This window comes from Ovis aries, chromosome 14 (genome assembly GCF_016772045.2).
Source record: "Ovis aries strain OAR_USU_Benz2616 breed Rambouillet chromosome 14, ARS-UI_Ramb_v3.0, whole genome shotgun sequence".
Classification (NCBI taxonomy): domain Eukaryota; kingdom Metazoa; phylum Chordata; class Mammalia; order Artiodactyla; family Bovidae; genus Ovis; species Ovis aries.
In genome coordinates, this window is record NC_056067.1 from 46,594,535 (window position 1) to 46,738,713 (window position 144,179).

Here is a 144,179-nt window from a genome sequence, read left to right on the forward strand (position 1 = left end):
ACAAGCAGTTTGTTTATTTGACAGGTAGGGGATGGGTGAGACCTCGAGGGATGAAAACCCACACAGAGTGCATCCATGAGTAGAGTATCCCTGAACAATGGGGGCTCAGTCAAGAGTTGATGAAGATGAGATAGTTATATGTCATCTCTGGTTCCTCATTGTTGAGGGCTACTGTAAAGGCCTTAAAGCTGTAGCACTTTCAGCCTGCCTTATGAGCGGGTCTCAGGCAGAGTCTGTAGGTGTGTTCAGGAAGAAGCCAGCCCTCAGCATATCGGCATGGTACAGACAGCATTCACCAGAGTCTTGTTTTTAATACCAGCCAAAGTGGTGCTCTGCACATCACAGTAATTGTTTTGGAACATCTCTTGAAATGATTGCTTTGTCCTATGAAAATACTTTAAAAAAAATAAACCCATAATTCTATTTGGTGGTCAAAATAGTTGTAACATCTGACACCTGGACTTCCCTGGTGGTCCAGAGATGAAGAATCTGCCGGCAGTAGCAGGGAACACCGGTCAGTCCCTGGTCCAGGAAGATTCCACATGCTTAGGGGCAACTAAGCCCTCATGGCACAACCACTGAAGTTCATGCACCCTAGGACCTGTGCTCTGTAACAGGAACATATGAGAAGCCTATGAACCACAACTAGAGAGTAGCTTTTGCTTGCTGCAACTGGAGAAAGCCTGCATGCAGCAATGAAGACCCAGGGAACAAAAAATAATTTAAAATAAAGTAAAAATAAAATGAAAATGACTCCCAACAATTCCTATCTCCTGGCATTCACACCCTGTGTACCCCCATTCCACGCTGTACCAAGGCAGATCTGTGAGGTTGATAGTATACAACAGAAGAGAGAGTAAGTTGTAAATGACACCCCAGCTTCTGACTTGGAGGTGTTCATGCTCTTTCCCTCAAGTAACTTACTCTGAGAGAAGTTAGTTGCCATGTCATTAAGGACACTGAGACAGACTATGAACAGGCCCATGTAGCAAGGAGCTGAGATATTCTGCTAACAGTCAGGGAGGAACTGATGTCGTTTTGTATCAAGTGGGTCACCTTGGAAACAAATACTATACCCTAATTAAGCCTTGAGATGACTGCAGCCCCCATCAGTACACAGACTGCTACCACATGAGGGACTCCGAACCACCCAGCTGGCAGCTCCCATATCCTTTACTGTCATAAATATTTGTTTTTAGCCACTGAGTTTGGGAGTAATTTGTTATTCAGCAGTAGTTAATTTAGATACTTTTGGTAAAAATGCTCTAAGTGATCTCTCTGGATTGCTTAAGCTCCTAAACTTGTGATTGTTCTATCAAGTCAGAGGGGATTTTTAGCCATTTCCTCTTCATTTGCATAATACAGAAATTAAAGGTTCTGTTAGATATTTAAAATTTAACAAAGAGTTTAACAGTCTTGCTTCATTTGAATGAACACAAGTGGTTTATGTGACACTTTTGAAATAATTATAGTAATTAACAAAAATGACCATTTAGAGAGTGTCTGTGACATGCCTGGCCTGTCACTGGCTTTCTCACTTCAAGGGCTACCCTCATTCTAGCACCAGTCATAAAGGTAAAAGGAAAGAGAGTCTTGGAGTGTCTTATGCTTGGAATTAAATGCTCTGCCTCAGAAATGACACAAGTCATTTCCTCTCACTACTCATTGAGTAGTCACCCAACCACATGAAATACAATCTTAACATAGAAACAGAAATACAATCTTAGCATAAGCTTGAAATGAGGACAGCTGGAAATATTTAAGATCCCCTGGAGAAGGAAATGGAAACACACTCCGGCATTCTTGCCTGGGAAATCCAATGGACAGAGGAGCCTGGCAGGCTACAGTCCATGGCATTGCAAAGAGTCAAACACTAGTTAGTGACTAAACCACCCACCACAAATTTCAGGATATCCACAAACACTATGAGAACAGTGTTATCATCACCATCCTAAAGAAAATGCAGTATAGAGATGAGGTGACGAATCCATAATCTCTCAGTTAATAAGTAAAACAGAAGGACTCAGAGCCAGGTATGTCTACTTTATACAAAGGTAAAGGATCATCACAGGCTTCCCAGGTGACTCAGTGGTAAAGAATCTACCTGCCAATGCAGGAGATGCATGTTCGATCCCTGGGTCGAAAAGATCCCCTGGAGAAGGAAATGGCAACCCACTCTAGTATTCTCGCCTGGGAAACCCAATAGACAGGAGAGCCTGGTAGGCTACATCCATGGGGTCACAAAACAGTCAGACAATGGCTTAGCGACTAAACAACAACAAAGATCATTACCATTATTGTTAATTTTTTTTTTTATTGTTAAATTTTGCTTCAACATATCTAAGGCACTGAATTAGGGAACAAAGAGAAGACTGAGGTCTCTGATAAAGGATACTCAAGATGTTGCAGCCTGGTGGGGGAAAGGAATACACAAGAAAATGAGTAAAAAGAGTATTTAAGAGTATACACTGTAGGATTCAATTTACGTGAAGCTCAAGAACAGGCAAAACAAATCTACTGAGTTATAAATCAGAAAGCAGTTGACTCTAGTAACTATTGACTCTGAAGAGAATCTCTTGGGTGATGAAAATGTTCTATATCTTGTTTAGGATGGTGGTTTCAAGAGTCTGTATAATCATCAGGACTCATCAGTGTAAACACTTATGATTTGTGCATTTATTATATGTAAATTGTACCTTAATTTTTTGAAGCCAAAGGGTGTTCAGGGTATTGAGAGATCATGTTAGTAGGGAAAAGAGAGAGATGTGAAAGAACTGACAAAACTTTACCCTAGTTTGTGGAAAGATGAGGCCCTGGTGAGACCATCACAGCACTTATGGCTTATGATAGTGCCCTCTCTAGACAGAGGCATTAGAGAAACAAGTCTCCAAGGATTCATGGTTTGGCAAATTAAAGGCTCTGGGCTAACCTAGCCTGCAGTGACCATCAGCTCTTATTTATTCCCTAGGCTGATAGGTCTCAGCCTGTTGAACCAGATATGGTGACCTTCCACACTGTCATCATTTAAAGGGATGCCAGGCCCCAAGTTTGGCATAAAAGGAGGCATAGCTCCTCCCTACTCTGGAGCAGAAAGAACTGTGCCTTGGCCTGAGCAGAAATAGGCCTTTGCCCTTGCATGAGTGAAGACTGTTCTGGATCTAGGTGGAATGTGACGTGTTTCCTGGATCAAGATAGATCTTGAGAGTAGCCTGGCATGAGCGAAAACCACACCCCATCCTATCCTGTCTTGAGTCAGGGGTGTTGGTGGTGGTGGTGGTAATTGGTGATACAAGTCCCAAAGTATCATTTTCAAAAAGTTAGAACTCGTACAGATACTCATTTAACTTATTAATGAAGGAACTAGCAGGATTGGAGATTTGGTGCAAAGTAGGTTTGATTTGGTTCAAAGTAGTTTCAATCCCTATGTTGGGAAGATCTGCTCAAATAGGAAATGGCAACCCACTCCAGTATTCTTGCCTAGAAGATTCCATAGACAGAGGAGCCTGGCAGGCTACAGTCCACAAGGGGTTGCAAAGAGAAACGACAGCATCACACACACACACACACACACACACACACACACAAATAGGTATATAGTCAGTGGAATAAAGAATCTTGCAATAAGACTACAAAGTTAGATAGATATAAAACTAATGTTCTATAGGGCAATAAAACCATAAGCTTGAAGGTAATCTTTTCTTCAGAGAATCAGTTTATATAGAACAAATATATGAAATGTACCAACTGCCAAGTTATCATTTTATCTATGTAGTCTGCATCCTAATTAGTAGTAAAAAGTGACCCAAACAAGGGTACATGCTACCAGAGCAGTGGGTTCTCAAACTGGTCGAGTTTTAATCCCCAGGGAACATTAAGCAATCTTTGGAGATCGTTTAGGGGGAGTGGATGCCATGGATGCTTTCAACCACACAGAGAACAACCTGGTACAACAGAGATATTTGGCCCAAAATGCAAACAGTGCTGAGTTTAGGAAAACTTTCTCAAGAATGGTTTGTTAGACTTTGGGTGGGTTTGTTAGACCATGCTCTAGTATGATTTGAAAAGGCACACAGGATGACACAGTATAGTTTCCTTATTTCCGGGTTTTTGATAATTTTTCTTAACACAAAGTTGGGAAAGTGTTGATAATTGTTGGATCTGGGTAATGAATACTTGGTGATTAATCTTTTCTATTTTTTTGTATGTTTGCATAGCATCTTAGTTCTCTGACCAGGGACTGGGAATTGAACCTGGGACCATGGCAGTGAAAGTACTGAGTCTTAACCACTGAACCACCAGGGAACTCCCTAGGATGGACTTAATGAAAAATAGTAGAAGCCATGTGATTAAGTGCTAGTAAGAAAAAGCACAGACTTAAAATTGGACATATTTAAGAATGAAACAAAAATGGTCATATTGCAGATGATGTCACTGGACAACAGGAATAAAAAGACCAAGAAGATCCAAGAATGAATTCATCCCACTCTATATGAGGCATCCTGAAAGAGGATTTTGCATTGAAACAGAAAGTAATTCTGGGACTTCCCTAGTGGCACAGTGGATAAGAATCCATTTGCCAATGGAGGGGTCACAGGTTCGATCCAACCCACCCTCCTATCCTCTCCTTCCTTCCCACAAATTTAGTTCACTCTGTGTGGAGCACTCGGTCAACCTCAGTGCTATTGAGATCATTAATCCATCCATTTGACAAACTTGTACTGAGTCTCTACTTTGTGTTGGTGCCATGCTGGGTGCCTTGGACACAGCAGGAGGAAGACAAAGTCCTGACATCATGAGGGTTATGGTCCAGTGAGGAGGGAAGAATGATAAATCAAAAAAAGAAACACTTAATATTAGGTCAGAGGGTGATAAATCAAAAAAAGAAACACTTAATATTAGGTCAGAGGGTAGTACTTGCAGCGCAAATATAGTACAAAATAGGGAGTGTGTACTTCATACACAATGGTGTGTGTGTAAACTCTCCAAACAAAGAGAGGACAACAAGCTTCATGGAGACTGAGGAAGCAGAGTCTCAGAGATCACAGCCAAGCAGAGGCCCAAAGAGAAACAAGCTTCCGTGATGTGTTGACAGAAAATAAAAATGGTGACCAGCTACAATTAAAGGGTTTTCCAATCTCATGCCCCCTTTTATTATAGTTATAACTTTACACTATAAACATTAAATGTAAACTTGTAAAAATACAAATAACCAAAATTGTATGTGAAAGACATATGCAAAATAGAAAGTGAAAGTGAAGTCACTCAGTCGTGTCCAACTCTTTGCGACCCCAAGGACGGTAGCCTACCAGGCTCCGCCGTCCATGGGATTTTCCAGGCAAGAATACTGGAGTGGGCTGCCATTTCTTTGGGAGATCGTCCCAAACCAGGGATCGAACCTGGGTCTCCTGCACTGCAGACAGACACTTTACCATCTGAGCCACCAGGGAAGCCCAGCTTGCAAAATAGAAAAACTTACATATTCTAATATATAATCATATAGTACATATTATATATCATATAAAATATTTTTATTGTAATAGGAATATACAATAGATACTGCAGTATACTATATTATATACAATGTTATAGTATATAATGATATGCAATATAAAATTATAACTAATGTACAAATCTATTTATATATTTATCATCTAATTTTTAATAAATAATCTTTTATCAAACATAATTTATCATACAGTAAAACATTAATACTTCTGAGATTCATCCATGTTGGAGCTTGTGTCATAACTCAGCTTTTTTATGGCTGAGTAGTATTCCACTGTATAGATATACTATACTGTATTTAGTTATTCACCCATTGATGGACATTTAGGCTGTTTCCAATCTTTTGGTGATTATGAATGCAGTTCCTATGAACATTCAAGTACATACATAATTTCTCATTTCTCTATGGTAAAAACCTAGAAGTGGGATTGCTAGGTCATAGGATAAGTATATAGTTACCTTTATAAGAACTTGTGAAACTTTTGTCCGTAGTGGATATACTACTCTGTATCATTCCCACAGCAATACATGAAAGTGTCTATTGCTCTACATTCTTGGTAACTTTTGGTACTATGTTATTTATTCACTGACATTCTAACAAGCGTGTAATGGTATGTCATTATGGTTTTTATTTGCATTTTCCTGATGACTATGTCCATTGTCTTTTCATCACCATACTTTCATTTGTAACTTATACAACCATATGGATGAATCTCAGATATTTTAAATGAAAGAAGTCAGACTCAAAAGGAGATACATACTTACATATTTATATGGATACACACACATTCATGACGTGAAAAAGGCAAAACTATAAAAACAGGAAACAGATAAGCAATATCGAGGGGTTGGGAGTAGATAGATTGATCAAAAAGGGACAGGACCTTTCTACCATGTGTAAAATAGCTAGCGGGAACCTGCTGTATAGCACAGGGAGCTCAGCCTGGTGCTCTGTGATGATCTAGAGGAGTGTGATGAGGTGATGAGAGGGAGGGGATATATGTATACATACAGCTGATGCAGGTTGTTGTACAGCAGGAACTAACACAACATTGTAAAGCGATTATACTCCACTTAAAAAAAAGAACATTTAAGAAAGACTCCTAATTTTTTAAAGAGATAGGAAGGAATTTAGGGTAGTGAACAACCTGTTTTCTTGATTGTAGTGTTGACTCCTTGATTGTATGCTGCATTTGTCAAAAACTCTCAGAACTGTACATTTTTAAAGGTGACTATTACTGTGTGTAAATGATACCTCAATAAATCTAATTTTTAAAAATAACTCAGTACTATAACACTGGGCTTCCCTAGTAGCTCAGCTGGTAAAGAATCCACCTGCATTGCAGGAGACCCCAGTTCGATTCCTGGACCGGGAAAATCCCCCGGAAAAGGGATAAGCTACCCCCTTTAGTATTCTTGGGCTTCCCTGGTGGTTCAGACAGTAAAGAATCTGTCTGTAATGCAGGAGACCTGGGTTCAATCCCTGGGTTAGGAAGATCCCCTGGAGGAGGGCATGGCAACCCAGTCTTCTTTCCTGGAGAATTCCCATGGACAGAGGAGCCTGCTGGGCTATAGTCTATGGGGTCACAAAGAGCCAGACAGGACTGAGCAACTAAGCATAGCACAGCAGCACTATGATACTATGTTACAGTAAATATAAAAGAGAAATAGTTGAAAGTAATTTATAAAATAACATACATTTCCCTCTGTGAGGTTTGGGTACAGCCATTCACAGGTTGGTCTTGTGTCAATTTATAACTGGTAATATTATTAACAACAGGGACACTCTTATTGGTCTCTACTAGCTCTGCTCCCCTCATGTGAACCATATTAAATCCCTTCATCTTTCATAAACCTATTTTACAGGTGAAGCAATCAAGGCTCAGGGGAGGTTACTGGGCATCAGGGTTGGCACCAGGATTTTAATCCATGTTGACAGCTTTAGCTATATTGCTTGCATCAGTCCTCATGTAGTAAGTCAGTATCTCAGCATGTGATCTCCTGGGGTCCCCAGATCCTCCCCAGTCTACTCCAGGCCAACAATTCCCTGGACAGTGTGTATGAGGCTAGTACCCTCTCCTTATCCCTTCTCCATCCCCATAGGGTTCCTGTCCGTGCAAACAATGGGGACTTGGACAAGCAATGCTGGGGGACTTGCAGGAGCCACACTAAGTGGCCCGATGAAGCAATGTGAGCAACGAGGAACCAGTAGACATATGTTATTGGGGGACAAATAGGGAAATAGGAATTACCAGGATTTAATGGAAGAGTCACAGATACTGTATTAGTGGGTAATGGTCATTGAGACTTTGTACAAGTTGTTAATGGGGGTCCTACAGAGATGGCTAATGTGAAGTCTATGATGTCTTATCAGTCATTGCCCTTACCTGGGGATAGGGAAGCAGATGAACAGAACACACCAATGTTCAGAGAGTACTGGGGGCATCACCACATACTATGTTGGGGATGGTTACAAACACTGCTGTGTGGGGGTAATGGAAGACTGTCACTATCACTATGAGAGACAATTAATGAAGGGAAACAAAAGCCATCCAGATAGAGGTGTCAAAGAATCAGGAGGTAATATTAAAAGTTGGATTTCGTAGGGTATACTAGTTTCCTACTCTGAGGATTGTTGTAAGCAGTCATCAGTCATGATTTAGGTGAAAATGGGAGTAAATCGGGAGAATGGAGGTTACCAGACTGTTTCACAGATGGGGCAAAGTAATATACATTATGCTGGAGGTTAACTGGGAGATGTAATGAAGAAGCTCTCCAGACATTATTTCCTGGAATTAGTAAGAGGTGACACAGTGATGGAATAAGGTGAAAGGAGGATAATGGAGGGTGTCCAGACATTGTGAATTAAGAAAGGGATAATGGCAAGATCTCCAGACACTCCCCTGAGGAGTTAGCAAACACTGTCCCCAGTTGGGGGATAATGCTGGATCACAAAACATTTAGTGAAGCCCCAGAAGCAATACTGGATGCAGTAAAAGGGGGTCACCAGATACTGTTCTAAGATAGTGGGTTCATCAGTTACTGTGAAGCAGTGAGATAAAGAGCTAATGATGGATTAGATATCATCATGAAGGTAATGAGACATGCCACTAATCACTGCCCAATTTGATTATTGGAGATTATATGAGAATCCTTAATCTTGCTCCCTCAACCAGGTTCTGTCCCCATTCTCAATCCCCATGCTGCTATTCACAATGGTGAGAACAATTCTGTACCACCTATTGCTCACTCTCAGCATTGTCAATGGACTGACCTGGAAGAACCATTCTGCTGGTTCCAGTTTGGCCACCCTACAGCTGATCATTCAATCAGATCCTCTGCATGCATTTGTGAGGCCACTGCTGCCCCAGTCTTAGGCTGCCCACCTGACTTCCAAGGAAAGCCAACCCCTCTCTCTGCTCTTGGTCTCTCCAAATTAGCAGCTTTGGACAGACCTGTCAGGGCATGATAAGCAGGTCTGTACGTCAGCTTATGAGGTAGGGAAGGCCCTGTCAAGGTGCAATTGGGGTAGGGCAGGGTTGTGAATGCTTGGGCAGAATGAGCATGCTCTTTGTGATCACTTTGGAGCTGACTGAGGTATTTTGGAATCACTGAAGGGAATCTTGAAACATCAAGTATCTATGTGGGACTGATTTCCTGTGCCTCAGTTCTCTTTTGCTTAGATGGGTTGGCATCAGACCAAAAGGTTTACAATGATGTTACAACTTCTGGGACAGGAAGGAAGGACTGAGGGTGAAAAAGCCTGCTGTGTATTAGGTAAGTTGGTTCTCCCCATCAGAGCATCTTATGCTGCAATATAGAAAGCACTGGGCTTCCCAGGTAGCTCAGTGGTAAAGAATCTGCCTGCTAATGCAGGAGACACAAGAGATGGGAGTTCAATCTCTGGGTTGGGAAGATCCCCTGGAGAGGGAAATGGCAACCCCTTCCAGTATTCTTGCCGGAAAAAAATCTCATGGACAGAGGAACATGGTGGGCTATAGTCCATGGGGTCACAAAGAATTGGACATGAGTGAGTGACTGAGCACAGCACACACATAGAAAGCATCAAAGGGAAATCGTGAGAAGAGCAGGGTCAACAGTGCATTAACGTACATTCATGGAAGGACTGCTGTATGTTAGGCATGGGTCTAAGCTCACTATGGTGAACAAAACGGGGAAAAAAAATTCTAGAATGCGAACCATAGACAAACAAGTGAAATATACAGGGTACTGTGGTAATAAGTGTTATGGAGAATGATAAAGGAGGAAGAGGAGAGGGATGGAATTTTAAGTCAGATAGGTAGGGAAGGGAAGGCCTCTGCAAAGAGATGCTGCTGGACGAAAGACATGAAGGAGTAAAGCACACAGATATGAGGAACTGTGCTCTTTGAAGAGGGCACTATAAATGCAAAGGCCCTGAGGCAGGACCTAATTTGATGTGTTTGAGGGACATGGGGGAGAAGGTCCTTGTGGAGTGTATGGAATGAAGATGGATAGAAAGAAGACAGTGAAGGTAATGTTGAGGTTTGTTTTTATGAGTTAGTGATTTATTACTGTCATTATAAAAGGCAAGTCATTAAGGCAGGCAAATGAGCTGGAAGAACTATGACAGCAAACGGGAGACTGAGGTGAAGAGTTGACTGAGATGACCTGAACATTCTTATTTCAGCTTTCCTGAAGGTAATGGGAACTCACAGGACATTATGCTGAGGGGTAATTAAGGGTCAATAAATCTGGGAGATAAGGGTAGTCAGCAGACACAGTATTTAGCATGAATGGGCAGTCATAATGCAGTTATAGCAGTCAGAAGACAATGTGCTGTATGGGAGTTGAAGACATCTACTGATAGCTAACGAGGGTTGCTAGAGGATAATGGGTCAGTCAACTGTATACAAAAATAATTTCTCATTTATTGTGGTATCCCTTTCTTGATAAAAATATGCAATAGGGAATTGGATAGACAAGACCATGTTGGATTCAGCAGAAGAATGTCACCCAAAATTCTGTTAGACAGTGTGTTCTGCAACAAACACCTCACAGAACTCAGGGCTTATCATTATCATATATATTATGTTGTTCTACCATTCAGCTTACTGGCATGTTACTTATTCCACAGTAAACAGGGTTATCATTAGCATGACTTCACATAATGCTTCCAGTGCGGAATTTGGTAACAGTGTTCCATTATAGTTTTCATGAGAAAAATTCCACTAATGTACCAAGTTGACAAAGTTCTTTCTCAATATAAATGCCTCAGGGTTTACTGAGGCTGGTGACAATGTGGAAAGGGGCCCTCTCTTTTAGGGCCCTTTCAGAGGTCCTCTTCTGTATACTAATATGTGACATTATGATGGAGCATTTCTATTTAAGATAATATGCATATTTTCTGCTGCACAAATTTCATAATATAAAATCAGATCTGATCTGAGGTTTCTCTCAGACTGTTTCTCTCAAGTGTGAATACTCTGATGCACGTTGAGCACTGACTTCTGAACGAAGCCTTTCCCACAGACGACACACTTATAGGGTTTGTCTCCAGTGTGTGTTGTCTGGTGTTTATTTAAATTTGACCTGTCAGTGAAGGCCTTTCCACACTCTGCGCACACATAAGGCTTCTCTCCTGTATGAATGCGCTGATGCACTTGGAGCTGTGATTTCTTAGTAAATGATTTACCACAATCACTGCATTCATAAGGTTTCTCTCCAGTATGAATCCTATGGTGTATAATCAGTTCTGACTTTTGTCTGAAGGTCTTTCCACATTCAGAACAGATGTAGGGCTTCTCTCCAGTATGAGTTTTCTGGTGTTTACTGAGATTTGACCTGCCACTAAAGGCTTTCCCACATACAACACACACATATGGTTTTTCTCCTGTGTGAATTGGTTGATGCACCAGGAGCTGAGATTTGGAGGTGAAGGATTTCCCACAATCACTGCATTCATAAGGTTTCTCCCCAGTATGAATTCTCTGATGAGTTATAAAGTTTGACTTCCGGATGAAGGCTCTTCCACACTCAGTGCACACGTAGGGTTTCTCTCCTGTATGAATTTTCTGATGCACAATGAGTATTGACTTCTGGTTGAAGGCTTTCCCACATTCATGGCATTCATACTGCCTCTCTCCAGTGTGAATTTTCTGGTGTATATTGAGGTGTGACTTCTGGGTGAAGGCTTTTCCACAGGTACTGCATTCATAAGGTTTCTCCCCAGTATGAATTCTCTGATGTGTAATCAAATCTGATCTTTGAGTGAAGGCCTTGCCACATTTAGGACATATATAGGATTTCTCTCCTGTATGAGTTTTCTGATGTGTAATGAGATTTGATCTGTTAGTGAATGCCTTCCCACATTTAGTGCACGTATAGGGTTTTTCTCCTGTGTGAATTCGTTTATGCACGTGGAGTTGTGACTTGGAAGTAAAGGATTTCCCACAGTGACCACATTTATAAGGTTTCTCTCCTGTATGAATTATTTGATGGGCTATCAAGTGTGCCTTCTGGATGAAGGCTAGACCACATTTCATGCATATATATGATTTTTCTCCTGTATGAATTCTCTGATGCACTGTGAGTGCAGATTTCTGAGTGAATGCTTTTCCACAATCACCACATTCATAAGGTTTTTCTCCGGTGTGAATCCTCTGATGTATAATCAACTCTGACCTGTAGGTAAACGCCTTACCACATTCAGTACATATGGAAGATTTCTCTCTAATTTGAACCTTCTTATGTGTATTGAGGTTGGAATTATTGTTGAAAACCTTTCCATATTCGCTGCACATAGACGGTTTCATTCTTGTGTGAGTTCGTTGATGTACCTGCAGCTGTGACTTGGAAATGAAGGACTTCCCACAACTACTGCATTTATACGGTTTTTCTCCAGTGTGAATTCTTCGGTGTGCAATCAAGTGGGTCTTCTGGATGAAGGCTTGTCCACATTCAATACATATATAGGATCTCTCACCTGTATGAATTTTCTGATGCATCTTGAGCGTGGACTTCTGCGTGAATGCTTTCCCACAGTCACTGCACTCATGGTGTCTCTCTCCAGTATGAATTTTCTGATGTATACTAAGATCTGAGTTATAAGAGAAGCCTTTCCCACATTCACTGCATTCGTAGAGTTTTTCTCCAGTATGAAGTCTCTGATGCCTGAAAAGAGAAGATACTTGGAAAAAGGCTTTCCCACATTCACTGCACTTATAGGGCTTCTCTCGAGTATGAGTTCCCTGATGTGTGATGAATTCTGGCTTCTGTACAAAAGCTTTCCCACAGTCAATACATACATAGAGTTTTTCTCCTGTATGAACTTTCAGATGTACCTTAAGTTGTGAATTTTGAGTGAAGATATTTCCAAATTCAGCACATTTGTAAGATTTCACCCCAGTATGAATTTTCTGATGTTGAGAGGGTACTTGTTCATAGCTGAGAATTTTTCCACATTGATTATGGTCCTGAAATTTTTCTCCTGTTGGAGTACACTCTTGTTTAGTATAGGAAGAAATTTTACCATATTCAGTAATCTTATTAATGTTCTTTGATCCACTGTTTCTATTATGATTGCATAAATCTAAATTACAGCTTAAAGCACTTCCAAATAAGTCACATTGATGATGAGGTCTCTTTGGGGAAGGAATGTTTTGGCTCCCACAAATTATTTTTCTTATGTCCTTATATGCATAATCCCTTTGTATAGTCAATACTTTCTTGATGAAAGCCACATTTCTTAAAGATCTGTTTTCTCTCTGATGATAGCTCTCTATCTGGTCACCAATCTGCCACAATTCTTCTACAATAAAATACAACAAAACGTCATTTGTAGCATCGCCTTCCCTCTCAACATAGAAAAGTTTCTGAGGTTTGAAGCCCAAAGTCTCCTTCTCAAAGGAGAATGATTTTAGCTCAAAGGACAGCTAGCAAAGGCAAGATGAGAGGCTCATATGGTTTATCTAAGCTGAACACACTGAAAAGAGTGATGAGGGTGAATCAATGACTTAGCAGACTTGGTGACAGGGGTGATAGGAAACACTGTGGGATAGAATTCAGTTTATTTAGAGAATAAACTTTATGAACTCAATTCACTATGTGCAGAAGTGAAAAAAGGGCAAAGAACAAGATATACAGCACAATAACATTTATATAAATTAATAATACATACCTGAAAGTAATTTTAAACTTAAAAAGACCACATATGAACTGAAACATATCTTTCTATCATAAGAAACAACTGCCTATGATGGGAAGTGAGATGAGTATGGGGGAAAAAAGAAAAAAGGAATAAACAGAAAAAAAAATTATAGAGAATCCTTACTCATACTGATGATGATAGTGCATCCTGAATGAAGACATGATCAAACTCAAACCTCATCTTGCGAAGTACAGAAATAAAGCAATTTCAAAAATCCGTCAGCCAGGCAGAGACTCCCCAGTCAGTATGAAGTCTCAAGTAATTTTGGAAGGAAAAGTCAGAAAGGTACTCCTAACAGTTAAGCGACAGTGAGCCCTAAGTAATCAGTTGGATGAAAAGCATAGGGAATGGGAAAGTGAGAAATCTTAAGTCAGTGACTATGGAGAAAATAGGAAGAGAGCATGACTGGAGATAAAGTTTAGAACCATCTCACAATAAGAAATGAGAGAGGACTAGCAGAAATGGGAGTGTGTGACACACAGTAAGTTTTAAAGAAAGCAAATCCACAAACAGCTGAATACAAAAAGAGTCAATCTCAAACAATGGGGAAAGCAGAAAGAAAAGAGTGTTAGAGAACGTGAGCATAACCAAGAAAAAAAGAAAATATTTAATGAGGCAGATTGGCATGTGATCCAGAGCCCAAAAAGCCAAGGAAGAAGATAGTTAGAATTGGCAAAGGCATTTATGTAGAAAGCATTTAGTTATTTGAGAGGCCAATGTCAAGGGCTCTCAAAAAAAAAAAAAAAAAAATCAGAACCTTCCAGAAGAGTCATACTAATAGCAGCTCAAAGATGCTAGCCTTTCTCAAGATGGCTGAGATTTACTCCCCTGTGTCCCATCAGTCTGGGTCACTCTCACTCACCTGGACAGTTCTGATATGGGCCCTCACCTTGCAATGCCCATGGCTCCTTTCCTTGTTCCAACATGAAAACCTCGATTTCAGGAACTTGATATCCTGTTCATGAGAAATGATAAAAGGTCTTGCTTGCTTCTGCCTGTGCTCAGTCATGTCTGACCCTTTACGACCTCATGGACTGTAGCCCACCAGACTCCTCTGTCCATGGGATTCTCCAGACAATAATACTGGAGTGAGTTGCCATTTCCTTCTCCAGGAGATCTTCCCGACCCAGGGATCAAACCAGGGTCTCTTGATTGCAGGCAGATTCTTTACCATCGAAGCCACCAGGGAAGCCCACCATAAAGTATAAACAAATCTACTCTAAAAAGTTAATATTTATCAAAATTTATGCACACAAAAACTTATAACTGTAATGGCACCATTCACAGAGCACAGAAATGTAGACAAACGTAAAGATGCAATAATAAATTATAATTGCATAAACTGTAGTACATACTGTACTGCTGTAATAATTTTGTAGCTACCTCCTATTGCTATTTCAGTAAGTTTAAGTGCTGTGAATATCCACTTAAAACACCCTAATCATCACTTCATGAGCAATCCCTCTCTCCAATAAATTGCACATAGCACTAAAAACTAATCTCCCTGGGTTGTCATGTACTTTTTCATGTTCACTCAATACCATAAACCTTGAATAATATCATGGAACCCATACTAAGTGCCATTATAAGAAAAAGTTGAATTGCTTGATTAAGGTTCAGCTCATTGTGTTTCAGTCCATGGGGTCACAAAGAGTTGGACACAACTGAGCGACTGAACTGAACTGAATTGTGTTTCTGAGCCCAATCAGTAAAGTCTTATTGTTCAATGAGGCTTTGTTTTTCAGGAAACTAACCATGTTTAGTTAGAGAACAAAGTACAGTTAATCCTTGAACAACAGAGCTTTCAACTGCATGGGTCCACTCACATGGATTTTATTGAAAATATTTTCCAAGCTAAAGCTGTGGTTGCCAGCCATTTCAAGATAAACAAACTCAGTATGAGGAACATTCTAAAAAGAGAAAAAGAAATTCATAAAGCATTGCTGTAGCTAAACCAGAAGATACAAAAACCTTGTACTTTTTAAGAAATACTTTTTTATCTTGTATTAAAAGTGGAGTTTGGGGCTTCCCTGCATAGCGCAGTGGCTCAATAGTAAAGAATTTGCCGGCCAGTGCAAGAGATACAGGTTCAGTCGCTGATCCTGGAAGATCCCACATGCTGTGGAGCAACTAAGCCTGTGTGCCACAACAACTATTGAGCCTGTGCTCTAGAGCCTGGGAGCCACAACTACTAAACCCATGCGCTGCAACTACTGATGCCCTCTGCAACAAGAGAAGCCACCACAATGAGAAGTCTGCACACTGCAACTAGAGTAGCCCCAGCTCACCGCAACTAGAGAAAAGCCTGCACAGCAATGAAGACCCAGCACAGACAAAAATAAACTTTTTTTAAATGTAGTTTTTATGTGGGTTCAGAATTGCTATAAGAGAAGTGTATCTAGAAACTCTAATACTATTTGAGAAAAAGCAAAGTAATTATAAGATACAGCAAAAGGAACATGAAGGGCCTAAAGAGAGAGGATATAATCCCAGTAAAGGATGGTTTGATAAATTTAGAAAGAGGTTTGGCTTTTAAAAAAGGTAACAGGACAAGCAGCTTCTGCTGACCAAAAGGGAACACATGAGTTCCTAGATGCCTTTAAGAAAATCATCAAGAGCCGCCAGTCTTTTGGCTGTAAAACAAGAAGGCCTGAACAGCAAGAAACTTCTGGATTGGTTCCACTGATGCTTGTCCCTTAAGTCAGGATGTATCTAGCCAGTAAGAGACTGCCTTTTAAAGTTCTCTTGATATTGGACAATGCCACTGGCCACCCAGAACCCCACGAGTTCAACACCAAAGGTGATAAAGTGGTCTAGTTGCCCCCAAACACACATCTCTAATGTAGCCCCTAGGTCAGGGGGGTCACAAGGATCATTAAAGCTTATTACACATGACAGTCCATGGAAAGGAATGTCAATGCTACGGAAGAGAACTTTGACAGAACATCATGAAAGGCTGGAAGGATTACACCACTGAAGATGCCATTCTTGTTATAGAAAAAGCTATAAAATTCATCAAGCCTGAACCATAAATTCCTGCCAGAGAAACTGTGTCCAGATGTTGTGCGTAACTTCACAGGATTTACAGCAGAACCAATCAGGGAAATCAAGAAAGACATTGTGAATGAGGCAAAAAAGTTGGAGGTGAAAGTGTAAAGGATTTGAAGATATGGATCTTAGAGAAATTCAAGAGCTAACAGACATCACACCACAGGCTTGGTAAATATGAGGGCTTCCGAATCAGTGCCAGATGGTAGGAAACAGATATAAAATAAGCAGTGCCAGAGAACAAACTGACATGAGACAGTCTAGCAGATGGGTTCCACTTGCTTAAGACTGTTTCTAACTTCTTTTACCACATGGACCATTCTATGATATGAGCACTAAAACTAAAGCAAATGGTGGAAGAAGGATTGGTATGATATAGAAGCATTTTTAGAGAAATGAAAAAGTGAAAAAATTAAGACAAATTATGATGTATTTGCATAAAATTACACTGAGTGTGCCTGCTTCTCTAGCCTCAACTCTTCTACCTCCCCCACTCTGTTGCCTCTGCCACCTCTGAGACAGCAAAACCAATTTCTTTTCTTCCTCCTCCTCATCCCACTTAATGTGAAGATGATGAAGACTTTTATGATGATCTACTTCTACCTAAAAAGCAGTAAATACTCATCGTGCTATACAGTTAATAAACTTATCTGTTGTATATACATGTGTCTTCCTGTGAAAATCTATTGATAAGAACTATATGAGGAGTTTTAGTTTCATCATCATCATTGTATTCATCACCTAAGTATTCATCATGTAGAACGTCATGCATAAGACCTGTACTGAGGATGACAGACTATTCTTACATAGGCATAAGGTGAGTGATATTTAACATAAAGTTAACAAGATCTTAGTTTTCTTACTGTTTTATAACTTTGCTTTCCAAGAATTGCATTACTGTAAGTGTGTTGTGTGCCTCTTTTGTAATTGTTTTCTCTAGCTTACTTTATTATAATACAATATATAATACATACAATATACAAAATATACATTGACTATTTATGTTACTGGTAACATAAATAAAACAGGTAAATAACATAAATAAAAAAATAAAACATATAAGAAAATGAATAACATAAATAAAATAGGTAACATAAGCCTAATAAGTAGGGATTCTCAGGTGGCTAAGACTGTAAAGAATCTACCTGTAATGCAGGAGACCCAGGTTCAACCCCAGAAGATCCCCTGGAGAAGGGAATGGCTACCCACTCCAGTATTCTTGTCTGGAGAATTCCATGGACTGAGTCTGGCGGGCTGCCGTCCATGGGGTCACAAAGAGTTGGACACAACTGAGGGACTAACACTTTCACATGTTACTGGTAAGTCTTCCAGTCACCAGTAGGCTATTAGTAGTTAAGTGTCTGGGAAGTGAAAAGTTATATGTAAATTTTCAACTGTGCAGGGGGTCTGCGCCCCAACCCCTGTGTTGTTCAAGAGTCAACTATAATATTCACAGTGCCCAAAAGGCAAAAAGAATTCTGGACAAATAAGGGCAAAACCATCATATAAGTCAGATGTCTCATAGCATTCAGCACCTGAGAATAAGAACACTCTCAGTGGGGCCCTCCCTCAGACACCCAGGTGACTGTGCTTACCTATTGAGAGCAAGTGGCTACAGGTCTCCAGCATCACATCCCGGTATAGGTTTTTCTGATCAAGGTCCAATTGCTGCCACTCCTCTCTGCTGAAATCTACAGCCACGTCCCTGAAGGACACTGATACCTGTAAGGGCATATTCCTGTTCAGCATGAATAGTTAGCTTTGGAGGATGGAGACACTTTATTTAGGAATATAGAACTTGAATTTTGTAGTTATTAGTTTACCTTTTTTTAAAAAAAAAACCTCATCCCCCTCATTTCCTTAAAAACTTATTATGAAATTTTATATAGAAGATGTAAAAGAATTATATAGGGAAAACCTATAATTATAACCACTTATAATCTATGACTAACATGTTACCCTACTTGCTTTTACCGCATATTTACCCATCCATCAGTCCATCTTACTTTTCTGTGCATTTCAAAAACTATAGGTGCCAGTATACTTCCTTCTAAATACTTCAAAAATGCAAATCATTAAATAGAGTATAACATGTTTTTATAGTTTTTAAGATAAGTCTTACATACAATGAAATGTACAAACCCTCAGAGTACCATTTGAAGTTTTGACAAATGCATATACTTGTGTAATCCAGGAACATTTAAAAAATATTTCATACAGAGTGTGCATGTGTGTGTGCTAGTCACTTCAGTCTATACAGAGTGTATATTAAATATCTAGTTCTACATAATATTTTATGGAAGAAAGAAGTCCAGTGAAGAATTTCTGCTATTGTTCTATACTGCTGCTGCTGCTACTGCTGCTAAGTCACTTCAGTCATGTCCGACTCTGTGCGACCCCATAGACGCCAGCCCACTAGGCTCCTCTGTCCCTGGGATTCTCCAGGCAAGAATACTGGAATGGGTTGCCATTTCCTTCTCCAATGCATGAAAGTGAAAAGTGAAAGTGAAGTCACTCAGTCATGCCCAACTCTTAGCGACCCCATCGACTGCAGCCCACCAGGCTCCTTCGTCCATGGGATTTTCCAGGCAAGAGTACTGGAGTGGGGTGCCATTGCCTTCTCCGTTGTTCTATACTATGATCAGTCAATTGCTCACTTTTCAAAACTGAAGATTGAAATAGGCTCTCTTGTAGTTTTCTAGCAACTGGATGAATGACCTAAAATATAATTTCTGATTAATTTAGGCCAACCCATTATGCTAGTCCTGGAAACACAAAAATAAATTACTTATGGTTCTAATCTTCTAGCAACTTAAAAGACTTAGAAAATAAACAAGACCTATGATTTTTAAAAAAGGAAGTCACAAATTCACTAAAGGGTTAAAAAGTGAATCTCCATGTAGAAAACACTAGGGTCCCCCAAAAGGAAAAATACATTCTATATGGGGGGGGGGGTAAGTTTACATTAATTGAGGAATTTAAGTTAGAAGATGAGAAGTATAATACAGAATGAGGGGGTGAGGGAGGTCATTTCCCAGAAAAGACAAAACCAAAGGTGTGGATATAGGAAAAGACACGATGAGTTTGGATAACAGTAAATAGCTCTATGTAAATGAAGAGAAGTCTGCATAACACGCCAGGAAGGTGGTTATGGGAAAAACAGTTTGCTCATAGAAGAAGTATGAATTTTCCACTTTAAGTAAAGGTAATTAAGCTAATCAGATTTATATTAAAATTTTTTTGTATTGCAGAATAACCAGATAAATGATGAGGAACAGTTTCTTACAAAATGCTTTCTGGCTAATTAATGAAGATGTTAGGATAGAATCAGAATAACATCATTTCATAATTCATAATGAAATAATAGACAATAATCACTAAAGGTTGCTCAACTGTTTCATGTGAAAGGCTGAGAAGTTTAAAATGAATGAATGAGCTAAGAAAATCTGCAATGAATCGACAATTTTAACATCATAAAAAGAGATAACCAGGTATTATGGGCCTCCTGATATGATATATAAAGAAAAATACAACCTGAAACTCATTAAGCCTCTGCTCTCTGCTAAGTAACTTTAGTCGTGTCCGACTCTGTGTGATCCCATAGACGGCAGCCCACCAGGCTCCCCTGTCCCTGGGATTCTCCAGGCAAGAACACTTGAGTGGGTTGCCATTTCCTTCTCCAATGCATGAAAGAGAAAAGTGAAAGGGAAGTCGCTCAGTCGTGTCTGACTCTTCGAGACCCCATGGACCGCAGCCTACTAGGCTCCTCTGTCCATGGGATTTTCCAGGCAAGAGTGGGGTGCCATCGTCTTCTCCGCATTAAGCCTCTAGATCCCACAAATTATTCATATGTAAGGCCTTGGTGCCTCAGGGGCAAAGAATCCGCCTGCAATGCAGGAGACGGGGGTTCACTCCCTGGGTTGGGAGAAGAAAACGGCAACCCACTCCAGTATTCTTGCCAGGGAAATCCCATGGACAGAGGAACCTGACAGGCTAAAATCCATGGGGTCGCAGAGAGTCAGACACAACTTAGTGACTAAACAACAACAATGTGAAGTGTAGAGGAAAATGTTCAACAATATCAAGACTAAAACATAAGCTAAATCCAGAAGGTAGCAAATGATCTGTTCTTTCAAAAAATAAATCACAAAAGAAAAAATATGGAGGGGAATCTTTTTTTTTGTTTTTTAACAGTTTTTAATGAAAGCTGTAGACAAGATGACTTTATTCCTGCATCTTCTCAATTGTTTCTTTCTTATATTTGCCCTTTTGCTTTCCTACTTGGAGAGATTTGGCTTTACCTTTGAGGATCTTTTTGCGGTCTTTGTCCAGTGAGATAACCACCTTGCTGTGAATGCCTATATGGACAGTTGTGCCATTAGCCTTCTCCTGCTGCACTCATTCAATGTAGATGACGTATTTCTTCCTGTAAACCTGGACTACTTTGCCAATTTGCTGCCCTTTGTAGTGCCCTCACACAACTGAACTTCATCATCCTTTCGGATGGGCATGGATCGAACGACGTACTTCTGTCTTAGCTTTTTAGAAAGAAGAGAAGACATAATTTTCCTGCGAATGTGGGAAGATGCATTGAAATGCCTTTTTCGATTCTTGTTTAGGTCAGAAGTCACAAAGGGAATGAACTTCATTTTGGCTGCTGGCGTTTCAGTGATGGCCACAGAAGGGAAGAGGGGAATCTTTTCTTTATTAAAAGAGACTAAGAGAAGTCCCTGGTGGTTCAATGGTTGGAAGCTGGAGCTTTCACTGCCGAGATCCCAGGTTCAGTCCCTGGTTGGGATCTAGGATCCCACAAGCCTTGTGCTGTGCTCCCCAACTCCCCCCTCCAAAAAAAAAAGGCTTCAGAGCCATACTAACCAAGTGCAACTTATGGACCTTATTTGGCTCTTAATTAAAGCAAACCAACATTTAAAAGATACTTATGGCATGTTTGTATGTATGTCTTTGTGCATACTCAGTTGTGTACGACTCTTTGCAACCCCATGGACTGTAGCCCACCATGCTCCTCTGTCCATGGGATTTTCCAGGCAGGAATACTGGAGTGGGTTACCATTTCCTCATTCAGGGGATCTTAAGAGAAATTCAAATAAAAACTGTATATTCAATGATATCTAGAAATTACTATCACTATGTTATAGGTGTGATAATGGCTTTATGGTTACATTAAATAAAAAGGAAAAAAAGAATTCTCATATCTTAAGAGATATACATCAAAGTATTCACAGATAAAATGGTTTTTGGAATTTACTTTAAAATAATCTGGCAGTTGGGAAGGAGTGTGACTTTAGTTAATATAAAAATGACCGAGAATTGATGATTACTAAAGCTGAGTGATCAGTATAATAGATACAGGGTTCCTTATACTATTCTCTTTACTCTTGGATACGTTTACATTTTTTTTCATAATAAAGTAGTTTTTTTTTTTTTTAAATGATCATTTATATTTAAAAATTCTAGTCTGGAAATGCATAATTGAAGGAATGACTTATTTCCACCTGGAGTCATAAACACTTAAAAAAGGGATTATAGGGACTTGAACATCCCACACTCAGCAAATTGCAGAAATAACAGAGAGGGTATTATCTATGCTATAGAAAAGCAAACACCATCTAATCAATATTTATAGGATACTCCAACAAAAGAAAAACACACATTCTTTTCAAGAACCCACAGAACAATGACCAAGACAGACCATATGCTAGGGTGTGAAACAAATCTCAATAAACTGGAAAGAACTGAAATAATGCAAAGTTGTTCTCTGAAAATAATAGAATCCAATTAAAAATCAGTAACAGAAAGACAACAGAAAAATCTCCAAAGGAAATATGTTAGAAAATAATAACAAAAACTGAAAAGTCACAAAGTATCTTGAAATCAATCAACACACTTCTAAATAAACTACAAGTCAAAGAGAAATCCTGAAAAGAAATTTAGAAAATACACAGAAGTGAAAGAAAATGAAAAATACTACATATCAACTCATCTTATCTCTCATTACCATTAAGTGCTATCCTTTTAAAATCTTTGTCATGCTGGGCAAAAATGGTAATGCATTATTATCTTTACAGTTATTTGATTACTAACTAAATCAAAACTTTTATGTTTATTGGCTGGTAAAAAACATGTAATATATCAAAATCTGTGAGATGCTGAAAGGGAAATTTATAGAAAAGGGGAAACAAACTCCAAATAAAAAATGGGCAGGGGATCTGAATAAGGCATTTTTCCAAAGAAAATATACAGATTTCCAACAGATATATGAAAACATGCTCAATATCACTAAGAATCAGGGAAATACAAGTTAAATTCACAATAAGATACCACCTTACACATGTTAGAATGGCTATTATCAAAAAAACCCACCACACAAAACAAAAACAAAAAATACCACAAGAAATAACAAGTGTTGGCAAAGATGTGGAGAAAAGGGAATCCTTGTGCATTACTGGAAGAATGTAAACTGGTACAACCACTATGGAAAATACTATGGAAGTTCCTCAAAAATTAGAAATATAACTGCCTTGTGAAAATTAATACATATCTTAAAGGTTCTCAACACAAGAAAAACATCTGTAACTACGTGTGATGAAAACTAGATTTATTGTGGTGACCATTTCACAATATATACAAAGATTGAATAATGTTGTATACCTAAAACTAATGTGTGATATGTCAATTAGATCAATTAAAAAAAAGAAGAAGGGGAAAGTTCTCAAGTCAATAATCTAAATTCCTACCTCAGGAAAGTAGAAAAAGAAAAGCAAAATAAACCCAAAGCAAGCAGAAAAAAAGAAAAATATTAGAAAGTAAATATCAATGAAATTGGAAAACAAAAATTTTTTTTTAACTAGAGAAAAATCAATAACACACAATGTATTATTTGGGGAAATACATAAATAAAATTGCTAAATCTTGCTAACTGACCTAGTAATCAAGGATTAAAAAGATACAAATCACCAATGTCAGGAATGAAATAGGACTATGATTACAGATCTGGCAGCCATTAAAAGAAAAATAAGGGAATACAAAAATTCTATGCTGGTAAGAGTCAGCAATTTAGAAGAAATGGACCAATTCCTCAAAAACCACAAACTATCAAAACTTACATTATGGCATAGATAAATTGATAATCCTACAACCATTCAATTAAAATCATAATTTAAAATCTCCTGAAAAAAATCTCCAGGCCCAGATAGTTTTACTAGAGAGTTCTACTAACTTTTTAAAGAAGTGTTAGTCTCATTTTTACATAATCCCATTCAGAAAGTAAAGGAGGAGGAAGCCCTTCTAATTAAGCCCAACTAATTTTATGAAGTCAGTATTATTACCCTGATACCAAAACAGGACAAAGACAGTATCAAAAAGAAAACTATAGACCAGTATCTCTTTTATGAATTTAGATGCAAACATCCTAAACAAAATACTGGCAGACTGGATCAAGCAATGAATAAAAATAACCATGCACCACAATAAACAGGAATTTATGAAAGAATTCTCTGTATTATATTCTGCAATGCTCTTTGAATCTATAATTATTCCAAAACAAATAAAAGTTGAAAAACTATATTGAAGAAAGATTATTCTCATAAGAGAACATTTTGAAATGAGCAAAACTGGAAAATATGTCATGAAAACCACTGCATAATTCAGGTGGGAGAATACAAATTTCTTACTTACCTAAAGTAAGGCTGTAGTAAGGCTATAGAACAGACTGCTATTAATTATTAAGGAGGTAAAATTGATACCAAATGTGAAGATAAAATAATGGGACTCAAGTAACTCTCAGTTATCAGTTTTGCGTTGCTACAGATTCTAAGGTCACAGTTGAATTTAAGGACTAGAGGTGGAGACTGGGGGAAGAAGACAAGAATTAATAAATTTTGTACATATTGAGGTTTAGGTGGTAAAACATATACAAGGAGGGACACTAGGCAGATGGATACAGAGCTAGTATGGAGATGATGATTCAGTTGTACTAAAGCAGGTCACTGAATTCAGAGGAGGGAATAAGCATGTAGGGAGGACAGGACAGAGAAAGTATTAAAGATACTTGTGGTTTTTCATACCATGGGGCAACTAAGCTTGTGCACCACAACTACTGAAGCCTGTGTGCTCTAGGGCCTGTGCTCTGCAACAAGAGAAGCCACCACAATAAGGCCACATATCACAATAACTAGAGAAAGCCCACTGGCACCAATGAAGACCTAGCACAGTCAAAAATAAATAAATACAAAAAAAATTTTTTAAGATGCTCTTGGTTTTTAATGTCTAAAATTATGATGTTTAAAAGCTATCTTTTTTATTTCTTCATTTAACTGTCTTCAAAGATTCTGGTTTGCCTCTATGTGATGTGTTTATTCTGTTTAGGAGGCTTAAAACATTATCATTTCTTTGAAAATGTCCCCTATATACTTGAAAAGACTATATATGCTCTAATCTTTCTCTTTCATACACTTGCACATTCACAACCTATTTCACACTGAAGTCCTGGCCCCTGAACCCTATGCCATCAATAATTAAATAAGGAATCAAGAAGATGTCATATCCGTGGCTTTGACTCCACACCAAATGAGCTTCTTATAAACAATCTGTCCAGGGGAAAAAAAAATCTCCTTACTTAAAGATAACAATAAAAATCTAATGTACAAAGACACTATAAGCAAAAAGAATAAAAGAAAAAGGAGATTTAAAGGAACATGCTAGAAATAAGCAAACACAATCACCATGAATTCAAGGAATTCACTAAAACAAGCAACAACTTAATTAAGTAAATAGGGATATAAGAGTCCAAGGAATAAATTCTGGAAAAACAAGTTAAGAAATTGTTATTTAATTGTTTAAAAAAATGGCAGATCTCAGTAAAGAAAGAAAAAGTAACACAGAAATGAAGTTTTCTCTGAAAGCAATAAAAACATTCTGTGAAAAATTGGCATTGGCCAATCTCAATCTTATTAAAAGTAGAATTTTTAAAATAAAAGTCATAATACCTACAAGGGAAAATATAGTAAATGGTAATTAAAGGTTTGATGGGAAAGTTAATATATTCCTCAAAATACACCTATTTCATCTGCAATTTACATTTTATTTCTTTGAGATAAATTATTTCTCTAGATTATTTTTCCCTGGAGAAGAAAATGGCATCCCACCCCACTCTTGCCTGGAGAATTCCACGGACAGAGGAGCCGGACGGGCAACAGTCCTTGGGATCACAAAGAGTCAGACACGACTGTGTGACTAACTTTCACTTCAACTTTTCCAGATTATTTTTGAGCATTGTTTTGCTGTGAATAGTTAATACATTTGACTTCTGAATCTATATTTATAATTTTCAATTCTATTACTATCATTGACTGGTTAGGACATCAAGGTTACATAGTAAACAAAATGAAACAAATATCAAAAACAAGGTTGGGAATAACTTTAGGTATCATCTTTATCCAAAACTTTGTTGTAAAGATCAAACTACTCCCAGAATGAATTTCCACCCACTGGGATTCCTCCTCCTCACCTCACATGAGCCACCATGTTCCTCTGGAGCCAGGCTCAGGGATTTCTGGGGAGAGGTCTGATTGGCTGGCATGGTCATGTTGGGTCTCAACCTTTATTCTCTAAGCAAACTAAAGTTTGGTGCACATATAAACTCAAGCAGAGCCGCTGAAGAGTGGTGAGGTGAAATCTGGAGGAAGATCTAGTCCAGAAGCTTCTGGAAAGATAATGTTCACATGGTCAGTCATCAAATCAACATTTCCAAGGAACTCCAAGGTGTAGTTTCCTGAGCTAGACACCACAGAACAGTGGTTCTCAAACTTGAGTGTGCATTTGAATCACCTGGAGGGTCTGTTAAAATATTAATACAGTTAAAAATCTGCATATTCTAACAGTTTCCAATTCAGCAAGTCTAGGATAGGGCCCAACTCAGACTATTCAGGTTGTTCTAACAAAATACCACAGACTCGGTAGTTTATAAACAACAGAAAGTTACTGCTCACAGTTCTGGAAGCTGAGAAGTCCAAGATCAAGGTGCCAGCACGAACATGTTTTCATGAAGGCACTCTTCCTGGTTTAAAGTCAGCACCTTCTAGCTGTGTTTTCACATGGTGGGAGGGGCTAGGGAGCTCTGTGGTGTCTCTTTTGTATGGGCACTAATCCCATTCACCAGGGTTCTACTTTTATGACCTAATCATTCCCCAAAGGTCCCATTTTCTAACACCATAATTTTGGGTGTTTGGATTTTAACATATGAATTTGGGAGGAACAAATATTCAGATCATAGCAGGGCCCCAAAATCTGCGTTTCTAACTAGTACCCAGGTGATGCTAATATTGCTGTTTCAGGAACCACATTTTGAGAACCAGCACTGTGGAGTACAGTCTTCCCAGTTGGCTCAGTGGTAAAGAATCCACCTGCCAATGCAGGAGACACAGGTTCAATCCCCGCGTCGGGAGAATTCCCTGGAGGAGGAAATGGCAACCCATTCCAGTATTCTTGCCTGGGAAATCCCATGGACAGAGGAGCCTGGTGGGCTACAGTCTGTGGGGTCACAGAGTCAGATGCAACTGAACATACACGCACTCTGTGAAGGACAGAAAGTTTAACAAATCCTGTGATAAGTTATTCATGGTAAAATATGGGGAAAAACATGAGATACAGAGAAACAGTATTAAAGATGTGAATTGCAACTCAGCTATTTTTTGGCTATGAGACAATGAAGTTATTTTAGCTTTAGTTTCAAAAATAAGAATTAAAATGCCTACCTCATAGAATTATGAAAATTAAATGAGATGGTGCTTGTAAAGTACTCAATACCTCCCTGGAACACAAGAAGCATGCAATAAATATCAGCAATTACCATCACTATTAGATATTAAAACAATATAAAAACAATATAATCAAAGCAAGGAAAACAACAGACCAGACAATGATTTATGTATGTATTACTTAATGATTTATGTATGTGACATTCAACTGAATGTACACAAGACATTCTTTGCATAAGCAATGTTGATGTAACTGGCCATCCACCTGGAACAAAACAAACTAGATCCCCATCACACACTATACCTTAGATTGACTTCCAACAGGAATAAATACTTTAAGTATATACATTTTTAAAGCCTCAAAGAATATAAGAATAAACTTTAGGAGAATATATTTGTATAACATTCTGATGGAGTAGGAGGGATCTTACTTATAAATATCTAACTTATAAATGAGACCTAACTTAAAAATGAGAGAAAACCCAGAAACTATAAAAGAAAAAACAAATATTTCTGATTATAAAGATACACCTTAAAAATGAAGATAATTTTTCAATATGTGACGACAGGTTATCCCTACTGGAAAAAACCACCAAAACTAGCAATCAAATAGATTTTTTAAAAAGTGACAAAGGACACGCAAATTCACAGAAAAGGAAATTTAGATGGCCGACTGCATTAGAACAATTAGATATAATTTTACCCTCAGAACTGTAAAAGCTTTTTTTAAAATGCTGGAAAGCATTCTGGAAAATGAGCTCTTTTATAAATTAGTGGTGGGTGCTTAAGTGGCTATAGTATCTTTTGAGTTATTAAGGTTCAACTACTACTAAAAATACAAATAACTGTTCCTAATAATAGTTTCAAATATACAAACCAGAAACTGGCAGAAAGAAGAGCAAGAGGACAAATAACCTTTCCAATGTGAGTTTACCTGTCTCGGTAATTAATTAAGCAGAGAAAATAATCTGGAAATACATTCGCTATTAAACAATGTAATTATTAAAGAACACACATTGTTTTTCCGTAAAAGATGTGTCATATTTATGAAAACTGACCCTGAACTGGGCCATAAGCAATTTTTACCCTCGAGCCTCACCCAGAGGCATTATTTGAAATAAGAATGCACTTCTGAATAATTCACGGGTCAAAGAAAAAATTGAAATTAAAAAAAAAAAAGACAAAAAACCCACAAACGCTGAGATGTGAGGAATAAAGAAAATGCTTGTGAATGTTTAGAAAACAAGCTCATGACAGACACCATGCTGACACCCCAAGCCCTACCACTGACCACAGACTTCCATCACTGGGCCCCAAAATCCCAGTCACTCTTCTTAAAGATACTCATTGTTGCCCAGAACCCCATCACTGCACTCTTTGATACCAATCAAGGGATGCCACAGACACGACCCCCCACCACTGAAGCCGAAAACCATCATCACTAACTCCACGGACAAGCCTTCCATCACTGACCTCACAGAATTCCTAATCAAGACCAACCAAAATCACCACAGAGATCTCTCGGAAATAAAGTGTGAAAAAGCTCCCCACACAAGCAGCAAAAAAAAAAACAAAAAAAAACCTCCGCAGGCACTTCCGCTTCCAGTCAGATCGCTAGCACGGCCCCTTACGGACGGTTGGCATTGCGCATGCTCCAGATTACTTTGACAGTCGCGTTCAACAGGGCGAAGAGACGTTAAAAAGACTGTGTGCAGTTTCCCGGCGAGGCGGGGGGCGCTGTTGGGTAGCGAACATGGCTGCACCCGATGGCGCTTCTGCGAGCGGGCCGCCATCTTGGAAGTGTGTCCATTCCGTACACCGGAGAACTAGGCCTCGGTGGGTTTTTAGAGTGAGGCAAGGGTTACTACCCCTCCAGTATTCTTGCCTGGAGAATCTCATAGAAAAGGAATCTGGCGGGATACAGTCCATGCGGTCGCAAGAGTGGGTCACGACTTAGAGACTAAACAACAGCAAGGGACTGTGCCGGACAAGCACTCAGGGAGTGTGGAGAGGTCAGAATGGGAGTCCACCCCCGGATGACAGAGAAATGTTAGAATGGGCAATCCGCTGAGGAAGCGTGGTACAGCCTTTAATGCGAGAAAGCACTGGGGCAAACGGTTAGAAGTTAGAATATAATCCTTAGCTCTCTGGTGGCTCAGATGGTAAAGAATCTGCCTGCAATGTAGGAGACCTGAGTTCGATTCCTGGGTAGGGAAGATCCTCTGGATAAGGGAATGGCAACCCTCTCCAGTGTTCCTGCCTGGAGAATTCCATGGACAGAGGAGCCAGGCGGGCTGCAGTCCCTGGGATTGCAAAGAGTCGCACACGACTGAGTGACTAACATAGGAAGGGCTGGTGGGGGGAATGGAGACTTGAATCCCCATTAATCTTCACTAGCCTTCACCTTAACAACTACAAGGAAAACTATAGTAGGCAACAAAAATAAAATAATAATAGTTTTTAAGATGATCGTGCATGTGCTAAGTTGCTTCTTTCCCGTGCAACTCTTTGTGACCCTATGGACTGCAGCCTACCAAGCTCCTCTGTTCATGGGATTCTCTAAGCAAGAACACTAGAGTGGATTGCCATGCCGTCGTCTAGGTCAACGTGTGGCTAAAAGTACTTAAGGAAAACTATTATTTTTATTTACTTCTTAACTAAAATCTAAGTAATAACAATGTCCTTACTGTATAAATGAAGCCTTAAGTCCCATCTGTGACTCCTCTTAACTTCTCCTATATGGAAATTCTGGAGCAGCTAACACTCTCCCCATCCCCATCCCCTGTTTTTTTTTTTTTTTTTTTGGGGGGGGGGGGGGGGGGGTGGTGGTGCTGTGAGTGTAAAGTCCACAAAGACAGTAGTTCACAATACTGTATTATATACTTGAAAATTGCTAATAGAGTAGATCCTAAATGTTCTTACCACACACACACACAAAAGATAATTATGTGAGGTGATGAATGTGTTAACTAACCTCACTGTGGAAATTATTTCTCAATACATCCATGTATCAAATCATCATGTTATGTGACAATTATATCTCAACAGAGCTGAAAAAAGTAAATTATCTCTCATCTTAACTATAATAACCCCTATATGGTTTACTCACAGCTACATGCAACCTAATATATCACCTTTCTTTTCTCTCCTTAATAACAGAATCCAGATTTTATTTGAAGCAGCAATGTGCCCAGCTGAAGGATTATCCTGCCTCCCTTGTATATCCTGACTTCCATGGATATGTTCATGTGATTAAGTTTCCACCCCTGAGATGGAGGCAAAAGTGTTGTATAGTGCCTTCCGTAATATCTCCTGAGAGGGCTGCTTGAAGCGAGATGACCCAAATGAAAGATCCACCCTTCTTATCTTCTACCAGCTTTTTCTTTCTTCCTTCTTCCCAGAATGCAGATATACTTGCTATAGTGGCAGTAGGCTTTTCAGATCATGAGGTGACCTTGAAGATGGAAGTGTAAAAGAAAAATTGCATTGGACAAGTTAAACAGGCAAGGAAGACCTGATCGAAACTATTCCAGTAGGGTTCAAGTCTATTCATATAGGAGAGAGAGAGTGAACTCAGTTCTAAATACAACAATAGGGACAGCTCAGGACGGCTAACAGGCAGGTCAAAGAAGTCAATGGATGGAAAATTACTAAGAAGAACTTGGTTATAGATATTAAGAATTGGGGGCATTCTTGTTAAACTGGTTTGACAGTCTTCTTGCTGAACTGGGTTCAGCAGGCCAAGGACAGAATGCCAAGGCCTCAGAGAGTTCTCATTCAAGTTTTTGGTCAAGGCAGGAGTCCTTGTCAGAGTTCCATGTAAAGATAATAGAGCAGTAAGAAAGGAGCATGCATTCTTAAGACAAGGAAAGGAGTTAGGAGGTATCAAAAATCACAAACCCCAGAAGAACAAATGAAAAAGAAATATAACTAATAAACTGATTTGGCAACAATGGAGGGATTAAAAGAAATCAACTGTAAACAAAAATTAATTGTATGTCAGCAATAATCCATCAGAAAATAGAAAAGAAAAAATATTCTATTTAAGCAAATTTAAAAGTTCCAAGGAATAACTGTAAGAGGAAATTTCAGAGATTTTCATGTATAAAAACTGTGAAATCCTAATGAAGGACCTAAAAGATCTCAATAAAGGGATGTATATCCCACATTTATGGAATGGATGCTTAATATAGGAAAAACGTCAACTCTTGCCATATTTAATATAGATTCAAGACAATTCCAATGAAAATGTCAAAAGGATTTTTTATTATTTGACAAGATTATTAAAGATGGGTATACCAGTATATTTATGTAAGAAGCATAGCAAAGAATATTCTGATGAAAGGAGAAGAAAGGGACTTTACGTTAGAAGATATTAAATTGTAAAACTAAACTTTAAAAACAGAATATTTTATATAACAACTGAAATAGAAAAAGAATGTAAAAACCAGAAACAGAATCATGTGTACCTGAGAATTCAGTAATTCTGTAACTATTTAACCTCTTTCCTCTTATTTTTGCATCTTATTTAAGAAATCCCTTCCCACCTCAAAGTCTTAATATTTACCTGTATTTTCTACTATAGGTGGAAAATGCGATGTAATATAAAATACCCAGCATAACTTTCAAAGTATTCTTACCAAAAGTGTTCAACCTGAATTTAAACAAGGTATCAGATCTAACTTCCAGGTAATATAAGTCACAAAGGAACAAATTAAGAAATAATTTAAGTTTAAAGAATCAGAAAAATTCAGAATGTGGAATAGTCTGTAAGACCAATGGCATAGACTCTTAAAATTTTGTATCAGAAAAAAATTGTTCTAGATCAAGAGGGATAAAGTAAAAGAACAACTAAATGCTATGCATATATTTTGACTGACTTCTGGTTCCCTGTCCTGGCTTAAAAAACAAACAGACAAACAAACAGAAAATGCTTTAAAAAAAACCTGAGGACTTCCCTGGTGGTCCAGTAGTTAAGAATCCACTTGCCAATGTAGGGGACATGGATTTGATCACTCGTCTGGCATCTTGCCTTGGGGCAGTCAAGTCCTGCACCACAACTACTGAAACCCAGGCACACTAGGGCCCGAGCTTTGCAACAAGAGAAGCCATCACAATAAGAAACAACAAGAATAGCTTAGAGAATAGATAGCAGCCCCAAAGCCCCAGCTCCCTGTAACTAGAGAAAGCCCACACGCAGCAACAAAGACTCAGTGCATCCAAAAATATAAATAAATTAATTTTTAAAAATAACAATACAAAAAAGGAAAGAAAAACTGTGAAAGTAATTCGGGGCACAAATGGAAAAATTATTAACATGGACTGAATATTATATGATACTTCAGAACTATTCTGCTTTTTCTTAGGTGTGGCATGATAATATTCTTGTGGTTAGATAGAATGTTCTTATGCTTAGCAAATACATAATGAAATATTTAGGGGTGAAGAATGATGTTTAAAACTATTCAAATCAGTCAGCACACCTCACAGAAAACCTGCCAGTTAAAGTTTTCTAGGATTAGAATTCCTCTTGATTTTGATTTTTTTTATACCAAAACTTCATAAAATATATTTAATCCCTAATACAACATCTTCCAGCCAATGATTAATAATAAGGAGGGAAAAGTAACAAAATGATGTATGGGGAAAGCCCCTATGTACACTGTAAATACAAATGGTACTCCATCAGAATAAGGTATAGATAGTGTAAAAAGTGTTTCTTGTTGTTGCTTAGTTGATAAGTTGTGTCTGATTCTTCGTGACCCCATGACCGTAACCCACCAGGCTCCTCTGTCCATGGGATTTTCCAGGCAAGAATCCTGGAGTAGGTTGAGTAGATATATGTCAGAAGATGTTTCTTTCAAGTTTTCTGTTTGAATTTTTCAAGATAAAAATTAGCAAAAAGATTAAAAAACAGTTTTAAATTATATACCTTTATGACTATGAAGAAGTCATTTTAAACAAAGTAAGTCAGGGACCTCCCTGGTGGTCCAGTGGTTAAGAATCTGGCTGCCAGTGCAGGAGACATGCATTCCATTCCTGGTCAGGGAAAATTCCACATGCTCCTCGGCAACTAAGCCCATGCTCTATGATAAGAGAAGTCACAGCAATGAGAAGTCTACACACCACAATAAGAGAATAGCCCCCACTCTCCTCAACTAGAGAAAGCCCATGTGCAGCAACAAAAACCCAGAGCAGCCAAAAATAAATAATTTCTTTTAAAATAATAAAATAAAATACTACAGAAAAAAATTCAGGGAGGACTAGATGAAACAAGATTGGCAAAAGGTTGATAACTGTTAGAGCTGAAAGGTACACGGGTTGGGTGGGTAAGAAGGGGATGTTGATACTATTCAGTCTACTTTTGTGTTTGTCTAGAAGTGTTTGAGATAAAAAGTTAAAATAATACATGTTTTGTTTGGCCACATTATATATAGACACATGTACATATTAAAATATACAAAAAATTAATATGAAAACAAAGTGTATGTAAAAGGAGAAGGGGGTGATGGCTCAGAGAAAAGACAATGTAATTTGCATTTGCTCTCAGTGTGATTTGTAAATGTCCTTTGCTTTCTGTTATTCTGCTCTGGAAGAATACAGGGATGTCTCACCAATGTATGAATTTCTATTTCTTCAGAGCCCTCTATTACTTACCGGTCTCTTTTTAGGTCTTGGGGTTCTTCTTGTCTATAAACAATTGAAAAACCAAGACCAGCCTCCAAAATGTTCAGAAATTATGTACTGTTGTCAGTTTCTTCACTTCTGAAGGAGCTAAAAAAAAATATCTTATGGTCCCTGGGTTGCCTTCAACACAGCTAAGGCTGCAGTCATTTCTCATTCTGAGTTATCTTTCCTTCTCGTCTTGTCAGTCGACCAGTGTTCTCTAGGCTTTAATTTATTTTTTAACGTTTCTTTTCTCTAAGGCTTGATTCCAAACTCATAAATTCTGAGGTCTGGCAGGGCCTCCTTTGCACAAGACTACCTTTATTGCTTCCCAGATGACCACCTGATAACCCAAAGTCTCACTCCCTTACCCCTTGGTATGACTCAGGAGGCAAAAAAAAAAAAAAAAAGGAATGCTGAGAATTACCAAGCATCACTAGTGAGTTTCAAGAAGTTCAAGGTGGCTAAGAGCTGTCCTAATCGTTAGGCCCACAATGTGGGGGGAAGCTGTTAAAAACAGTTTGTCCTTTCCATGTGTCCTAAAAAAAATGACATTGTTAGTTCATTTGCTCTTCAGACATTGTGTAAACATTTCAGGATGATGGAAATGTTAAAAAAAAAAAATGATGACAGGTCAAAAAAAAAAAGTTCTTCCAAATATTAAGTTTGATACTGATAAATCTTTAAGTTTTACAAACTTTTTATTTTTAGTCATCCTCATGCATGCGTGTTTAGTCACTCAGTTATGTCCAATTCTTTGCAACCCTTTGGACTCTAGTCCATCTGCCAGGCTCCTCTGTCCATGGGATTTTTTCAGGCAAGAATACTGGAGTGGGTTGCCATTTCCTTCTCTAGGAGAGCTTCCCGATCCAGGGATCGAACCTTGGTCTCCTACATTGCAAGTGGATTGTTTACCGTCTGAGCCACTAGTCATCCTAGTGTGTGTGAAATACTATCCCATTTTGGTTTTGATTTGCATTTTCCTAATGCAAATAACACCTAATGGTGTTGAACATTTTTTAGCGTGCTGATTGATTATTTGCACATTTGTTTTCTTTGAAGATATGTCTATTCAAATATTTTGGCCATTTGAAAATTTGAGTTATTTATCCTTTTCTAGAGTTGTAACCATTCTCCATATATCATGAATACAAATTCCTTATCAGACATATGATTTGAAATTGGGTTCTCTTTTCATTTTCTTAATGGTGTCCTTTGAAGTACACAGGTGTGATTATCAGGTTGAAGGAGTTCTCTTCTATTCCTGGTTTGACTGTTTGTTTTGTTTTTTAAACCACGAATTGTTACTGGGTTTTACCAAATGCTTTTTTGGATCTATTGAGATGATCATGTGGCTTTTGTTTTCATTCTGCAAATATAATGAATTATTGTGATTGGTTTACATATGGTGGGCCACGCTTGTATTCCTAGAATAAATTTGGTTATTTGTATCATATTCAGTTCAGTTCAGTCACTCAGTCATGTCTGACTCTTTGCGGCCCCATGAATTGCAGCACGCCAGGCCTCCCCACCCATCACCAACTCCCGGAGTCCACCCAAACCCATGTCCATTGAGTCAATGTCCATCCAGCCATCTCATCCTCTGTCATCCCCTTCTTCTCCTGCCCTCAATCTTTCCCAGTATCAGGGTCTTTTCCAGTGAGTCAGCTCTTCACATCAGGTGGCCAAAATATTGGAGTTTCAGCTTTAGCATCAGTCCTTCCAATGAACACCCAGGACTGATCTCCTTTAGGATGGACTGGTTGGATCTCCTTGCAGTCCAAGGGACTCTCAAGAGTCTTCTCCAATGCCTCAGTTCAAAGCATCAGTTCTTTGGCATTCAGCTTTCTTTATAGTCCAACTCTCACATCCATATATGACTACTTGAAAAACCATAGCCTTGACTAGATGGACCTTTGTTGGCAAAGTAATGTCTCTGCTCTTCAATATGCTATCTAGGTTGGTCATAACTTTCCTTCCAAGGAATAAGCATCTTTTAATTTCATGGCTGCAATCGCCATCTGCAGTGATTTTGGAGCCCAGAAAAATAAAGTCAGCCACTGTTTCCACTGTTTCCCCATCTATCTGCCATGAAGTGATGGGACCAGATGCATGATCTCAGTTTTCTGAATGTTGAGCTTTAAGCCAACTTTTTCACTCTCCTCTTTCACCTTCATCAAGAGGCTTTTAGTTCCTCTTCACTTTCTGCCATAAGGGTGGTGTCATCTGCATGTCTGAGGTTATTGATATTTCTCCCAGCAAGCTTGATTCCAGCTTGTGCTTCCTCCAGCCCAGCGTTTCTCATGATGTACTCTGCATAGAAGTTAAATAAGCAGGGTGACAATATACAGCCTTGATGTACTCTTTTTCCTATTGGGAACCAGTCTGTTGTTCCATGTCCAGTTCTAACTGTTGCTTCCTGACCTGCATATAGGTTTCTCAGGAGGCAGGTCAGGTGGTCTGGTATTCCCATCTCTTTCAGAATTGTCCACAGCTTATTGTGATCCACACAGTCAAAGGGTTTGGCATAGTCAATAAAGCAGAAATAGATGTTTTTCTGGAACTCTCTTGCTTTTTCCATGATCCAGCGGATGTTGGCAATTTGATCTCTGGTTCCTCTGCCTTTTCTAAAACCAGCTTGAACATCTGGAAGTTCACAGTTCATGAATTGCTAAAGCCTGGCTTGGAGAATTTTAAGCATTACTTGACTAGTGTGTCAGATGAGTGCAATTGTGTGGTAGTTTGAGCATTCTTTGTCATTTCCTTTCTTTGGGATTGGAATGAAAACGGATCTTTTCCAGTCCTGTGGCCACTGCTGTGTTTTCCAAATTTGCTTGCATATTGAGTGCAGCATTTTCACAGCATCATCTTTCAGGATTTGAAATAGCTCAACTGGAATTCTGTCACCTCCACTAGCTTTGTTCGTAGTGATGCTTTCTAAGGTCCACTTGACTTCACATTCCAGGATGTCTGGCTCTAGGTGAGTGATCATCTTTTTAATATGTTTTTGGATTCCATTTGCTAGTAATTTTTGTTTCTGTATTCAAAAACAATATTTGCCTCTGGTTCTTTTCTCTCCTAATATCTTTATCTGATTTTGGCATCAGGGTAATACTGGTCTTAAAAAGATAGTTGAGATATTTTCAATAGCTTTTGAGCATTTATTTTGTATAAGTGAGTCTACACATTTTCCCTGATCCAAATGATATTCCTGAGAAGAAAATACATTTATCAAGATTTTTGATGACGTTGTGCATAAAGCACAAGTCATTTACTCAAGGTGGCAAATAGTAATTTTCAGAACTGGGATTTGAATCTCAGGCTTGTCATAATCTGAAGCCTACAATCTTCCTGAAAGTTTTAGTCGCTCAGTCGTGTTCAACTCTTTGTGACCCCGTGGACTGTAGCCTATCAGGCGCCTCTGTCCATAAGATTTTCTAGGCAAGAATACTGAAATGAGTTGCCATTTGCTACTTCAGGAGATTGCCATTTCCTACTTCTTCCCGACATGGGGATCAAATCCTGTGTCCCTGTGTCTCCTGCATTGGCAGACAGGTTCTTTACCATCTGAAGCACAAGGGACGCTCACAATCTTCCTAACAAGCCATTTTATTACACGTGTTTCTCTGTTACCCAGTTCTTTTCTTCCCTCATCTCTGTAACTGGTGCATCCATACTCTACTTTCTTGTCCTAAGAATGTCTCCTGCAAATTCTGCTTCATCAAGTCCTACTCATTCTACTCTCCTTCCTCTATCTTCTTCCAGTTATGCCAGGCTCAGCTAAAACTTTAGTGTCTTTTTTCATTTGCTCTAGTTTCAGCTATTTTTACATTTTAATCACCATCCTGTTTATTCTGTTAGAAGAAACCAGCCTATCCTTTACAGGACTGTCCTTGCTTCTCAAGTCACCCTAGTTCACATCCTCATTTTAGGGTGATCCTAAATTATACCTATACCTGAATTTCAACTTGATTGTTAACAAAAATATTTGACATTCATTCTGTTGATTATCCTCTTGGCTTTGTTCCACTGATTTCTGGTGCTAAATTTTATTGAGTAGAAACTTGACACTAGCGTATTTCTCTCCTTTAAGCAACTGAAGCTTTTCTCTGATGCTGGAGTCTTCTTCTAGCTTACGGATCAATAACTGAGACATATTTAATTTTATGGATAAATTTTTCTTTAAACATGACTCCTGATCTTGGGGCATGAGTTCCTTATGTTATTCTTCGGGACCTCTACTCTCTTCATGGCAGTTCCCTTTCCTAAGTTTATCCTTCAAGATAAACACCTGCTGCTCCTGCTGCTGCTAAGTCGCTTCAGTAGTGTCTGACTCTGTGCGACCCCATAGACAGCAGCCCACCAGGCTCCACTATCCCTGGGGTTCTGCAGGCAAGAACACTGGAGTGGGTTGCCATTTCTTTCTAGAATGCATGAAAGTGAAGTCGTTCAGTCGTGCCTGACTCTTTGCGACCTCATGGACTGCAGCCTACCAGGCTCCTCCGTGGGATTTTCCAGGCAAGAGTACTGGAGTGGGTTACCATTGCCTTCTCCAAGATAAGCACCTAGTGTTCCTGAAATGATTTTTCCCCCATGTCTGGAGTCTTCTTTAATAGAGGTTATTAGCTTCTAAGCCTCACTCTCACTTCTACTTACCAGTCCTTATTCTCTGAGATGCTTTTACCTAATCTCAACTGTATTGGGAACTGCTTATGTGTATTTTGGTGTTCATGGGCTTTTCCGTTCTCTGAATTTCACCAAAACTTGAGTTTTCTGTTTTGGTCTCCATTTGTGGATTTTAATTGATTCGAACAGATGAAAGGAGTAGGATTCATACCTAAGCTGTTGTACTGATCATACTAATGAATCCTCCTACCCACCCCCACACCCGCCCCCATCTGCTGGGAGAGTCAGGGATCTAACTATGGAAGACTGGAAAGGAATAAAGTATAACTCTAAATGCTGTCAAGGGAGACTGAAAGTTGTGAAAGGAAAATTAATATTCAATCAATTTTACTAATAGAGATCTGGAAAATGGAATGGGGAGACCAGAGAAAGTATGACTTATACACATCTCAGAAAGTATGACTTACGATAGGATCTTAACTTCCAGAAACTCAAGATACTTAGAAAACCCTGACTCTAAAATAACTCGAGAGCCTGTCTACTTATCAAACTCTTCCCCTAAAATAACTCAGTGACAGCCTAGTCCTTAAGAACAAATATTTCCTTTTCTAAAGTCAAAGTGTTGTAGCCACGCATTCTGGGAAACAAACTCACTCAGGACAATGCAGAGAGTGGAGTGCAGTTTATTACACTGGCGGGCCCAAGGCAGAGTCTCCTCTTAGCCAAGGACCCTGACCAGATTTTCCTGAAAACCTTATATACTCTTAAGTTTATGTGCTCAAACCCACCTCCTCAGATTGCCTGATATCACTTTGCCAACAAAGGTCTGTCTGGTCAAGGCTATGGTTTTTCCAGTGGTCATGTATGGATGTGAGAGTTGGACTGTGAAGAAAGCTGAGCACTGAAGAATTTATGCTTTGAACTGTGGTGTTGGAGAAGACTCTTGAGAGTCCCTTGGACTGCCAGGAGATCCAACCAGTCCATTCTGAAGGAGATCAGCCCTGGGATTTCTTTAGAGGCAATGATGCTAAAGCTGAAACTCCAGTACTTTGGCCACCTCATGCGAAGAGTTGCCTCATTGGAAAAGACTCTGATGCTGGGAGGGATTGGGGGCAGGAGGAGAAGGGGATGACAGAGGATGAGATCGCTGGATGGCATCACTGACTCGATGGACGTGGGTCTGAGTGAACTCCGGGAGTTGGTGTTGGACAGGGAGCCCTGGCGTGCTGCGATTCATGGGGTCGCAAAGAGTCGGACACGACTGAGCGACTGAAATGAACTGAACCGGAGGTCTGAACAAAGGAAAAGAAAGATACAATCAAAGTTAACCTGTGATTCATATGCCTTAAGCCTAGGTAGTTAACAGTGGACAATTATCAATAGGCTAATGGTCATACTCCAATAAACATAATAGAATTTATGATTCTATTTGGTTACACAGATAATTAGGGTATTCTTTTAGGCAACACAGAGTCTGGGTATGAGCCCTGGGGCTCTTCCATCCACGGGGCCTGGTTTTTCCAGTTGTTATGTCATTTCCATAGATACTTGGCATATAGCTCAAAGTCCGCAGTCCGGCCCAAGATGGAGTCCTGCTTTCAAGATGGAGCCTGTTCTGTCTGTTTCCTTCTTCAAAAGTCAATCATAATTCCTTCCAAACAATGTTATTAACTTTGTGAGGTTTACCTTTGGAAGTCCCTGACTCTCTTCTGGAGCACTCTTTTGGTTTTACCCAAATCAGTCTCCCAAATCGCAGTTCCTAAGACCTCCAAATAAACTCTTATTTTGCAGCCTTCTGTGCTTTCTTGGAAGACAAGGTTTACCCATGAAAAACCCTAAGGCATGGAAGGGTGTGGGCTCCACGGCCATACAAGAAACAAAGCTATGATTTATAAAAGACAAGTCTGGGAACGCATGTAAGAATTAAAAAAAAATAATAATAAAATAAAATAAAATAAAAATTTAAAAAAAAGAAGAAAAAAAAAAGACAAGTCTGAAACTATGTGTCAGACACATTGGTTTGCTTTTTGCTTCTCCAAAAGTCAAAACTGATTGATAGTACCAGAACATGAACCCTAAATGGTCACTGTTTTCCAGATGAAGAAAGTGAGGTAACTCCAATTTCACCTGTGGGGCCATTATCAAAGTTAACATTACCATGCACAACAAACAAACTGCTGGACGGGCCTGATAATCCGTGTTCATCCGCTCCATTCCGGAGTCGCTGATTGCTCTCCTTCACTTTCCTGCTGAGGGTTCCTATCTGAGACTCTTAGGTTTCCGCTCCCAGACTAGCACAGACCACACACCACGTTAATCCACAGAGGAAGGCAAAAATGTTGCTTTAGTCAATCTGAAATATTCTCAGAGTAAGCTACAACTCCTAGAAGAGTCTTGGGCGCCACTCTGTCCTCCACCGCAGCAAACTCTGTGCAAAAAAACAACCAAGACAATCTTCTACTTAGGCGGGCGCCGCACCCATTCTGGTTCTAGACTACATTTCCCAGAAGTTCTTGCTTCTTTAACCTACTTTCGGCGCGAATCTAGCAACATTTTTCTATCTCTCAGGGGACCTATGACTCCATAGGATTGGCCTGGCCCTTGGAGGAAGCTTGTCTCTGGGATGTGGGGACTGTATCTGTATCTCAAGATTCTTGGCAGCAATTCCGAGAGGGGAGAAGAGGTATAACTTGGCCCCAGGCGGTGCAGAAAATCCGAGGGTGAGGAGCCATCTTGTCCTAGCGGATCTAGCTCCGGACTACATTTCCCAGAGACCCTGGCGCATATACGGCCGACCCATCACTCGCCTGCGGGACCCTCGGCCTCCGGGGAAGGGAAAGTGCAAGGTGAGCAGCCTAGGTCTTGGGGGCTCGACTAGGTTCCGGATGTGCATCTCTGAGGGTCTGAAGGGACAGTCCAGGCGGGTCCGAAGTCTTGGGCCTGCATGATTTGATAGGACTGGGGGAGGGGGAAGTGTGGGAATCCGTGTGTGTGATTGTGACCTTATGTGACCGTGCGGCGTTGTGTGTGCACGTGTCATCGTGACTGACCACGCGCGCGAAACTCTGTGTGCAGGTGTGATTGTGGATATCCTCGCTGTGGTGTGTAATTGTGACAGTGTGCGGCTCCGACCCCGTAGTGGGACAAGTGATTGTGGGTACCCATACAACTTTGTGCCCTGTGTGTTGGGGTGGGGAGTGTAGAATGTGATTGTGCTTCTATGACTGTGTTATCTGAGGGCTGCCTCTGATGGTGGTTTTATGAACGTTAGCAGTACTAACTGTACTGGATGTCTATGACTGTGTAAGGATATGTGAGTGTGATCACGTAAGTTTTTGTGGCACTGTGTGTGCGGTTGGAGAGTGCCTGTAATTGTGCCAAGCTGACAGTGTGTGTGTCCCAGTGGTTGATGTGTGAGATCAGGACAGATTTTGGTCTTGAGCAGCAGACTTTTCCCCTTCTGCAACCAGGAATACTCAGGACAGACTCCACTCCTCTGACTTCTCTCCATCCCTCCTTCCCATGGGTAGTAGGTGTGGGTCCAGAGTAACCTGTTATCTAATCAGTCAGAGCCACAGAAAGACCTGGCTTTTCATGATTCCTTTCTCCTTCCTCCAGCTGTCTTTCTCAGAGAGGTCCCCTGAGGAGAAAGAGGAATGGCTGTTGACCAAGCCCAATACAAGGTGCGCTGGGGTTTCCTTTTTGTTTTATAAGTACCCTGGTGCACATGTGCATGCTTTCATAGCGTACAGACATACCAATAGAGTTGCTAGGCCAGAAGGTATGTCTGTATTTTCACATTTCCTAGATAATGCTGGACTGATATGGTTGTATCTGTTAAATTCTTACTAGCAGTTTATAAGCATAGTCATCCTGTATTCTAATACTTGGTCAGTTGGTGTTTTAATTTTTGATGACTCATCAGATATAATGATATAGCATGTGGTTTTAAAAGTATAACATACATTATGGTGTGTTACATGGTAGTTTCACTGCCCTAAATATCTTCTGTGCTTTACCTATTCATCCCTCTTTGCTTCCTTCCTCCTAACTCCTGGCTACCATTGATCTGTTATGCCCAAGTCTCGAAATCTCCCAGTGACCACCAGGGAGCCGGTATCCGGTATCTGATGCAAAAGCAAGAGAGTTTTTATTACCAAGCTCTAGCTGGGGCTCCCACCGTTACCGACGCAGCGGCTAAGGAGAGGAGTTTTGGGTTACACTGCTTATATAGGGAATATTCAGGTGAAAGGGTAACAAAGGGGGTGTTCAGGCTGAGGGACTTCTGATTGATTACCCTCTCCTATAGGGTTGTGTGTGGATCTCTGATTGTTTTTTTTTCACTTACACGGTGAATCATTATTTCACAAAGGTAAATCATCACTTCCAAGGTAAATCACAAATGTAAATCATTACTTCCAAGGTAAATCACAAATCCTTGAACTTAAAGTCAGGAGGTTTATCCTAAGGGCTGATTGGCTCATGCATAGCGGGGCAAGTTTAGGCAATATCCAAAGTCTAAGTCTGTTTGCCCGGTACCTTTGCAAAAATGGAATTCTTTTACAAGATGAAAAGATTACAAGATGAAAAAGATTACAAGATGTAGAGCTCAGGCTCTACATTCCCCCCTTCTCAAGGACCCAAGACAGACCCAATCATGGGTCTGTAGTTAGCTTTATATTATCTTTTACCAGGGGTGGGTTTGTTATGGCTGCATATTGGGACCTAAGCACCCTAAGCTGCACCATGTTGATGTGGCCTTTGATAAAGTTTATCAACTTGTTTAGTAGACATGGTCTGAAGGTGAATCGCAAGAGTAAAATGATTAGGGGCCCAGCCAGAGAAGATATGAGGGTCATGAGCCAGGGAGATGAACTGAACCAGGATTCAAACTTTTCTCTTTCTCTTTTTCTCTGACTCAGCCCTTCTCTTATCTTGGCCAGGGACTCCCTGACTATCCCCGAGTGATTCACATAAAAACAACGTTCTTCCCCTAACACAGCACATAGGCCCCCTGAGAGACTTCATACTCAAGATACTTCTTGGGAATTGGGGCGGAGGTCTCTTTCTTCTGTAACTTCTTCCTGCTGTGCATGGGCGTAGGCCTGCCTAACAGAGCAGAAGTCTCTCTCTCTGCCTGATCTAAGTTGGGGTTTTCCACATCTGAAACCAGCTTAAAATGGTGGTATCCAAGCCTGACACAACTCAGAAAACTCAAGGGTTTAGCAATACAAGGTCTAATGTGAAAATACACCCATAGCATCACCTAGTTATTTCCCAGGATATCTGAACCATAGCTATTCTATTTTGACTTTTGACTGTAAACTGTTCCTTAATAGCCAAAGCAGATTTCACCGTTAATGACGTCAGTGTTTCTCTAGGTACTAGAAGATGCAAGAATTGGGATTCATAAAATCTTCTCCTGAAAAGATCTAACTATCTGAAGGCCTGTTATGCCAGTTTTTCCCAGAGCACAGAGTGCCTCATTCCTGATTTTTACCCTGAACTCCTTTCAGGGATGTTGAAAGTCAGCAGTTGCAGCAGCCATGATTTAATCTTTGCAGATGTAGATGGCGAGTGTCAGTCTTCAGTTGGCAGAGCCCCTTTTGCTCATAAACTTGACCATGATTTTGAGGGGGGCATTTCATGACCATTTTATCCCATGGTGCTGAGAGTGTCCATTTTCAGGTTTGGCAAAGAGTCTGTTGACAGGCCACTCAATGTGCTGTTACTGGGCTAGGCCATAAAACAGTATCCAAAATTCTCTGGACCACCTGTCTTACTAGCTTCTTGGTCCAGGAAAATATTCCCTCTTGTTGCTTCTTGCCATATCTAGAGTTACACTGTTACCATCATCATCTCATATGGGACTATATATTATTCTATTAGAGGCCTCACACATATTTGACAGTGTAAGAAACAGCAATTTTGTAAAACAGGTGACATACAAATAACAGCCAGCAGTATTAGTAAAGTCACAAGTAAGACTTATGTTAAAAACTTCCATTAGATGTAGCCTAGTATATCTTCAGGTCATCTGACTTAGTCTGCCCTGTAGAATCTTTATCTTCCCAGGAAATTATATATTGGCACCATCTATAAGGCGCATAGCCCAGTTTTCTAGTGTTACTAGACTGATTATCTTTAGTATGATTTAATTTTTTTTTTCCCCAACACAGGGGAGACTTTAAACCTAAATTACTATAGTCTGATGTTATCTATATAAATCCATCCCATAACTGTGGGAGATTTTCCTCTCCTTTGTGGAAACTTTTCTTGTTCTGATTGAGCTTGGGTAATAGAAAAAAGCTCAAATTTATAGCCAGAGTGAGAGCAGGCATTATTAATTGGCCCGGTGAGGGGATCCTATCTAGTAATATCACAGTGACCTGAATATGACTATAATTTTTTAAGTAAATTTTCTCAGGGCCAACCAGTTAGAGTCTGGTAGTAGAGAAATTTACCAAGGTAACCTAGAACTAGACACAGGTAATTGGCCACAAACCCAACAATTGGATTGATTTTTAAAACTAGCATAGGATCAGGTCTATGATAGAAAAGCATTTGATTTATATGCAAAGGTCTAAGAAGTCAAGAAAACATAAATGATCATACGAATCAGGTCCAGCATCTTGGGGAAGCTGTCTACCTCTGATGTCGTCGTCTTCTCATCCTGGTGTAGTGTAGTTTTCCTGATAAAAAGTCCTTCCATCCATGTTGGAGACAGTCCCTTAAATTATGTCTTTTTTCCAGTCCTGGTTGCAGGTCATCTGATCTTCATCCAAAGATAGATTACTGAGATAAGCTTCAGAAACAAACTTAGGGTGTTCTTCAAGAATTCAATTAAATTTTACATTAATATCACATAACAGCAAAGAACTATCTAAGAGATGAGTCTTACTAGATGCAGACTTCCATTAACAAACTGGTATTTAACATTTTGAAATATCTTTTTCTCCTTAAAGTTACCCTTATTTTTATTAAATATAACCAAATTAAGGCTAGTTTGTTTGCAAAATAGGTTTGTTCTCACTAATTTTGGTCTGATGATTTTTATAACCATAATTGATTATAGGCTTTTTATTTTGCTGAAACATTTATAGTCTCAGACTGAACTTTTAAAATAAAACAGGGCTGGGAAACTCACACCAAAGGCTTATCACAGATTTTGCCTAACAAATCTAGGTGAATTCTTCCCTTTTTAAGGTCTCAAAAATTTATTGAGATTTTTGTACCCATGAGATAACCTTCCTAACTCATTTGATAAACTTACTGGAAACCTAAGAACTTCCAATTTTTGGAGGAGTCAGATAGAAAATATAATTGTTTTGTTTATAACCCTCAATTTACCAAAGTATTGTCATAATTAGTTTGAGGGGAAGATTTTCCTTACTCCCTGAAAGATTCAAACCCATAATTTTTCAGATGGAATTATAACCATAAAAGTTATAAGCATATTCCCTGGTTCATTCAGTCCTTTTGTTAACTTTTGTGAAGTCATCAGGTTCTCCATTAAAATGCCAGGAAAAAAAAAAAAAAATAAAATGCCAGGAAATATCAGAATGTTAGAAACTCCATATAATTTCTAGGATATCTATATTAGTAATTTTACCATACATTATAACATGAGTGGAATTATTACTCATTTGATAATCTTTTCCATGTAATTTAACCAACCAAATAAACACAGTTTAATATCTCTCTTTGGGATGTTCCAGGGGCCCTCTGAAGCATCCCAAAGTTAGCTAGAGATCAAAAGAACTTCAAAAGAGTTCTATTTAGGAAGCTTTCTTGATAGAGTTTATATAAAAGCTCATATCTCATTTACATTTTTTAGAAGTTTTTTTTTCACTTGAGGTAATTTCCTTGTTGACAAACTTGTAACAGATATAATATTTAACTTATATTAAACCTAGGTACAATGAAAATATTTTACTTAACGTAATTACTCTAAGACATGTCTATATTAAATAGGTCAACAAACAAACATTAATATCAGGTATTTAACATTAAATATTTCCCAGTTCACATGAACCTGGAATTTATTGTTTAATTTAGAATTACTTGATTTGTAAGCGCTTACCTTTTTTTAAGCCAAATAAATAGAGCTCATATACAAATTAACCTCAAAAATATTACCCAGAGACAGAGACATACCAAAACATATTTAGACAGACACAGTGCAAGATCTAGCTTCAAGTCTTTTTTTTTTTCCTCAGTGTCAGGAGTTAGAGATGGTCGAACCCAGGTCTCCCATATTGCAGGCAGGTACTTTAACCTCGGCTCCACCAGGGAAGCCCTTAAATACAAGAATACAGTCCCTCAGAAAACCTCCTATAGAGACACAGAACTTCAGATCTAAGTACTAACATCAAAGATTTCAAGGGAGGAAAGTAAGCCAGGTTGAAAAAGGAAGGGGGAGGAGGCTTATTAGTTCCATATTCCTTATCAGGATGTCCTGTCATAAAACAACTCATGCAAATGGTTACTATGGTGCCTGGCCAGGGTGGGCGGTTTCAATCAGTGTGCTTCCCCTAACAATTCCCCCCTGTAAGATGGGGTATAACGGCGCCGTGGGTCCAGTTTTCCTGGGTTCCTTCAGATTCTCTCCCACCTGTGTCACCAACACCCGAGTGGTAGAAAGTTCCTGTTGAGGCAAAAAAATGTTACCCAAGGAGGGGAGTGTACTATGATATCTTCCCACACTATGATATAGGGGACTTGGTCAGGGTGTCCCGCCTGCGATCAGAGGATGATATCTTGGACTTGGTGCGCAGCTTCCAAGTCAAACGTGCCTTCCGAAGGCCAGCCCATATGGAACGACAGCCATTCTGTGCTGCAAAAAGTAATTAGTTTATCTTTCTTAATTTTAACACTGAGGTCACGGGCGCCCTTTTTGACCTCTTTAAAATAGTCATCAGAGATAGAGGAGTAGGGCTAGATTGACGTTGCCCCATCGTTCCTGGATCAATCAGGCGTGGGTAAATTAACACAAACAACACAGATAGCCAGCCAGCCAGCCAGACAGACAGACAGAAAAAACAAACCTTCAGGAGTCCAGAGGCAAATCTGAAAGTAGGACAACAGCCTCCGGTCGTTCAGTGGGAGCAAACCGCTGATGTCAACAGGGTACAGGGGCACTCTGTCCCCTTCGGGAGGGTCGGGGACGTCTCCCAACGACCCCTACCCATGACCCGTCGGCGCGTCCGCCTGAGTCATATACTGGTCTCAGAAAATAGGCCTTATCAAAGACAAACAGGAAAACAGAAAAAACTTACTGGTTGCAGATAACTCTCCGGATCGGTCTTCCCGTGGAGCTGATGGGAGATCCCGGATGAGCCCCCAAATGTTATGCCCAAGTCGCGAAATCTCCCAATGACCACCAGGGAGCTGGTATCCGATGCAAAAGCAAGAGAGTTTTTATTACCAAGCTCGAGCTGGGGCTCCCACGCAGTGGCTGAGAGGAGCCCCGAGTTTTGGGTTACACTGCTTATATAGGGAATATTCAGGTGAAAGGGTAACAAAGGGGGTGTTCAGGCTGAGGGACTTCTGATTGGTTACCCTCTCCTATAGGGTTGTGTGTGGATCTCTGATTGTTTTTTTTTCACTTACACGGTGAATCATTATTTCACAAAGGTAAATCATCCCTTCCAAGGTAAATCACAAATGTAAATCATTACTTCCAAGGTAAATCACAAATCCTTGAACTTAAAGTCAGGAGGTTTATCTTAAGGGCTGATTGTCTTGTGCATAGCGGGGCAAGTTTAGGCAATATCCAAAGTCTAAGTCTGTTTGCCCGGTACCTTTGCAAAAATGGAATTCTTTTACAAGATGGAGTAGCTCAGGCTCTACAGATCTTTTTACAGTCTTCATAGTTTTGCCTTTTCCAGAGTGTCATATAGTTGGCAGATAGAACTTTTCATATTGACTTCTTTCACTTAGTATATGTCTTTTCATGATTCCATAGGCCATTTTCTTTCTTTCTTTTTTTTTGGCTGGATAAAATGGCATTGTCTAGATGTACCACAGTTTACTTAACCATTCACCTACTGAGGGACATCTTGTTTTTTTCAAGTTTTTGCAATTATGAATAAAGCTGCTATAAACATCTGTGCACAAGTTTTTGTGTGACATAATTTTTCAACTCTTTGGGATAAATATCAAGGTACTTGGTGGATCATATCATAAGAGTATGTTTGATTTTGTAAGAAGCTGCCAAACTGTCTTCCAAAGTGACCATTTTGTATTCTCACCAGCAATGTATGAGAGTTCCTGTTGTTTCACACCCTGGCCAGAATTTGGTTGTCAGTGTCCTGGCTTTTGGCCATTCTCATAGGTGTGTAGTGGAGCAGTCTTTTAATTAGACATTAAAATATATTTGTAAATTATAATAAATAGAGAATGTGATACTGGCAAAATAATAAACAGATCACTGAATCAAAGTAGAATCACAAATCCAAATGTATCATCTATGATAAGGGTAGCATTTATTTTTTAATATTTATTTATTTGGCTGTGCAGGGTCTTAGCTGTTGCACTTGGGATCTCTGATCTTCATTGCAATGTGCAGAATCTTTTAGTTGTGGCAAGTGGGATCCAGTTCCCTGATCAGAGATCAAACCCTGGCCCCTTGCATTGGGAGCTCAAAGTTAGCCACTGGACCACCAGGGAAGTTCCAAGGGTAACATTTAAATCAGTATGGAAAACATATTCCATAGTCATCTGTTCTAGGGCTCATTTCCACCCCCCCCCCATTTCAACATATATGAAATAAGGTCATTAAGGTTATGTCTTAAATAGTTCCTCCTTTCTTAGGAGCGATAAAATAATGGTCCATGTTAAGTCCCATGGAATACTATATTATTCATATGTGATTTTGGTACATTTGGGTCGCCCTCTCTGGGGGAAAATGAAGTAGGATTCTTAACTCATATCTTTTACTAAAGTAAAATTGTAATTGATAGTTTCATGCCATTGTCTTTTACCAAATAATACCAAAATAAAAATAATAGTTGATTAAAGGCTTAAATGTAGTGAAAGCATTACAATTGTAGAAAAAAGAAAAAAAATTTTAATATAAATATGTGTGGGTAAGAAAGCTCTTACCCCAGAACTAGAAGAGTTGACATTTTAACTTTTGTGTGGCTAAACCACATAAGCAGAGGGGCTTTTTTGTTTGTTTTTTTTTTTTTTTAAATATTTATTTGGCTGCACTGGGTCTTAGTTGCAGCACTTGGAATCTTTGATCTTTAGTTGCAGCATGTGGGATCAAATGCTCCTGCACTGGGAGCACCAAGTCTTAGGCCCTGGACCGCTAGGGAAGTCCCTGGTGGTTGTTTTTTAGAAAAAAACGGAGCTAGTGCATAAGGAAAGGAGTGCCTCAATGTGAATATGAGTGTAGTTGTGTGTTGGGGGAAGTTAACCTTCTCAGGCTTGGAAAATGAGGATTGCTTAAGGAAGTCTTTAGCACTAATTGGGCTTCCCTAGTGATTGAGACAGAGAAGGAAATGGCAACCCACTCCATGGGGTCTCGAAGAGTCGAACACGACTGAGCGACTTCACTTTCACTTTTCTCTTTCATGCATTGGAGAAGGAAATGGCAACCCACTCCAGTGTTCTTGCCTGGAGAATCCCAGGGATGGGGGAGCCTGGTGGGCTGCAGTCTCTGGGGTCGCACAGAGTCGGACACGACTGAAGTGACTTTAGCAGCAGCAGCAGCAGCAGCAGCAGCAATTGAGATGGTAAAGAATCCGCCTGCAATGCAGGAGACCCAAGTTCGATCCCTGGGTTGGGAAAATCCCCTAGAGAAGGAAATGGTAACCCCTTACAGTATTCTTGCAGGAAAAAAATCTCATGGACGGAGGAACCTGGTGGGCTACAGTCCATGAGGTCACAAAGAGTTGGAGCAACTGAGCAACTAACACTTTCACTTCACAGTTAGTACTAATTAGAATAAACTGTGTTTCTGGCCACAGCCTGGCCACAGGCACCATTTAGGTAAAGCTGGCTTAGGGACCTGAGGATTACAGAGGAGGGGTCCACTCAGAGCAGGTTGTAGCAGCTCTGTCTTGGGTTTCAGAGCGACAGCAGCACTGAGATGGGGCAAGGTCTTGCCTGGATCACTTGGCTGAGGCAGGAACCGGGAAACAGACAGAGCTGGACTCCATCTTAGGCCAGGCTGCGAACATTAGGCTACACGCATGGTCACCCTCCCAATGGACTCTGAACTTTGTGCCTGGTGTCTATAGAAATGGCATACCAATGGAAAACCAGACCCCCGGAAAAAAGAGCCTTTGGACTTGTCCTTGGACTCTTCGTTGCCTAAAAGAATATGCTAATTACTTCTGTAACAGAACAAAGTGGTAACAATATGAAGGAGAGGAATTATGACTCTTCATTCCTTTGGATCAACTAGCTGGGATCCATCTTGCTGCAGCAAAAGCCTGGGATTTCTGGAGTTGAAGAATGAGGGGGATTTATTCCAGACTCCCACTCACTAACTAGAGTTATATCCTGAGACCAAGGGAAATGGAAGTAATTTTGCCTGGAAAGTCCAAAAGCTGTAAGGCCAGAGCTGTCTCTAGATATTTCTTTGATTTTCCAGGCCTGCCTTCTCAGAACACTATCCCTTTTCAGGAGAACAGCCCCAAGGAGGATTGATCATCTCCTGTAATACTGAAAGCCATGGCCCAGGTAAGTTAGCTGAGGCTCTTTCTTACCTTTCTGACATTCCGTTCTTTCTAAGAAAAACAAACAAACAAAATTTTAAGGGTATTTGAGCCCAATTCCTTACTTTGTAGGTAGCCTTTCCATCTCTTTCCTTTCTTTGCAATTTTTGTTGTTGTTGTTAGAAAAGAAAAAAAAAAAGATTCATTTGTCTGCTATTTGGATTTTGCTGATTTTTTCTCTGGGGTATCATGTAAGTGTTTCCTGAGAATTAGTATGTAGGTCTTGATCAGATTCAGTTGGGATTTTTTGGTCAGGAATATTTCCTAGGTGGTGATGTGTGATTCCATTAGGAGCTGTATTATTTCTGGTTCTTTTTCCTTTTGTAATGTTAGCTACCAGTGAGGATTATTGTCTAGATTCATTAATTCATTAGAGGTTGCAAAATGATATTTAAATTCTGTCATTCATTTTCCATAGATTAGGTAGCATCCTGTGTTTAAAGTAAAATATCTCATCAACTCTTTGGTTACACTAAAGGACCATTTGTATGGGAAAGAATGTTTGATTCTTTCCCCCTTATTTACCAGTTTTCATTTTATTATTTATTTATTTATTGGCTGTGCCTGGGTCTTCGTTGCTGCTCACAGCCTTTCTCTAGTTGTGAAGAGCAGGTGCTTCTTTTGTTGCAGAGTTCGGACTCTAGAGCATGGACTGAATAGTTATGTGCTTGGGCTCAGTTGCTCCAAGGCATGTGGAATCTTCTTGGACCAGGGATCAAACCCAGGTCCCTTGCATTGGCAGGTGGATTTTTAACCACTAGACTAGCAGGGAAGTCCTTTACCAGTTTTTAAAATAATGAGTTGGTGTCTTAGAATCCTTCAAAGATAACTAGTAATTTCTTATTCAATATTGTTAGGAGCTGATGGATTTAAACATTTTTGATCTAATCATTCCATTACATTTGAGCCTCAAATTATGCTGTCTTTGGCCAGTGGGAGGCTTTTCAAGTTGGCTCGTGAACCCTTTTAACATGATGCCAGTAGTTTTTGATAGCTCTCTTCCTTTCTGAGAGTTTTCAAATTCATCCGCTGCATTTGACTCAGTCCTGAAATTGTCTCTTTGCCAACTTTTGTTCCTTGTATTTGAATACAGTGCTTAGAGATGACAAGCTAGCCACTAGGGATGTTCTTTGCTACTGGGTTAATTATTGTTTTTGGGCCTTTTCTATAGACTGAGTCAGGAATTTTTTTTTTTTTTAATACAAAATAAACTGATAACTCTTGCATCTACTTCTAGGGTCCAAAGATACTGCTTCTCAGTGATACCAGTGTAATAGCTCTTTGCTTTACCCCCAGATATAAGCACAGTAGTCTGTGAAATGTTTCTTTTTGTTGCACAAATAATACACGTGTTTATTGTTTCAGGGATCAGTGGTGTTCAGTGATGTGTCTATAGACTTCTCTCAAGAGGAGTGGGAATTCCTGAACGCTGCTCAGAGGGACTTGTACAGAGACGTGATGTTGGAAAATTATAGTAATCTGGTGTCAATGGGTAAGGACATCTATACTGGTAATTTTGAGTTCTCCCCTGGAATGTCTTTTTCTTCTGCAGTGAATTTCTCAGCTACTTTTCAAGTTACCAGCTGAATTTCTGCTCCCTGTTCTCAAATAAATGGTTTGAACTGAAATGGAAAGTAAAAGTGGGAAATGGGCAGCTCCTAGTTGGCTATGGCTGAGCCTCTTCTTTGTTTGACTGTTCCCACAGTAGCATCTCTTCCTTGATCATCAAGGGACTGGTATTACATTTGGGTCTGATTTACCCACAGCTTAACCATGTTCCATATCTTTTCTTGTGAGCAGGACTCTACATTCCCAAGCCTCAAGTTATTTCCTTATTGGAACAAGGGAAAGAGCCATGGATGATTGGCAGAGAGCTGACAAGAGGCCTGTGCTCAGGTAAGTGAGAAATGACTGGACCAAGGCAGGGCACTGTAGGTAATAACTCAGTTGATTCATGAAGAAACAGCACCCTTGAGATGTGACCTTGGAAGCTCCCATCAAAACAGTAGGCCTGTGGGAAAAACTAACTCCTTTGAGCATGAGTTTACAAATGACCTGTTCCATTCCTTTCCTCACTTACTGCTCTTTCTGCTACTCTTTCTCCAATACCTTTCTTAATTTCAAGTAGAAAGTACCCTTCATATCCCCTGCAAAGAAAACTCTTTTACCTGTACTTTTTTTGTTTCCCATTTTTGGGCCATGCCACATGGCATGAGGAATCTTAATCCCTGACCAGGGTTCGATCCCATGCCCCCTGCCATGGAAGCATGTTTTCTTAACCATGGGACCTCCAAGGAAGTCCCTACCTGTATTTTTAAATTTTAATTAATTTAGTTATTATTTTGGCTGTGCTGGGTCCTCATTGCTGCATGCAGGCTTTCTCTTCATTGTAGTGCACAGGATTCCCATTGCATGGGTTCTCTTGTTGGGAGCATGGACTCTAGGTGCTTGGGCTTCAGTAGTTGCAGCTCGTGGACTCAGTAGTTGCAATTCCTGGGCTCTGGAGCACAGGCTCGATGGTTATGGAGCACGGCACAGGCTTAGTTGTCCCTCGACATGTAGGATCTTCCCGGACCCATGATTGAACCCATGTCCCTTATTTTGGCAGGTGGATTCTTAACTGCTGGACCATCAGGGAAGTCCTCCTACCTATATTTTAGATTCAGTTCCTTGCTAGGTTTTCTTCCTCTTAGACTCAACTAAATGTTTTCTGTTACCACTCCCAAAATAGTATACCTGTGTGTGTGTGTGTGTGCATGTCTGCACGTACCTGCCCCAGCTCCAAGTCCTAGTCTTCATTATAGCTGCCCGCCAATGACTGATTTTTTTTGTTTGTTGTGCATTTTTCTTTTATCCAATATTTTTTATTTCCTAATTTGTGCAAAGGAGTCTGCCATATGATGTATTTTTCTTTTTCTTTTTTTTTTTTTACCATCAACCCTCCTTTTCCTTTATTCTGTAGTTGTTACATATATTTACATAGGTTATAAACACAATAAATGCAATTTATAATTTCCTTTAAACAACAAAGAATTATTTTTAAAAAGTGAGACATAATCATTTTTTAATTTACAAGGTTATTTATCATTTTTATTTTATTATTATTATTATTTTTACTTTACAATACTGTATTGGTTTTGCCATACATTGACATGAATCCACCACAGGTGTACATGAGTTCCCAACCCTGAACCCCCCTCCCATCTCCCTCCCCATACCATCTCTCTGGGTCATCCCAGTGCACCAGCCCCAAGCATCCTGTATCCTGTATCGAACCTAGACTAGTGATTTGTTTCTTACATGATAGTATACATGTTTCAATGCCATTCTCCCAAATCATCCCACCCTCGCCCTCTCCCACAGAGTCCAAAAGTCTGTTCTTTACATCTGTGTCTCTTTTGCTGTCTCGCATACAGGGTTATCATTACCATCTTTCTAAATTCCATATATGTGCGTTAGTATACTGTATTGGTATTTTCTTTCTGGCTTACTTCACTCTGTATAATCGGCTCCAGTTTCATCCACCTCATTAGAACGGATTCAAATGTATTCTTTTTAATGGCTGAGTAATACTCCATTGTGTATATGTACCACAGCTTTCTTATCCATTCGTCTGCTGATGGACATCTAGGTTGCTTCCATGTCCTGGCTATTATAAACAGTGCTGTGATGAATATTGGGGTACACGTGTCTCTTTCAATTCTGGTTTCCTCGGTGTGTATGCCCAGCAGTGGGATTGCTGGGTCATAAGGCAGTTCTAGTTCCAGTTTTTTAAGGTATCTCCATACTGTTCTCCATAGTGGCTGTACTAGTTTGCATTCCCACCAACAGTGTAGAAGGGTTCCCTTTTCTCCACACCCTCTCAGCATTTATTGCTTGCAGACTTTTGGATCGCAGCCATTCTGACTTGTGTGAAATGGTACCTCATTGTGGTCTTGATTTGCGTTTCTCTGATAATGAGTGATGTTGAGCATCTTTTCATGTGTTTGTTAGCCATCCGTATGTCTTCTTTGGAGAAATGTCTATTTAGTTCTTTGGCCCATTTTTTGATTGGGTCATTTATGTTTCTGGAATTGAGCTGCATAAGTTGCTTGTATATTTTTGAGATTAGTTGTTTGTCAGTTGCTTCATTTGCTATTATTTTCTCCCATTCCAAAGTCTGTCTTTTCATCTTGCTTATAGTTTCCTTTGTTGTGCAGAAGCTTTTAATTTTAATTAGATCCCATTTGTTTAGTTTTGCTTTTATTTCCAGTATTCTGGGAGGTGGATCATAGAGGATCCTGCTGTGATTTACGTCGGAGAGTGTTGATATATTTTTCTAATTGTGTCAACTGTTAAAAACTTGGAGTCAAAAAGTAGGGCTAAACAAATGAACCTCTCTACAAAACAGAATCGGACTCATAAGACATAGAAAACAGACTCATGGTTGCTAAGAGGTAGGAAGGTGGGGGAAGGAAGGACTGGGAGTTTGGGATTACCAGCTGTAAACCGTTAATATTACATATAGGATAGATAAACAACAAGGTCCAACTGAATAGCACAGGGAATATAGTCCTTATCCTGTGATAAACCATAGTGGGAAAAAAAATCTATGGGAAATCTAATGGAAAAGAAACAATGTATGTGTATAATTGAGTCACTTGGCTGTATAGCAGAGATCGTCACAACATTGTAAATCAACTCTACTTCAAAAAAAAACATTAAAAATTTTAAAAAGTAGTGTTAAAATATATCATAAATAACTTTCATAAAGTAGTGCCTGGTAAAAGAATCAGATGGTGGGGAGCTTAGCAGAAAGTCAGGGGCTGAATATTCAGAAATGGATTTAATCTATACTGAAATAGCAGTTGGAGCCTCACAAGTGATTGCAGTCACTGTCTAAAGAGATGATGTTGGGAAAAACAAAAAGGTCTTTGCCTAACCTGGGAATGAACAGGGCAAAGAAGAAGAGATTTGGTATAAAGTAGGAGAAAGAAAAGAAAACTTAGGGAACAGTACTATATACTAAACTTTGGTTCAGGTGCTGCGATCATAATATTGAACAAAATTCTGCTCTCCTGGAGCTTATATTCTAGGGGATGAGAGAGAAAAAGTATATATCATATATATATATATGTGTGTGTGTGTGTGTGTGTGTGTGTGTGTGTGTGTGTCAGATGATGATAAATGCTATGAAGGAAGGTAGAGAAGGCCTTTTTAGAATTATTATTATTTTTCTTTAATAAGTCTCTTTCTTACTTTCATGTATTTATTTGGCTGTGCTGGATCTTAGTTGCAGTACATGGGATCTTAATCTTTGCTGTGGCATCTTCTGGTTGTGGTGTGGAAACTCTTAGTTGCAGCATGTGGGATCTAGTTCCCTGACTGGGCCCCCTGCACTGGGAGCATAGAGTCTTAGCCGCTGGACCACCAGGGAAGTCCTAAAAGGTCCTTCTGATGAGGAAGGAAGTGAGGGAACAAATAATGTAGTTGTCTGGTAGAAGAGATTCAGGCAAAAAGATCAGGAAAAACGAAGTTCCTGAGTTAGGAGCTTTTTGGCTCCTGTCTTTGTGATTGGAACAGAATGAGCCAAGAGGGAATTATGTGAAAGGATATCAGCAAAGTAGCAGGATGCGTGTGTGTGTGTGTGCTCGGTGCTAGTGGGAGGAAGGGCGTATCTGCAGATAACTTGAGGTCTTACAGGCCTTGGTATGGGCTTTGAATTCTACTTTGTACTCAGTCGCTCAGTCATGTCTGACTCTGCGATCCTCTGGACTGCCTGCCAGGCTCCTCTGGGATGTAAAGCCATTCCATTCTGAGTGAGGTGATTTGAACAGGGGAGTGACTTCATGTTTTTAAAGGATCCCTCTAACTCAAAGTTTGCTAATTTTGGATTCCTTTGGATAGAATTGAGGAAACTCATGAACTTGGATGAAAAAAAAAAGCATCTTTATATCTAGTAATCTGTAATTGAAATTTAGCATGTCTTCCTATTATGATGTATGCAGCAAACCATGATAGTATTAGTGACTTTGACATGAATAGAAACTACAGATATTTTCGTATCATTTTACTGTTATTGTAGACATACTGAAATGTCATTTGTAGTCATCACTATTTCAGAATTACAGGCTCACTGCTAGGACTTACTACTTAATTTTACTTATTTATTTATGGCTGTGCTGGGTCTTCATTGCTGCTTTCTTTAGTTGTGGTGAGTGGAGGCTACTCTCTAACTGTGGTGAGCAGGTTTCTCTTTGTGGTGGTTTCTCTTGTTATAGAGCATGAGTTTTAGGGCGCACCAGCTTCAGTAGTTGTGGTACACAGGCTTAGTTGCTCCTTGGCTTTTGGGATATTTCCAGACCAGGGATGGAACCCATGTTCCCTGCATTGGCAGGCAGATTCTTAACCACTAGGCAACCAGGGACGTCCAGTCTTAGATACTTTCATAGAGAAGAAAACTCGAGGCAAAGGGAAGAACCCCTGTGCAGGCCCTTCTAAGAGGGGAAGGGTTGGTGTGTTTGAAGAACTGAAAGAAGTCAGTGTTGTCACCCACAGGAGCAAGCAAAAGCAGAGCGTGACTTGAGATTGGAAAGACAAGTAGGAACTACATTATTCAGTCTTTGATGGATTTTGAGCAGTGGAAGGCTGGGCCAAATGTCATTTTGGCCCTTGAATAGGTTAGAGAGTATGAAAACTTGGTGGGGATCTCGGTTAGGAGTCTACTTGAGTGGTCTGAGTTAGAGATGATTCTGGTTTGAAAGAGGGCATTGGCAGTGGAGATTAAAAATTCCTGAGGAGGTTAACTGGATGAAAGTGCTGAAAGATCCTATGAAGGTAGGAGGAGAAGAATATACTGAAATGAATTCCCTGTTTCTGGCTTGAGATATTCTAATAGGCTCCATTTTGATGTCTTCAAACTGTTTAATTTGCCTAAAATATCAATTAGCTGTCATATACTGAACACTTTACTCAACAACATTTACTCTACTTTTCCTCATCTTCCTAGTAATCACAAATTAAGGACTAGCTCCCTTTTACAGATGAAGAAATGGGTACTAAAAAGGTTAAATAATTGCACTGGAACCTGTTGTGAGTAACTGTCAGTTTGGGACTCAGCTGTCATTAGTCTGCTTATGACTCATGTCATCCTTCCATGGCAGTATCTTGCACTGTGTCTTATTATTATTTACAATCCTCATGTGAAACTCCTGAGAATATTTTTTTAATTGAAGTACATCCACTGGATCATCAAAAAAGCAAGAGAATTCCAGAAAAACATCTATTTCTGCTTTATTGACTATGCCAAACCCTTTGACTGTGTGGATCACAATAAGCTGTGGAAAATTCTGAAAGAGATGGAAATACCAGACCACCTGACTTGCCTCTTGAGATACCTATATGCAGGTCAGGAAGCAACAGTTAGAACTGGACTTGGAACAACAGACTGGTTCCAAATAGGAAAAGGAGTACATCAAGGCTGTATATTGTCACCCTGCTTATTTAACTTATATGCAGAGTACATCATGAGAAACGCTGGACTGGAAGAAACACAAGCTGGAATCAAGATTCCTGGGAAAAATATCAATGACCTCAGATATGCAGATGACACCACCCTTATGGCAGAAAGTGAAGAGGAACTAAAAGCCTCTTGATGAAAGTGAAAGAGGAGAGTGAAAAAGTTGGCTTAAAGCTCAACATTCAGAAAATGAAGATCATGGCATCTGGTCCCGTCACTTCATAGGAAATAGATGGGGAAACAGTGGAAACAGTGTCAGACTTTATTTTGGGGGGCTCCAAAATCACTGCAGATGGTGACTGCAGCCATGAAATTAAAAGACGCTTACTCCTTGGAAGAAAAGTTATGACCAACCTAGATAGCATATTGAAAAGCAGAGACATTACTTTGCCAACAAAGGTCCGTCTAGTCAAGGCTATGGTTTTTCCAGTAGTCATGTATGGATGTGAGAGTTGGACTGTGAAGAAAGCTGAGCACCGAAGAATTGATGCTTTTGAACTGTGGTGTTGGAGAAGACTCTTGAGAGTCCCTTGGACTGCAAGGAGATCCCACCAGTCCATCCTAAAAGAGATCAGTCCTGGGTGTTCTTTGGAAGGACTGATGCTAAAGCTGAAACTCCAGTAGTTTGGCCACCTCATGTGAAGAGCTGACTCATTGGAAAAGACTCTGATGCTGGGAGGGATTGGGGGCAGGAGAAGAAGGGGACGACAGAGGATGAGATGGCTGGATAGCATCACCGATTCGATGGACATGAGTTTGGGTAAACTCCAGGAGTTGGTGATGGATGGGGAGGCCTGGTGTGCTGCGATTCATGGGGTCACAAAGAGTCAGACACGACTGAGCAACTGAACTGAACTGATAGATGATTTACAATGTTGTGTTAGTTTCTGGTGTAGAGCAAAGTGATTCAGTTATACATATATATGTATATATACACATATTTTTTATCAGATTCCTTTTCATTATGGTTTATTGTTAGATATTAAATATAGTTCCTTGTGCTATATGGTGGGAACTTGTTTATTTTATATATAATAGTGTGTATCTGCTATTCCCAAAATCCGAATTTATCTCTCTGACTTTTTCCCCTTTGGTAACCATAGGTTTGTTTTCTAGATCTATAAGTTTCTGTTTTGTAAAAAAGTTCCTTTGTATAATTTTCTTTTTTTAGATTCCACATACAAGTGATATCATATAGTACTTGTCTTTCTCTGTGTGATTTACTTAGTATGATAATCTCTAGTCTATCCATGTTGTTGCAGATGGCATCATTTCATTCTTTCTATGGTTGAGGAATATTACATTGTGTGTGGGTGTGTATATGTGTATATCACCTTTATCCATTCATCTGTTTATGGCCGTTTAGGTTGCTTCCATGTCTTGGCTATTGTAAATAGTACTGCTGTGAACATTGGGATGTATACATCTTTTTGAATTATAGTTTTCATCTTTTCTGAATATATGCTTAGGAGTGATATTGTTGGATCATATGGTATTAATAACTCTATTTTCAGTTCTTTAAGGAACCACCATACTATTCTCCATAGTGACAGTACCAATTTATGTTCCCACCAATAGTGTATAAGGGTTTTCTTTTTTCTACACCCTTTCTAGCATTTATTCTTTGTAAATTTTGGATGATGGCCATTCGGACAGGTGTGAGGTGGTATCTTACTGTGGTTTTGATTTGCATTTCCCTGGTGATTAGGCTAAGCACCCTTTCATATATCTATTGGCCATCTGATGTCTTCTTTGGAGGAATATCTATTTAGATCTTCTGCCCATTGTTTGATTGGTTTTTTGTTTGTTTGTTTGCTTGATATTGAGGTGTATGAACTATCTGTATATTTTGGAAATTAAGCCCTTTTCAGTTGCATCACTTGCAAATATTTTCTCCCATTCTGTAGGTTGTCTTTTCATTTTGTGTATTGTTTCTTATGCTGTCGCACTGTGTCTTTTTTCTCTCTGTATGCCTTAAACGTCAGTGGCCTCCCTTCCCAGTCACTGTGGTGGTATTAGTACATGAGCAAATTTCTCTCTTGTCCCAGGATCAGCATCACAAACTTCGAAGGCAAACAGTATTTTCACTGAATCTCCAGCACATAACATATTCTGAGTCTTCCCTAACTGCTACACACATCCAATTAGTTCACTACCTTAGACTTTGGGCTTCCCCGGTCCACAGTGGTAAAGAATCCACCTGCCAATGCCAGTGATGCAGGAGACACAGGTTAGATCTCTGGGTCATGAAGATCCCCTGGATGAGGGAATGGTAACCCACTCCAGCATTCTTGCCTGGGAAATCCCACAGACAGAGGAGCTTGGTGGGTTGCAGTCCATAGGATCAAAAAGAGTTGAACACATCTGAGTGACTGAGCACGCATTCACTTTAGACTTATCTCAGGCTAGTCCCCCACGTGGCTAACTCTCTGATCACTTTCAATATGTCCTCACATCCAATATGTCCTTTATTATGGACCCTATTCTTCTTTATCCCCAGCTGGGTGAACTGCAGTTTACTTCTGACTCCCAACATCCCAGAGTCAGCATAAAGCCCACAGGTTAACAGTCAGCCTTACACAAGGCTGTGCTCTCACTCCTGACCCCGGCTGTGAGTCCTACCCACACTTCTGACCAACTGACTATAAATTCAGGTATTTCCATGCCCCCTTGCAGGCTCAATAATTTGCTAAAACAATTCAGAAGACTCAGGGAAGCACTATACTTACAACTGGAGTTTTACTATAAAGAATATCAGATGAGTTGGTAGGCTTTGGATGCAGAGGTTCCACACCCTCTCCCTGTGAAGTCAAAGTGTGTCAGCCTCCTGGTGAAGCACCAACCACAAAACTCCACTGAACTTTGGTGTTGAGTTTTTACTGGAGCTCAATTACATAATTATATTTAAGCATAATTAATTGGCATAATTGATTAGGGCATCAGCCACTCAATCTCTGGCCTCCCTCTCTTTCCCAGGGGGTCAAGTAGCTGAAAATCCCAGCCCTCTCATCATATGTTGGGTCTTTCTAGTGAACAGTCCCCATCCTAAATCTGGGGACCCACCATGAGTCACCTCATTAGCACAGTGAAAACACTGCTATCACTCAGTAAATTCAAAGGGTTTTGAAGCTCTTTGTTAGGAACTAGGGACAAAAATCAAATTTATACTTTATTATACCAGAGAGCCCAAGAATCTTTCCCTGTATGCTTTTATTCCTCTTAGGAGACCTTTAATGGAGGTAAAAAAAAAAATTAGCCACTTTGTATAATACATATAGTATGATGATATACTTTCTTTCTTACATATACATATAAGCTCATATAGATGTATATACAACTAGTCATCTTCTATGCCTCAGTTCAGTTCAGTTCAGTCACTCAGTCGTGTCCGACTCTTTGCGACCCCATGAATCACAGCACACCAGGCCTCCCTGTCCATCACCAACTCCCAGAGTTCACTCAGATTCATGTCCATCGAGTCAGTGATGCCATCCAGCCATCTCATCCTCTGTCGCCCCCTTCTCCTTCTGCCCCCAATCCCTACCAACATCAAAGTCTTTTCCAATGAGTCAGCTCTTTGCATGAGGTGGCCAAAGTACTGGAGTTTCAGCTTTAGCATCAGTCCTTGCAAAGAAATCCCAGGGTTGATCTCCTTCAGAATGGACTGTTTGGATCTCCTTGCAGTCCAAGGGACTCTCAAGAGTCTTCTCCAACACCACAGTTCAAAAGCATCAATTCTTCGGTGCTCAGCGTTCTTCACAGTCCAACTCTCACATCCATACATGACTACTGGAAAAACTATAGCCTTGACTAGATGGACCTTAGTCGGCAAAGTAATGTCTCTGCTTTTCAATATGCTATCTAGGTTGGTCATAACTTCTCTTCCAAGGAGTAAAAGTCTTTTAATTTCATGGCTGCAGTCACCATCTGCAGTGATTTTGGAGCCCCCCCCAAAATAAAGTCTGACACTGTTTCCACTGTTTCCCCATCTATTTCCTATGAAGTGATGGGACCAGATGCCATGATCTTCATTTTCTGAATGTTGAGCTTTAAGCCAACTTTTTCACTCTCCTCTTTCACTTTCATCAAGAGACTTTTTAGTCCCTCTTCACTTTCTGCCATAAGGGTGGTGTCATCTGCATATCTGAGGTTATTGATATTTCTCCCAGCAATCTTGATTCCAGCTTGTGTTTCTTCCAGTCCAGCGTTTCTCACGATGTTCACAATGTGCCACAGCATTGTATATTTATCAACTTTTCCAAATGACTCTGGTCCACATCAATATTTGAGAATCATTGTGGTTTTCTATTTCCATAGATTCTGCCTGCTGCTTCCTGCTTTACATCTCATTAATTTTTGTGTATTTCTTGTCCATTTTTCAGATTCAACAGATATACTTGAAAATTCTGTGTCATTTATTACCACATATTGTTTTTACTTTAATTTTTCCATTTCTCTTATAGAAGTTTACCTTTTCACAAATGAGGTGGGAGAAGAATATTTACCTTTCATTTTCTTTCAGCTCTGGAATCAATGTGTGAAACCAAGTTATTATCGCTAAAGAAGGAAGTTTACGAAATAGAATCATGCCAGAGGGAAATGATGGGACTTAGAAAACATGGCTTTGAATACTCCAGTTTCAGAGATGTTTTGGAATATAGAAGTCACTTTGAAAAACAACTGGGATATCAAAATGGGCATTTCAGCCAAGAAATACTCACTCATGAGTACACGCCCACATTTATTCAACAGACATTCTTTACTTTACATCAAATTAACAATGAAGAGAAACCCTATGAATGTAAGAAATGTGGAAAGGTCTTTAGTCAGAATTCACAATTTCTTCAACATCAGAGAATTCATATTGCCGAAAAATCTTATGAATGTAAAGAGTGTGGGAAATTTTTTAGCTGTGGCTCACATGTTACTCGACATCTGAAAATTCATACAGGTGAAAAACCCTTTGAATGTAAAGAATGTGGAAAGGCCTTCAGCTGTAGCTCATACCTTTCTCAGCATCAGAGAATTCATACAGGTAAGAAACCCTATGAATGTAAGGAATGTGGGAAGGCCTTTAGTTACTGCTCAAATCTTATTGACCATCAGAGAATTCACACTGGTGAAAAACCCTACGAATGTAAAGTATGTGGAAAAGCCTTTACTAAGAGCTCACAACTTTTTCAGCATGTGAGAATTCATACAGGTGAGAAACCCTATGAATGCAAGGAATGTGGCAAAGCTTTCACTCAGAGCTCAAAGCTCGTACAGCATCAGAGAATTCATACAGGTGAGAAACCGTATGAGTGCAAAGAATGTGGCAAGGCCTTTAGTAGTGGCTCAGCACTTACTAATCATCAGAGAATTCACACGGGAGAGAAACCCTATGATTGTAAGGAATGTGGGAAGGCTTTTACTCAGAGCTCACAACTTCGTCAACATCAGAGAATTCATGCTGGTGAGAAACCTTTTGAATGTCTTGAATGTGGGAAAGCCTTTACTCAGAACTCACAGCTTTTTCAACATCAAAGAATCCATACCGATGAAAAACCATATGAATGTAATGAATGTGGAAAGGCCTTTAATAAATGCTCAAACCTTACTCGACATCTCAGAATTCATACTGGTGAAAAGCCCTTTAACTGTAAGGAATGTGGAAAGGCATTTAGTAGTGGCTCAGATCTCATTCGTCATCAGGGAATTCATACTGATGAATAATAAAAGTTAAAGCTCTTTTCACCTTCCTGATCTTTTAAACAAACAAAAAAATCAGGTTTGATAGTTACCCTCTCTCACTATTTTTTGTTTACTTTATAAAATACATATATATTAAAAGTATATTTCTTAAAATATATTTAATCCAAATATATTTTACTCTAAGTTAGGAATTTGCATTCTAAATTGATATTTGTTTGTCTCCACCCCTCTACTCCCCCACCCCATCTTGTACTAATGTCACATCAACAGTTTTATCCTTTCCTATTGTTTTGTTCTACCTTCTTGGTGATATATTATATTCTTGTTTATATTTGCTTGAGTCTCAAGGCTATTCTTCTCTTATCTATATGTTTGTGCTTACACCAGTATCACACTGTTTAAACTGTGTGACTTTGTATTTTTTAATTCTTTGTAGAATTAATTATAATCTTATTTTTGAAGTAAGTTTTAGTCCTTTTTTTTCATTTCACACATTTATATTTTTTTACTAGAAAACAGAATATCAGAAAACTAGAAACTAAAAAAGCCAGGATTAATTGTAATTATGCCGTCTATAGATAATAACTCTCAATTGATAGAGCAAATCCTACCAGACTTTGTTTTTAAAGAAAATGTAGTCATGGTACACATGTTGTACCTTTACCTGCTTTTATAATATAGTCAAAAATATGATTGCTATTTCAGTATATAGAGATTTTTACTATTTTTATTGATATATTTAATGACATTTTAAAATGACCTTATTATTCATGTTATGGTTGCATCTAATTGTTTTTGGTTATAAAATCTTCCTTGATTAATATGACCCAAAGTTTATCTTTGGATGTTTTGGATTTTTCCTTTCAAAACATCTACTTTAGTTGGTGAAATTATCTACATTTTGTCCTTGTAAACTGTCTTATTCCTTTCACCAAGCCTAACCCCAATCTCATATGAGAAAGGTAATTAACCACCATTATCAATATTATTAATCTTTCCAGATTTTTTTAACTTTTTACTTAAATATGTTAGTGATGTTTTCTTTTTCATGTATTAGTAAATATAATCATGGTGTATGTGTTGGTTTGTTGTGATGATTCAATGAATTAATAAATATTCAGAACTTTTCCTATCATGTGGCAAATATCTAGTAAAAGGTGTTCATTATTATCATTGATACACTCATTTTCATAATTGCCATTATTATTTGTGGAAGGCTTTCCTGGTGGCTCAGGGTAAAGAATCTGCCTGCCAATGCAGGAGACTCGGGTTCAGTCCATGGGTCAGGAAGATCCCCTGGAGAAGGAAATGGCAACCCGCTCCAGTATTCTTGCCTGGAGAATCCCATGGATTCTCTGGAACCCCAGAGGAGCCTGGCAGACTGTAGTCCATGGGGTCACAAAGAGTTGGACAAAACTGAGTGACTTAAGCAACAATTATTTGTGGAAAGGATTTTAACCATGTTGTTTACCTTTATCTAAGTCAAAGAATTCATAATGAAAAAAGACAAATGAGAGACTTCCCTGATTGTCTAGAGGATAAGACTCCATGCTCCCAATGCAGGAGGCCTGGGTTTGATCCCTGGTTGGGGAACTAGATCCTACATGCTGCATCTAAGAGTTCCCATGCTGCAACTAAGGATCTCGCAGGCTGCAGTGAAGACCTGGTGTAGCCAAATAAATAAACACATATTTTTTAGAAAGAGAAATGAGTGTAATGAACATTGGAAAGTTTTTCCTATCCCCATTATTTGGCTTGAAATTTTAAAGGGGAAACAAAGTTTTTGTGGCTAGTCTACATTCAGACTTCATTTTTATGCTGCACAAAGATTAATACCCATTTGAAACCCTATGGATATAATGATGGGTTGGTGAAAGCATAACTGTCAAATAAGCAGGAAGAGATAAGAATATTTTTCCTAATTATTCCCCAAAAAGTAGAAAATATACAGGGCACATTATTTGACTAGAATGAGCTACACAGTAACAAAACAATAGCAAACAAATACCTGAATATTAATTTAGTACCCCTCTTGATTAACATGGGTTAAGGAACTAAATCCTTAGAATACACATTATTTAAATGTGAATGAATATGAGAACACAATTGAAAAACCTGTGAGTGGCAGGCAAAATTGTATTGGAAGTTTTATAACTCAGTATGCATGCATACATTAAAGTACTAGAAAGATCATTAAAAAGAATACAGAACCCAAAGAGCTAAAACAAGCAAAAATATATCTAAAATAGGGGCAGAGAAAGGCATTGTTAGTTATCAAATGCAGAAATAAATGACAAAAGTAAATAATTTAAAATAGAAAATGTATCTGATTGAAAGTAGACAAGCCACTGATTCAGGTTGGGGAGTACAAATGACAGCTGAACAGTACCATGAATGAGAAACTGAAGTGACTTTCAGTAAAGAATCTGTCTACATTGCGGGAGACCCAGGTTTGATCCCTGGGTCGGGAAGATCCCCTGGAGAAGGGAATGGCAACTCACTCCAGTATTCTTGCCTGAAGAATCCCATGGACAGAGGAGCATGGCAGGCTACAGTCCATGGGTTCACAAAAGAGTTGGACACAACTGAGTGACTAATATATTCATACTTACTACCTATTTAAATGTAAAAGGACATTATCTTTTTGGGTGATTAAAATATTCTGGGATTGGCAGTGTATCTACTAAAAACCACTCTATACTTTAAAAGGGTAAATATATACAGTATATGAATTTTATCTCAAACTTAAAAGTACTATAGATGTTTTTAAGAATATATCCGAAAATCTGTACAAAGTGTATGATTTTTAGAAAGAAATTGGATTGACTTGATATCAGAATTGACTGGAGAAGTATAAAATCTTTAATAGATTCTCTCCAAAAGGAACATTTTTTAAACCAAAAAAATAAATGTCAGGGGAATTCCATGGCAATCCAGTGGTTAGGACTCCACGCTCCCACTGCTGGGAGTCCAGGCTTGATCCCTGATGAGGGAACTAAGATCCTGCAAACCATGTGGTGAAGTAAAAAATTAAATAAATGTCAGCTACACTAAAGACATATATATATTTATAGATGAGACGGTGAAATGTGTTAGGAACTCTTCCAGGACACAGACTGAGGTAGCAAGTTATCTGATTTTATGAATCTGTCATAACCCTGATGATAAAACTTGCTGGAAGGACACAAAAAGATAATATGCCCAGAATCAGTTATGAAAATATGCAATGTTAAAAATTAGCAAGCTAAATCTAGTAATCTATTGAAATAAATACTTGTCACAATCTGAATTTTGGAACATCTCTAAAAAATCTTTACTTAAACTTGCTACTCACTTTTTGAAACTTGGAAATCAAATCAATTTAGTTAATACAGTGTCCCTTAGTATTTGAACTTGGAAACCTAATAGACTTGGATAGCAAGGGGTTCTTGGAATATAACACAAGACAATTCACATGGAATTTCTAGAATTTAAATAACTAAAATATTATAAGTGAAAATATATTATCAATCCTTAGTGTCTTCTAGTTGTACCTTTCTTATCAGTATTTGACAGAATGGGATATATTTTATAAATAAACAAGAGTTATCTGACCTGCTGGAATATCATTGTGTTCATTCATTTATACCCTCTCTACTTCTCTTTTGAAGAGTCTTTAAAACAGCTAATGAATCCAATCATTGACACGCATTTAGTACCAGGATGTAGTGGGAGGTGGAAAAGAGGTTGTTAAAACAACCACAGAATTTCAACTCTCATCGCAGTTTGAATGTATGGTATGAAAGGTGTTTGTTCCCATGATAGCAAGAAAACCAGGGAAAGATAAAATCATACTTAGGAATAAATTTAGTAAAAGATATGAAAGATCTTCGTATGGAAAACTGCAAAACATTGCCAAGGGAAATTAGTCAAGATCTTTTTTTTATTTTGGCCCCGCTGCATAATTTGTGAGATCTCAATTCCCCAACCAGGGATTGAACCTGGGCCCTGGCAATGAAAGTGCAAAGTCCTAACCACTGGACCACCAGAGAATTTCCTAGAAAAGATCTAAATAGATGGCAATACCATGGCTATGGATTGGAAAATTCAATGTCTTTAATAAAATTTCCCTAAATTTACCTATAGATTCAGTACTCTCCTAGTCAAAAGTACCAGAATGCTTTTTTTAATTTTAAATTGATAAAAAGCATTCTAAAATTTATAGAGAAATCCAAAGACCTAGAACAACAAAAATCAGTATTGAAAAAGAACAAATTGGAGAACTTCTAATTTCAAGACTTGCTATAGAGCTATGATAAACCAATAAAGACTGGTATTTGTCTAAGGATAGACAAATAGGTCAGTGGAATAGAATAAAAAGTACAGAAATACACCACAACAGACCCCAGAGCTCAACCTGTATATTCTAGCATGTCACAAAGTAATTTGACCATGAAACCTTTTCCCACCTACTTGTCATTAACATTTGTGAGAAGTGAACACATCTGGGAAATGTTTACTTAACAAAAATACATGAGTAAGAAGTTAAGTTTAGGAGATTATTGTATGTAGTTAAAGCATTTGGGGTTAGGAGTTTTCCATGTCTGTAATATTGGATCCTGTAGAAAGTCTCTAAGTTAGTCCTGCTCTTTTCACTGAGACAAATTCTCAGTCTGAGTTAGTCTCAGCCCTAATACTCTAATTGTGCGGAATAATCTTTATCAATTATTATCACTTTGAACCTAATACTCAAGGAGGGTAAAGGAAGACAGCTTCATTTTTGTCTTACATTGTCATTTTTTGTTTGTTTGTTTGTTTTGGCCACACCACACAGCTTGCAGGATATTAGTTCCCTTACTAGGGACTGAACCTGAGCTCTTGACAGCGTGGCATCCTAACCAATGGACCACCAGGAAATTCACTCTCATTATCACCTTAAACATGCTCAGTGGAGCTAGGTCTTCTCTGATCCTCTTAAAATTTGATCATGATTTTTTTTTTTTGATCACTCCTACTTACTACAGATAATTTCAGCTCACTAATATAAATATCCTCTTGATGAAGGTATAAGAGGAGAGTGAAAAATACAGCTTAAAACTCAGTGTTCAAAAAACTATAATCATGGCATCCGATCCTATCACTTCATGGCAAATAGATGAGGACAAAATGGAAACTGTGGCAGATTTTATTTTCTTGGGCTCCAAAATCACTAAACAGTGACTGCAGCCATGAAATTAAAATAAGCTTGCTCTTTGGAAGAAAAGCTATGATAAACCTGTGTTTTGTGTTAGTTGCTCAGTCGTGTCTGACTCTGCGACCCCATGAACTGTAGCCTGCCAGGCTCCTCTGTCCATGGAATTTCCCAGGTAAGAATAGTAGTGTGGGTTGCCATTTCCTGCTCCAATGATAAACCTAGATAGTGTATTAAAAAGGTGAGACATCACTTTGCTGACAAAGGTCTGTATAGTCAAAGCTATGGTTTTTCCAGTAGTCATGTACAGATGTGAGAGTTGGACATAAAGAAGGCTGGGCACCGAAGAATTGATGCTTTCCAATTATGGTGCTGGAGAAGACTCTTGAGAGTCCCTTGGACAGCAAGGAGATCAAACCAGTCAATCCTAAAGGAAATCAACTCTGAATATTCATTGGAAGGACTGATGCTGATGTTGAAGTACCAGTACTTTGGCCACCTGATGAGAAGAGCCAACTCATTGGAAAAGACCCTGATGCTAGGAAAGATTGAGGGCAGGAGGAGAAGGAGGCAACAGAGGATGAGATGGTTGGATGGCATTATCAACACAATGGACATGAGTCTGAGCAAACTCTGGGAGATAGTGAAGGACAGGGAAGCCTGGCATGTTGTAGTCCATGGGGTCGCAAAGAGTCAGACATGCCTTAGAGACTGAACAACAATATAAATATCCAGTCTTCATAGCAGAGTGAAATTAAAACTACTTTCTCTGCTTTGATCTCTTTGCAGTTCATGGCAAATTGTATTTTCCAAAAATTGCCATAACTATATTTTTGTTTCCACATGGTCTTCCAGGACCTTGTTATTTTCCCATCAGGAAGTGGAGTGCATGTTCTTTCCCTTTGAATCTGGATGGGCTTTTAAAACTGTAAGTACAGGGGAAATGATACTCTGTGATTCTGAGACTAGCCATAAGAGGTGATTCATCTTCCATCTGGATCTTTCTCAGGATTTTGAGCTGCAGTGTAAGATGTCTATGTAGCTCAGTTGGTAAAGAATCTGCCTGCAGTGCAGGATACCCGGGTTCAATCCCTGGATTGGGAAGATCCCTTGGAGAAGGAAATGGCAACCCACTCCAGTATCCTTGCCTGGAAAATCTCATGGACAGAGGAGTCTGGTGGACTGCAGTCCATGGGGTCACAAAGAATCGGGCACGACTGACCGACTAACACTAACACCATGCTGTTAAGGAGCTCAAACTAGCCCACACAGAAAAATCACATGGACAAACCCTTGAGATTACATGAAGTAAGAGATGTCCAGCCAGCTTCCAGTTGCTCCTAGAACTTCACACTGTTCCAGGTTTAGCCATCAAGAAAAGTCTGAGCCAGAACTGTCCAGCTAGGCTGTTTCTGAATTCCTGACCCAGAAAAACCATGAAAGATAATAAATGATTGCTGTTACTTGAAACCACTAAAGTTGAAAGAACAGATATACAAACAGACAATGCCAGATTGTATATTATGATAGAACTCTGACCCACAAAATCTGCAGAAACCAGAAAACCAAACTACAAACTTGGCAGCAATCAGTGCAGAACTCTCAGGACTTGGTCAATAACTGCTAGCTTCTCTATCTTCCGCCTCTGCTTCCAACTCAGAACCAACCAGAGAAAACCAAACCACCACCTCCAAACCAACCACAAAAGTTGCACTTTTTGTAGTTGGCCCACCTCTAGCTTCTCTTGGACAATGACCTCCGATCAAAATACACCTGAAGCCTTCCCTTTTTTTCAGTATAAAGCTTTGCCCGTTCCCTGCCGGTTCCCTGCTTTTGAGTCAGAGACAAACATAAGCAGTGGTGGCTGCAATACTAGTAATCTGAAGCAACCTAACAAAAGTGAGATAATGCGTTAATTACATAGATGGCATGTAGAATTTACAAAACATTGCGGAATAACACAATGTTCAATATATATGATTTTAAAAGCAGGTTAAGAAGACAAATAGTGAAGGACAGGGAAGCCTGGCATGCTGCAGTTCATGCGGTCTCAGAGAGTCAGTCCGGACTTAGCAACAACAAAGAAGACAAATATTTATGTGAAAGGATATAAGCTTAAGAGCCTCCTGGCTGGTCCTAGTGGTAAAGAACCCGCCTGCCAACTCAGGAGAGGCAAGAGAGGTAGGTTCGATTTCTGGATCGGGAAGATCCCCTGGAGGAGGGCATGGCAACCCACTCCGGTATTCTTGCCTGGAGAATTCCGTGGACAGAGGAGCCTGGCAAGCTACAGTCCATAGGGTCGCAAAGAGTCCTGCACGATTGAAATGACACAGCACTGCATGCATATAAGCTTAAACATAGTTATGCCTGAATCGAGAAATTACAGGTGTTCTGTTATTTTTGCTTGTAGACAATAGGACGAGGCGCTTGTCTGGTTTTGTGTTTGTACGCCCAGCCCTCGCAAGCTAGCTGTTTCCACGTGAGAACCGGAGCTCACCTGCGCTGGCCTCGCCTCTCCGGGATCGCGCCTTGGGGCGGGGCTTGGAGAGCTTCCCGGCCTGCGCAGGGGCTTCTGGGAGATGTGGTCCAGCCGCCAGGCCTCCGGGCGCGCTTGAGCCCAGACCCCATCGTCTGGGCCTTCTGGGTCGGCGGTGCGGGTGCATCGGGCTCATTGCGTGGAACGAAGGCTGGTGAAGGCCCTGTGGCGGCCTCCATGCCCAAGACCTCCAGGCCTAGAGAGGTGAGTCCCCCAATTTTACTGGCTGAATGCAGCGCGAATAGCCGAAGGTCCCCGGATCGTGCGAAAGGGGAAGGCGAAAACCGAAGGTCCGGGAGTCGCGGGGTTTGACGGGCGACGCAGGGAGCATCTTGGTTTTATTGAAATAGGGGTGAGTCGCTACGACGTGGTCCCGAGGTTGGTGGCCTGCAGGCATCCATGGGTTGAGGGGCTGGAGGGCAGGGTTCCTTGCATCTGGGAGACAGCCTATGCTGGGCATTTTGGTTGGCGAGGCAGCTGGGGCTTTGCAACCCCAGGTTGGTGGGGAAGGGACAGTGGGGAAGGGCTTTTGAGAGTGTTGACTGGGAAAAAAACGCACAACCTAAAAGTTTATGTTTTATCAGGTGGCCTTTCTCAGGTGGCTCTGAGGGACTGCTCTGAAGAGCTAAGGAGGAGCCAGGATTATAGGGGTTTTGTGAGAAAACCCAGGTAGTTAGAACAAGAAACATTACTGATAATTAGAAAAAAAAAGGACAGCTAAAGTTAATGAACTAAGCGATTTTCTTTGTATGAGGAAGTGCAGGAGTCTGAGCTCCCTGAAGTCATTCCTTTGATACACACCTTAACTATCTAGGGTAAATGTGGCTGTCTCCGGCTTGATTCCTGTCAGGGTGCACAGTTGGGGCTGGCTGCAGTGGCTGCTGACTAGCTGGCCACAACACCCTTTGTTTACTGATATGGCAGGCAGCATTCTTAGTCCAGAGGGGGAGCTTATGGGGCTGTAAGTTCTTAGGTGTTTATGAGGGCAGCTAGATGTGTGGAGCCGTGGAGAGGAGTTAGGAAGTGCCCCTTGGTTTGAGATGTAGTAGGGGTCAAGAAAGTGTTAGTCGCTCGTCGTGTTCAACTTGTGCCACCCCATGGACTGTAGTCCACTAGGTTCCTCTATCCGTGGAATTCTCCAGAAGAGAGTGGGTAGCCATTCTCTTCTCCAGGGGATCTTCCTGACCCAGGGATTGAACCTGGGTCTCCTGCATTCCTGGCAGATTCTTACTATCATAGCCAACAGGGACATCGTGAGGTTTGGTGTTTATGGTGACAATATGTTCTTGTGTCTCTTATTTTGGAGATAACTTGGACTTTGAGGAGGTGGGGCCAAAATCTTGTATCCTCACTTTTGTTGTAGGTGCTCCTGTGAAATCACCTTCATCTCTGACTCAATGGGCTTTTATTTTTTAACACGTCTTAAAAAAAAATTATTTTAATTTGGCTGCGCTGGGTTTTAGTCGCTACACACATGATCTTAGATCTTCCTTGTGTCATGCGAGATCTTTAGTTGTGTCATCAGAGTTCTTAGTTATGGCATATGTGATCTAGTTCTCTGACCAGGGATCGAACCTGAGCCCCCTGCATTGAGAGCACAGAGTCTTAGCCACTGGACCACCAGAGAAGTCCCTTAGTGGGCTTTTTCTATAAGTGAGCCTAGGGATCTGTTATCAGAGGGATGGGCAGATTATCTTGGACACCAGGATGGGCTCTTCTCCAGCCAGGCCCTCTGTGGATTGCCAAAGGCTTGCTGCCACTTTGCATCTGAGAAACTCCTGAGCTCAAAGTGGTCAGCAGCTTCTCTAAGCTCCCAGATGCTTTGGAGTTAAATGACGTTCCCCTGGGTACTTGCCTCTGGGGTAGTGAAGCCAGGAAGGTCACACCTATGGTCACTTCCATGTGTGTGCATGCTTAGTCGATCAGTTGTGTCCGACTCTTTGTGGCCCTATGGACTGTAGCCCACCGGGCTCCTCAGTCTAGGGGATTCTTCAGGCAAAAACACTGGAAATGCTCTGGCCATGCTCTCCTCCAGGAGATCGTCTCAACCCAAGGATCAAATCTGCATCTCCTGTGTCTCCTGCATTGCAGGCAGATTCTTTACCCACTGAGTCATTGGGGAAGCCCTCAATCACCTCCCCAGTTATCTGCAAAAGAGAATTCTCCACACTCTTGACCAGTGAGGGCCGAAGGGGAGTTGTATGTCCTTTCTTGTCTTAGTGGAAGTTACGGTTCCAGGTGTAAAAGGTGGAGGTATCCCAGTTGCGAGTTTGGTATCACACGTGACATGTGAGTCACAGGCCTGGCTACATCTCTGCAAAGCCCTTCTGAGTGCAGACACATGATAAACTACATGTATTTAAAGTGTTCAATTTTATATATTTTGACATTTCAATACACTCATGAAACCATCATCTCAGTCAAGATGACCAATATATCTTATCACCTCCTTAAGTTTCCTTGTTCACTTTCATAACCGTGCTTCCTGACCCTACCTGCCCCCCTCCATTTGATGGACACAGTCAAATTGCTCTTCTCCAGAAGACTGTACCTACTTACATTCTAACAGCATAAAAGACTGATCATTTTCCCACAACTTCTCTAACGAGAAGGTTTTCAGATTTTGAAACATTTATTGATCTGATAACAAAAAAAAAAGAGAGAAATTCAAGAATTTCACAAGTTTGCCTTTTGAGAATTATAGATCTGTATAGATCTGTATCTCTGGTGGCTCATGTGGTACAGAATCTGCCTGCAATGCAGGAAACCCTGGTTCTATCCCTGGGTCGGGAAGATCCTCTGAGAAGGAAAGGGAAACCCACTCCAGTATTTTTATCTGGGAATTCCCATGGACAGAGGAGTCTGGCGGACTATAGTCCATGGGGTTTTGAGAAGTCAGACACAACTGAGCAACTAACATCCCAAAGTGGGGCTTCCCAGGTGGTGCAGCGGTAAAGAATCCATCCCTAATGCAGGAGATGCAGGAAACACTAGTTTGATCCTTGGGTCAGAAAGATCCCCTGAGGGAGAAAATGGCAACCACCCCAGTATTATTGCCTGGAGAATTTCATGGACAGAAGAATCTGGTGGGCTGCAGTCCACAGTGACACAAAGAGTTGGACATGACTGAGTGACTGAGCATGCACGCATGCATCCCACAGTGGGAAGTTTTCAGGAAATCTTCATGGAGGTGGCAGCATTTGCTGCCATGTGACTGGATCAACCTGTGAAGGTACAGTCCTAAGAAAGTCAGAGCCGGGTACCCCTGCAAAGTAGGGGCATGCCTTGTACACAGTGGATGCTTAGTAAATGTTTATCACCTTAACTATACTTTAGTTCATTAACAGCATCCTCACTTAAATAGAGATGTCCAGGCCCTAGCCTGAAGTCTGGGCTGCTGGGACATCTCCTCTCCTGCCTACAGGAACAAAACAGCTACCTGAGCATGAAGGCCGCAGGAGGCCCCCCACATGCAGGAGTTCCATCTTTCGTGGAGACAACACCTCCTGAAACTCCCTCTGGATGTTCCAGGTGGAGCTTGGAGAGGCTGAAGAGAGATTCCACCAGCAGAGCCGCTGGGCTGCGGGGATTCCCTTCCTAACAGGGCGGGCAGGATGTGGGACCACGTTGAAGCTGGAATGACCTCAGAGGCTAAGGAGAAAGGTGAGAGTTAAATCACTGCTGAAGCACATAGTAGGTATTCAGTGAGTGTTTGAGGGGCTGGGGAGAAAGTGTCAGGGTCAAAAGGCTATCTGTGAAAGTACAAAGAGGAAAACTCTTTCTAGGGGAGGGTGTATCAGGTAATGGTAAACGAGAACCAGTGTCACCAACTGAATATAACATGCCCCCTTCTCCCTTCTTGGTAACTAAGATACTGGTCTATTTCAGTGAGCCAAGTTCATTTTTCACAGCTTTTTTCTTTTTACCCAGCACTGCCTTCTGAAGACTCTGTCCTTCTTCAGGAAGAGGAGGAAATGCCCAGATTACAGGTAAATTAGAGTCTGCCTTCTCTCCCTGAAAATATCACCCACATACCTCATTTTGGGAGTGTTAGGGGAGGAGAGCAATACAACACATATATTGTGCTGGCTCTGAGCTAGACATATGTTACTCCAGTTTCTCAAAATGTCTGAGCATTGCTGGTAGGAGTGTAAAATAGTATAATATACTTTGGAAAACAGTTTTAGAGTTTCTTATGTAATTAAGCACACACTTAGCGTTGACCCAGAAATCCTATGGTATTTACCCAGAGGAAATGAAAATATATGTCCACACAAAAATCTGTATGTGACTAGGGGCTTCCCTGGTGGCTCAGTGGTAAAAAATCTGCCTGCCAATGCAGGAGACAGCTTCGAATCCTTGTCTGGGAAAATCCTACGTGCCGTGGAGCAACCAAGGCTGTACGCCACAACTGTTGAGCTTGTGCTCTAGAGCCTGGGAACTGCAACTATTGCACCTACTCAAGCCCATGAGCCCTAGAACCTGTGCTCTGCAACAAGAGAAGCCTCCACAATGAGAAGTCTGCGCACTGCAACTAGACAAGAGCCTACGTGCAGCAATGAAGACCCAGCACAGCCAAAAATAAATAAAAATTTATTTTAAAAAAACTGTATATGACTATTAGCAACTTTGTTTATAATAGCCCCAAACCAGAAATGACCATCAACTGATAAGTAGATAAACAAAATGTCTTAATCCATATAATTAAGAACTACTCAGTTAAAAAAAAAAAAAAAAGAACAAATTGCTGATCCATGTAACAACTTGAATAAATATCAAAAGCATTAGGCTGAGAAAGAGAAGCCAGATATGAAAGATATGCCAGATAAAATGTAAGATAAAAGATATGCCAGATATGTGCTGTGTGCTTCTGAGATAGGGTGGGACCTGGGGCCCTTTGCTCCAGTGCTGCACAAGACTTACACCTGGACAGATGTCTCCTTGAGCAATAAAATGCTAAGAAAATATAAGAGACTAAAAATAACTGCAATAACTGTGCATACACAATTGGGGCAAATTCTGGACAAAAGATCAAAAAGGGCAAAAAACCCCAACTGCCAGCTCTGAAGAGCTTGGAGCAAAACCAGGGTGTTGGGAGCAAAAGCAGGTCTTACACATGCCCCTTGCACACAGCATCAAAAAGGGGTAGACAGAACACCTAAGCCATTCCTTCTGCCCAACCACTGGACACACCCCTACTCTCATCCTGTATAAGGAACCAGCTCAGGGAGGGAGCCAGTGAGCGAGCAAGGGAAGGCTTTACTTGCTTTTATTCTCCTCTGCTGCCGCCAGGAACCCAATAAGCCCTTGCTTGAACTTCTTGTCTAACCTCTTGTCATTTTCTGTTGATTGGGAAAGGCCAAGAATCCTGGTCGATATCAGTTCCATTTATATGAAATTCTAGAACAGGCTGGATTAATCTGCAGTGACAGCAGATCATTGGTTGTTGAGAGCAGTGAGTCAGGGCAGGGAATCAACTAGGAGCAAACAACACAAGGGAACTTTCTGGAGTGATGGAAATGATCTATGTCATGATTGGTATGTGAGTTACACAGGGGTATTCTTTTTTCAAAACTCAACAACTGGTATACTTAGGGTTCATGTTGGTTCACTGGGTATTTAACCTAAATGAGAAACAATTTGTGAACAGAAACAACATAAAAAACAACTCACCTCTCCAAAAAAAAAAAAAAAAAAATATATATATATATATATATATATCTGTATGGTATACGGGAGATAACTATTTCAGAGAAGAAGAAGGCGGTTCAAAGAAGGATTTCTGGATTTTTTACCCAGAATCACCTGTTTTTTAGTGCTTCAGCTTTGCGCAAAGGACCATGTAGTCTGGCTTGACACTCTGCTTGCCCCTGTGTGCTCCCATCATCCCCACCCCATGAGTTAATAGCCCTTTGCAAATCCTCTTTTCCTTATTCTTTATTTGGCAGGCTTAACATTTAGGCCAAAAATGGACCAGAGACCAGGCTGCTGTGGTGTGACACCCTTCTGTTGTCTGATCCTTGCACCATCCTTGATTTCCCCTCATAGCCATTCTGTGTCTTCATTTTATGCTCCGAATAAACCCCTCCCTAGAGAAAAACCCCTGCTTCCCATAATGATAGCCACTATTCTGACTTTTCATACTGTAGTATGATTTTGAACTTTTAAAATAGAAGCTGGATACATACAGTACTCTTCTGTGCCTGTCTTTTCTCAGTATTTGTTGTGAGATTGATCTGTGTTATTTCATGTATATATAGTTTATTTTCATTTCTTGTAGAGCAGTAATTTCCAAAGCTTTTTTGTATCAGGACCCCTTTACACTTTTGGAAGTGGCTTTTGTTATGTGGGTTATCAGTATTACCAGATCAGAAGTTCAAACTAACAAAACTTTAAAGTATTTATTAATCCATTCAAAAATTAATCCATTATAGTTAATATCACATTAAAAAAAAAACACCTTATTTTCCAAACAAAAAAAAATTTAAAGAATGGAAATGTTTTATATTTTTGCTAACATCTTTAATGTCTGCCTTAATAGAAAACAGCGGTAATCTTATACCTGCTTCCTCAGTTTCTTTGTTGCAAGACTATACATCATGTAGCCTCTGAAAAATTCTTCTCTTTAACTGTAAGAGAATGCTAGTGGATAAGCCCAATAATATCTTAGAATTATTATTGAAAATAATATTAACTGTACAGACACCACTGACAGGAGCTTGGCGATCCTCATGGGTCCCTGAACCACACTTTGGGAACTGCTACTGAATATTAATCCTTCATGCGACTGTACCAAGAGTTTGTATATCTTTCTACTGTGGACGTGTGAGTAGGGATTCGGAGTCCAAAATAAATGTTGTTAGTATATAATCATCAAAGGGAGGTTTCCTAGATAACATTTCTCATTAACCAGAGTCCTTATTTTAGATCTTTGACTTGCTCCTCACATGACTGTCCACTCCTTTTTCTTGCCAGCTGGAATTCCCCACTTTCCTCTATTCACATTTTAACCATCCCACAAGGCTAGTACCTGGCTTTCTCCAGGGTACCTGCCCTCATGGCCCCAATCTACCCTAGATTCTTTCTCCGGACCCTTCCCTGAGTAAATCTCAAAATTGAGATTTGTTGTGTGGATAGCACCTCTGGAATTATATAGCCTTTCATGTACTCTGGTTGAAATTGACTCTTCTTACCAGAGAAACTTTAAGGGCTGAAGAGTTTTGTTTTTTCTTTTTGTTAAATCTGCCTCTTGTATCTTTTCCATGTTCTATATAAGCAGTCCCCAATCTTTTTGGCACCAGAGACCCATTTCATGGAAGACAGTTTTTCCATGGACCGACATGGGGTGAGGGTGGGGGATGATTTTAAGATGGTTCAAGCAACATTACATTTATTGTACTTTATTTCTATTATTATTACATCAGCTCCACCTCAGATAATCAGGCATTAGATCTCAGAGGTTGGGGCCCCCTATTCTACATAATACAGAGATACATGGTTGTGTACCTAAGTGAGTCTGATTCAGAATCCTGGAGACTGCCCGGACCACATATAGATGTCGGAATTCATTGGTGCTCATCAGCTGCATTCCTCTGTGGGGATAGGTATACCTGAGGATAACCATGTTTGTTCTTTTAGGAGCTAGTGACATTCAAGGATGTGGCTGTCGACTTTACCGAGGAGGAGTGGGAGCATCTGGACCCTTCTCAGAGGCACCTGTACCGAGAAGTGATGTTGGAGAACTTTGGGAATCTCATCTCCTTGGGTGAGAATCACATCTTCCAGAACCCACCTGGTCTCCTGCTGGTTCAGTTGTATGGAATAAATCCTGAGGGGATTTGCATTTAGCGGTCCACATATTCCTGATCCCTTATGGTAGTGGGTATCAGATTTGAGAAAGCATAAAGATACCTGAGATGAAGGCGAGAGAGGCCAGTTCCTATCCAAATTAAAGGAGACTAAAGAGATAAGACAGGGCTTCCCTGGTAGCTCAGATGGTAAAGAATCTGCCTGCAGTGCAGGAGACCTGGGTTTGATACCTGGATATCGAATTTGGGCACAGAATCATTGTGTGTTCAACCCATTGAGAATTATTACTGTTGTATATTGCTAATAGGGCTTTCTATGTGGCGCTAGTGGTAAAGAACCCACCTGCCAATGCAGGAGATGTAAGAGATACAGGTTCGATCTCTGGGTCGGGAAGATCTCCTGGAGGAGGGCATAATCCCATGGACAGAGGAGCTTGATGGTCTATGGTTCCATAGGGTCGCAAAGAGTTGAACACAACTGAAGCAAGTTAGGACACACACAAATTACAAATAGGGCTCTTCACTGAAGTTCCGTGGAACTCCTAGAACAATTTTTCGTTTTGAGAAGCAAAATATATATTTATTTGTTTGTTTGTATGTTTTTGTGTATATATATTTATATATGATGTGTGTGTGTGTGTATATATATATATATATATATATGGGATTTCCAGGTGGCTCAGTGATAAAGAATCCGCCAGCCAGTGCAGGAGCCACAAGAGACTCAGGTTCGATCCCTGGGTCAGGAAGATCCCCGGAGAAGGGCATGGCACCCCGCTCCAACATTCTCCCTGGGAAAATCCCACGGAGAGAGGAGCCTGGTGGGTTACAGTCCATGAGGTCACAAAGAGTTGGTCATGACTGAGCCACTGAGTTTGCATGCCTGTGTGTGTGTGTGTGTGTATATATATGTATATGTGTGTATATATATATGTATGTGTATATATATATATATATATATATATAATATACATAAATATAAATGTGGTTTTGATGCCTAACGGTTTTATTCACCTTTCCCAATGTTGTGGTCACCTTTTATGAATACCAGAAGATAAGATTTGACTTGTGGGAGGGTCCTTGTCCATACCACATTGCCCTAATCAACATGTCTTTTCTCTCAAGCAGGGCATCTGCTATCTGAACCAGAAATGATTTTCCATTTTGAACAAGAAGATGTTGTGTGGATGGAAGAAACAATACCAAGAAGCTCTTATTCAGGTGAGTATCAGTCAGCCAGGAGAAAATGCCGTTAATAATCCTATGAATCCACAAAGGGGTGGGTAACAACTTTAAAAATATGTATTATTTGACTCTTAATGCCAATAATTTAATTGAAAATATTAAATATTTACTTGATTGGAGGTAAAAAATATATATATATATTTTAAGCATTAAGTGCCTAAACTCCAAAATGCCTTTAGAACCAAACTTACCATCTTATTGGTTCCTCATTATAACTTTTGACAGAGACTTCCCTGGTGGTCCAGTGGCTAAGACTTTGTGCTCTCAATGCAGGGGGTGCCCAGGTTTAGTCCCTGGTTGGGGAGCTGGATCCCACATGCCACAACTAGGAGTTCACATGCCGTAACTAAGACCTGATGCAAATAAATAAATATATTAACAACAAATACTTTTGACAGATGTTCACTCCATATTTGTATGAAAGTTCTATTTTTAACTTTTTGATAACTGTGCTTTCACAGCATTAACCCCTTTGTAGCTCATGGAATTTGACTTGGTGTTTCTAGTAACATTAAGTTTCCTTAACTAAGGAAAAGCTCTGACAAACCTAGACAGTGTATTAGAAAGCAAAGATATCACTTTGCTGACAAAGGTCCCTATAGTCAAAGCTATGGTTTTTCCAGTAGTCATGTATGGATGTGAGAGTTGGACGATTAAGAAGGCTGAGCGCTGAAAAACTGATGCTTTCAAGTTGTGCTGGAGGAGACTCTTGAAAGTCCCTTGGACAGCAAGGAGATCAATCAGTTCTAAAGGAAATCAACCCTGAATATTCATGGGAAGGATGATGGTGAAGCTGAAGCACCAATACTTTGGCCACCTGATGCGAAGAGCTGACTCATTAGAAAAGACCCTGAGGCTGGGGAAGATTGAGGGCAAGAGGAGAAGGGGGTGATAGAGGATGAAATGGTTGGATGGCTCAATGTACATGACCTTGAGCAAACTGTGGGAGATGGTGGAAGGACAGGGAAGCCTGGCATACTGCCAGTCATGGGGTCACAAAGAGCTGGACCCAACTTAGTGACTGAACATCAGCTACTAAGGAAAAGGTTCTCAATGATCTTCCCCATACCTTTGAAGCAGAAATGGAAGATGTAAAGTAAGAAAAACAGAGACCAGCAGCAGCGCTTCTTTATTCAGTGAAGTTTCTTTGCCCGACCACTACTGCCTGAGTATTCAGGACCACCGTGCAGCCTTAGACAAAACCACCGCTCACTTTCTTTTTTTTCCCCTTAATATATATATTTTATTTGTTATCTATTTATTGGCTGTATGAGATCTTTGTTGCTATACACTGGCTTTCTCTAGTTGTGGCAGGTGAGGACTACTCTCTAGTAGTGGTGTACAAGCTTCTCACTGCAGTTGCTTCTCTTGTTGCAGAGCCCAGGCTCTAGGCATGCAAGCCAGTAGTTGCAGCTTGCCAGCTCTAGAGTATGGGCTCAGTAGTTGTGGTGCAAGGGCTTAGTTGTTCTGCAGCACATGGGATCTTCCCAGACCACGGATCAAACCCATGTCCCCTGCACTGCAGGGTTAATTCTTAACCACTAGACCACCAGGGAAGCCCCCGCTGCTCACTTTCTTCATCTAATTTCCTTTGTCCCAGGAGTCAGGGATGAGAATGATGGGATCCTGTCTTGGCCAGTATCTCCAGGAGAAAAACTCTATAACTGTCCCCAGCATGGCCAAGACTTCAGCCAGCTCAGAAACCTTCTAATTCACCAGCATACCCATACTGGAGAGAAGCCTTCTGCATATGCCGGGTGTGGAAAAGCCTTCAGTGAAAGGACAGCGAACCTTAACCTTCCTGTGCTCCTCCCAGGAGATGAGCCCTACCGATGTATGGAATATTCTGGAGTCTTCCACTCAGGATCTGCTCTGAGAAGGCACAAGAAGGAGCACATGGGAAAGAAACCTCACACGTGTGAGGAATGTGGGAAGGACTTCAGCCGGAGCTCAAACTTGTCCATCCATCGGCGAGTGCACACAGGTGAGAAGCCCTATAGATGCAGTGTGTGTGGGAAGGACTTCAGCCGCAGCTCCAACCTCTCCATCCACCAGCGCATCCACACAGGTGAGAAACCCTTCAGCTGCCGTGAGTGTGGAAAGGACTTCAGCCGCAGGGCAGCCCTGCAGATCCACCAGAGTGTCCACACAGGAAGGAAGCCCCACGCCTGTGAGGTATGTGACAGGCGCTTCACCTCGCGCTCTGCACTGGCTCGACACCAGCAGGGCCATGCAGGAGACAAGGCCTATCTGTGCGACACATGTGGCCGGGGCTTCAGCCAGAGAGCCAACCTCTACCTGCACCAGCGTGTTCACACGGGAGAGAGGCCATTCCGGTGCGAGGCCTGTGGGAAATGCTTCAGCTGGAGCAAGGACCTGGGTATCCACCGGAGAGTCCACACGGGTGAGCGGCCCTACAGATGTGCGGCTTGTGGCAGGGACTTCAGGCATCACTCAGCCCTCAAGAGGCACCAGAGGGTGCACACAGGGGAGAAGCCCTACCCCTGTGCTATATGTGGGAAGGGCTTCAGTCAGAGAGTCCACCTGAAGATGCACCAGAAGGTGCACTGACGGGAGAGGCTTCCAGGATTGGGCTCTGCACATGTAGGTGTCTTCCATGGGCAGGGCCAATGCCAGGGCATAAGTGCTGAGGTGCGCAACATGGATCAGGCTTAATGACGTATGGCATGTGTTAGTATTTATACTGAAAAGAAGGGGCTTCCCAGGTGGCTCAGTGGTAAAGAATCTGCCTGCCAGTGCAGGAGACACAGAAGACTCGGGTTCATTCCCTGGATTGGGAAGATCCCCTGGAGTAGACAATGGCAACCCACTCCAGTATTCTTGCCTAGACAATCCTATGGACAGAGGAGCCTGGCAGGCTACGACTCGCTGAAGTTGGACTCGACTGAGTGACTGAGCATGCTGTCATATATAAAAGAGGATACATCAACAGCACTTAGATAGACGGAGAAATGTTGAAAGAACACTTCCAGCCCTCCCAGAAGATCTTTGTGTGCTCCTTTCCACTCACTGCCCCACAAAGGGAATCACTAACCTGACTTCTAAAACGATAGATTGATTTTGCAAGTTCTAGAATATCATATAATTGAAAGTACACAATATGTAATCTTTCATATAGGACTTGATTCACTCAGTGTTTGCATCCATGTTGTTGCATGTATTTAGAAGTTTATTTATATTATTACCAAGTAGTATTCCATTATATGAATGAACCAGAGTTTGTCTGTTCACCTATTGATGGACATTTACATTTGGACTATTTCTAGGTTTTCCAGGTTTTGATTGTTATGAATAAAGCTGCTGTGAGCATTTGGGTACATATCATTGTGTGGTCGTAAACTTTAATTCCTCCTGGGTTTATACTTAGGAATAGAATTGATGGGTATTTTAAAACTTTTAAAAGACTGGGCTTAGAAAATTTCAAACAAATACAGAAATAGAACAGTAACAAATACTCATGTCCCCATCATCTAGCTTCAGTAATCAAGTCATGATGAATTTTGTTTCCTCTCTTCCACCCTGAAATAGTTTACAAGCAAATCCTATTCCAGGATATTTTGTTATCTTTATATCTTCAAAAAATAAAGACTTGTTTAATTTTTTTTCCAAAGACTCACTCTATGTAAAACTTTTTTTTAAATTAAGGTAAAATTCAGACAAGAAAAAATTCACCATTTAAACCATTTCAAAGTATATTATTCAATAATTTTTAATAGATTCACAGTACTCTTGCCTGGAAAATCCCATGGACAGAGGAGCCTGGTGGGCTGCAGTCCATGGGGTCGCTGAGAGTTGGACACGACTCAGTGACTTCACTTTCACTTTTCACTTTCATGCACTGGAGAAGGAAATGGCAACCCACTCCAGTGTTCTTGCCTAGAGAATCCCAGGGACGGCGGAGCCTGGTGGGCTGCCATCTATGGGGTTGCACAGAGTCGGACACAACTGAAGCAACTTAGCAGCAGCAGCAGCAGGGTTGTATAACCATCACCACTATCTAATTTCAGAATATTTTCATCAGGCCAAAAAGAAACCCGGTTACTATTAAGCAGTCATTCTTCATGCTCCCCTTCCCCCAGGATCTGGCAACCACTAATCTACTTTCTGTTTCTATAGATTTGCCTGTTCTGGATATTTCATATAAAAGGAATCAGACAATATGTGCCCTTTTATGTCTTGGCTTCTTTCATTTAGAATAATGTTTTCAAGTTTCATTTATGTTGCAACATATATTACTACTTCATTCCTTTTTATCGCAAAACAATATACAGTATTTTAAGATCTATTCTTTTGTTGTTGTTGTTTTACTTGACTGTACTGGGTCTTAGCTGTAGCACTCAGGATCTTCAATCTTCCTTGTAGCATGTGGGATCTTTAGTTGTGGCATGCAATATCTTTAAGAGAAAACCACTTGATGTTGTCTAATGTTCATTTTTTGTTTTTGATAATTGTACTATGGTTATTTCTGATGCTGAAATTTAAGGAAAGATGCCAACACACAGAGACTCTCTGTACTATTTTTGCAACATCCAGGGTACCGTGTAGTAAAAACTTGAATACTGGACTTCCCTGATGGACCAGTGGTTAAGAATCCACCTGCCAGTGCAGGGGACATGGGTTCACTTCCTGGTCTGGGAAGATTCCACAGGCTGTGGGACAACTAAGATTGTGTGCCACAGCTATAAAGCCCTTACGCTAGAGCCCATGCTCTGCAACCAGAGAAGCTACCACAGTGAGAAGCCCATACACCACAACCAGGGAGTAGCTCCTGCTCACCGCAACTAGGAAAAGCCTGCATGCAGCATCAAAGACCCAGCACAGCCAAAAAATAAATAAAGGTTCTATAAAAATTTTTTTTTATTGGTTGCTTATAAAACCAAGGGGTGGAGGTAATAAAGCAAATAGGGCAGACTGTTAGAATGAGCCTAGTTACACAGAGATGTGAGAGGTTATTACTTCTTTAAAAACAGTCAGCAAAATAACTTGGAAATGAAAAATGATATCACTGAAATAAAAACAGTATAGTAAGTGGGCTGGATGGAACAGTAAACAGTTTAAGTTGAACTTGTTGAACAAGAAAATAGATCTGAGGAATTTGCTGGATACAGTGAAAATGGCAAGTATGAAACAACAGCTGAAGGTCGTGGAGGAATCTGAAGATCTACTGTATTCTCATCTCACAGAAGTTCTAGAAGAAAAGAACAGCCAACAAGAAGGGGAGGAAAACATAGTCTATTTTCGCATTGCAGACAAATGGTCCAAGGGGCCACAAACAGTCCTGAGTGTCATGTGTTGGCAGCTGTGGTAGAAATGGACACCCTCATGGGTGGCTTCTGGGATAGGATGTTTACAGACAGTCTCAGTGCCCATTAAAAGTTGAAACTCACAGGCTCTTTGGTGAGTATTTCCAACCTAGAACTATAGTCGCACATCACATAAATGAACAAAGGTAAACATTTTTTAAATGCTCAGTACAGCATTGCAATGAAAACAAAGCATTGAAAATAATTTAAATATCCATCAGTACAGGAGTGGATAGATAATGGCTCATTTTTACTATGAAACAGTATAAGGCTTAAAACAAAACCGGAAATATCTGTAATATTTTTGTGTATCAAGATGGGAAAATTCCCAAGAGATAATGTTAACTAATCAAACCAGGTATAAAACAGTATGTATAATTTATGTACATAAAATAAAACTACCTATTCTATAAATGTATACTATTAAGTAAGGTTATTAACAGTTCAGTTGGTCAGTCAAGTCCAACTCTTTGTGACCCCATGGACTTTAGCATGCCAGGCTTCCCTGTCTGTCACCAACTCCCAGAGAGAGCCTACTCAGACTCATGTTCATTGCATCAGTAACGCCATCCAGCCATCTCATTCTCTATCGTCCCCTTCTCCTCCTGCCTTCAATCTTGCCCAGCATCAGGGTCTTTTCCAATGAGTCAGTTCTTCGCATCAGGTGGCCAAAGTATTGGAGTTTCAGCTTCAGCATCTGTCCTTCCAATGAATATTCAGGACTGGTCTCCTTTAGGATGGACTTGTTGGATCTCCTTGCAGTCCAAGGGACTCTCAACACCACAGCCTTCTCCAACACCACAGTTCAAAAGCATCAATTCTTCAGGGCTCATCTTTCTTTATAGTCCAAGTCTCACGTCCATACATGACTACTGGAAAAACCATAGCTTTGACTAGACAAACCTTTGTTGGTAAAGTAATGTCTCTGCTTTTAATATGCCATCTAAGTTGGTTATAGCTTTTCTTCCAAGGAGCAAGCATCTTTTAATTTCATGGCTGCAGTCACCATCCGCAGTGATTCTGGAGCCCCCCAAAATAAAGTCTGTCACTGTTTCCATTGTTTCCCCATCTATTTGCCATGAAGTGATGGAACCAGATGCCATGATCTTCGTTTTCTGAATGTTGAGTTTTAAGCCTACTTTTTCACTCTTTCACTTTCATCAAGGAGCTGTTTAGTTCTTTGCTTTCTGCTGTAAGTGTAGTGTCATCTGCATATCTGAGGTTATTGATATTTATTCCAGCAGTCTTGATTCCAGCTTGTGCTTCATCCACCCCAACATTTCACATGATGTACTCTGCATGTACTCTGCATGTCACTCTGCAGAGTGACAATATACAGCCATGATGTACTCCTTTCCTGATTTGGAACCAGTCTGTTGTATTAACATATACACACTATTATGTCTAAAATAGATAGCCAAGAAGGACCTACTGTATAGCACAGGGAATATACTCTTTCGTAATGACCTATAAGGGAAAATAATCTGAGAAAGAATATATATAATCAAATATATATTTTTAACTGAGTCACTGTGCTGTACACTTGAAACATGACGTTGTAAATCAATTATGTATTCATGCTCAGTTGCTCAGTCTTGTCCGACTCCTTTGCAGTCACATGGACTGTAGCCCATCAGGCTCCTCTGTCCATGGGAAAATCAAATATGCTTCATTAAAAACACAAAAACAAATAAGACCAACACTAAAAAATGTACACACAAGTAACAATTACTTAGAAAATATAATAAATAATCACAATATAAGTCATTATAAAGCTAAGTAAAAACTTAGAATAGGTCTGAGATTAGGTCTTAGAATACAGCCTCAGAATAGGTCTTAAAAAAAAAATTACAGAAGATCTATTTGAATAAATGTTTAAGATTTTACTGAAAGACATAAATGGTCTGAATGAAAGGAAACAAATACCATAGTTCCGGATAGGTGGATTTAAGTTAAAAGTGCCTGTTCTTTCTAAAATAATCTATAAATTCTAGGCCATTTCAATCAGAATCCCAGAATCATTTCTTCAGTGGAATTTGACTAGCTTATTCTGATACTCATTTGGAAGACAAAATGGGCCTGCAGAGCCAGGACAATTTTGGAAGATAATTATATAACGGAAGGACTTGCCCTACCAGAAGTCAGATTGTCTGCAGAACTTCACAGTGGTATTGGAACATTAACAAACATGGAAGAGAGAGAGAAAAGGTGACTCTAGTAAATTGTGTTTGGACAATTGTTTATCCATCTGGGAAAAAAATCGTTACACCTCTACCTTGTGCTCAGTTGCTTCAGTCATGTCCAATTCTTTGCGATGCTATGGACTGTAGATCACCAGGCTCTACTGACCGTGAGATTCTCCATGCAAGAATACTGGAGTAGGTTGCCATTTCCTTCTCCAGGGGAATCTTCCCAACTCAAGGATCAAACCCTCAAGAATCAAACCCTCCTCTCCTGCATTGGCAGGTGGATTCTTTACCACGAACACGGGTCACTCACAGCAGAGGCCTAGCCTCCAGGCCTCCAATTGGCTCATTTGTTGTTGAGAGGCCCTGCCCTACCCAGTCATTTACTGTCCATTGGTACCTCCCACCAGGCCTCCCCTTGGCCCCCGCTGCAGACCAGACAAAACATATGTCCACAAAATCTTGCACATGGCTTGTGGATATGTTTTCATTTCTCCTGAGTATATACCTAAAAGAGGAATTGCTGGGTCACTGTTACTTCTTGAGGCATCTGTTTTCTGGGGTGAGCAGTTTGGTTTTAGCACCTTGAAGGCCTTGAGGTAGATAAACTGGGATGTGGGTCTCACAGTCCTTGTCACTAGAAGGGATATGGCCTGCATTTCATCTTACATATGTGGAAGGGGCACTGTGAAGTCAAAGTGAAAGTGTTAGTCCCTCAGTGGTGTCTTGACTCTTTTCAACCCTGTGGGCTGTAGCCTGTCAGGCTCCTCTGTCCATGGGATTCTCCAGGCAAGAATACTGGAGTGGGTCGCCATTTCCTTTTCCAGAGTATCTTCCTGACCCAGGAATCAAACCAGGGTCTCCTGCATTGTAGGAGGATTCTTTACTGTCTGAGCATATACGTAAGATATACATAAGGATAAACCTAAGAAAGTTAATTAATTGATTTTGAAACTCTATACAACAATTGTAAAGGAGATAAAAATGTATGGATTAAAATAGAACAAAAACATATTCTAGTTAAAATCCTGTTTTCCCCATCTTCTGGTGTGGGGTTCTCTACTGAAGAATGGCAAGGTTTTTACCCCTATTTTCTGCATAATACTATACTATAATAATATTATTTGGGGAACAGTCTCCTAGTGGAAGAATGAGGTTCTAGACTCAGTGGGTAGGGATTAAATCAAGAGGCCCGATGGGTCTCTGGGGAGGCCAAAAAAATAAAAGCAGGAAGGCCAACGTCCACTTTGATATGAAAAAACTTAAATACCCCCACAAAGAGGAGTTTACTGAAATGAAACCAGTCAGTTGTTGTTGCCTATAAATGCAGCGTTGTGCTCAGACCTGAGGTGAACTGTGGAACACTGAAATGGCTGTCACTTGAATTAAATGCAGTGTCTGCTGCCAGCCCACTCTGTAGTAATTGCTGGTTAAAAATGTGCAACCTGCCCCTGGGTTCAGTTTTGCAAAGGGGCCCTTCACTGAAAGCATCTGTTTGATCTCTTGCATTAATATCTCCACTGTCCTTTCCTTCATTTTATTACTTCTGATTTATTAGCCCATTGATGAGACCAGCTGTACGCAAAATTGAGTCTCATTGTTAACAGGGTCTTAGCACTTGGAAAATGCTGGAGGGTCTCCAGGGTCAAATGTAAATTTCAGAGAAGGAGCAGCCCACAGTGTGAAGGGTTGACTGTCAAGTCAGACTTGGGTGTCCAGCACAAGAATTCTGGTGCAGAGATCCACAGAAGAGCTTTTGTTAATGTTTATAGGCACATACCGTCCCAGAGAAAAAATAAGTGCAAGAAGGCAGAGTGGCTGTCTAAGAAGGCCTTTCAAATAGCTGAGAAAATAAGAGAAGTGAAAGGCAAAGGAGAAAGGGAAAGATATATCTGACTGAATGTAGAGTTCCAGAGAATAGTGAGGAGAGATAAGAAAGCCTTCTTATGTGAACAATGCAAAGAAATAGAGGGAAACAATACAGTGAGAAAGACTAGAGGTCTGTTTAAGAAAATTGGAGATAGCAAGGGAACATTTCATGCAAGGATGGGCACAATAAAGGACAGAAATGGTATGGACCTAACAGAAGCAGAAAACATTAAGAACAGGTGTCAGGGATACACAGAACTATACAAAAATGGTCTTAATGACCCAGGTCACCATGATGGTGTGGTCACTCACCTGAGCCAGACATCCTGGAGTGTGAAGTCAAGTGTGCCTTAGGAAGCATTACTATGAACAAAGCTAGATGGAATTCCAGCTGAACTATTTAAAATCCTAAAAGCTGTTGCTGTTAAAGTTCTGTACTCAGCATGTCAGCAAATTTGGAAAACTCAGCAGTGGCCACAGGACTGGAAAAGGTCAGTTTTCATTCCAGTCCCAAAGTAGGGCAATGCCAAAGAATGTTCAAACTATGGTAGAAGTGTGCTCATTTCACATGCTAGCATGGTAATGCTCAAAGTCTTCCAAGCTAGGCTTCAGCAGTGCATGAACTGAGAACTTCCAGATGTACAAGCTGGGTTTAAAAAAGGCAGAGGACCCAGGGACCAAATTGCCAACATTCATTGGATCATAGAGAAAGCAAGGGAATTCCAGAAAAACATCTACTTCTGCTTCATAAAGCCTTTGACTGTGTGGATTACAACAAACTGGAAAATTCTTAAAGAGATGTGTATACAAGACCACCTTATCTATCTCCTGAGAAACCTGTAAAGCGGGTCAAGAAGCAACCATTAGGACTGGGCATGGAACGACAGACTGATTCGCAATTGGGAAAGGAGTACTGCAAGGCTGCCTGCCGTCCACGGAGTGGCAAGGAGTCGAACAGTGTCAGCGAAACCTACTCTCCCTTGCACTTCCGTTGACTTAGAGCACTGTCTGTACTTGAAGGTACCGGCTTTCTTGCAGCCTTTGTGTTGCCTGGAAACCGTATCCAAGCAATAACAGTCGATCGTGTTTCCCATTGGCTACCGTTCCCTGAAGCCCTCCCTCACAAGGTGCCCAGACGAGAGCAGGGCCAATCCTGGCTGACTGCGCTAAACGTGAGTTGGAAGCTGTGGGTAATCCTGGCAAGAGGCTACGGAACGTGGGAGGAAGGAGGCTGGCGGGCAGGGGGACCATCCCCAGGGTCCTTCTGGGAAGTCGGCTCTCACGGGGGAACTGGGGACTCTGGCTGGGAACACTATTTACCACGAAGTGGTAAATTTCGAGCTATGTCCAAGCCCTTCCCGTTTCAAACGGTACTTGGTGGGCGCCCAAGCCCTTTGGACAGATCCACGTGGTTTCCTAGCTTCCAACTCGCAGGGACTCGGATTAAAAGTAAAATCGGGAGGCTTTTCAGCTCACTTGAGTAAAGCACCCTTTTGTTCTTCCGCAGGTGTCTTCTCTTGCAGAACGCCCTGGGAGGGGGTGATGGTGGTGGCAGGGGTTGGGGGTGGGATGGGGGAATGGGACGGTTAGCCGACGGGTTCAGGTTTATTAAATAAAATAAATGCCTAATTAAGAGTATGTTAGTACTCTCTGTATGTAGCTCCTCAACCTTTAAACAATCCTATTCTTGCTAGTTGTATTATTTAGTGGGATATCTTCTAATAAGTGGCTTTGGGATGTTGTTGTTGGTAAGATGAATTTTTAGTTTTGGTTGTCCTAAGAAGTTCTTAGGTTTCATAAAACCTTGCTTAATTTGAGAAGTTGCTGTGAAAGTCCCAGAAAGTTACTTTGGACGTTTTTTCTTTTAAAGGAAAAAACATTTCTGATTTTGGTATCTTATTACTAGTAATGACACCCAGTTTCTTAAAAATTTTATTTTTTGGCAGATGTATAGAGAATGGCTTTGACAGTCAGATAAAGGTTTGAGGATTTTTGTTGTTGTTTAAAAAATGTAATCCTGTAAAAAACAAGGTGCTACTGTATAGTACAGGGAGCTATATTCAGTATCCTGAGATAAACCATAGTAGAAAAGAATATAAAGAATGTATATATACATACATACATACATATGTGTGTGTGTGTGTGTGTGTGTGTGTGTGTGTGTGTGTGTGTGTGTGTGTGTGTGTTTAGGTCCCTCCTGTTTCAAACTGAACTTGCTTGGCTGGTGCCCAAACACTTTGGACAGGTCCACATGTTTTCCTAGCTTCCAACTTGCAGCGACTCGGTATTAAAAGTAAAAACAGGAGGTTTGCAGCCCACTGAGGTAAAGCACCCTTTTGTGTTTCTGCAGTGTTAGTGTTAGTTGCTCAGTCGTTTCTGACTCTTTGCGACCCCATGCACTGTAGCCTGCCAGGCTCCTCTGTCCATGGTATTCTTTAGGCAAGAATACTGGAGTAGGTAGTCATTCCCTTCTCCAGGGGATCTTCCTGTCCCCAGTAAGGGCTACCTTACTGTCTCTTCACAGGCCTTGTCCTTAATTCTCAGCATCCCTCGGTTCCTGACATGGTACCTAAATTTAAATGGAGTTTTTGTTAGTTGTGTGAGAGTTGTAGAAATATCTAGCACTAAACCACTGTCTCTCCCTGGTATTTCTTCACATACTGAATCCATTACTCAAATAGATGTCCCTTTTCCTGGATCTCTGGAAATCGTAATTGGACAGCCTTCTGACCTCCCTGCTGAGTTATTGTTCTTTTTCTCTCTTCTCTCTTTTCTTGTCCAAACTTGAGTTAGTGACCTCAGCTCCTTTATGATCAGCCTTTTGATGCTTTTGGCTCCCTCTGACTCAGGAGTCCTTATTCCCAGTTCCATGAGCCAACTCTGGATTCCTACTTATCCCTAGTTCCATGAACCAAGTTTTAGAGGACCATGAGAAAACCCTATCTTAATGTTCATCTATGACAAACCTAGACAGCGTATAAAGAAGCAGAGACTTTACTTAGCCAACAAAGGTCCATCTAATCAAAGCTATGGTTTTTCGAGCAGTCATATATGGACCTGAGAGTTGGACTATAAAGAAGGCTGAGTGCAGAAGAATTAATGCTTTTGAACTGTGATGTTGGAGAAGACTCTTGAGAGTCCCTTGGACTGTAAGGAGATCAAACCAGTCAATCCTAAAGAAAATCAATCTTGAGTATTCATTGGAAGGACTGATGCTGAAGCTGAAGCTTGAATACATCGGCCACCTGATGTGAAGACCTAAATCACTTGAAAAGACCCTGATGCTGGGAAAGATTGAAGGCAAGTGGAGAAGGGGATGACAGAGGACGAAATGGTTGGATGGCATCATCAAGAAAATGGACATAAGTTTCAGCAAACTCCAGGAGATGGTGATGGACAGGGAAGCCTGGCATGCTGCAGTCCATAGGGTTGCAAAGAGTCAGACACAACTGAGCAACTAAACAGCAACTGAAATGGAGTGTCCCTTCCATCCTGAATGTAGGCCATCTGGGTATGGGGCTTTGTTAGCAGTGGAATCCATAGCAGTTTTCAAGTCATGATACAACATCCGTACATAGGCTTGATAGTTGTCCCTGCTTCCCTATGACAGCCTGCCACTCAGTGTTGTTGTTCAGTTGCTAAATTGTTTCCAACTCTTTGTGACCCCATGGACTGCAACATGCCAGTTTTCCCTGTCCTCCACTATCTCCCTGAGTTTGCTCAAATTCATGTCCATTGAGTTGGTGATGCCATCCAACCATCACCCTCCATAGCTCCCTTCACCTTTTGCCTTCAATCTTTCCCAGGATCAGGGTCTTTTCCAATGAGTTGGCTCTTCACATCAGGTGGCCAGAGCATTGGAGCTTTAGCTTCAGCATCAGTTCAGTTTAGTTGCTCAGTCACTCAGCTTCAGCATCAATCCTTACAATGAATATTCAGGACTGATTTCCTTTAGGATGGACTGGTTGGATCTCCTTGCAGTCCAAGGGACTCTCAAGAGTCTTCTCCAACACCACAGTTTAAAAGCATCAATTCTTTGGTGCTCAGCCTTCTTTATGGTCTAATTCTCACATCCATACATGACTACTGGAAAAATAATATCTTTCACTATATGGATGTTGGCAAAGTGATGTCCCTGCTTTTTAACACATTATCTAGGTTTGTCATAGCTTTCCTTTCAAGGAACAAGCATCTCTTAATTTCATGGCTGCAGTTACAATCTGCAGTGATTTTGGAGCCCAAGAAAATCTGTCACTGTTTCCACTTTTCCCCCTTCTATTTGCCGTGAAGTAATGGGACAAGATGCCATGATGTTAGCTTTTTGAATGTTGAGTTTTAAGTCGGCTTTTTCACTCAGTGTTGTTGCTCATGTGTTAAAGTGTTAAAGTGGCTGGTCCAGGGGACTATGTTGCATAAGAAATTTCACCCAAATTTGTGCCGCAGGCAAAATATTATGCTCATGGGTTTCATAGGGATAAAGAATTAAGACAAGACACAAGTGTGGCCAGCTTTTCTCAGTTCCACAATGTCTGTGGCCCTCTCAGCAAAGAAGACTCAACAGCTAGCGGCTGGAACCGTCTGGATAGTCATTCCCTCATATCTGGTGCCTAGGCTGGAGTGTTTGGAAGCCTGGGCTCAGCTGGGACTGTCCCACTGGAGTGCTTATGTTTGACTTTTCCCTATGGCCTTGTCCCCAGAGCCTGGCAGTCTCAGGGTAGTCAGACTTATTACATGGCATAGGGCTCCAAAGGTGAGTGTTGCAGTGATTGATCAAGGTGGAAGCTGCATGGTCTTTTATGAAAGCCTTGTAAGTTACATGGAATCACTGCTGTACTCTGTTAGTTTCAAACAACAAATCCACCCAGGATCAAGGAGACAGGTTATGGACCCTACCTCTTAATGGAAGGAGTGTCAAGAAATGTGCAGCCATTAAAAAGAAACACCACTAAATTGATGTCTTTTAATATATCCCCCCAAAATTGTGATAGATGCATTTCTATGTAGTTGCTTGAAATCCTATGAATTTCATATCATGCATTTTATAGCATTATTCTGAAAAGGATTCAAGGACTTTCTCAGATGTCAAAAGGAGTGCTCAGACATAGAAGGGGCTCAGGCTTCTTCCCTGGGGTGCATAGTTTCTTCCCTGGTTTGTTGGTCAGGGCAGGACTTTTTTTTTTTTTGTAATATTTATTTGACTGCGCTGGGTCTTAGTTGTGGCATGTGGGATCTATAACCAGGGATGGAACCCTGGTCCCCTCCATTGGGAACACAGAGTCTTAGCCAGTGGACCACCAGGGAAGTCCCCAGGACTTTCTCATTTGCCTTGGACTCAGCAGTGGTTTAGAAATTGATCTGTGATTTTTTTTTTTTTTGGGGGTCTAATTTCCTTTGTTTTCACACCTCAGTAGAGGTTATGAGGTTCTTTTCCAGCCCTGTTCTTCTGTATTGGATACGTTTGAGGGCAAACTTCCTTCTAAGCTAGTCTTTGGACTCATGTTTCTTGTTTTGTCAAATGGCATTTTCATCCTCATATTATGTTACATGTTTTCTTCTTTGACCATTCATCACTTTTAAAGTATGTTTACTTTCCTGAGTTTTCATTTTCTTATTTTTCTTCTGTCATGTCTAGCTCACAGAGCAACCATCAACCAAAAAGAAAAACTTGAGAGATGTGGAGAAATACTTTCTTTGCACTTATCACCAAATGATGTTGATTTTCACTTATTGAGCATTAGGCACAGGCCTGGGAGGCCAATGGCCTCATTTAAATCCCAAATCCAGTCTTTATTACCTGTCTGACCTTGAACGTACCAATGAACCTCTCTGTGGCTTTAATTCATTGTGGGGGAAATGGCAATCCAGAGGTTGCTGACTGCCAGGTTTATAGTAACGACCCCAGAGAAGTGCCTGGCCTTCATCTGTTCCTTTACTGCTCCAACCTTTACCCTGTTAATTGAAGAATGCTGTTATGGACACTTTCTGGAGGTGTGGCTGGCTGGCATTTTATTCTCCATACAGTTTACAGAAAAGCTCCTTCACATTTTTAGCTTTTCCCCCTGATTTCTGCCATTTGTAAACCACCTCACTCAACCTGGTGTAATCGTTTTTTGTTTTTTTTTTTTTACACTATTTATTTATTTGACTGTGTCGGATCCTAGCTGTGGCATGCAGGATCTTCACTGCGTCATGAGGGATCTTGCATTGAAGTGCACAGACTCTCCAGTAGTGGCACACGAGCTCCAGAGTGTGCGGGCTCAGTAGTTGTCACAGGTGGGCTTAGTTGCTCCACGGCCTGTGGGATCTTAGTTCCCTGACCTGAGATCGAACCCATGTCCCCTGCATTGCAAAGCTGATTCTTAACCACTGGACCACCAGGAAAGTCCCTGGTGTGATCTTAATTGTGTGTGTTTGCACAGATTCAGTTTTTGCTTATGTGTCTCCTCCAAGCCTCATGCCCACCCCTGACTTCTACCAGTGGAGTTTCTCAAGACCTACTCCCCAGTTGATCCTTAGAGTCTCCTACCCACCTCTGCCCACCAACAGTGACTTTATTGCTGAAACATTTCATGTTGGGTATCTCTTCCTGACTTTGTATTAAATTATATTGGGTTATTGTTCTCTGTGTATCTGTGCTGTGCTATACTTCACGGAGGCAGGTAGGCCTGGTAAGAATTTGCCTTCTGCTCCTGAAGGAGGCTCATAAGTTGCTGTTGAACAGAGGGCAGAGATTGGACGGTTGTTACTTCAATTTTCCCCTCAGAAGGCTGAGGCTGAACCTTTTCAGACAAATCTTGGTTTTTTATTCTTTCAGGTCAGAATTTTGGATGCATCTTTCTAGAGGTTGAAGAGGTAAGTCTAAGCTTTCAACATTCACCCTGAGAAAGCCCCAGGAAGTGACTTGAACCAAGTTTGGAGTGGCAAAACTGGATAGTAGGAAAGTAAATAGAGAAGGGAAAGAGAAAAGACCCTCAGAAATCAAGGCAAAAGAGGTAGTCAAGAATCTGCCTGCCAATGCAGGGGACACTGGTTCTATCCCCAATCTGGGAAGATTCCACATGCCTTGGAGCAGCAAAGCTCGGGAGCCACATGAGCCCTCTTGCCTAGAGCTAATACTGCATAACAAGAGAAGCCACCACAAGGAGAAGCCGAGCACCACAGGAAGACACCGCACAACCGAAAATAAGTAAATGCATAAAATCAAGGCAATTAAAATGCATAAAAATCAAGGCAAAAATTCCAAAGTGTCTCTTTCTCCATGTAATTGCTGGAATGTGGATTCCTTCCCTTTTCCCCCTCCTCTCTCCCCAAAAGACAAGAGGCCACAGATTGCAATACCAGTGAGGGACAGAGGAGCTCTGGGCATGAGAATTTGATCCCTCATTCAAATGCACACCCAGATACATGTGCGTCACCTCTTGATGTTACCCCACGGGATAAGTGCTTCTCCAGACCTAGCGTTATTTTGGTTGAGACATCCAGTCTGTGTGGTACCTGATGGAACGGAAGGTGTTGTGTGGGCGGCTGTCTGACTGATTCCTAGTCTTGCCTCTGGACTCGAGTTCCCACATGTGTGGATTTAAGCACTGGTTTTCTTGAGGAGAGGATGCTGCTCATTTTCTTCATCTCCTCTTGCGGGGTTGTTTCCTGTGTTTATTGACTCTTCATATGTGCCCTCACTTGCTAGTGTTATCCATACTGCCCTCTGTCTATGCATAGGATGAGAAAGGCTCCATACTCGACTCTGGTTTTTCATCCAATGTTAACTCCTGAATATACCCTCCAGGGTTATATGTCATCTTCCTTCCACAACTAGCATGATCTTCGTGTATCCACCTCTCCAAGGACTGTTTCTTTAAAGTGATTTTATGCACAAACTCCACATGTTCTTCCTGTCTTCTGCATCCCCATAAACACCTCCCCCTGCCCTCATCTAATTGTTTCTTCCCTCTCTCATATCCTGCTGCTGCTGCTGCTAAGTTGCTTCAGTCATGTCCGACTCTATGCGGCCCCACAGATGGCAGCCCACCAGGCTCCCCAGTCCCTGGGATTCTCCAGGCAAGAATGCTGGAGTGGGTTGCCATTTCCTTCTCCAATGCATGAAAGTGAAAAGTGAAAGTGAAGTCGCTCAGTCGTGTCTGACTCTTAGTGACCCCATGGACTGCAGCCTACCAGGCTCCTCCATCCATGGGATTTTCCAGGCAAGAGTACTGGAGTGGGGTGCCATTGCCTTCTCCCTCTCATATCCTATTTTGTTGGTTTTCTGATCTGAAAGTTGACTGCTAGCATCTTGGTTTTCTGCCTTAATTTCTAAGTCATAGATTACTTTTGGGCTAAAAAGTTTCCCTCTAACCACTGTTTTGGTCATCATCATTCATTGGAAACTAAATTTGTAATAATTTGACTCATCAGTGATTTAATTTTTTAATATTTATTAATTTGGGTTCATCAGATCTTAGTTGTGGCACGAGGGATCTTTCATTGCAGTGCAAGCACTCTAGTTGTGGCACCCAGGGTCAATAGTTTCAGCACTCCAGCTTAGTTGCTCCATGCCATGTGCGATCTTAGTTCCCTGACCAGGGATCGAACTGGCATTACAAGGTGGATTCTTAACCAGGGGACCACCAGGGAAGTCCCTCATCAGTGATTTAGACTAGCCCTTCCTCCCCAGTTCTGGAGTTTTGTTCTTCCCTTTTGTGATCATTTTTATCCAAAGTTTTGACCTTACTGAAAGTAGAACTTAAGTTTTTGCCTTTTTTATTTGGCACTGAGGTTACCTCATTCCACAAGTTTCAATCTGAAGTATTTCACTATTGTTTCTTCCAATGATTTTGTAGATTGCAGGTCAGTTTCTCATTTGACTCATTAGTAACACAGTAGTTTGTATAGGTTTTCGTTTCAAAGAATATTTTTTCACTTTTTTCCTTTTTAACTGATTTTTAGCTGATGTTAATTTTAACCAGTTATGTTCCCTAAATAGGCATGACTAGATTTTTTCCCATTGTTTATAATTTAAAGGGATTTTCCACATCTCTAAGCTTTAGAACCCAGAGAGGAATGTGGGAAATAGGACTCCTCAAAGCACAGATATTAAATCTCAAAGCTCTGAGATTTATTAAGTAAACTCAGGTCCAGAGTTAAAGGGTTTTGTACCCCCAATTCCAATGTGTGGGGATTTTTTTCCCTCCACATATCTAAGCCATTCTGAGACACCAGATAAGTATCCTACAATTCAACTCAATTCTGACACTGTCTACCCAGAGATAGCATCAGATTCCACAGGTTATGGGCTCAGTCCTACAAGACTGTTCCCCACTCCCCCCACCCAAGATACCAGTCATAAGTCCGGGTTTTCACCTGGGCTTCTAACCAATGGGCTATAGATTGGAGGCCCCAAAGTCCCCCTCCTTGTTTAATTTGTTCGAGTGGCTCAGAGTATGTCATTTTACTTACTAGAGAACCAGTTTATCATAAAAGATTACAACTCAGTAACAGCCAGATGGAAGAGATGCATAGGCCAAGGTATGGGGAAGGGGTGCAGAGCTTTCATGTTCTCAGAACTCGTGCTCCTCCTGAATCTCTACCAACTTGGAAGATCTTGAAACCCCATCCTTTGTGGATTTTGGCGTTATTGTTTAGTCACTAAGCCATGTCTGATTCTCTTGAAACTCATGGACTGTAGCCTGCCTGGCCTCTCTCTCCATGGGATTTCCCAGGTAAGAATACTGGAGTGGGTTGCCATTTCCTTCTCCAGGGGATTTTCCCAACCCAGGGATCAAACCCAGGTTTCCCACATTGCGGGCAGATGCTTTACCGTCTGCCACCAGGAAACCCTTATAAGGATCTGGATTATCTTAGGATCCCACCTGCACAGCTCCCCTTCCCCTTCTAGCCCTTCTCTGACACTTTTCAGTCCCTCCATTTCATTTGTGCTCCTCTCTGTGCCATGCCTAACTTTGGGGCCCCTTGAGTTCTTTTATAAGCATTCCACATTTATCGACATGAAATCCATGCGGAGGGCTGTCAAGAACTCGAATAGGGTGCTGGGCTGATCCTCCATTCTGAATTCCTATGCACTAGGGGAGGCTGATATTAGCATGCAAGCCTTGTTTTTTTTACTTCTTCAGACAAAGAGATACTGAAGAAGATTCTGAAGTGTTAAGATTTAAGAGTAATCTTTGAATATTTGCACCATGAGGTCTAGGAAGTCCCTTTAGGGTGGTACTTTGAGTGGAATGGTTATTAGGAAATTGTGGATGTTAAGGAAGTCAGGAAAGTAAAGGTCACTCACAATTCAACAACTTAGGGTAAGAAGGGTAGAGCAGAGTAACCCTAAATTCCTAAGACTCGCTGTTCTGGAGTGTGTCCTAAAGGACTGGGCTACTTAAAGCCCAGAAGTCAAGCCCTCACCTCTGCTCCAAACTACAGGCCAGTAGGTGCCAATGAAGTTCACTGAGCGTCCGATCTATTTATGCCTTTCCTTAATGTGGGAATTTTGAGTACAGAATTTAAGGAAGCACCAAAACCAGTCAGTAAACAAGACAAATATTTTACTGTGTTATCTTAAAAATGATGATAAACAAAATTCACCCGCCCCGCACCCCCCCGCCCCAACTATGATAAACAAAACTGTCAAACTATGCCTCCTCTTCACCCCTCACGCCCTCACCATCACCACCACCACCACCACCACCAGCTCGGGAAGTTTCCTCCGAGCAGTATCTGTCCCAGGGATTTCTGGATCGAGCTCTTTGCCCAAATTCAGACTCTCCACTTCTCAAAATCTCGGGCACACCAGACCAGAGCCACTCCCACTGCCATTCTGTGAGCTGGCCCAAACCAATCCTGCTGTCTCCAAAAACAGCCCTGTCTATAGCGGCGCACCCTCCCACCGTCGGGGCCGCAAAGCCGGTGTCGCTCCTGTCCGGGAGTCCCAATGGAGTATCACCCCGCAGCCCTATCCCCCAAGTACTTTACTCCGAGCCGCTCCTACACCCACTCCCCTCAGGCCCAGCCCGTGACGCCCCTGGTTTCAGCTCCCGGAAGCGGACACCGGCAGAGGCTTGAGTAGGGGAACCTGGATCCCCCACATCGCTGAAAGGTCAGCGTGCACACTGCGGCCACCCGGCTGCAGGACCGTCTTTGCTAGAATCCTCGGGCGTGTCCCAGCCGGTGTGTAGATCTCACTGACCCTCAGTGGAGGAACTTGTGAACCCCGCAGTCCAGGCACCTTAACAATGGGCTCCTAACATTGGCTGTGTAAGAAGAGGCGCAAACGGCCGCGGCACCTTACGTGGGAGCAACCTTCGCCTCTTCTCTATCCCAAGATTACACTCCCGGGAACCCTCCGCGGCCACTTCCGCCGTCCCTTCCGCTCGCCCCTTAGCGTGTGGGACTGACGAAGCAGGAACAGTTCCGGTTGGTGGATCCCGCCCATTAGGTTTGTTGGTAGCCATTCGGGTATTTCCCACACCTCTGCTCGTGGTTCCCGAGCTTCATCCGCAGGATTGGCAGCGTGCACCCCGAGTTCCGTGAGTGCCCTACAGTCACGGCCACGTCCATTCAGTGACCTACAGTCACGGCCACGTCCATTCAGGACGTTCCTCTGCTTGTCACTGTTTTACTCACGAGGGCACAGGCTGCGTCTGAACTCGGAAGCTCTCATGTAGGCACCTCAAGACCATCCATTTTCCTTTCATTCCAACCCACAGGGATAGAGACAAACCCTTACTCTGCTGCTGGGGGACATGGTTTTCACTCTCTGGCCAGAGCTTGGGGCTGAACTTGAGAGGCTCGGTCACCCTCGGCCCTTTCTCCAGGGCGCTGGATGGGAATGGGTTTGTGCTGGTGATTTCTGTGACACTCCCAGCCCTCAGTAGTGAGCCTCGGGAGCAGACCCAGCCTGCACGTGGGAAGGCTTTTCCAACTAGACGTGCTCTCATTTCTCTTCACATCCTCAGATTAGCCTTCTGAGATTTGCCCTTCTTTAGAGAGAGCACTCAGGAGATCCAGGAAAATGACCACGGAGCTCCTGAAAGCCAAAAAAGAGGTGAGAATATGTGTAAAGTTACATCTTGGCTGTCGAGAGAATGAATACGTTCCCTTTTCTTGCTTTGGAGGCTGCTTTATTGGTAGCTGGGCAAAGCTCACTTTCTGGGTCCTGGAGGGGTGGCTTATTAATACATGGAGTCCCTCAACATTTCTTTCTGCCCCATCCATGCTTCAGTCATTTTCTAATTAAGTTAATTGTGAACAGCTCACAGGGGGTGTTACAAAAAAAAAAACAAAACCACACACACAGGGACGTCCAGGCTTAATTGTGCAGTGATAAGGATGAAAGGCAGGGACGACATAGTAGCCTGTGGCCTGAAGTGGCTAAGGAGGACTTCTAGGAGTAGGGCTGTCTGAACAACCCCTGAGAATCTGTTAAATTGAAGGGTTGGTGAAGACATACCAGTGGGAAGGGCTGGTTAGTCTAAGGCTGGGCCACTAAGCACACTGCCCTTAACACAATGTGGGAAGATTGTATTTTAGGTTGATACTAAAATATGTACTGATGAAAATACAGACTAGCCACCCATACTTGGAAGAGAGAGGAGTTTGCTATGGTCTGACCTGAGTTTAACATTTGTGAGCATTTTCAGCATCTGGCAGTAGGGAGATTTCGCTAAAAATTCTGGATTGCTTGCCTCTCTGAAAATAAACTGCATTGTATTCTGGTGTAGGGGAATTTGAGCTGAATGGTGTCTCCATCATTTGGACAGGTCCTGCAGAGTCTGTTTGTACTTTCGGTAGTATCTTCCATACAAAAGTTGAAACTGTTGACAGCTAACATTTTGCCTGTCTCTCTCATATTCATTACCTACTTGGCCCCTGAAGGATTTTCATTTTCCACCTTTGAGTCTGGGTGGCCAGGTTGAGTGCCCGGCTGAGGAGTGTAGACTTTGAGTAGATGGGTTTTGAAAGATGTTGAGAAGGAATTTGATGTAGGAAATCAGAGATATAGGCATATAGGAACTGAAGGGGAAACTGTCTAACCCCAGAGAATGGTGACTGTGATGACTTAGACTTAAGTGAATGTGACTAACACTTATTGAGCACCAACACAGTTGCCACACTGGTTTACTATCATTTTTGATATGCACTAACTTGGTTTTCTTCAGATCTGCCTTCACTGTCTTGATTTATTCTTAAGCTTGGTCTCTGTAGTAAAGATTTACAATTTCCTAGGCATTCTCAGAACAACTTTGAGAGTTCTGTGTTTCTCATTTTTAAAATAGTTTATTCATTTGAAAAGTGTCAGTACCAAGAATGTGTAAAAAATCTGGGGGCATTTCCAAAGGTAACATTGAATCTTTTATGTGTACTTTCTTCACCACTCATAATGTTAATAGGAAGGCATTCTGATTTTTCTGGGAAAAGCCAGAAATTTGTATGAGCTGACTTTTTCCTTTTCCTGTGAACTTCCTGATGTTCAAGCTGGTTTTAGAAAAGGCAGAGGAACCAGAGATCAAATTGCCAACATCCGCTGGATCATAGAAAAAGCAAGAGAGTTCCAGAAAAACATCCATTTCTGCTTTATTGACTATGCCAAACCCTTTGACTGTGTGGATCACAATAAACTGTGGAAAATTCTGAAAGACATGGGAATACCAGACCACCTAACCTGCCTCTTGAGAAATCTGTATGCAGGCCAGGAAGCAACAGTTAGAACTGGACATGGAACAACAGACTGGTTCCAAATAGGAAAAGGAGTACATCAAGGCTATATATTGTCACCCTGCTTATTTAACTTCTATGCAGAGTACATCATGAGAAACGCTGGACTGGAAGAAACACAAGCTGGAATCAAGCTTGCTGGGAGAAATATCAATAACCTCAGATATGCAGATGACACCACCCTTATGGCAGAAAGTGAAGAGGAGCTAAAAGCCTCTTGATGAAAGTAAAAGAGGAGAGTGAAGAAGTTGACTTAAAGCTCAACATTCAGAAAACGAAGATCATGGCATCCGGTCCCATCACTCCATGGGAAATAGATGGAGAAACAGTGGAAACAGTGTCAGACTTTTATTTTTTTTTGGCTCCAAAATCACTGCAGATGGTGACTGCAGCCATGAAATTAAAAGAGGCTTACTCCTTGGAAGAAAAGTAATGACCAACCTAGATAGCATATTGAAAAGCAGAGACATTACTTTGCCGACTAAGGTCCATCTAGTCAAGGCTATGGTTTTTCCAGTAGTCATGTATGGATATGAGAGTTGGACTCTGAAGAAGAATTGATGCTTTTGAACTGTGGTGTTGGAGAAGACTCTTGAGAGTCCCTTGGACTGCAAGGAGATCCAATAGTCCATTCTGAAGGAGATCAGCCCTGGGATTTCTTTTGGAAGGAATGATGCTAAAGCTGGAACTCCAGTACTTTGGCCACCTCATGCAAAGAGTTGACTCATTGGAAAAGGCTTTGATGCTGGGAGGGATTAGGGGCAGGAGAAGAAGGGGACGACAGAGGATGAGATGGCTGGATGGCATCACTGACTCGATGAACGTGAGTCTGCGTGAACTCTGGGAGTTGGTGATGGACAGGGAGGCCTGGTGTGCTGTGATTCATGGGGTCGCAAAGAGTTGGACATGACTGAGCGACTGAACTGAACTGAACTGAAGACTTAAAAAAAAGCATTATGAAAACTTGATCAAAGTGCACAAGCATTTGAATGGATAAGTGGTTTAGGATGAAACCTCTGTTCCTAAAGGAGTACCTGGCACACATGATATGTTTGGTGCATAACCTTAAATAAATTAATTTGAAGGAACTAAGTCACAAGGGAGTTTCTGTTGTTTGTTTTGATATGTTATTTGGGGCATATCAGGGGGGTTGGGAGGAATTCCAGGTATTCTAACATACATGACATCTGAATTCCACAAAACAACTTAAGAAAATCCACAGTAGGATGTTAATTATCACCACCTGAGAGGATAAATTAGACGTTGTAACAAATGAGTTGGATTGGTAGGCACATGATGTTACTAATTCTTAGCATTTTCTCAGTTGATTCTGTTGAACAAATTTGCTGAATGTATACTGTTTACAGAAACTAGATAGACTACATTCAATGACAGGTAAAATACAGCCTGCACTTCTATGAGTCTTCCGTTTTATTTTTAGATTTTTTTATGTTGGGATTTGGTTTAATTTTACACATACCCACCGATGGAGCTTCCCAGGTGGCACAGTGATAAAAGAATCCACCTGCCAACGCAGAAGACAGGAGACATGGGTTCATTTCCTGGGTTGGGAAGATCTCCTGGAGGAGAAAATGGCAACCCACTCCAGTATTCTTGCCTGGAAAATTCCATGGACAGAAGAGCCTGGCAAGATACAGTCCATGGAATTGCAAAGAGTTGGATGGGACTGAATGACTGAGCATACATGCACACACACATCCCTACATATATACATTTTGACAAATCTTAATGACAAGATCCTATTGTTTTAAAGCTACTGACGGTGTATCTACTCAGACCCATTTTCTTTCTTTCTTTTTTTAAGGTTTATTTATTTTTGGCTGCACTGGTTCTTCGTTACTGTGAGAACTTTCTCTGCTTGCAGTGAGCAGGGCTGCTCTTTCTTGCGATATATGGGCTCATTACAGTAGCTTCTCGTTGCAGAGCACAGGCTCTAGGGTGCATAGGCTTTGGAGTTGTGGTGCATGGGCTTAGTTGCCACTCGGCATGTGGGATCTTCCCGGAGCAGGAATCGAACCTGTGTCCCTTGGATTGGGAGGTGGATCCTTAACCACTGGACCTCCAGGGAAAACTGCAGACCCATTTTCTAATAGGTGAAGGAACAGCCAGAATTTATCCCACTGAAAGTGATCTCTGTAATAGTGCTTTGAATGAATGATCCTATTGACTGTTTCCCAATTGAGGGAAACATTTAACTTGTTCCCAGTGTTTAACTGTTGCAGATAATGCTTCTGTGATCAACTCTGTGCATGAAATCCTTTTATAGATTGGTATTTATCCTCAAAAATATGACAAGGTGAAGAGAAATAAATGTTTTAAAGCAGTGACCACTCATGGCAGTTGGAGCTTTCTAACCCCATCTGTTCTAAAACATTTGATCTTATCAGTTGTCTCTTCTTTGTTTGAGATTCCCTTTTCACATCACGTTTTGCTTTACATGTTGCACTTTTTTTGTTTTTGTTATGCTGTGCAGTGTTACATTCTCAGGATAGACCTGCTAGTATAGATCTTTTTCTTCTCTCGTGTGAGTGTTCACCATAATGTCCCAATTTGTTTCCCCATGTTGATATGTTCCTTTGTTACTCATTGTATCTGTAATCCTCATTCCCCGTGAACATTAAAGTTATATCAGTTTTCTGTTCAGAATACTTCCTTTGGTGTGTCATAACAGTGTCTTAGATATTCAGGGCAGTCGTCACTTCAAATGTATTCTGTTTCTGACATCATGTTCTAATTATTCATTCTGAAAGCATGTTTATTGACAGCAAAGTGGACTATACATATACATCATATACATCTTTAATTTAGATAAATTCACTTTTTAGGCACTTGGCTGGAAAAAAAGAGAAAAATAACTTTCAAGTCATTCAGATGACTCTATCCTTTATCATCTAATGACTTTATGCCTGAAAGTGAGTGAGAATTGGGAAGACTGAATCTGTTGCTCTCTAAATCTGTCTCCTTGATCCAGGAAATCCTGCCTGTCCTTTAAGATCATATTGCCCTCTCATGACACTGTCTCTGATCTCTCTATCCTACAGTGACCTCTCTCTCTTGAGATTCGTCTGACATGGTGATTCACAACCATGACTATTCTTAGGAGCTCTTAAAAGTATAAAAGTCATATCCCTAAAGAGTCTGATTTTATTGATTTGCAGTGGGACCATGCTGGGGGCACTTGATACTACAATCAGTTGTTCAGTCACTCAGTTTGCAACCCCGTGGACTGCATGCAGCACACCAGGCTTCTCTGTCCTTCACTATATCCCAGAGTTTGCTTAAACTCATGTCTATTGTGTTGATGATGCCATCCAACCATCTCATCCTCTGTCGTCCCTTTTCCTCCTGCCCTCAATCTTTCCCAGGATCAGGATCTTTTGCAATGAGTCAGCTCTTTGGATCAGAGGCCAAAGTATCAGTGCTTCAGCTTCAGCATCAGTCCTTCCAGTGAATATTCAGGGTTGATTTCCTTTAGGATTGACTGGTTTGATCTGCTTGCTGTCCAAGGGACTCTCAAGAATCTTTTCCAGGACCTCCCTGGTGGTCCAGTGGCTTAAGAATCTGCCTGCCAATGCAGGGGATATAGGTTTGATCCCTAGTCTGGGAAGATTCCACATGCCTGAGCACTGCAGCTACAGAAGTCTTGAGTGTCTAGAGCCTGTGCTCTGCAGCAAGAGAAGCCACCTCAATGAGAAACCTGTGTACTGCAAAAAATAGCCCCCACTCGCCGCAAGTAGAGAAACCCTGTGTGCAGCAATGAAGACCCAGTGCAGCTATAAATAAATAAATAAATAAAAATTTAACAACAACAACAAAAAAAAGTCTTCTCCAGCACCACAATTCAAAAGCGTCAATTCTTTGGTGCTCAGCCTTCTTTATGGTCCATCTCTCACATCTATACATGACTACTGGAAAAACCATAACTTCCTGTAAGATGTTCCAAAAAAACTTCAACAAACTTTTTGGCCAACCCAGTACTTCCATTCCTCAGGCTTGGGGAGAGCAAGTGGCAAAGTGAGGCGGTGGGGGGAAGGACTGAGCCCTGCCATGGAGTATACATAGTGCTGGGTCATTCACCCTTGCCCTAGAGGCTGAGCTGCTTCATGTAGAACGTTAATGCATAGACCAAATAGTCTCTCACATTCTTCAAAGTCAGCAAGAAGATTATATTTTTACTTTAATTCTTTGTGTATGATGTCCTCCTCCTCTTCCTGCCTACATTCAAAACTCCCAGTGTGAAAGAACTTCTGTTTTGCTTTTATCCCCTGTAGCAGCAAGCCTAGCATGCTGACAGTGATAGGTGTACAATGATGCTGGCTGGGTAGAGATGGGAGAATAATGGTCTCTGAATTCTTGGCACCAAGGACATGTAGGGGAGGAGAAAAATTCTTTTTTTCATTGGGTATAAATTAGACAAAAGACATTTTTGTGAGAAAAACAATCAGAAGTTTATTAATATGTGCATCATGTATACACATGGGAGTACTCAGTGATGGGTAACTCAGAAGGGATGGTTAGGACTTGAGCTTATATAGCATCTTAACAAAATAACAATAACTTTTTAGAGATGTGACAAGACAAAGGAAAAGGACTTTGAATTTCTAGAGCAGCAATCGTGGGAAGGTATAATAAATATATGGGGGAACTAATGGAAGAAAAGGGCCAGTTAGTAAATGTTTGCTATGTAGATTCCTCTGGTGGGGTCTGTGGGCTGATAAGGGTCTAGAGTTGTCTCTGATGATTAATTTCTGTCCTTCATAAAATTGGGAAAAGGGACACCTTTACAAATTAATGTTGTGCTTTTAGGCAAATGGGAAAGCACAGAGAGCTTTTCTTCTGTCTGCTTATTAATTGCCTTCAGCTCAAAATAATTGTTTTATGCCAAAGTGGCATATTTGGGACTGGTGTATTCTGTTACCCTTTATTCATCATCCATAGTAAAATCCAATGGACAGAGGGGCCTGATGGGCTACTCTCCATAGGGTCACAAAGAGTTGGACATGACTGAAGCAACTTAGCGCAGCACATAGTAAAGTCTAGAAATCTTCCCCACCTCCTCAGAGATGCTTTTTGTCCCCTCATCCTGCAGTGTGGACTGGGTGGACTCCTGGATGAACAGGGGTGTGTTTTGTATTAAAAGGCATTCGTGGCATTCCGAGATGTGGCTGTTGGCTTCACCCAGGAGGAGTGGAAATTGTTGAGCCCTGCTCAGAGGACCCTGCACACGGAGGTGATGCTGGAGACTTACAACCACTTGGTCTCACTAGGTAAGAATGGCTTTCCCTTAGCACTTAAAATCTGGCTTTCAGAATATTTTCTATACATCATGAAGAAAGGCTACTCACAATGCAGCTTTGTCTTAGGGTTGAGCTTAAAAAGAATAATTTACCTTTGTCCTCACGGTACATCTGGATTCAGTAGAGTTGAAAACAGATAGATTTATTCATATTGTGTATGCCACTCTGCATTTTCAGGTCTCTTTCCCAAGTCAGGGGCTTTTTTTCTTTTTTAAAATTTTATCTTGCCCCAAACCTAGCAGATTTTTCATTTAGTAATGATTGATAGGCTCTTTCTCTGATTGGAGTTTCCTTTTAGAACTCAACCCTTCGACTGCTGCGAGTTCACTATTCATGGGCCCTTTGTCCCACCCTCTTGGTTCTTTCCACCCCACCCTGCCATTTTGGCTGGGTTCTAGAATGGCCCCCTTAAATGCATAACCAGAAATCTCTTTGTTTTCTTTCCTTATGAGCAGACATTCTGTTTTCCAAACTGGAACTCATTTGTCAGCTGGAACAAGGGGAAAAGCCCTGGATAGAGGAGAGGCAACGTTCACTGGGTCTGTGTCCAGGTGAGTGCAACAGGGTAGTTGGGACCGTCCACAGCATGGCAGGTAGGGAAGGAGGAGGTACTTTTAGGTATTGGGAGGTAGAGCTTTTCTAGGCCTCTTGGCCCTGGTAAGGCTGCCTGGCATGACCTCCTTTCCAGAATATCATCTTCAGGTAAGGGAGGGGGACTTCTCTGGCTTCTTTGTCTCTCCTCCACCAGAAGGCCTGCCTTCCTCTCACTTAGCTTGTGTTCTGCCGGGGACACTTGTGACCAATTCAGTCTGCTGCCATTTTCAGAAAAGGGCTTCGTCCTATTTATTTTTTTCATCTTCGCTATTTATTTTGTAGTTTAAATATTCACCTGTAGTTTATGTTGTTTTTTTCTAAATAGACACCCCTCCCATCTAGGCTGCCACATAACACTGAGTAGAGTTCCATGTGCTGTCCTTGTTGGTTATCCATTTTGAATATAACAGTGTGTACATGACCATCCCATACTCACTAACTGTCCCTTCCCACCAGCAACCATAAGTTCATTTTCTAAGTCTGTGAGTCTCTTTCTGTTTTGTAAGGAAGTTCATTTTTATCAGGAAATTACAAAAATTCTGCAAAAATAGTACAAAAAACACCTTTATATCCTCTAGACACACATATTACATATTATCCTTTACATACACACATGGCATATGTATATATACAAAATGGCATCGTAAAATCACTTACTGTTTTACCCAGTTTGCTTTATCATTGGCATATGTGTCTCTTGTGAGCATGCTCTCCCTTCTCCCCCCACCATATGTGTGTGTATATATTTATATATATCTTTATGTATATATATTTGGGTATGCAGGTTCACATATGGATGTGTGTTAAAAGATTTTCTAAGAATGGTGATATTTTCATATAACCATGGTATAGTTATCAATTTAAGTCTGTGGCTTAAATTCTGTGGCATTTCATTCTGTTAATGGTGTCCTTTCAAGCATAACTTGATGCTTCATGATGATGATGTTCAGTTTTAAACTTTGATAATGTTCAGTTTAACAATTTTTTAAATTAATTGTGCTTTTGGTGGCATAACTAAGAAGTTTGCTTAACTCAGGGCCACGTACATTTTTTTTCCCCCCCTTTGGTTTCTTCTAGAAGTTTTATACTCTTAGCTTTTACACTTAAGCCTGTGATCCACTTTTAGTTGATTTTATTTTTTGGTCATACTGCATGGCTTGTGATATTTTAATTAGCACTGAGAGCTCAGAGTCTAACCACTGGACCACCAGGGAATTCCCTGTCTAATTGTTTCTATTATTGAGAATAGAATACTGAAATTTCCAATATTATTGTTGAATTATCAAATTCTTTTTTTTAGTTCTATAAGTTTTGGTTTCATGTATTTTGGGGCTCTTTTAAATTGTATATACCTTTATAATTGTTAAATCATTCTGATTTATTGCCCTTTTGTCTTTATGAAGTGTCCTTTTTCTCTAGCAATAATCCTTGTCTTGAAACCTTCTTTGTCTGTTATTAATATAGTAGCCATTCCAGTTCTCTGGTGATTATTGTTTGCATGGTATATCTTTTTTCATCCTTTACTTTTAACCTACTTGTGTTTTTTGGATCCCAAATGTGTCCCATGTTAATAACACATTGTTTGATATTGCTTTTTTAATCTAGTGGGATAACCTCTGCCTTTTGTTTGGAGTGTTCAGTTTGTTCATATTTAATATAATGATTAATATAGCTAAATCTGCCATTTTGCTATTTTAAAAAATATGTCTCAGGTCTATTTTTATACCCCCTTTTATGGCATATTTTTTTAAAAATTTTAGTGTACTATTTTAATTCCACTCTTGATTTTAAATTTGTTTTGGAGTTATTTTCTTTTTCTTTTCTTTATAAATTATTAATTTTAATTGGAGGCTAATTACTTCACAATATTGTAGTGGTTTTGCCATACATTGACATGAATCAGCCATGGGTGTACATGTGTTCCCCATCCTGAACCCCTCTCCCACCCCACCCCCCATCCCATTCCTCTGGGTCATCCCACTGCACTAGCCCTGAGTACCCTGTCCCATGTATCGAACCTGGACTGGTGATCTGTTTCACATATGATAATATACATGTTTCAATGCCATTCTGCAGTTATTTTCTTAATGCTGCTCTAGGAAATAAAATATACACATTAGTTTATCCCAATCTACTTATAATTAATACTAACTTAGTTCCAATAAAATATTTATGTATATATTATAAAGCCCACAATATAGTATTATATTTATTGCCTTTATAATAGTTTTATGTGTTTTAGAGAAATTAAGAGAATAATATACATGCATTGTCTTTTATATTTACCCAGAGATATTTAATAGTTTCAGTGATCCTCATTTCTTCTTGTGGATTTGACTTAGTATCAGTATATCTGGTGTCAATTTCTTTTCAGCCTGAAGGACTTATTAAGTATTTCTTATAAGGTATGTCTGCTGGCAGCAGATATTCTGAGTACTTGTTAATCTGAGAATATCTTTATATCAGTTTCATTTTTCAAGGCTAGGTTTGTGAGAGTTCTTCATTGATAGAAAGTGAAAGCGAAGTCGCTCAGTCATGTCCAACTCTTAGCGACCCCATGGACTGCAGCCTACCAGGCTCCTCCATCCATAGGATTTTCCAGGCAAGAGTATTGGAGTGGGTTGCCATTGCCTTCTCCTCATTGATAGAAGTCTTTCCTTTTTTATTTCAGCACCTTATATATGTTATTCCACTGCCTTCTGGTCTCCATTGTCTCTGATGAGAAATTGTTGTTGTTCACTCTCTAAATCATGTCCAACTCTTAGTGACCCCATGGGCTGTAGTATGCCAGGCTTCTCTGTCCTTCACTATCTCCCTGAGTTTGCTCAAACTCATGTCCTTTGAGTCAGTGATGCCATCCAACCATCTCATCTTTTGTTGCCCTCTTCTCCTTTTGCCCTCAATCTTTCCCAACATCAGAGTCTTTTCCAGTGAGTTAGCTCTTCATATCAGGTAATCAAAGATGAGAAGTTAACACTAGTCATATTGTTTTTCCTCTTGTACATGTTAAGTCATTTTTCTTTTGCTGCTTTCAAGATTTTCCTTTTGTCTTTTTTTCCCTGATGGCCAACATTTTGGCTATGATGTATCTACCTAGGGCTGTCTTTATGTTTATTTTCGGGTTTGTTGAGCTTCTTAGATATGTAGATGAATGTTTCTCATTCAATTTGGAACTTTTTAAGCTATAATTTCTTCAGATACTTTTTCTGCTCCTTTCTCTCTGTCTTCACTTTCTTGAATTACCATTACACATAGGTTTGGTTTACTTGATGGTGTCTTACAGGTTTCTGGGACTCTTTGTTTTTCTTCCGCCTTTCTTTAACTCTTCTCTTCAGTTTTTAGGTGATTTCTATTGATTTATCTTCAGGGTCACTGGTTCTGTTTCAAAGCCAAATATGCTGTTGTATCTCTCTAGTAACTTTGTAATTTTAGTTATTTTACTTTTTAATTTCAGAATTTCCTTTTGTTTCTTATTAATAGTTTCTGTTCTTGGGACTTCCCTGGTGGTCCAGTGGTTAAGACTGCATGCTTCCAGTGCAAGGGGCATTGGGTCTGATCTCTGATCTAGGAACTAAGATCTCGTCTGCTGCATGGTACAGCAAAAAAAAAAAAAAGTTCTTATTCTTTATTGATATTCTCCATTTTAAGTTATAGTACTTACCTTTAATTTTTCACATATTATTTTCTTTAGTTCTTTGAATATATTCATAATATCAGCTTTGAAGTCTTTTTTTCTCCCTAAATCAGTATTCTATTGGCTGCAATTTTTTTTCTTAACTATGTCACTCTTTCCTGTTTCTTTGAAAACTGGATATAGTAGATATTATATTATAGCCATACAAAAAACAGATTGCAGGCTGGATTTGGTCCACTGATCAAGTTTACTGTTTCCTAGAATAAAAATGTGATGCATAAAGTGAAATGCAAAATAGATCTTGGGAAGGATGGCTGAGTGGGAGATAGCTTGTGATGTAAACATACTATGAATGACCAGTGGGCAAAGCAGAATGGCCAAGGCAGCTCTACCTATGACTGAAAGCATTCTTTGTTTAGCAGGATCAAAGCTAGAAATTTAGCCTTGTCTCACCTGTCGTTTGGCATTCTCTTGCCAGCAAGCCCTCATCCAGCATGTGTGGTTCAGTCATCTCCCTCAGTTATTCTCAAGCTTAGGTGTAGGAAATCATCTCCATTCAGGGAAACACTGTTCAGAAGATCACAGACAGCAGCAGGAGCAACTCTCTGATCAAACCTGCTCGAGCCACCAAGCAGAAATTCGAGAGAGAGAAGAAGATTCCAAGCTTTTGTTCAGGAGAATAAGCAAAAGCAGCACTTCAAAGGCAATCTCCAGCCCCCTGGAAGAACAGCCAGTAACATCCAAGGAAGACAATACAGTGGTGTATAAAGGGCCCAACCTGGCCCAGAGGACAGACCTCGAGGAAACAGACAAAATATTATGTGATTTAGAAATCTCAAGATTTGGAGCAATCAAATATGGAGAGTTTGAGCTAGGCTTTATTAAGGAGTCAAACCAGCTCAGCCTCCAGAAGACACACACAAGAGAGACCGCTTACATGTACACTGAGTGGGGACAAAACTTCAGCAGTATATCAGTCCTCATCAAAAACGAAAGGACACATTCTGGGCAAAAGCCTTATGTATGCACGGAATGTGGATGAGGCTTTACCTGGAAGTCAAACCTCAGCACACACCAGAGGATACACTCTGGCAAGAAATCATATATGTGCAAGGAGTATGGACAAGGCTTTACTTGGAAATCAAACCTCTTCACGCATCAGAGGACATACTCAGGGCTCAAGTCTTAAGTGTGCAAGGAGTGTGGCCAGAGCTTTAGCCTGAAGTCAAATCTTGTCACACACCAGAGGGCGCACTCTGGGGAGAGGCCTTACATCTGCAAGGAGTGTGGACATGGCTTTCACCAGTATTCACACCTCAACAGACATAAGAGGACACACTCAGGAGAGAAGCCTTATGTTTGCAGGGAGTGTGAGCAAGGCTTTAGCCAGAACTCACACCTCATTTGACACTTAAGGACACACACAGGAGAGAAACCTTATGTGTGCACAGAATGTGGGAGTCATTTTAGCTGGAAATCAAACCTCAAGACACACCACCTCTGGGGTTAAACCTTACATGTGCCTGGAGTGTGGGCAGCACTTTAGTCTGAAATCAAACCTCAACAAACACCAGAGGTCACACTCAGGGGAGAAGCCATTCGTATGCAGGGAATGTGGGAGAGCCTTTACCCGGAAGTCAACCCTCATCACACACCAGAGGACACACTCAGGGGAGAAGCCATTTGTATGCAGGGAGTGCAGGCGAGGCTTTAATGATAAGTCTACTCTTGTCTCACACCAGAGAACACATTCAGGGGAAAAACCTTTCATATGCAGGGAGTGTGGTAGAAGGTTTAGCCAGAAGCCAAACCGGTTTAGGCACAAGAGGGCACACTCAGGGGATAGCCCCTTTGTGTACAGGGAGTATGGACAAGAGTTTTATGATAAGCTAACTTTCATTATACACCAGAGGGCACGCTCAGGGGGGAAAACCTCATGTATGCAAGGAGTGTGGGCAAGGCTTTAGCCGGCAGTCACACCTCATTAGCCATCATAGGATACATTCAGGAGAGAAGCCTTAAATTTGTAATAAGTGTGGGCGAGGCTTTAGTTGGAAATTAAACCTCATCAGACATCAGAGGACACATTCATAAGAGAAACCTTGTGTGTACAAGCAGTGAAACCTTTAGCCAGTAATCACACTGCACAAGACAACAGAAGTCCCATCCAGGGCTATAGCTTCAGTAATAAGTCAGCCATTGGCTGACACTAAAACAGAGACATCTATGTGTGATGGGTGTGTTCATGAGACTAATGGTAAGGGTCAGTATCTCCATTCCACCTGAAGGAGAATTGTTGCTGGCCTGTTTTCAGCGGCTCTGGTTTTCCCTACTGGGGATGGTAGATTTTGGAAGATCTCTCAGGTAACTTGATGGAGAGAGTACTTAAGTAGGTTGAAATTAGAGAATTGATATGATTCCAATATACTTCCCAAGTATACTTGAACACTCCTTCCACAGTATCCTGGATGTTGTAACAGCAGTTTTAAAGCCCATGTCTTGATGTCTGTTTGACTTGAGAACAAGAGACAGAAACCGTGGCTGATTTAATGCTCGTTCCACAGAGCATGACCCAGCAGAGTCAGCTTCAGTGAAAGTTTGAAATATGGTCAGCTCATGGGGATAAGAGATAATGCATGGGTAGAGGGTTTTGTTATACAAAGGGCTGGCAGGTAAGAAAGATTGTAAGTATTCTAGCTCTGAGTTTGGGAAGAGTTATACATTTTTGGAAATATCATTTCTTTGTTTACTTCCTGGGACTCTCTGGTTTCCAGGTTGAATCCATACTGTAGATACTTTTGTTGACTGGGTATATTTAGACTAGAAATGTATTATGTAGTATTATAAAGAAAATATGCACACATATACAGAAATGTAAAATGAAATTATTTTCTATTCTTTTTTGAGTTGCAATATCCCATTAGTAATTATTTGGTTTAAATTTTTCCAACTGTTGTAAAATATACTACTTTTTTGGTTGAGAATAGTCTCTTTTTGGAAATGGCAGTGTCCCACAAATTTCCTTAGAATCTTGTCCCAAGGCCCAGTTTTTTTTCATGAAACTTGACTAAATGATTGTGAATTATATTTGGAAAATAAGTTTTCTAAGGATAGGAAAATATATGAATTGTATTATAACTTATTTTCTTCATTTTTGTACAGGTATTTAGAATAGATCTGAAAGCCATAGAAAAACAAAGTATATGGGTAGTTAGAAAGTGGTGAAGCAGGATTTCAAGTTCAGTACTCAGGGCTTGGCTTTTAGTTTTGTTGTTGTTCAGTCATTCAGTTGTGTCCAACTCTTTGCAACCCCATGGACTGCAGCACGCCAGGCTTCTCTGTCCTTCATTACCTCCCGGAGTTTGCTCAAACTTATGTCCATTGAGTTGATGATGCCATCCAACCGTCTCATCCTCTGTCATCCTGTTCTCCTCATGCCCTCAATCTTTCCCAGCATCAGGGTCTTTTCCATTGAGTCGGCTCTTCTCATCAGGTGACCAAAGTATTGGAGCTTCAGCATCAGTCCTTCCAGTGAATAATCAGGGTTGTTTTCCTTTAGGATTGACTGGTTTGTTCTCCTTACTGTCCAAGGGACTCTCAAGAGACTTTCAGTTTATGGAAAAAATAAACAGTGGTCTCAAAGCCTTGATAGCCAAAGGAGATAGAGTTAGATTCACTGTCTCAAATAATATGAGGTGTAAAAGTCTTAATTTTTATTCAAAATCTTAAGTTTGAATGGAGTGAGCAGAACCTGGTGAAAAATTATGAAATACTATCTTTGATGGAGCAGTTGGCCTGGCCTCCCCCTCTTAGCCCTCCCTGTGGTAAATCTTGACCTCATGCTCTTACATTTCCTCAACAGAAAAATATCTTTTGAGTTTTAATCACTTTAGGTCTTAGAACTTAATTATTCTTTTTCCATAAAATCATGTCATGTCACAAACATAAGGATTCCAAAATTAAACATACCTTTTACTGTTTTTTAACTTTCAGAAGGAACACTTCCATTTTCAGTGTAATTGATTCATAAAAATGAAAGATTTTTGCCACAAACTGTTTAAAACTCTCAACAGGAAAAAATAGAGCACTGCTGGTGTATGAAGCCTTAAATAGATTGAAAATAGATACAAACCTTGGGAAACATTTTTATGGAGCAGCAACCAAACAGAAAGTCCTAGAAATGTTCTGAGAAAGGGGTAGAAAGAAGCCCTATACTTTGGTGCTCCCCACGCCCACTGATTCTTAAACCTACATCGGAGCCTTCTGCTTAGAACCTCTCATAAGAGACAAGAGTTAAACAGGTAACCTGAGGTGTCTGCCTGGGCCTAGCATTAAAATCTGTGCACATCTGGAAACTGATTAGGAGATAAAACACCACATGGTATTCAGATATGGGAATCCTCAGTCTTGTTTTTGCGGGTTTTTTTTTCTAATCGTTGTCTGGCCTAGCTATTCACTACTGCCCCATATTTCATAACTTGAGGTGATTTAAAACAAGTATTTAAAACAGACAGAAAAATTGCCCCAGAGCAATCACTACCCATCCTGCCAACCTTCTGGTAAGTAGTAGACTACATTGCAGAAAATTGTGAAGAAAAGATGATAAACAGTATGAAACAATGAATATTGCTTCAAATCTGTAAGTCTGTTACAGTCATCATGGAAATGTTCCATTTTAAAAGGAGTAGCAGTAAATGTTAATGGAACTGTTTCATTTAATTCAATTTTGACTTCTTATTATGGATCATTGGTTCCCTAAGTGTGTGGGGCCCTTTCAAGTGATCTGCATGGTCAAAACAAATTTCATTATAACACTAAGACATTACTTGCTTTTTACTCAAATTTGTACTGATGGTGCAAAATCAGTCAGCAATCGTAGGTAAAACTGCTGGTCTCTTAGCATGAATCAAAGCGGTGACACCAAACTATTGTTCAGTCGCTCAGTTGTGTCAAATTGTGACCCCATGGACTACAGCAAACTGTACTACTAGCATTATTGTATTTTTTAACCACCCCCTATTTGTGGTAAAAAATGCAAGTTCCACTTAAGAATGTTCTTCATAAAATAGTAGAATTTTGTTAAATCTTGACCTTTGAGTACAGCAGTTTAAAATTATAATTTAAATTTTGAGATAACTAACGCACAGTTGCAAGAAATTATATCAGGAAATCTCATGTATTCTTTACTCAGTTTACTCCAATGGTATTGTCTTATAAAATTATACTATAATATCACAGCCATGATACTAAAATTGGTATGTATACATCTTTTAAACATTTTGTGTGATGAAAAGAGAAATACATGTAAAGTCCTTCAAGCTGAAGTATGAAGCTGTTTCAAGGAGATGCACTTGTATGATTGTTTAATTTGTGAGCTAAACCAGCCACCTTTTTATGGACACCAATTTTATTTGAAAGATCAGCTGACAAGTTTTGGATAAGGTGACTCAGACTTGGATGTTTGGTAGACATTTTGTCAAAAATGAAGTGATTTTTAAAAAAAATCTGCCAGTGAGGAAAACTGATGGTAATTTCTGTTAATTTGACTTTCAAACAAAGGATCAGAATATTGAAAAACAAGTTACCTGCCACCATGAACTTGACAGTTTCCCAGTACTTAGCCCTTTGTGTTAAGATTGGTGATGATATTAATGAGCATGATTTTATAATACCATATAATGAAATATGATGATGGAAGATCTTCCTAATTCATTGAACCAGTATTTTGCAAACAATTAGTACATAATGCTGCAAAATCATCTGTGGGTATATTAAAGTATAAGGTAGACAAGGATTTTAACAAGATAAAAGCTGGATTCCATGATTTTTGATGAAGTTATCAAAGGATAATGTTGACAATTACCTGAAAAGAATATTAAAACACTCCTCCATTTTCTTACTATATATCTGCATGAGGCCAGATTTTATTTATGTGAACACATTAAATGCAGGAACACATATAAAATACCAAGTATATTCTATTAAACTGAATATTAAAGATTTGTAAACACATATAAAAGGTCACCCTTTTTTTTATGATGGAAACTGTTCAAACCCAAGTGAAAGTCAAACCCTTTGTTTTTCACCTTTAAGTGTGTTGTTTCTAGATATTTGTGGTCTATAACCCATACTGAAGATACTGTACACACACACACCAGAAAAAAGTTATGTGGTATAATGCCAAAGATTTTATTAACATCTGTGCTTTATATAATTTAAAATAGGCATAGAAGAAACAAATGCAGAAAAATGCTTAACATCCACTGACAGATGTCAGCCTACAGTCTGAGGTATGCTGCTCTATCTAGACAGAACAATGAAACACGGGCCATATTCATTTCTAGAACTAAATGATATGATTACTTAATGGCTAGGCTTGTGGCTATGTCTCTTTAACTATTCTTAGCAATCATTTGTTTCTGGTTTTTTTTAGTCAAAGAACCAGCTTTATGCTTTCAGTCATTTCTTCAGTGTGTCTTTTTTATATTTATTAATTTCTGTTAATATTTACTAATCTCAAGCTTTTTTATTATATTGCATTTTCAATCTTATTTAATCATAATTTGGTTTATTTATTGCCTTTTTACTGTCCTGAAAGTCAGTTCATTTCTAAGTGGCATATAGTTTTCATTTTCTTTTATATAAGAATTACTATTTCAGAGTGCTTACAAGGGGCTAGATGGACATACTCATTTTTACAATATCTTAGTATTCAGCTTTTTATCTTATAGCATTGTAATAATGTATTTTGTGATTTCTTCCATTTTAGTTCATAAAGTGTAGTTTTGAATGTGATTAAGCTTGAATCTTAAAGTATTTAATGTGAGTGTGTACATATCTATTTTAATAATATGCCAAGATTAACACAAACTTATAAAATTTTATATTTTCTATATAGTTATTTTATTCTCCTTTTGTCTTGTATTAATGATCTGTCTTTATTTTTATTTATTAATTCGTATTATATGTTTGAGGGACTTCCCAGGCAGTGCTAGTGGTAAAGAACCTGCCTACTAGTGTAGGAGATGTAAGAGACACAGGTTTGATCCCTGGGTTGGGAAAATCCCCTGGAGAAGGGCATGGCAACCCACTCCAGTACCCAAGCAGTATTCTTGCCTGGAGAATCCCATGGACAGAGGAGCCTGATGGGCTACAGTCCATGGGGGCACAAAGAGTCAAACACAACTGAGTGACAAACACTTCGAACTCTTTCACTGGGGCTTCAGCTATTAGAGGACTCTTTCTAGGAGGAGACTGGAGAGGATCTCCAGAGATGTGTTTTATTTCAAGAACTTCTCTTTACTTCCACATATACCGAGATCTTCACTTGGGTACACCTTCCAGATTTTTTTTTTTTTAACTTTCACTGACAAAGACTCTCCTTGACCAAACTTTAATCAGACTCCTCAGAACCCTCTTCTCAACTAGACTCCAACCTTTGGGCTTCAGTGTTTGTCTTTGCATCACCCAGTTTTAGCAAGAATTCTGTCAAGTCAGTTTAGCTCATGTTCTTGATATCTGATCACTCAGTATTTAAATTCCTCATCCACCCAGATGGTATGTGATCACTCTGGCCTTCCCTCAGCAAGAATCCTATTAGTCAGCCTAGCAAGAATTCCCCCCTGTCCCTTTATGTCTCCTTTTTATAATTTTCCATAAAATGACCACCCCCCCCAACCCTAACTTGCTCCTTGTCTATAAGTCCTCTTTTGCTATATTTGGAATTGAGCTGGTTCTGTGCTGAAGTCTCTTATCTCCTACGGCAATAGCTCCTGAATTAAAAAACAACAACAACAACAACAACAACAACAACAAAAAGGGCCCCTTCAAGTACCACTCAGTTCTTGTTTTCTTTAACATTACTCACTGGTTTACATTGTTGGCCTGTTAACTGTCGATAGTTTTCTTAAAGCTGGGCCCTAAATAAAGTTGTCAAGGTTTGTCATAGCTTTCCTTCCAAAGAGCAAGAGTCTTTTAATTTCATGGCTTCAGTTACTGTCCACAATGATATTGGAGCTTTGACAAACCTAGACAGCATATTAAAAAGCAGAGACATCACTTTGCCAACAAAGGTCTGTATAATCAAAGCTGTGGTTTTTCCAGTAGTCATGTTTGGATGTGAGTTGGACTATAAAGAAGGCTGAGTACCAAAGAATTGATGCTTTCAAATTGTTGTGCTGAGGAACACTATTGAGAATCTCTTGGACTGCAAGGAGATCAAACCAGTCAATCCTAAAGGAAATCAACCCTGAATATTCATGGGAAGGACTGATGCTGAAGCTGAAGCTCCACTACTTTAGCCACATGATGCGAAGAGCCAACTCATTAGAAAAGACCCTGATGCTGGGAAAGATTGAAGGCAAAAGGAGAAAAGGGCAGCAGAGGATGAGATGGTTAGATAGCATCACCAAATTAATGCACATGAATTTGAGCAAATTCTGGGAGATAGTGAAGGACAGAGAAGCCTGGCATGCTGCAGTCCATGAGGTCGCAAAGAGTTGGACATGACTTAGTGACTGAACAACACCAAAACAACAACAAATTAAAGTTGTAAAGCATAAAGTTAGGAACAGTAACAAAAGAAACCCCAGAGCTCCTGGCTACAACAATATAAATGGCTTTGATACAAGTGAGCATCTTCCTTCAACTGGAATATAATTACTCTCTGTGCCTGCCATCACATTAGCGGCAAGTAGAGAAGAGATATGGGCTTCCCAGGTGGCACAGTGGTAAAGAATTTGCCTGCCAATGCAGAAGACACCAGGCTCGCAGCTTCCATCCCTGGCTTGGAGAGATCCTGTGGAGTAGGAAATGGCAGCCCAATCCAGTATTCTTGCCTGGAAAATGCCATGGACAGAGGAGACTGGTGGGGTACAGTCAGTCCATGTGGTCGCAAAGAGTCTGACATGACTGAGTGACTGAACGGGTGCACGCGTGCGCACACACACACGATATAAAAATAAGGATAATATTGACCCCGCCCTGGCCGGGGTGAGAGGTTGGGCGGGGATGAGAGAACAGTTGGACCTGGAGACAGACAGACAGACAGACACACACACACAGGACACACACAGATTCCTCTCCCATGGACTCAACTTCAAAGACAAGCCCAGAAACAAAGCTCCACCGCCAATTGTGAGAAAACCTCTGTGAATCTCTGGGCTAAGAACACAGTTACAGAAACGTCATGCCCAAAGTCAGCCACAGTCCCTTACACATCCATAATCACTTTCCCATTCTTGGCAAATCCACAATCTCACACAATGACCCACAATCATGGGGCATGATTTAAAATACACAAGCTGACTACAACTGACGGAACACGTCACCCCGTGCACAAAAGTGTGCAGCGACAGTCACAAATCGCCACCCCTGAGCACTCAGTAACAGTCACGGACACGCGCAGCTTCAGCATTCCCTTACACACAGTTGCCCAGGGTCACTTAAATGCCCATTCACCATATCCCAGGTTATCACACAGTTCTCTGGGTACTCGGACCTGTGGCCGTGGCATCCCGTAGTGCAGCCGTGATGTTGGGGCGTGCTTCGGGGCCCTCTGGGAAATGTAGTTCATTCAGCAAGGAGGTCGAGGCGCAAAGCATCTGGGACTTGTGGTCCTCAGGATCGGAATGAAAAACTGAGTCGCTGGTGTAGTTCCTCGCAGCTAGATGTTTCCCCAGCCGAACCGGGGGTCCGGTGAGCGTCAGTCCGCGTCCCGCTCCGCCCCGCGGGGGATGCTGGGAGGCGACGTCGTGGGTCTCGGGTCGCTGGGCGGGTTTCCAGAGCCAGGGACGCCGGGAGGTGAGTTGGGCCTGGCTGGCGCGAGAGCCAGAGATCAGGGCCGGGCTTGGGGTGGACCGGCAGAGATCGGGTTGGGGACCAGGCGGGCGCCTCTGGGGAGACTGTGTGTCACCGTGTATGGCTATGTGACAGTGTGTGTGTGACAGTGTGAACTTCTCTGTCACTGTATGGTTGAACACGACTGTGACCATCTGTCTCTGGCATAAAACTGAGTCTGTGTTTCTGTGTGACTGTCTCCGCAGGTGTAGTTGTGTTATTTGTGTATGGGTTTGTGAGAGACTGCAGGTGTGACATTGTGTGTGTGTGTGTGTTGCTGTGTGGATGTGTGTGTGACTGTTTGACCACTTGTCCCTGTGGGTGTAACTGCGTTTGAAGGTGTGGTTATGTACCCATGATCATCAGTCTCTGCAGGCATAATTTTGTATGAGTAATTGTGGCAGGATGTGTGACCTTGTGTGGTATGGCACTGTGTATGAGGTTATGTGTGACTGTCTCTGTTGCAGTAATTGTGTATCATCTCTCTTTGTATTAATGCCACTGTGTGTGTATGTGACATTATGTTTGCGATTGTGTGGCCATGTTGGTATGCATATGATTGGGAGAGAATTTGTATGTGTAGGTCAGACCTAGTATGTGATTGTGAGACACAGGAAGATTAAAATTGCTCACCCACCTTCACACAGTTACTAAGTGACAGAACTGGGACTTTAGCCCAGGCTGTTTAGCTCCAGAGTCTTTGCTTTTTTCAACTCTTGATCTTTTCCACATTGTGAGAGTGAAAAATGGGAGCCCTGGGTTCTGAGGGTGTAGGAGAGGATTGTCTGTGGTCTTGGCCCAGGACCTTCTGGACATGGAAATTAATTTGGATCTCTTCCTTCCGTCCCCTTTTGAGTCACAACCCAGTCTAAAGGCATTGTAGTGAGACCATTCTCACATTGGCTGCCTTTCAGGGAGGAAAGCCCAGCCTTCCTGTCCTTAGGCCATCAATTTTGAGATTTTAGGTTTGTCTTTGTCAAAACTCTTCCATGTTTAGTGCTGAGAGAGGCTAATCCATGGCTCTTTTTCTCACATACTAAGTGAACTAAGTTTTTGGTTCTGACTTTTTAATAAAGAAAGATGTTCTCATTTCCTTTTCAAACGTGTGTGTAAAATCTAAATGGCAACAAGGGTGGTACTTCTCTGTGCCAGGAATTGGCTCAGGCATTTTAACAATGAGGAAAGGTTCTGGCAGTTGGATTGATTCGCCCAACGTCACCTAGCCAGTAAGGAAAGGATTGGAGAGTCAATGTGTGCCTGGGGACTATATAAAGCCCACATCTTTTTCATCACCTTCTTTCAGAGACTGATGGTTCTTTCAAACTTGAAAAATATTCGTGATGCACAGCTATTTGAAACAGAAATTTAAAAGATATTTCTTTTATGTAGATGCTACTTAGAGCTCCCCAATTCTGAAAAGACTTCGTTGATTTTCTTCTCAGGTTGCAAAGGCCTTTGTGGACAATTTCAGGCTGCATTGCACTTAGGAAATAAATAATTTTCTTGGAGATTGAGTTGACTAGTGCAGAGTAGCCCAGAATTAGGGGGTTGTATATCTTAAATTCTAAGTCAAACACAACTGTCTTTGTTTTCAGAGTGAAGAAATGTTGGCTCTGAGAAGACAAGGAACTTGTTTCAGGCTGTGCAGTTTCTTATTGGTTTGGTGTTGAAATTCGGCATGTTTACCTCAGGCTGAATTTCTGTGGAGAAATTAAGGTAACATCTTCCACCTCCAAATATGCTTCTCTAAAAAACATATAGCACTGATTTCTCAGGTTATGTTGATTATTTCCCATGCAAACACTGTGGTCTCTTGAAAGAGAACCAATTTTTTTTTCTAATATTTATTGTTGCTGTTGTTCAGTCACTAAGTAGTGTCTGACTACTTGTGACCCCATGAGCTGCAGCACGCCAGCCTTCCCTGTATCTTTGACTAACTCCTGCAGTTTCCTCAAACTCATGTCTATTGATTTGGTGATGCCATCCCACCACCTCATCCTCTGTTGCCCCTTTCTCCTGCTCTCAATCTTTCCTAGCATCAGTGTCTTTTCCAGTGAGTCAGCTGTTCACATCAGGTGGCCAAAGTATTGGCGCTTCAGCTTCAGCATCAGTCCTTTCAGTGAGTATTCAGGGTTGATTTCCTTGCAATCCAAGGGACTCTCAGAGTCTTAATATTTATTTTGTTTATTTATTTGCCTGGGCCAGGTCGTAGTTGTGTAATGTGGGATCTAGTTCCCTGACAGAGATTGAACCCAGGCCCCCTACATTGGGAATCAGAGTCTTAGCCACTTCACCATCAGGGAAGTCTGGAGGACCAGTTCTTGAGTCACCCTGCAGTTTGACTCTTATGAATTTGAGTAAGCTGTCTAAGCTTTCTGAACCTCAGTTTCACTTGATTGTAAAATAGGGATAATAATACCTACCTTTGCAGTTTTGTGAAGATTAACTAAGATAATGACATATACAATATGTGTAACATTGCTATTTATATTACAGGAGCCTCACTGAGATTTATTTATTTGTCTATCAAATCTGTTTTGAGCACTTGCAGTGGTTCTGGCATTGTTCTAGCCCTGGAGATACATAGGGACTTCCCTGGTGGCTCAGACAGCAAAGAATCTGCCTGCAATGTGGGAGACCTGGGTTTGATCCCTGGGTTGGGAAGATCCCCTGGAGGAGGGCATGGCAACCCACTCTAGCATTCTTGCCTGGAGAATCCCCATGGACAGAGGTGCCTGGCAGGCTACAGTCCATGGCGTTGCAAAGAACTGAGCAACTAAGCAGCTGAGCAGTTAAGCACAGCACAGAGATACACAGTGAACCCAATAAATCCTGGCTCTCTTAAATCTGGTACTATTATTTGGGAAGACAACAGAGAAAAAAGAAAGTAACTTGCAGTGATGTTAAATGCTAAGAAGAAAAATAAATCAAGATAAGGAAAAATAGTAACTGGGAAGGAGATTCTCTTTAGGTAAAATAGGGAGTTCCCTCCATTGTGATGCACAGACTGGTTCATATAAGGAAACTAGGGACCATAAGGGGGCAGGAAACCTCTCTGTGAGTCTCAGCATAGGACTGCTGTTCCATTTTGTTGTTGTTGTTGTTCTTATAACTCCTCTTTTCAGGACTTTTTTCTCCAAAAGAGAAAATTGAAGAAGAAGGAAGAATGGCTGTTGGACTGTGTAAAGCCATGTCCCAGGTAAGTTGATGTTTTCGATTTGTTTTCAGAAATTCCATGTCCGTTTTTAGGACTTTGGAGAGTCCCAGGTGGTCTGGTGAGCACTCTCTTCACTTCTCCCTCTCCACTGTTTGTTCAGATAATCCTTCTACAAAACATTTAGTATCTTTTTTTTTTTTAAACTCAGTGTTGTGCTGAAATGTATAATGGAACAGAACGTTTCATCTTTAGATGGATTGTGATTTGTTGTGTTGGAATGAAAGGATAGAGTGTGATTATCAAGTGCCCTTTTAATGAGGGAAGTCAAGGAATTTTTGTTTGTTTGTTTGTTTTTGGAAGTGACATTTAAGCAAAGAGAAACCTCAGTGAACATAGGGAGGAAGTTTGGTTGAGATCTGGGAAAGAGCTTTAAAAGTAGAAGGTGTGATGGTGTGGGGCAGGAGGGAAGTCCAAGAGGGAAGAGATATATGTATGCAAATAGCTGATTCACTCCATTGTACAACAGAAACTAAAACAGTATTGTAAAGCAATTAAATTCCTATTTTAAAAAGACAAAAAATGGTAGAAGAAATAGCAAGTGCAAAGTTACTGTGGTGGGAGCATGTTTGATGTATTTCAGGGACGGCAATAAGCCAGTATCATCAGAGGAAAATATGCACTTTGAGATTAGGGGAATAGCTGGGGACCAAATTAAGCAGGCCCTTGAAAGTCGTGACCAGAGCTTTGATTTTTGTTCTAAGGGTGAAGGAGAACCACTAGAGTGTTGGTGATGTGATCTGATTTATATTTTAAAAGGAAGGAAAATCAAAAGCAAGGAAGTAAGAGTGGAAGCAAGGAGTCCAGTCAGGAGATGCTTAGTAATCCAGGTGGAAGGTGATAGCTGCTTGGATCACGGTGGTGGCATTGGAGCTTGTGAGATTCTGGGTATCTATTGAAGATAGGAAATATGGCATTTGATTAGGGTTTGGTTGTGGAGTGTGAGAGAAAGAAAGAAAGAAATGAATAACTACAAAGATTTTTGACCTGGGCAATTGTGTATATGGTCATGCTATTTACTGAGATGGGAAGATGGGCTGGGATGAGATAAGAATCAAGATTTGAGTTCCAGATAAATTAGAGAGACCTGTTGGATATCCAAGTAGAGTATTGGTTATATATCTAGAGTTTAGGACTGGAGATGTGAATTTGAGAGTTGTTAATGTATTTAAGGGCTTTCCCAGTGGCTCAGTGATATAAGAATCCATCTGCAATGCAGAGATACAGGAGACTTGGGTTCAATCCCTGGATGGAGAAGATCCCTTGGAGGAGGCCATGGCAACCAATTCCAGTATTCTTGCTGGGAAAATCCCATGGACAGAGGAGCCTGGCGGGCTACAGTCCATGGGATCACAGAGTTGGACATGACTGAACTGACTGAACACAGTGTAGTTAAAGCCATGGGACAGGTTAAGATTATCTTGAGGGTAGGTTGTCATGAATATAGGTAGGAAAGAAGTCTAGGGAGTGAGCTTAGGGCATTCAAGGCTGACAAAAGGCTGACAAGAAGAGGAGGAACCAGCGAAAGAGACTGAGAAGGACTGATGTAGAAGGAAATCCAAAAGAGTGTGTGGGTCCTGGGAGTCAAGAGGAGAAAGCATTTCAAGGAGGAGATGATCAATTGAGTTAAATTCTTCTGACAGAGATGGAGGAAGATGCTTGGACTGTCTGGGAATACTTGGTAAACAAAAATTTTTTTTTCTTTTTTTTTTTTGTTCATAACATGTAATATGTGGGATCTTAGTTCCTTGACCAGAGATTAAACTCACACCCCCTGCACTGGAAACATGGAGTCTTAACCACTGCATTGTTTGGAAAGTCTCAAGAATTTTTTTTTTTAAATTTCAGGGATTGGTGACCTTCAAGGATGTAGCTCTGAATTTTTCCCAAGAGGAATGGGAATGGCTGGACTCATCTCAGAAGGATTTGTACCGAGATGTCATGTTGGAGAACTACAGGAACTTGGTATGGCTTGGTAAGGATGTATACCCCCATAATTCAAATCTTCCCTATGAGGTGTATTAGTTTCCTCCATTGGAAATATCTAGGGCATCTGAAATGCTTAGCTGGATTTCTATTTCTTGTTCCCAGGAAATTATTCGAAGTATTTTCACAGAGTTATAAATGTAGTTCCTTTTGCTACTGAATAATGGTTTGAAATAGCAGCATGAGTATGTCGTGGGAATTTTTAAAATTGCAAATCATGGGGTCCCATTATAGACCTACAGTATCTGGAAATAGCCCCAATAGTCTGGTTTTAATGAGCCCTCCAAATGGTTCTGATGCTCATTAATATTTGAGAACCATTGTGATTTCTGATTCGGTAGGGTCTGGGTTGGGGCAGCCTGAGAATTTGCATTTCTGTTTGGTTCTAAGACAGCGGTTCTTTTCTGCTTTAGTACTTTGAGAATTGCTGCTATAACAGAAGCTTTGTCTTTCTCATCCTCCTTACAAGCTTCTTTTTATTCTCTGGCCCTTTCTCTAATATCCTTTCTTGCCTAGTGACCAAGGGATTGAGTCACTGGAACAGCAATAGCAAGTGGATTTGTTTATCTATCTGTCTGTCTCTTGCTTGTTCTCATTTTTCTTCCTCTATAAACAGGACTCTCCATTTCTAAGCCCAACATGATCTCCTTATTGGAACAAGGGAAGGAACCTTGGATGGTGGAGAGAGAGATGTCAGATAGTCAACATGCAGGTGAGTGACAGGGGACTGGGCAGGGAGGGCCGTTGTAAGGTGGCAGCCAAAGTGGTCATGAAAAGACTGCCTTGCACTTGAGGTGGCTGCCCTGGGCATCAGGGGATTGTTCCTGCTCTATTTCTATCAAGTTATACTCTCAAGGATCTACGCATGTATGCTAAGTCACTTCAGTCGTGTCCGGTGTTTGTGATCCTGTGGACTGTAGCCTGCCAAGCTCCTCTGTCCATGGGATTCTCCAAGCAAGAATTCTGGAGTGGGTTTACATGCCCTCCTCCAGTGGATCTTTTCTGCCCAGGAATCAAACCCACATCTCTTGCATTTCAGGTGGATTCTTTACCACTGAGCCACTGGGGACCCCCTACTTCTACCTAAACCTTGAATCTTCTTCCTTTACACTTCTTTCCTGTTTATGGACAAAATTATATTCATTTCTAGATTTCTTTTTTTTTTTTCATTTCTAGATTTCTTTATAGAGTTTTTATCAAAGTTATACATGCACATTAGTTGAAGAAACAAGGATTTGCATCCAAGTATCCACTTACATACAGATTTTTTTCAATAAATACTACACAATTTGAGATTGGTTGAATCCATGGATGCTGAACTGCAGATTTGGAGGGCTGACTGTAAAGTTATGTCCCTAGCCCCTGCATTGTTCATGGGTCAGCTGTACAGGGAATCACTCCATATTAGCTCCTAGAGAGCTTCTTCATTTTTCTAATGGCTGCAGAATACCCCATCGTGTGGATATTATAGTAACTTATTCAATACTCTCTAGTATGTGGACATTTAGGATGTTTGCAGTAGTTTACAATTACAAACAATGCTGCAAAAACTAACCGTGTGCATATATATTTTCCTGTTGTTGAAGTGTTATTTTCAGGGTCGTTTCCTAGATGTAAGATTGCTAAGTAAGTGGATATGTAGTATTAGGAATTGCCAAATTCCTCCCCAAAAAAGTTGTACCAGTCTGCTTTCTGTATTAGTTTCTTATGGCTGCTGTAACAAATTACCATAAATTTGGTGGCTGAAAAAACACAGATTTATTATCTTATAGCTCTGGAGGTCAGAAGTTGAAAATGGATCTTGCAGGGCTAAAATCAAAACATTAGAAGCCTGCTTTCCTTCTGAAGGCCCTTGGGGAGAATCTGTTTCTTGCTTTTTTTATGCTTTCTTTAGGGCCTTTACCCATTTTTTTATTTTCAACTGTGTAAAATCACTTTGATTTAAACGTGGGGTTTATAGGCAGTATATCAGTCTGGATATCATTTCAATTTAATAAGTGAAAGTCCAGCCACATTTTTTGGTATGTTTAGGCTTAATTCTGTGTATTGTTTTATATTTTCTGATTTTTACAGTTTTTAAAAAAGACTTTCACTTGTCTGTTTTCCTAGCCTTTTTTTGGTCGTGTAATACTGTAGTTTTTATAATAATTAGATTTTTCTTTTGATCTGGTGTTTACCTTCATGTTTCTTTCAACAGTGTTTAAAGAGAAACATAAAGAGACCTTCATGTTTCTTTAAACAGTGTTTATTCCTTCTATTACTTGATTGGTCAGCTTTAAAAATTAGCCTTTTTTTTTTTTTTAACCTTTTACAGAGGAAAAAGGTAAGTTATCCTTCCTTCGTAAAAAGCTTCCTTGATAGCTCAATTGGTAAAGAATTTGGCTGCAATGCAGGAGACCCTGGTTTGATTCCTGGGTCAGGAAGATCCACTGGAGAAGGGAATAGGCTATCCACTCTAGTATTCTTGGGCTTCCCTTGTGGCTCAGCTGGTAAAGAATCCACCTGCAATGTGGGAAACCCTGGCTTGATCCCTGGGTTGGGAAGATGCCCTGGAGAAGGGAAAGGCTACCCACTCCAGTATTCTGGCCTGGAGAATTCCATGGACTGTATAGTCCATGGGGTCGCAAAGAGTGGGACATGACTGAGTGACTTTCACTTTACAGATGAGTCAAAAAGTAGCCTTATTATATTCCTCCCCCTCTCTTCCCAAATTTTGTTAGTTGTATGGTTTTTACATTGTTCAGGCATATTATATTTACATGTTCTGGTGGCTCAGATGGTAAAGAGCCTGCTGGCAGTGCAGAAGATCCAGGTTCAATCCCTGGGTCAGGAAGAACCCCTGAAGAAGGAAATGGCAAACCACTCCAGTATTCTTGCCTGGAGAATTCCATGGGCAGAGGAGCCTGGCAGGTTACAGTCCATGGGGTCTCAAAGAGTCAAAGATGACTGAGCGACTAACACTTTCACTTTCTTTCACTTATTTTTCTGTCAAATTTATCCTAACTTTTTCTTCTGTTTTATTTCTGTAGCTAAATATATTTAGTGTTTTCCACTAGTTTCTTATGTTGAAGTTTCTCTGGACATCTCTTGATTGACTGAAATCTGTTCTTTAGCAATTTCCTCAAAAAGAGTTCATGCAAATGATGTCCCCTAAGCTCTACCTTGTTCATAGTTGGCCATTCTTGTCTTAAGTTTCTTATAGTGTATTGGTATTGAATGTTGTTACAAAGAATCCTGATGCCAGCTTGATATTTTCTCTTTTGTGTAAGTACCTTTATATTTTGTTCTGATCTCTTAGAAGGTTTTTTCATTTTAAAGTCATTTTAGTGGGGCATGTTTCAGTCTTGACCATTTTGGGTCACTTTTTCCTAGTAGATATATTCTCTTTCGGGATGGAGATTTGAGTTTTTATTTCAGGAAATATTTTTTTATTTTTTATTGATGAATTAAAAAACATGGAAATATAGAGAATAATATAATAATATAGTAAAGGGTTTCCTACTGATGAACAATTTATGTATTTCTCAGTTGCTTACTTGGTTATGTGTATTATTCATTTAATATACTACCTGATTCAAGTTTTGATATTTAAGAATCATGCTTTTTATCTATGAGACTGGTCTGATATAAGAACAGTGAAATAGGTCAGTGGAACAATAAAGAAATTTCAAAAATACACCCATGTATATATGAGAATTTGGTATTTGATAAAAATAGCTTTTCAAATTAGTGGTACAAAAAGATTTTTGTAAAAGTTACCGATAATATTTGCATAATATTGGATTTTGGAAAAATCTTTCTTAAAATGACTGCAAAGCCAGACTCTATAATGAAAAGACTGGGAGATTTGAGTTCAAACTTTATCAGAAGCATTATAAATGAAGATGACCTGTGATAATAAAAAGTGATGATTTCAGGGAGAAAAATACTTACAAAGCCATACCACCTTATTTATAAGGACTTCTATAAACCATTTTAAAAAAGATGCCAGTATAACTAAAATATATGCAAAAATATATAAAAGGTACAAAAATGTATATGAAAATGCTCAATTTTCAGAGACTTGCAAAGTAACACAATAATGAGGTACTCTTTACTTGTAGGGGCAAAGATTTTTAGAATGATGGTAGCCAGTGTGAATCAGTTTGAAGACATGTATTTCATGTTGCTGACAGAAATGTAAATTGATAAAAAAAAAAAACGTCAGAACCACTGCTTTCTGTCCTCTTTCCCTCAAGTAAATTCTTTAATTCCTTCTATAATGATTTTCTTTCTCCTTGCAAAGGTGAAAAGGAGACATTTGTTTTCTTGATATTTTTCAGACTGGGAGTCTTGGTGTGAGATCAAGGCATTGTCTCCAAAGTGGTACACTGATGAAGAGGAAATGTCACAGGGGGTGATAACAAAAAGACTTACAAGTTATAGCCTTGAATGTTCCAGTTTCAGAGAAGCCTGGAAATATGAGGCTGAATTTGAGCAGCATAAAGGAAATCAGGAGAGGCATTTCAGGCAAGTGGCAACTCTTAAGGAAATCTCTGCTGTGAAGAGAGACAATGAATATAATAATTCTGAGAGAAACATTCTCTTGAAGTCGGTACTTTTAACACAACAGAGAGTTCCCCCAGTAGAGCAAGTACATAAATTTGATATTTTTAACAAAATGTTCCCCCGAAATTCAGTTCTAATTGAACATAAAAGACTGCATGACGAGAAGGAATCTTTGATAGGTAATGAATGTGAAGAATTCAACCAGAGCATATACCTTAGTAAAGATGTAGAAATTTCTCCTGGGGAGAAATCTTATGAAAGTAATGATTTTTCAAACATCTTAAGTTTCCATTCATTACTTACTCAACATCAAGCAACTCATTTTGGAAAATCACCCCATGGATATGATGAATATGGCAATGCCTTTAGCTGTTTCTCGTATTTTACTCAACCTCAGAGAATTCACAGTAGAGAGAAACCATATGCATGCAATGACTGTGACAAGGGCTTCAGCCATGACTTTTTTCTCAGTGAGCATCAGAGAACTCATATTGGGGAGAAACCATATGAATGTAAGGAATGTAACAAAGCCTTCCGACAGAGTGCACACCTCGCTCAACATCAGAGAATCCACACTGGAGAGAAACCCTTTGCATGCAATGAATGTGGGAAGGCCTTTAGCCGTTATGCCTTCCTTGTTGAACATCAGAGAATTCACACAGGAGAGAAACCATATGAATGTAAGGAATGTAACAAAGCCTTCAGACAGAGCGCACACCTTAATCAACATCAGAGAATTCACACTGGAGAGAAACCCTATGAATGTAATCAATGTGGAAAAGCCTTCAGCAGACGCATAGCCCTTACTCTGCATCAGAGAATTCATACAGGAGAGAAACCCTTTAAATGTAATGAATGTGGGAAGACCTTTGGCTATCGCTCACACCTTAATCAACATCAGAGAATTCACACCGGTGAAAAGCCCTATGAGTGCATCAAATGTGGAAAGTTTTTTAGGACTGACTCACAACTTAATCGACATCATAGAATTCATACTGGAGAGAGGCCTTTTGAATGCAATAAATGTGGGAAAGCGTTCAGTGATGCTTTAGTTCTAATTCATCATAAAAGAAGTCATGCAGGAGAGAAACCCTATGAATGTAACAAATGTGGAAAGGCCTTCAGTTGTGGCTCATACCTTAATCAACATCATAGAATTCATACTGGAGAGAAACCCTACGAATGTAATGAGTGTGGGAAGGCTTTCCATCAGGTCTTGTCCCTTAGGCTACACCAGAGAATTCATGCCGGAGAAAAACCCTATAACTGTAATGAATGTGGGAACAATTTTAGCCGTGCTTCAACCCTTAGACGACATCAGAAAATTCATAATATAAAAACTCTCTGATTATGTGTAATAAGAAAACATGTAGTCACCATTTGGTCCTTATTAAATAAATATCAATGAATTCTTCAGTTAGTAATTCTACTAATATGAATGTAGTAAATATGGAAAAGTCTCCAGTTCACAAGCATCCCTTATTTGAAATAACCTGAGTAGTAGCCATCTATTACTTTTGGATCTGTCATATGCTGCATTTGAGGCTTAACTCATCCTCAGTACCTATCATTCTGATGAAATTATTTAACCAGGGAGAGCAGTGATCAATTATTTTCCTCAACCTATCTAGAAATGAAGGGTTTTCAAATGGCCCTGTCTAGACCAGTAGAGCCCTAGGAAGGTACTGTTACGGGTAATGAGAAAAGATCTTTTCTTTCTGCACCCTCCCCACCCCCACTGGAATTGCAAATGTCAAGGATTTGATAAAAACTCACCAGTAGCCTTTCTGTTACCACACAAAGCCTTCCCAAGATAAATCCAATACAAAGAAATTGGAGATAACAGACAGAAGTATGAGGATGTTGTTTGATCTGGATCCAGTCATGTCTGAAACCTACACCATCTTTCACAATTTCATTTTTGTGATCCAATAAATTTCCTCTTTTTTTGCTTCAGTTAATTTGATTTGAGTTTTTGCCTCTTGGAATTAGAGTCCTGATGTGTATATCCCATGTTTGCTACACATGTGAAAAGGCCTTAAATCTTTTATATGGCATAATTATTTATCCTGAGGAGAAACCTCATAACAAGTACATGAAAGTTAAATATACACCCTTCGTAAATCTGAAAGAATTGTTATGTTTTATTTGTTGATAAAAAACTAGTATTTGTTTGTTTCACAATAAGAATTTTCTTAAATTCACTTAATAAAACTTGTTACCAGGCTTTCTCCTAGGGAATTAAAATCATTTGTGGCAGGGACTTGCCATAGACCTTTAAAGAAATATTGGGGAACTTCCCTGGTGGTCCAGTGGTTGAGAGTCCACTTTATAATGCAGAGAATGCACGTTTGATCCCTAGTTGGGGAACTAAGATCCCACATGCCATGAGACAACTAAGTCAGCATACCTCAGCTGGAGAGCCTGCATGCTGCAACTATGAAACCCATGCCTCTGGAGCCTGTGCACCACAATGAAAGATCCAGCATGTCACAATAAAAAAAATTTTTTTTAATTTATTTTTGGCTACACTGGGTCTTCATTGCTGTGTGACGGCTTTCTCTAGTTGCACTGAATGGCTGCTCTTTGTTGAGGTGCTTGGGCTTATTGTGATGGCCTCTCTTATTGCCGAGCATGGGCTCTAGGTGTGTGGGCTTCAGTAGTTGTGGCACAGGGGCTTAATCACTTTGAGGCCTGTGGAATCTTCCTGGAGCAGGGATGGAACCCATGTCCCCTGCATTGGCAGGTGGATTCATTGTTGTTGTTTTGAGGCAGAAGTTTTATCCACTGCACCAGCAAGGAACTCCAATGAAATAGTTTTTTAAAATAAAGATTGGCCAGCTAAGAGAATAATGGATCCTTCAGTTTAATGAATGTCTCTTCATCTTACAGGGATTATTTGGTTTTCTACTTTCAGTGTGGATTTAAACATTGTATGATAGAATATAATAAGATAGAATTGTAAATGAGGTCTTCTTTTGTGGGTGGGTTGTAAACTTGGTTTAAGAAGCTTATGGGTAACTTCTTTGAAATCGGAGATATTAGGTAAGACATTGCTGGCAGAAAGGTGCCATTTTCAACTAAAGTAAAGCATTTTCGGTTAAAGTAAAGCAATTGGAGCCTAAAAGTTTTAGAGTGTGAATCATTTCTATTCAGAGTAATGAAGAACAGAAAGGTGTGGGGAATATATTCCTGTTTTATCTGACTGCATATATGAAGGTAAACTTTGATATGGAGAACTTGCCACTCTGAACAGTTAAAACCAGTTAGAATCTTGGGCATTTTTCTGGAGAAATCTATAAAAGTAGATCAGGAAAATGCATTAAGAAAAGTGATAGATTCACATGTGTATGTATATGCATGGAATGAAACAACTACTAATGCAATAATTTAATAGTCAAATTATATAATCAGTTCGGTTCAGTTCACTCACTCAGTCATGTCTGACTCTTTGTGACCGCATGAACCGCAGCACACCAGGCCTCCCCACCCATCACCAACTCCCAGAGTCCACCCAAACCCATGTCCATTGTGTCAGTGATGCCATCCAACCATCTCATCCTCTGTCATCCCCTTGTCCTCCTGCCCTCAATCTTTCCCAACATCCGGGTCTTTTCCAATGAGTCAGCTCTCCGCATAAGGGGGCCAAAGTATTGGAGTCTCAGCTTCAACATCAGTCTCTCCAATGAGCACCCAGGACTGATCTCCTTTAGGATGGACTGGTTGGATCTCCTTGCAGTCCAAAGGACTCTCAAGAGTCTTCTCCAACACCACAGTTCAAAAGCGTTGATTCTTCTGCACTCAGCTTTCTTTATAGTCCAACTCTCACATCCATACATGACTACTGGAAAAAACATAGCCTTGACTAGATGGACCTTTTTTGGCAAAGTAATGTCTCCGCTTTTTAATATGCTATCTAGGTTGGTCATAATTTTTCTTCCAAGGAGTAAGTGTCTTTTAATTTCATGGCTGCAATCACCATCTGCAGTGATTTTGGAGCCCAGAAAAATAAAGTCAGCCACTGTTTTCCACTGTTTTCCCATCTCCTTCCCATGAAGTGATGGGACCAGATGCCATGATCTTAGTTTTCTGAATGTTGAAGTTTAAGCCAACTTTTTCACTCTTCTCTTTTACTTTCATCAAGAGACTCTTTAGTTCCTCTTCACTTTCTGCCATAAGAGTGGTGTCATCTGCATATCTGAGGTTATTGATATTTCCCCCAGCAATCTTGATTCCAGTTTGTGCTTTTTCCAGTCAAGCGTTTCTCATGATGTACTCTGCATGTAAGTTACATAAGCAGGGTGACAATATATAGCCTTGACGTACTCCTTTTCCTATTTGGAACCAGTGCCTCAGATGGTAAAGCGTCTGCCTGCAGTGTGGGAGACCCAGGTTCGATCCCTGGGTTGGGAAGATCACCTGGAGAAGGAAATGGCAACCCACTCCAGTACTCTTCCCTGGAAAATTCCATGGATGGAGGAGACTGGTAGGCTACAGTCCACAGGGTCGTAAAGAATCGGACATGACTGAGACTTCACTGTTTTTTCACTTTCTGTTGTTTCATGTCCAGTTCTAACTTCCTGACCTGCATACAGGTTTCTCAAGAGGCAGGTCAGGTAGTCTGGTATTCCCATCTCTTTCAGAATTTTCCAGTTTATTGTGATTCACACAGTCAAAGGTTTTGGCATAGTCAATAAAACAGAAATAGATTGAATATTATAATATATATAAAATTATATATAAGATAATACTTATATCTACTAAAAATTTGAAAATTATTTTTCTTAATGTGAAGTCACTCAGTAATGTCCGACTCTTTGCGATCCTATGGACTGTAGCCCACCAGGCTTCTCCATCCATGGGATTTTCCAGGCAAGAGTACTGGAGTGGGTTGCCATTTTCTTCTCCAGGGGATCTTCCTGACCCAGGAATCGAACTCAGGTCTCCCACATTGCAGGCAGACTCTTTACCATCTGAGCAAGATAAATTCCCTCTGAACAACTTAAGAGATTTAGTATAATTGAATACTTCAAACCTTGAACACAAATGTAATGGTTTTAAAACACTCAAACTTGCATTATATCTAATCTAAAATATATTAATGTTGTAAGACAAATTCACATCATCATTCCTTTATTCTCATTTTCTGGAGGTGTAAGAATACTTATTTTAATACTTTCTAAGGATTAAGTTATGACTTATTCCAGAAAATTCCCCAGGGTTACTCTAAACTTACTTTCGCCTAAAGAAGAAAAAATTACTCAGACCAGTGATGAATTCACTGGTTTTTGATCTAAGTATGGTACCTGATTTCTTACTCCAAGCTGATATCAATCCAAGCCAGTGATTCTGTTTTTACAGTTAAACTTCACTTATTGTTGTTTTTAATATTTCTTTGGCTGAGGTGGGTCTTAGTTGCAGCATGCAGCATCTTCAGTTTTCGTTGTGGCATACAAATCCTTAATTGCAGTTTGTGGGATCTAGTTCCCTGACCAGGGATCAAACCTGGTGCCCTGAATTGAGAGTGTGTCATCTTAGCCACTGGACCACCAGGGAAGTCCAGTTTAAACTTCACTTGCAATGTTGATAAAATCTTTTACACCTATGCCTGTAGCACAGGTGTTTTTACTTTATACTCTGATGTTATTCCTCATCAGTTCAGTTCAATTCAGTCGCTCAGTTGTGTCCAACTCTTTGCGACCCCATGCACGCCAGGCCTCCCTGTCCATCACCAGTTCCCGGAGTTCACTCAGACTCACGTCCATCGAGTCAGTGATGCCATCCAGCCATCTCATCCTCTGTCATCCCCTTCTTCTCCTGCCCCCAATCCCTCCCAGCATCAGAGTCTTTTCCAATGAGTCAACTCTTCGCATGAGGTGGCCAAAGTACTGGAGTTCCAGCTTCAGCATCATTGCCTCCAAAGAAATCCCAGGGCTGATCTTCAGAATGGACTGGTTGGATCTCCTTGCAGTCCAATGGACTCACAAGAGTCTTCTCCAACACCACAGTTCAAAAGCATCAATTCTTCGGTGCTCAGCTTTCTTCACAGTCCAACTCTCACATCCATACATGACCACTGGAAAAACCATAGCCTTGACTAGACGGAACTTTGTTGGCAAAGTAATGTCTCTGCTTTTTAATATGCTGTCTAGGTTGGTCAAACCTTTCCTTCCAAGGAGTAAGTGTCTTTTAATTTCATGGCTGCAATCACCATCTGCAGTGATTTTGGAGCCCCCAAAAATAAAGTCTGACACTTTCCACTGTTTCCCCATCTATTTCCCATGAAGTGATGGAACCAGATGCCATGATCTTCATTTTCTGAATGTTGAGCTTTAAGCTAAGGCAAACCATTCAATATCACAGTAATCCAAGTCTATGCCCCAACCAGTAACACTGAAGAAGCTAAAGTTGTCCCTCATAATGAGGTACTAAATTTTGTTTATCTGCAGCTATATAACCCATTGTCTTATTGTGATATATTGGCTTGATCTTGTAGCATTGTTAAAAACTCATGCCTTACTAGTAGTTTGTAGATGTTAGGACCATCTAGAGACTTCCCATCCTAAGAAGATGAGAGTTTGAGTCTGGCTGTTAATTCTCTTTAGGACATGAACTAATTCATTTAGGGCACACTGATTAGACCTTTTCCACTTGGTTGAGTGTGATAAATGGCAATGAACTTTTGGATTTCCTTTTTAATGTGGTTATTGTGCTGAAAATATCTTTCTGCTCTGTTACAGTTTATGCAATTTTTGTTTGTCATGTATAAGATTGTCTTTATTTACTCTTGATTAAGCAGAAGGTTTGAATTTGTGTTCATTGTGTATGTGTGTTATTTAAAATTTTTGTATCAAGTGCCTACTGTGTGCCAGCCTTTGTTCTGATCTAGGCTTTAGAGATAACAGTTTTGTGTGTTTAACAGAATTAAACAGAAATCATTGCCTTCATGGAGCTAATTTCTAGTGAAGAAGATAAACATTTAAAAAAATAAGGAAGTCTTATACTATGTAAGAGAGTAACTTCTCAGGAGAAAAAGATGAAGAGCTGGGTGACCAGGTTGATATTTTATATTGTACAACTGAAGAAGGGTTTTTTTTTTTTTTTTTTAATGTTGGTTGAGTTGGGTCTTAGCTGAGACATTTCATTGTTTCATGCGGATCGCCTGGACTCTCTAGTTGAGATACGTAGGCTTAATCGTCCCACATCATGTGGGATCTTAGTTCCCCCAGCAAGCATGGAACCTGCACCCCCAGCATTGGAAGGTGTGTTCTTAACCACTGGACCACCAGTGAAGCCCCTCACTTTCTTGATAATGGCCTTTGATACACAAAAGGGTTTTTTAAAAGTTTTTATTTTTATGAAGTCCATTTTACCCAACCAATGAGATGTGAGCAAAAGGGATGATTAGTATTTCTGTGCCTGCTTCCTCTGCCCTTCCTCTACTCTATTACCTGGGAGATAATGAGAATTTTAATACTCACCTTTGCCCCAAAGATGGAAACTACTTGTTCAGGAAGACAGAGCTATCCCACCATTCCTGGACTCCTCACCCCTGGACTCTTATATAAGGGAGAAATAAATGTATGATATTCAGATCATAATATCTTGGGGTCTTTATTATACCAGCTTAATCTACACTCTAACTTATATAAGTCCAGTGTACCATGTATTACCATTTTCTGTTCTTGCCCTGGTAAAGGTTGGGAAGCACCATGATCTGCACCACTTCTTCATGGTCCTTTTTGGTAACCCCTTCTCTGTGTCATCAAGGGGAAAAAATCCTTTCCTTCCCATCCATCCAGTTATTTAGCTTATTCTGATCCCAAGATATACATTGAATACCCCTAATTCTAGAAAAGTTGAGCATATAATGGGCGTTGGCCAGAGGAAGCCATTGCCTTGCCTTGGGTGGTATCTGGGGTAAAGACTGGTGAGACCTGGTGCTGAAAGTCCCCCTCCGCCACCACCCCCAGGTGTCCAACACCCATGAAAGACTGTAACTGGGTCATGGGTTGCCCTGGCATACTGTTTCCTCAAGGGTTTCCTTCCTATTTGGAACATAAGCTCTACCTCATCCAAGAAGACATTCTCATTGGTTCTGCAGCCCTGACAAGTTTTTTTCTCCTGCTCTGCTTGGCCTGAGACAAACAGTGATAACAGGGAAAATGAGCCTGTCACAGTTGATCATTCAACTCTGAGCCTCCTTATAATGCAATACACTACCAAAATTAACGTGAACTGATAGCTCCTTGGCTTGTTGGTTCCCCTTGGACGAGCATCACCTGAGCCCTCCTCTCCTAGGAAGACCCTCCCACCTCTGGAGCCTGACCTCTTCCTGTCTCACCTCCATCTTCCTCTCCCTCTCACCTTCCCCACTTCTCTAAATGGAGCTCATTCCTTTCCACTTTTTTTTTTTCCTAATTTTAATTTTTATGTATTTATTTGTCTGCACCTGGTCTTAGCTGCTGGCGTGCAAACTCTTAGTTGTGGAACACAGGATCTAGTTCCCTGACCAAGAACCCAAGGGTAGGGGTGGGAGGGTGCAGTTTTGGAAGCGCAGAGTCTTAGCCAGTGGACCACCAGCGAAGTACACATACCTAATTTAACAGTAGTTAGCAAAGTATACATAAATCAAATATGGCACTCTGTAAACAATCATGAAACATAGGTAATAAGTATGTGCTTGTTTATTGCTCTCCTTTGTATATTTGAAAGTTTTCGTAATAAAAACGTTTTTTAAAGGTAGAGGTAGATAATTTTCTTTTTAAAAGACTTTTAGAGACAGTTTAGGTTTATAGCCAAATTAAGAGGAAGGTACAGAGGTTTGTCATATACCCCTTACCCCCAACACATGCATAGCCTCCCCCACTGCCAACATTACCCACCAGAGTGGTACATTTGTCACCATTGATAAACTTACACTGACACATGATAATCACCCAAAGTCAGTAGTTTACATTAGGGTTCACTCTTTGTGTTGTACAACATATTTATCCATTGTTGTATAATCATACAGAGTATTTTTGCTGCCCTAAAGATTCTCTGTGATCCACCTGTTCATCCCGTCCACATCCCTCATCCCCGGAAATCGCTGATCTTTTTAGTGTCTTCAGAGTTTTGTCTTTTCCAGAATGTCATATGACTGGAGTCATACAGTTTATGGCTTTTCTTTTTTAGATTGGCTTCTTTCACTTCCTTGCATTTAAAATTTCCTCCTTGTTTTTTCATGGCACGATAGCTCATTTCTTCTGAGCACTGAATAGTATTCCATTGTCTGAATATACCGCAGTTTTGTTTATTCCCTTATGAAGGTCATCTTGGTTGCTTCCAAATTTTGGTAATTGTGAATAAAGCTGCTATTAACATCCATGTGTGGACATAAGTTTTCAGTTCATTTGGGTAAATACCAAGGAGTGATTGCTGAATCGATGGTAAGAGCATGTTTAGTTTTGTAAGAAATTGTTGAACTAGCTTCTGAAGAGGCTGTTTCATTTTGCATTGCCATCAGCAATGAATGGTGTTGCTTATCCTTGTCAGTTTCCTAGATTTTTAGCTATCCTAATAAGCGTGTAGTGGTATCTTGTTTTAATTTGCACTTCCCTGATGACATACGATATGGAGCATCTTTTTCATGTGCTTATTTACCATCTGTTATCTTTATTGGTGAGGTGTCTGTTCAGATCTTTTTGTTTTTTTAAATGAGGTTTTTTTCTTATTTTGATTCTTAAGAGTTGTTTGTATATTTTGAGTAACTCTCTTACCAGATATATTTTTTGCAAATATTTCTGATGTGCAGCCTGCCTTCTCATTCTCTTGACATATTTTTCCTGTTTTTGAAATAAATCACTTAAAATAAGTAGTATCATTAGGGAAAATATTAGATGACATACACAGCAATAAACCAGACTACTCCAGAAATTAAATTATTTTTAAGTAGTATTTATGGAGAAATGTGTGTTGTTGTTGTTCAGTTGCTAAGTTGTGTCCAACTCTTTGTGACCGTGTGGACTGCAGCACACCAAGCTTCCCTGTCCTTCACTGTCTCCCAGAGTTTGCTCAAATTCATGTCCATTGAGTTGGTGATGCCATTCAACCATCTTGTCCTCTGTTGCCCTCGTTCTCCTCCTGCCCTCAATCTTTCCCAGCATCAGGAGAAAAGTATAAACATTTTTAAAGATCTTATAAATATATGTACTATGAAACATTGTTGCCCACCAATTGACTGGAAGAAATTCAGGACAAAAAACGGGATAAGATACACCAGCCTTGTAGTCTTTGCGGGGGTTGTGTGTGGGGGGGTCTTGTCTGGTCCCCACACAGGCCACCAAAATGTTGACCTAAAACAGACTGCCAGATGTTTCCCCAAATGGATGTATTCAGAATCAGCAGGGAATTGCAGTTTGGGTCTGCAATCATCATGAGCCTTTTGTAAGAAGCCCCCATGGCAATGGAGGGGGAAAGGA

The 144,179-nt window shown here is 40.5% G+C and overlaps 4 protein-coding genes, 2 non-coding genes and 1 pseudogene across 21 annotated transcripts; 3 read left to right on the forward strand and 4 right to left on the reverse strand.

The window, feature by feature from the left end:
• Window positions 1-5,513: 5,513 nt before the first annotated feature.
• Window positions 5,514-48,313, reverse strand: ZNF585A (zinc finger protein 585A). Of its 10 annotated transcripts, XM_060398512.1 has the most exons (9): window positions 48,087-48,313; window positions 40,966-45,637; window positions 34,174-40,100; window positions 33,449-33,602; window positions 27,514-27,569; window positions 26,268-26,462; window positions 18,337-18,463; window positions 14,556-14,648; window positions 5,514-13,294 (listed from the first exon to the last, which is right to left on the reverse strand). In XM_060398512.1, exons 6-9 carry the CDS (start codon window positions 26,343-26,345, stop codon window positions 10,956-10,958), a joined length of 2,637 nt encoding a protein of 878 aa, XP_060254495.1. In that variant the 5' UTR covers window positions 26,346-26,462; window positions 27,514-27,569; window positions 33,449-33,602; window positions 34,174-40,100; window positions 40,966-45,637; window positions 48,087-48,313; the 3' UTR covers window positions 5,514-10,955. The 10 variants fall into 10 exon arrangements, with proteins under 10 accessions (XP_060254495.1, XP_060254493.1, XP_060254496.1 ...); XM_060398510.1 differs by having other exon boundaries at window positions 34,174-48,313; XM_060398513.1 differs by lacking the exons at window positions 33,449-33,602; window positions 34,174-40,100; window positions 40,966-45,637 and having other exon boundaries at window positions 26,268-26,459.
• On the reverse strand, window positions 20,915-29,147 carry LOC114117759 (large ribosomal subunit protein uL24-like; annotated as a pseudogene).
• On the forward strand, window positions 41,587-84,270 carry LOC101122210 (uncharacterized). Its single transcript, XM_042231383.2, is given in 12 exon segments — window positions 41,587-41,654; window positions 51,413-51,501; window positions 52,902-53,028; window positions 53,337-53,432; window positions 63,557-64,746; window positions 72,309-72,588; window positions 72,671-72,812; window positions 75,988-76,097; window positions 76,365-76,423; window positions 80,073-80,199; window positions 81,368-81,463; window positions 83,088-84,270. Coding segments are annotated over 11 exon segments (3,312 nt in total). The 5' UTR covers window positions 41,587-41,654; window positions 51,413-51,492; the 3' UTR covers window positions 84,164-84,270.
• TRNAE-UUC (transfer RNA glutamic acid (anticodon UUC)) lies at window positions 68,688-68,759 on the reverse strand. Its single transcript has one exon. It is a non-coding gene; the product is annotated as a tRNA-Glu (tRNA).
• TRNAE-CUC (transfer RNA glutamic acid (anticodon CUC)) lies at window positions 73,989-74,061 on the reverse strand. Its single transcript has one exon. It is a non-coding gene; the product is annotated as a tRNA-Glu (tRNA).
• Window positions 84,271-102,304: 18,034 nt separating the features above from the next.
• ZNF527 (zinc finger protein 527) lies at window positions 102,305-135,677 on the forward strand. Of its 7 annotated transcripts, XM_060398525.1 has the most exons (10): window positions 102,305-102,531; window positions 102,827-102,915; window positions 109,747-110,454; window positions 120,356-120,421; window positions 120,565-123,932; window positions 125,564-126,087; window positions 127,094-127,167; window positions 129,031-129,157; window positions 129,785-129,880; window positions 133,491-135,677. In XM_060398525.1, the coding sequence occupies exons 6-10, from the start codon at window positions 125,865-125,867 to the stop codon at window positions 135,062-135,064; spliced, it is 2,094 nt and encodes a 697-aa protein (XP_060254508.1). In that variant the 5' UTR covers window positions 102,305-102,531; window positions 102,827-102,915; window positions 109,747-110,454; window positions 120,356-120,421; window positions 120,565-123,932; window positions 125,564-125,864; the 3' UTR covers window positions 135,065-135,677. The 7 variants fall into 7 exon arrangements, with proteins under 7 accessions (XP_060254508.1, XP_060254509.1, XP_060254512.1 ...); XM_060398526.1 differs by lacking the exons at window positions 120,356-120,421; window positions 120,565-123,932 and having other exon boundaries at window positions 102,305-102,915; XM_060398529.1 differs by lacking the exons at window positions 102,305-102,531; window positions 102,827-102,915; window positions 109,747-110,454; window positions 120,356-120,421 and having other exon boundaries at window positions 123,743-123,932; window positions 125,564-125,684; window positions 126,005-126,087.
• On the forward strand, window positions 110,463-121,024 carry LOC106991537 (zinc finger protein 875). The gene is given in 1 exon segment (XM_060398588.1): window positions 110,463-121,024. A coding segment is annotated over 1 exon segment (573 nt). The 5' UTR covers window positions 110,463-115,068; the 3' UTR covers window positions 115,642-121,024.
• Window positions 135,678-144,179: the final 8,502 nt, after the last annotated feature.

What these genes read in the sequence shown, in the direction of transcription:
- ZNF585A (XM_060398513.1), bottom strand. Translation starts at nt 26,345, where the DNA reads ATGACCATGCCAGCCAATCAGACCTCTCCCCAGAAATCCCTGAGCCTG. An exon ending in AACATGGTGGCTCATGTGAG is followed by an intron (nt 18,464 to 26,267) that starts GTGAGGAGGAGG and finishes ATGCCCTTACAG; the next exon opens with GTATCAGTGTCCTTCAGGGA. An exon ending in CCCATATCAGAACTGTCCAG is followed by an intron (nt 13,295 to 14,555) that starts GTGAGTGAGAGT and finishes ATTTTATTGTAG; the next exon opens with AAGAATTGTGGCAGATTGGT.
- ZNF527 (XM_060398526.1), top strand. Translation starts at nt 125,865, where the DNA reads ATGAGCTGCAGCACGCCAGCCTTCCCTGTATCTTTGACTAACTCCTGC. An exon ending in CTTCAGCATCAGTCCTTTCA is followed by an intron (nt 126,088 to 127,093) that starts GTGAGTATTCAG and finishes TCCTCTTTTCAG; the next exon opens with GACTTTTTTCTCCAAAAGAG. An exon ending in CAGGAACTTGGTATGGCTTG is followed by an intron (nt 129,158 to 129,784) that starts GTAAGGATGTAT and finishes CTCTATAAACAG; the next exon opens with GACTCTCCATTTCTAAGCCC.